At 51.2% G+C, this 136,749-nt stretch overlaps 9 protein-coding genes across 17 annotated transcripts in view; 5 read left to right on the forward strand and 4 right to left on the reverse strand.

Annotated features, from left to right (window-relative positions):
• The first annotated feature begins 14,445 nt into the window (after window positions 1–14,445).
• Window positions 14,446–20,953, forward strand: STX4 (syntaxin 4). 3 transcript variants are annotated; one of them, XM_060032117.1, is made up of 11 exons: window positions 14,446–14,705; window positions 14,894–14,995; window positions 15,108–15,207; window positions 15,344–15,418; window positions 16,149–16,219; window positions 17,755–17,863; window positions 17,935–18,011; window positions 18,249–18,386; window positions 19,274–19,384; window positions 19,464–19,562; window positions 20,815–20,953. In XM_060032117.1, the coding sequence occupies exons 1-10, from the start codon at window positions 14,676–14,678 to the stop codon at window positions 19,542–19,544; spliced, it is 894 nt and encodes a 297-aa protein (XP_059888100.1). In that variant the 5' UTR covers window positions 14,446–14,675; the 3' UTR covers window positions 19,545–19,562; window positions 20,815–20,953. The 3 variants fall into 3 exon arrangements, with proteins under 3 accessions (XP_059888100.1, XP_059888101.1, XP_059888099.1); XM_060032118.1 differs by lacking the exon at window positions 20,815–20,953 and adding an exon at window positions 19,659–19,892 and having other exon boundaries at window positions 15,086–15,207; XM_060032116.1 differs by lacking the exon at window positions 20,815–20,953 and adding an exon at window positions 19,659–19,892.
• A 12,721-nt stretch (window positions 20,954–33,674) lies between these two features.
• On the reverse strand, window positions 33,675–43,044 carry ZNF668 (zinc finger protein 668). The gene is made up of 3 exons (XM_060032122.1): window positions 42,956–43,044; window positions 36,032–36,700; window positions 33,675–35,601 (listed from the first exon to the last, which is right to left on the reverse strand). The coding sequence occupies exons 2-3, from the start codon at window positions 36,676–36,678 to the stop codon at window positions 34,389–34,391; spliced, it is 1,860 nt and encodes a 619-aa protein (XP_059888105.1). The 5' UTR covers window positions 36,679–36,700; window positions 42,956–43,044; the 3' UTR covers window positions 33,675–34,388.
• A 723-nt stretch (window positions 43,045–43,767) lies between these two features.
• On the forward strand, window positions 43,768–52,304 carry ZNF646 (zinc finger protein 646). The gene is made up of 3 exons (XM_060032119.1): window positions 43,768–44,017; window positions 45,178–50,597; window positions 51,917–52,304. The coding sequence occupies exons 2-3, from the start codon at window positions 45,260–45,262 to the stop codon at window positions 52,036–52,038; spliced, it is 5,460 nt and encodes a 1,819-aa protein (XP_059888102.1). The 5' UTR covers window positions 43,768–44,017; window positions 45,178–45,259; the 3' UTR covers window positions 52,039–52,304.
• Window positions 52,305–52,436: 132 nt separating this feature from the next.
• Window positions 52,437–59,425, reverse strand: PRSS53 (serine protease 53). Of its 3 annotated transcripts, none has more exons than XM_060032124.1 (10): window positions 57,586–59,425; window positions 56,610–56,630; window positions 56,342–56,504; window positions 55,752–56,014; window positions 55,454–55,608; window positions 55,090–55,309; window positions 54,147–54,297; window positions 53,817–54,061; window positions 53,585–53,730; window positions 52,437–53,327 (listed from the first exon to the last, which is right to left on the reverse strand). In XM_060032124.1, exons 1-10 carry the CDS (start codon window positions 57,641–57,643, stop codon window positions 53,037–53,039), a joined length of 1,713 nt encoding a protein of 570 aa, XP_059888107.1. In that variant the 5' UTR covers window positions 57,644–59,425; the 3' UTR covers window positions 52,437–53,036. The 3 variants fall into 3 exon arrangements, with proteins under 3 accessions (XP_059888107.1, XP_059888106.1, XP_059888108.1); XM_060032123.1 differs by having other exon boundaries at window positions 52,437–53,354; XM_060032125.1 differs by having other exon boundaries at window positions 53,093–53,354; window positions 53,605–53,730.
• Window positions 59,426–59,542: 117 nt separating this feature from the next.
• On the reverse strand, window positions 59,543–61,741 carry VKORC1 (vitamin K epoxide reductase complex subunit 1). 2 transcript variants are annotated; one of them, XM_060032138.1, is made up of 3 exons: window positions 61,431–61,707; window positions 60,489–60,598; window positions 59,543–60,010 (listed from the first exon to the last, which is right to left on the reverse strand). In XM_060032138.1, exons 1-3 carry the CDS (start codon window positions 61,601–61,603, stop codon window positions 59,802–59,804), a joined length of 492 nt encoding a protein of 163 aa, XP_059888121.1. In that variant the 5' UTR covers window positions 61,604–61,707; the 3' UTR covers window positions 59,543–59,801. The 2 variants fall into 2 exon arrangements, with proteins under 2 accessions (XP_059888121.1, XP_059888122.1); XM_060032139.1 differs by lacking the exon at window positions 60,489–60,598 and having other exon boundaries at window positions 61,431–61,741.
• A 6,034-nt stretch (window positions 61,742–67,775) lies between these two features.
• Window positions 67,776–73,300, forward strand: BCKDK (branched chain keto acid dehydrogenase kinase). 3 transcript variants are annotated; one of them, XM_060032135.1, is made up of 12 exons: window positions 67,776–67,835; window positions 68,382–68,674; window positions 69,263–69,629; window positions 69,755–69,823; window positions 69,918–70,028; window positions 70,326–70,373; window positions 70,454–70,573; window positions 71,052–71,150; window positions 71,355–71,428; window positions 71,768–71,896; window positions 71,986–72,075; window positions 72,558–72,720. In XM_060032135.1, exons 3-12 carry the CDS (start codon window positions 69,435–69,437, stop codon window positions 72,718–72,720), a joined length of 1,098 nt encoding a protein of 365 aa, XP_059888118.1. In that variant the 5' UTR covers window positions 67,776–67,835; window positions 68,382–68,674; window positions 69,263–69,434. The 3 variants fall into 3 exon arrangements, with proteins under 3 accessions (XP_059888118.1, XP_059888116.1, XP_059888117.1); XM_060032133.1 differs by lacking the exon at window positions 67,776–67,835 and adding an exon at window positions 72,810–73,300 and having other exon boundaries at window positions 72,558–72,716; XM_060032134.1 differs by lacking the exons at window positions 67,776–67,835; window positions 71,052–71,150 and adding an exon at window positions 72,810–73,300 and having other exon boundaries at window positions 72,558–72,716.
• Window positions 73,301–75,562: 2,262 nt separating this feature from the next.
• On the forward strand, window positions 75,563–85,239 carry KAT8 (lysine acetyltransferase 8). Its single transcript, XM_060032132.1, has 11 exons — window positions 75,563–75,791; window positions 77,092–77,166; window positions 77,244–77,419; window positions 81,044–81,097; window positions 81,199–81,363; window positions 82,112–82,201; window positions 83,891–84,031; window positions 84,129–84,222; window positions 84,317–84,467; window positions 84,618–84,772; window positions 85,059–85,239. The coding sequence occupies exons 1-11, from the start codon at window positions 75,581–75,583 to the stop codon at window positions 85,121–85,123; spliced, it is 1,377 nt and encodes a 458-aa protein (XP_059888115.1). The 5' UTR covers window positions 75,563–75,580; the 3' UTR covers window positions 85,124–85,239.
• A 52-nt stretch (window positions 85,240–85,291) lies between these two features.
• On the reverse strand, window positions 85,292–100,663 carry LOC132437690 (polyserase-2). The gene is given in 21 exon segments (XM_069541388.1): window positions 85,292–86,252; window positions 86,384–86,550; window positions 86,641–86,912; window positions 87,193–87,355; window positions 89,016–89,033; window positions 89,312–89,482; window positions 93,325–93,598; window positions 93,863–93,984; window positions 94,062–94,327; window positions 94,602–94,743; window positions 94,856–95,093; window positions 95,495–95,658; window positions 95,745–96,030; window positions 96,344–96,477; window positions 96,588–96,837; window positions 98,496–98,662; window positions 98,956–99,236; window positions 99,678–99,840; window positions 100,068–100,103; window positions 100,291–100,326; window positions 100,627–100,663. Coding segments are annotated over 21 exon segments (3,711 nt in total). The 3' UTR covers window positions 85,292–85,928.
• Window positions 100,664–135,373: 34,710 nt separating this feature from the next.
• Window positions 135,374–136,749, forward strand: part of FUS (FUS RNA binding protein) — a 10,107-nt gene continuing 8,731 nt past the window's right edge. For both annotated transcript variants that reach the window (XM_060032128.1, XM_060032126.1), the window contains exon 1: window positions 135,374–135,401. In XM_060032128.1, the coding sequence (XP_059888111.1) occupies window positions 135,389–135,401 (13 nt within the window). In that variant the 5' untranslated portion in view covers window positions 135,374–135,388. The remainder of the gene's footprint in view (window positions 135,402–136,749) is intronic.

The raw sequence follows: 136,749 nt of genomic DNA on the forward strand, positions 1-136,749 counted from the left end.
GAATCTGTGCACGACCACCTCTGTGTGTGTGTCCCTGCGGGAGGCTCTCTGGACACTAGAAATAGCAAGAGTGACCCTCTAGGTGGCTTCTGTGATGCAAGGAATCGGCCAAGCCTAGCTGAGAAGGACATGGGGCTTGTTTTTTTGCACAGCCTTCCCCACTCTAAGTGTGAGAGTCCCCGGACAGTGTGGGTCACAGAGCTCTGCTTGTCTACCTCCAGGGACAGGGTGCTCACCACCTCCGGGGACCTCCTGGCCTATCTTTAGATGGCTCTGACTGTCAAAACAAAACTTGTCCTTATTGGGAGAGGAGTTCTGGTCCCCCCGAGGGTCCAAGTACCCTGCATCCCTCTCCTTAATGCCTGCCTCACCTCTTCCCATCTCCACGTCTTAATGTCACATCAAGTCCTCTACCCCTGCAATGGGGCTTTGGCCTCTAACAGGCCTTGAACCTGCTTCTGCCAAGTTACCCAGTGACCTCCTCTATGCTGAATCCATGGACCACTTGCCAGGCCTTATCCTCCGTGATCGTGATGGGAGGATATACGACACTGATGACCCCTCTCTTCTTGAGATCCTTCCCATCTTGGCTCCCACCTGCCTCCTGCCTCCCACGCCTCCCCCTCCAAACTCTGCATGTTGTTGCCCAGCCTCCTTCCAGACCGCCCACCCCCCTTTCTTCCACATCCCCGCAGCAGCAGGGTTTCCGGGCCCCCCTCCCAGTTTCTTTTTTCTTTTTTTTTCTTTTTTTTTTTTTTTTGCGGTACACGGGCCTCTCACTGTTGTGGCCTCTCCCGTTGCGGAGCACAGGCTCTGGACGCGCAGGCTCAGTGGCCATGGCTCACGGGCCCAGCTGCTCCACGGCATGTGGGATCTTCCCGGACTGGGGCACGAACCCGCGTCCCCTGCATCGGCAGGTGGACTCTCAACCACTGCGCCACCAGGGAAGCCCTCTCTTCTTTTTATACCCTGTCACCTCCCCAGGTTCAGCCGCGCCTACATGCCTGCAATATCCACATCTATACCTGCAAGCCAGGTCCTGCTCCTCAAGGGCAGTACCTGCTGTATGCCTGAGCACTGAGCTGAGCACCAAGAACAGAGACCAAAGATGCACTCGGAGACGTATGGATCCATAACTATCGTAAGCGAGGCCAGGGCTTTGACGCTGACCACAAAGACTGTGGTGGCCTCGCCGTCCCCCAAAGTGCTCTCCATCAAAGAGGGCATCTCCGTCCACCCAGTCACTGAAAGCACACAGAAAGCTGTCCTTGGCTCCCTCCCCCACCCAAAGAATGCTACCATGTTCCGAGCACCCACCAAGTCCCTGGTGCTCCACTGAGTAGCCCCCATAATCCTTCCAACCTCAGGACAGCTACTGCTATTATCCCAAGTGCCCAGATCAGGAAACAGGCTTGGAATGGTTAAATAACAGTTAGTAAAGGACAGGGCTGGGGCTCTTGCCTGCATTTTTTGATTACAAAGCTCATTCTCGTAAGACCACAAGGTTCTAGCCCCTCCCTCAACTGCCAAATCCAGAGCTGTCTCCTGGGTCCCCTCCATCCCCACCACCCCTGATCAGTCTAGGGGTGACTGACCTGGGCCATCAGAACAGCCTCCTTTTGGGGAATTCCCTGGCCATCCAGTGGTTGGTTAGGACTTGGCACTTTCACTGCCATGGCCCGGGGTTCAATCCCTGACTGGGGAACTAAGATTCTGCAAGCCGTGCGGCATGGCAAAGAAAGGAAAGGAAAGGAAAGGAAAGGAAAGAAAGAAAAGAAAGAAAGAAAGGAAGGAAGGAAGGAAGGAAGGAAGGAGAGAGAGAGAGAGAAAGAAAGAAAGAAAGAACAGCCTCCTTTCTGGTCTTCCCGCCTGCAGCCCTTTTCCTTCACATCCAGTTTTCTACCCAGGTGCTAGTGTGATTACCCCCCCAAAGAAATGAGATAAAATCAGTCCCCTACATCAACAAAGTCAATGCCCCACAACTTCCCGGATTACACTCAATCGCTGCTCTGGCATTTGGTCCCCATCACCTCATCTCTCCTGCCACTTCCCTCCCTGTTCCATGGACCCCAGGCCTTAACGACACCAAGGAATCATGGACCCCAAACACCCTGGAGTCTTTTGCTGTGTCTTTTCCTCCACCCAGTACGCTGTTTTGTCCCTTCATTGATAGTCAGCCTTCTCATCCTTCAAGACCCAGTTCAAGCCTCTCCCGGCAGTCCAGGCTGACAGCCTCATGAGCCGTGGGCTGAGCCTGCTTCCACACTAGACTCATTTCTTTTTTTTTTTTTGGCCACCCCGCAACTTGTAGGATCTTACTTCCCCCACCAGGGATGGAACTCGTGCCCCCTGCAGTGGAGGCATGGAGTCCTAACCACTGGACTCCCATGGGAGTCCCATGGGGCTGACTCATTTCTGCTTCTCCCCAGCAACTAACATGAGGTGAGGCACAAAGTAGACATTCACTAAAAATCTGAATGAAGAGATGAATGACTGAATGGCATATTCCCTCACACCTTTATCCCAGCACAAAGACAAAGAAGGGGGCTTCCCTGGTGGCGCAGTGGTTGAGAGTCCGCCTGCCGATGCAAGGGACCCGGGTTCGTGCCCCGGTCCGGGAAGATCCTACATGCCGCAGAGTGGCTGGGCCCATGATCCATGGCCGCTGAGCCTGTGCATCCGGCTGAGCCTGTGCATCCGGCCTGTGCAGCCTGGGAGAGGCCTCCCTCCACAACGGGAGAGGCCACAACAGTGAGAGGCCCGCATACCGCAAAAAAAAAAAAAGACAAAGAAAATAAGTTCCATGAAAGCAGGGATTTTCTAAAAATTGAAATATAATTGATGTACAGTATAAGTTACAGGTGTACACTATAGAGATTCACAATTTTTAAAGATTATACTCCATTTGTAGTCATTATATAATATTGGCCATATTCCCTATGTTGTACAATATATCCTCATAGCTTAGTCATTTTATACATAATAGTTTGTACCTCTTAATCCCCTACCCCTATATTGTCCCTCCCCCTCCCTCTCCCCACTGGTAACCACTAGTTTGTTCTCTATAACTGTGAGTCTGCTTCTTTTTTGTTACATTCACTAGTTTGTTGTATTTTCCAGATTCTACATATAAGTGATATATACAGTATTTGTCTTCCTCTGCCCGACTTATTTCACTTAGCATAATACCCTCCAAGTCCATCCATATTGTTGCAAATGACAAAATTTCATTATTTTTTATGGCTGAGTAGTATTCTGTTGTGTGTGTGTGTGTGTGTGTGTGTGTGTGTGTGTACACCACATATTCTTTATCCATTCATTTGTTGATGGACACTTTGGTTGCTTCCATATCTTGGTAATTGTGAACAATGCTGCTGTGAACATTGGGGTGCAATTATCTTTTTGAATTAGTTTTTTTTAATTGTTGTTGTTGTTGTTTGGAAATATACCAAGGAGTGGGATTGCTGGGTCATATGGTAGTTCTATTTTTAGTTTTTTGAGAAACCTCCGTACCGTTTTCTGTAGTGGCTGCAGCAATTTACATTCTCACCAACAGCGTACGAGGGTTCCCTTTTCTCCACATCCTCGCCAATATTTGCTATCGGTGTTCTTTTTGATGATAGCCATTCTGACAGGTGTGAGGTGATATCTCATGATGGTTTTGATTTGCGTTTCCCTGATGATAGTGATGTTGAACATCTTTTTATGTGCCTGTTGGCAATCTGTATATCCTGTTTGGAGAAGTGTTTATTCAGGTCTTCAAGGCAGGGGTTTTTGCTTGTTTTGTCCATTGCTGGTTCTCCAGTGGCACTATGGCACCTGGCACATAGTAGGTGCTCAATAAATATTAGTTAAATAAAAAAACAGAAAAAAGTAAATATTCATTAAATGAGTGAATTGTGAAAGATGCACAATTCGAATCTGCTGCGGCTCTAAGGACATATATAAGCACACACGATGTGACGACAATGGTAATCTGTCTCACGGGTCAGTGATTTTGAGCTCAATACATCCATGCTCACTTAAAGTCCACTCAATAACAATGTGAGGTGGGTTGCCTGGACCACACACCAGCCTCCTATGCAGTCTCCCTGACTGAGTGGCCTTTCTAGAGCATCAATATCACCAGGCCAGCCCCTGCTCAGAAAACCTCTCCAGTTCCCCGTCGCTGATGAGATAAAGCTCAGACTTTCTCACCTGACTTCCCACTTTAGCACGTACCACCATTCCCCATGTACCTGATTCTGGTCCCAAGGTAGTTCCTGCGTCTCCCCACCTCCATGCCTTTCTTCACGTTGTTCCTGACCCTTGGAATACCTTTCCCTCTTCCATCTCCAAGTCCAACTCCTACTCTTCCTTTCAAGGTGAGCTGCAGGAGTCTTTCTTGACCCTCCCGAAGCTGAAGGGCAAGGCTGTTACATATACAGATGACCAGGTCTCTTCTTTGGAAATTCTGAGTCAGTAGATCTGGGTTTTTAGCAATTATCTCTGGCAATTCTTATTTTCAGTCAAGTTTGGGAACCACAGTATATCAGATAGGCAAGGCTAAGGCTAGGTTATGCTACATAACAAATACCTCCCAAATCTCAGTGATTTAACACAACAAAGGTTTATTTTTGTAGTGGGCTTGGGTTACTTCCCAGAGCATCTGTCCTTCAAGGAAGACTCAGTGCTTCAGGTGGCAAAATTTAAACGCAGCTTAACAACCCATTGGACTCCGAGTGCCTCATATTCAAGGACCCCATCTGATTAATCTCTGCCTCCCCGTGGTACCTGGCACAGGACCTATCACACCTGCTTGCTCAGGAACAAAAGAAGGAATACCCATTTGACCTATTTATCCATTAACCAGTATTTATTGAGGCCCTGCTCTTTGTGCCAGGACTATGCCCTGTGGCTACAGACACAGAAGAGGGCAAAACAAACATCAACCTGTCCCCATGGAGCCACTTACCTAACTTCTAAGTCCCTGTTTAAGTGTTAATTCATTTAATCTTCACAAAAACCATCTGGGATTACTGTTATTATGATCTCCATTTACAGATAAGGAAACTGAAGTAAAAGAGTTTAAGTAACTTACTCGAGACAGGAGCTAGGATTCAAACCAGGCAGAAATCCTGGACTACTGAAACATTCTCCTGATCGACGGGCATCTGCCTCCCAGTGGGCTCATTCTAGCCCTTCTCTCCATCAAAACCAGAGTCAACATCATGCAGCAGAGACTAGATCATGGCACTGACTTTGTAGATGTGTTTTGGGAGAACCGATGGCATTATAATATTGAGTCTTCCTATCCATGCACGTGGTATATCTAGCCATTAGTTTAGGACTTCTTTAAAGTCTTTCAATAAAATTTAAAAATGTTCTCTCATAAAGGCCATTGACATATTCTTAAAAGATTTATTTAGGCACCATATATTTCTTTTTTTAAAATATTTATTTATTTGGCTGTGCTGGGTCTTCATTGTGGCATGTGGGATTTTCATTGCCGCATGCAGGATTTTCTTCGTGGCATGTGGGATCTTTTTAGTTGTGGTGCGCGGGATCTAGTTCCCTGACCAGGGATTGAACCTGGGTTCCCTACATTGGGAGCATGGAGTCTTAGCCACTGGACCACCAGGGAAGTCCCAGGCATCATATATTTCTGTAAATGGTGTTTTTACATTTCCTAATAGTTTGTTGCTATGATTTATAATGGCAATTTATTTTAAGGTATTTCTCTTATTCCCGCAAACTTGCCTCCACATACAGCAAGGGCCAGTGACTGAGGAGTGCTCTAGGACCCTCCTCCTCCCTCACCATCCCTTCCAATCTGCAACTGTGTCTGATAGATCTGTCTCTTTAGTGAATGTTGCATCTCTAACTTCAGGCCTCATTATTTTTGGCCTGATTCCTAACTGATCTCCCAATCAACCTTCACTATAATCAATACTTACTGCACCCTTGTGCAAATAGAGAAAGGTGTCCTTTCCCAGGACACTCTACCTCCATCTGTCAGATAACTGTTGTAATAAATGTTCAAATACATGGTGTCTACATGTACTTGGTGGCCCTTTTGTGTGGTGCCTTGTGTAGTGCACACTGGCACAGTCATCTGTGGTGGCCTTGCACGTGGCCACCAGAGGGTATCTCTGTAAAATGAAAGTTTGATCATGGTGCTCTATCAGGGGCTGTCTGTCTGTGTCCCCCCAAAATTCATATTTTGAAGCCCTAATTCCCAATGTAATGGTAGCAGAAGATGAGGCCTTTGGGAGGTAATCAGGTTTAGATCAGGTCATGAGGGTGGAGCCCCTGATGGGATTAGTGCCCTTATAAGAAAAGGAAGAGACAGCAGAACTTTCTCTTTCTGCCATGTGAAGACACAGTGAGTACAAGCTAGGAAGAGAGCCCTTACCAAGAACTAAATCTGTTGGCACCTTTTTTTTTGGCCGCACCACGCTGCTTGTGGGATCTCAGTTCCCCAACCAGGGATCGAACCCTGGCCCCGGGCAGTGAGAGCGCAGAGTCCTAACCACTGGACCGCCAGGGAACTCCCTCTGTTGGCACCTTGACCTTGGACTTTCCAGCCTCCAGAACTGTGAGAAATAAATGTCTGTTGTTTAAGCCACCAAGTATATGGCTTTTTGCTAGAGCAGCCCAAGCTAAGACATATGTCTTTGCTTAAAATTATTCAAAGGTATGCCTTTACCATTCTTTCTTTGATATAATTATTTAAAATAAATAATACTGGGCTTCCCTGGTGTCTCAGTGGTTAAGAATCCGCCTGCCAATGCAGGGGACACAGGTTTGAGCCCTGGTCTGGGAAGATCCCACATGCTGCGGAGCAACTAACCCCATGCGCCACAACTACTGAGCCTGCGCTCTAGAGCCCACAAGCCACAACTACTGAGCCCGTGCGCCACAACTACTGAAGCCCGTGCGCCAAGAGCACGTGCTCTGCAACAAGAGAAGCCACTGCAGTGAGAAGCACTGCAACGAAGAGTAGCCCCCACTCACCGCAACTAGAGAAAGCCCGCGTGCAGCAACGAAGACCCAACGCAGCCAAAAATAAATAAATAAAACAAATAAATAAAAATAAATAAGGGCTTCCCTCGTGGCGCAGTGGTTGAGAGTCCGCCTGCCGATGCAGGGGACACGGGTTCGTGCCCCAGTCCGGGAAGATCCCACATGCCGCGGAGCGGCTGGGCCCGTGAGCCCTGGCCGCTGAGCCTGCGCGTCCGGAGCCTGTGCTCCGCAACGGGAGAGGCCACAGCGGTGAGAGGCCCGCGTACCGCAAAAAAAAAAAAAATTAATTAATTAATAAAAAATAATACTTTCACATGGTCCAAAAATCTAAATTATACAAAAGGTTTCCAGTGAAAATTCTTACTCTAACAATTGTACTCACTACCTTAGTCTCACAAACCACCCACAGGAAACACTTCTATTTGTTTATGCACAACTTTCCAGGATTTCTTTATGAGGTTCCAGGAAAAACACGTACATATGCCTGCGCACACACACACACTCACACGCACACTTTCTTTCTTATACAACGGTAGCATGATACACTCATTCTAACATTTAACTAACGATATATTTTGAAATGTTTTCATATTTATACATAATGAATATCTTCATTCTTTTTGATGGCTGCATACCCGCTAATGGACAAGTTTCGGATGTACTGCAAACAATATCCAATGAATAACATTGATGTATGTGTCATTTCACACGTGTGCAGATCTGGTGAATTAAAATTCCATTTCTTCACCCTTTGCAGCCCGCATGGACTTGTGACTTGCTCTAACTAATAGAATATGGTGCAAGTAATGTTGTGCCGGAGGGCCTCAAGAGACCTTGCAGCTTCTACTCTCACCCTCTTGGAACTCTGAGGCCACTATGCTATGAAGAAACCCAGGATGAAATACCATAGAGAGAGAGTGGCTCAGCCATTCTGGTCAACTGGACCATCAGAGCTTAGGTCCCAGACATGTAAGTGTGAGAGAGGTCATCGTGGGCCATCCAACTCCAGCCAAGGGGCAAGCTGACCGCTGCTGAGTAATCTAAGGTAAGATGGGCAGAAAAACCACCCAGCCATTCTTAGAATCTGGAGACACAATACATGCATTCAGAATTCAGAAACAATATATACATTCAGAATCTTGATAAGTATGGTCTGGGTTGTATCATTTTGCAGCCCCACCAACGAGTGAAAGTCCCTGTTTCCCCACAGTTTTGCCAAAAGACTATGTTGTCAAACATATGGATTTTGCTGGACTTCCCTGGCGGTCCAGTGGTTAAGACTCCGCACTTCCACTGCAGGGGGCACGGGTTCTATCACTGGTCGGGGAACTGGGATCCCACAAGCTGCACAGTGTGGCCCAAAAAAAAAAAAAAAGAAGAAGAAAAAAAACATATGAATTTTGCTAGTGCAATAAATTAAAAAATAATATCTCAGTATTATCTTAATTTTCACCTTTTATTATGCACAAAGATGAACATCTGCATATTTGTTTGTCTTTATTGTCTTTTTGTGATCTGTCATGTTCTTTGCCCATTTTTTTTATTGAACTGTTGGTCTTTCTTATCGATATATGGGAGCTCTTTAAATAGTAGGGCGATTAGCCCTTTGTATATGATAAGGATTGCAAATATTTTTTCCCAGTTTATTGGCCTTTGATTTTGCTTTGACTTTTTTTGCCATGCAGAATTTTTTCACGTAGACAATGTATGAATCTTTTATTTTATAGTTTCTGAATTTTTCATATCCATTGGTAATGTGTTTTTATTTTTTTTACTGAAGTTTGGTTGATTTACAAAGTTGTGTTAGTTTCAGATGAACAGCAAAGCGATTCAGTTATACATATATATATCTTTTTTTTCAGATTTTTTTCCCTTATAGGTTATTACAAAATATTTAGTTTCTGAATTGTAGTTGGAAAGGCCTTCCTCACTCTAAGAATTATAAACAATTTTGCCCATATTTTCTTCTAGTATTTTATTTTATTTTTTTAATTTTTAAAATTTTGGCTGTGTTGGGTCTTTGTTGCTGTGTACGGGTTTTCTCTAGTTGCGGTGAGCGGGGGATACTCTTCACTGCGGTGCGCGGGCTTCTCATTGTGGTGGCTTCTCTTGCTGCGGAGCACGGTTTCTAGGTGCACGGGCTTCAGTAGTTGTGGCACGTGGGCTCAGTAGTTGTGGCTCGCGGGCTCTAGAGTGCAGGTTCAGTAGCTGTGGCGCACGGGCTTTGTTGCTCCGCAGCATGTGGGATCTTCCCGGACCAGGGCTCGAACCTGTGTCCCCTGCATTGGCAGGCGTATTCTTTAACCACTGCACCACCAGAGAAGCCCTCTTCTAGTATTTTTATGGAGGTTATCCTGACAAGTTGTGTGAAGCATCACCTTTAGAATGAAGTTCAAGGCCAAGGTTATGGCATGGGTGACCCCCTGTCATCCACATTGAGAGGAAACAGGAGGAACAGAAGCTGGTTTAGGACATTCTCAGGGGGAGATGATGCATGGTGAGTTTAAGACATTCATGGGACCTCCAAGAGGGGAGGAGGGGATGTCCAGGAGGCAAGTGGATTCAGGGGTCTAGAGCTTATGAGAAAATTGGGGGCTGAAGACGTGGGCTTGGGAGCCAAATACGATGTCAGTTAAAGCCACGAGAATGTGTGTAGAGTTTAAAGAAGGGAGGTTCTCAGATGGCGCTCTAGGGAGTGACCAAGGTCAGGCTCAAGACATATCATGAGGAGAGAGCTGTGTGGGCTTCATCTCTGTAGCACCTGGGGCTTGGGCACAAAACCAGCCTCAGAGACATCTGTAGGGTGAAGAGAAGCCCTTTATGTAATACACGCATGGACATCTTTAGTTCCTGGGGAGACGGCAAACGGAATGGGAGGAGGACCAACAACCTCCCCGGCAGTCCGCCCCAACCCAACAGGTGTGGAAGAGAGACCCGGTGATGGGGGAAGGAAAAAGGCTCAGTCTTGCAGTCGGCCCCCTCCTCCCCCCACAGATGATCCAAAGCAGTGCATCAATAGGTAGCAACAACTCCCCAAAGGTGGGTGGAACACAGGCAGCCATCCCTGGCTGGCATTTTCCTTGGATCCTAGTGAACTGGCTAAGAGCATAGAGTCTGGGGCTTCCCTGGTGGCGCAGTGGTTAAGAATCTGCCTGCCAATGCAGGGGACATGGGTTTGAGCCCTGGTCTGGGAAGATCCCACATGCCGCGGAGCAACTAAGCCCATGCACCACAACTACTGAGCCTGCGTGTCGCAACTACTGAAGCCCGCATGCCTAGAGCCCATGCTCCGCAACAAGAGAAGCCACTGCACTGAGAAGCCCACGCAGCAATGAAGACCCAAAGCAGCCAAAAATAAACAAATAAAGTAATAAAATAATTTAAAAAAAAAAGAGCATAGAGACTGGAGCTTCCTTTCTGGTTCCAAATCCTGGCCCTTGCATTTACTAGTGTGTAACTTTGGGCAAATTACTTAACATCCCTGTGCCTCAGTTTCCTCCTCTGTAAAATGAGGACAATAATAGTACTTTCTCATAGAATTGATATGAGAATGAAATGAGCAAATATTTATAAAGTACTAGTACTGGTACCTGGCACATAGTGAATGCTAGGTAACTATTAAATTAAAAAGAAATAATTTCATTCCTTTGTGAATACTTATTGACTAGCTACTATGTGCCAGGCACTGTTGTAGGCACTGGGGACATGGCAGTGAATAATGCAGGTGAAAATCCCTGTCCTCATGGAGCTTACATTTTAGTAGTGGAGAGGAGGGGTGGAGGCAGACAATATATAAAATAAATTAGCAAAATATATGGTGTGTCAGATCCAAGTGGAGACAGGAGAGATGGGCAGGAGTTGGCAAGACAGCTAGCCTGTGATCTGGTGCACAGTGGGGCTCAGGAGATGGAAAGGGGAAAGAAGACGAGCAGCAGCGTGGAAACCCTGGCAGAGACACTGGGGCTGCTGACATCATCAGAGTGACAATCGTGATCATCACCCTCATATAATAGCAGCAAACACTTAGCTAGCACCTAATACCAGATACTGTTCTTTCTCCTTACACATATATCATTTCATTGAATCCTTACGGCAACCCTATGAGATTGGTACTGTTATGGTTCCCATTTTTCAAATGAGGAAACTGAGTTAACATAGAGAGGTTAAGTAACTTGCCTTACAGAGTTATACAGCAAGTGAATGAGCTGGGATTCCAACCCAGGTCATCTGGTTCCACTGTTGGTAGATGGACCCGCAGATGGAGGGGACAGGACAAGCTGCCAAGCATCAAGATCAAGTAGAGTTTGGGACTTCCCTGGTGGTCCAGCAGTTAAGGATCCGCCTTCCGATGCAGGGGACGCAGGTTCAATCCCTGGTGGGGGAACTAAGATCCCACATGCTGTGGGGGAACTAAGATCCCACATGCTGCGGGGCAACTAAGCCTGTGTGCTGCAAGTAGAGAGAAGCCTGCATGCTGCAACTACTGACCCCACGCGCTCTAGAGCCCAAGCGCCACAACTAGAGAAGCCTGTGCACCACAATGAAGAGCCCGCACAGCCAAAACAAAATTTAAAAAAAATCAAGTAGGGTTTGACCTTCCCACAGACTGAAAGGAAAATACCCCCCAACAACCACACATTCGAGGCCCAATATAGTTAATGCACCCTTCAAGGCTGTTCAGAGGGCCTGAGAGGAGTCAAAAAGGACCATGAAACAGAGATATGGGCTCAGCTCTGGAAAGCTCCATCCCCAGAGCTATTCCCTCTAGATGGCCTCTGCTCCCCAGCTCCTCCACACACCACTCCATGGGGCTTTGAGCCCAGCCTCCTATGTATGCCCTTAAGTCACCATCCCATAGCCCTGTGATCCCATCCAGAGACCACAAATAAAATGACTATCATAATCCTGGGAAATTGAACAAAGGCACCAACAAATCCAGATCATAGCTGGAACCAAGAAGGCAAGTCATCCAAAGGCTGAGAAACAGAGAGAGACAGGTGGGACTGGTGGGCCCAGAGAGACCTGGAATCCACAGCAGTAAAAGCCCACAGAGGGGGGCTTTTGCAAGACCCTTTCATATCCTTCCTTACCTCACCTGATATTGCTCAATTCTTACCTTAGGCAAAACAGAAATGACCAGACCAAGTTGTCAAATGAAGAAATTAGGGCCCACGGAGGAGCAATGAATTATTTAAGACAGGACTAAAGGTCAGATGTCCAAAAGCCCTTCCACCGTACCACTCAGAGAGACAGAGAGAGACTAGGGACAGAGACAGAGGGAAAGAAAGGAGGGGGGCAGGGAGGCAGAGGCCAATAGGAAAGACCCAAGAGCAGAGCAATTCTTCCTCCTGATTTCCAGGGAACTCCGTGGGCAGGGCTTGGCCTCCCGAATCCTTCATTTAAGCCTCTAACCCTTCATTCCCCCTGTGGGTTGATCAGAGCAGCACCATCTTCACTCCTTCATTCCCAAACCCAAACGAGCCGAATTCTAAAGGGAAGAGGAGAAGGATCAAAGCCCCTCACATAGAGTGATACAGCACTTAACAGTTTCACTATCATTGAGCTTTAGAGCAGGGAATACCCATAAAGACTATCCCCCCATCCCCCTACTGCCACCCATTGTAGAGATGGGAGATCAAGGCCCTGAGATAAGAAGTGACTTTCCAGAAGTCCACAGCAACTCAGTCACAGAAATCTAGGTTTCCTTGGGACTTCCCTGGCTTCCATTGCAGAAGGTATGGGTTCGATCCCTGGGAACTAAGATCCTGCATGCTGCACGGCGTGGCCAAAAAAAAAAAAAATCTAGATTTCCTTAGTAGGGCATAATAGAAAGGGGCCCTTCCTTCCCTTGCTTGACCTTCATATAAGCTCCCTGGAAAGAACCCTGGGATCCAGGAGAACTAATATTCATCCTGGCTATGCTGAGACTCAGTGGCCTTGGGGCCTCCTCCTATAGAATGTAGGTTCCAAAAGTGCAAGGCATTCTTGTCTGTTACGCCCTCATGTATCCCCAGCCCTAGAACAGTGTCTGGCCCACAGTAAATTCCCAATAACTATCCACTGAATGAATGAATGTCTACAGGGCTAGGGTTAGGGAAGTGTCACCGTGACAGCCTGAAGCCTAAAAGAGAAGACTAGGGAACCAGAAGCTTCATCTTCAGTTATATGAAAGGCTAAGATTCTGTCCACAAATATCTACTGGGCTTCCCTGGTGGCACAGTGGTTGAGAGTCCGCCTGCCGATGCAAGGGACACGGGTTCGTGCCCCGGTCCGGGAAGATCCCACATGCCGCGGAGTGGCTTGGCCCATGAGCCATGGCCACTGGGCCTGCGCGTCCGGAGCCTGTGCTCCGCAATGGGAGAGGCCACAACAGTGAGAGGCCCGTGTACCTCAAAAACAACCCAAAAACAAAACCCCAAATATCTACTGAGGGTCCACTATGTGCTGGGTATTGAACTAGGTGCTGGAATTCTGGTGAGAACCCTACAGTCATGCCCTCACCTCAAGAGCTCACAGGCCACTATAATGTGGAATTTTTTTGTGGGCTCCAGAGGGTAGACTCCGGTGCAAGGTGGGGGTCTGGGGGGCGGCGGTCTAAGTGACATGCTGCTCAATATAATAGACTCTTTTCTCAGCCTGAGCTGCCCTGAAATGGTGTCGCTGCTCAGAAGGTGGTGAGTGCAGCGGGACTGCAGCGTTCAAGCCGGGCGCCAGCCGCCCACCTGTCAGAAGCTGTGCCAGGAGTATGCGGGAGAAGAGATTTCTGCCTCGGGTGAGGTCACTTCCCACCCCCAGATGCTCTGCCTACAAAACGCTGCAATTCTCTGATGCTGGATCTTTTTCTTTTCTGAATTTCAAGGTCTCATCATGTTGACAGCTCCAAATTCTAAGTCGTCTGCCCAACACGCCCGGACCCAAAAGAAATAAAGCCGAATTCAGCCAGGGTCCTACCACCCACTGCCTCTGGGGATAGTCAGCGCCCCCTCCCCGCCGCGTGGGGGCTGAAGGGAGGTAACTCGGGCACCGGGGTGCCGAGGACGTCGTGGGGAGATAGGTGTTCCAGAGACGGAGTTGACAGAGCCGAGACATGTGACAGTCCAAGCGTCACGTTCTGTGGTCCGAGAGGCTGGGACCGGGCCGGTCACGTGACGCGAGGAGGGGTGCACCGTGGGGTGATGTGAGATGAGGGGCCTCTCAGATTACATACCAATGACGCATTCTCACCCCTTTTGGCAAGTAGATTTCCGTTTGAAGATGCGATAGTTCCGGCGAAGTGGGCGGGTTCTCACGTCCTGGCAATTTTGCTTCCGTTCGGAGCCCTGCTGCTTCCGACCTCCGCCTTTCCCTCCAGTGGGGAAGGGACGAGCTCCCGTGCGCATGCTCCAGTCATCCCAGAGGGGGCGGGGCCGAGGCTACTGGAGCGGGAGGGGGGGAAGAAAAGGGAATTCCAACCTGTGGAAACGTGGGGGTCCCCGAGATCGGCTCCTTCCCCTTGACTGTGGATGGTGCCAGGGAAAGAGCCTCTGGCGGCTCGTGGAGGGGGCAGTTTTGGGGTCCGCAGGGTGAGGGCGGAGGGGAGTGTCAGAGTGTGAGTGGGATACGGGAGTTCCAAACTTAGAATCTTGAGGCCCGCCGGGCTCCGGCGCCGGGGAGAGGGAGCTCGGGCCGCCATGCGGGACAGGACCCACGAGCTGAGGCAGGTGAGAAGTCGGAACAGCAGGGTTGGGGACAGGCGGACGGGGTGGGGTCTGGCTGGAATGCAGGACTCCTGGTCTTCGGGGCAGGGAGGGGTGGCTGTGGGCTAGGAAGGAAAGACCCGGAAGTCTGTGAGTCCTGCTGGGCGAGAGCAATATTAAGGAAGTGATGCCAGTGACCCCGGCCCTGGCAGGGGGATGACAGCTCGGACGATGAAGACAAGGAGAGAGTCGCGCTGGTGGTACACCCGGGCACTGCACGGCTGGGGAGCCCGGACGATGAATTCTTCCAGAAGGTAAGAGGCTGGGGTCTCGGCCTGGATTCACGAGGGGGCTGGAGGACCCGAGGAGCATAGCTGCCTGGAGTACCCCCATATCTCCTTCAGCCCTCTCGGTCATCCTCCCCAGGTTCGGACAATTCGGCAAACTATTGTCAAGCTGGAGAATAAAGTCCGAGAGTTGGAGAAGCAGCAGGTCACCATTCTGGCCACGCCCCTTCCCGAGGAGAGTGAGTCAAACCCTGGGTGTAGAACGCATGCTGAGCCCGAGGGATTGTGGGGATTGTAGTTCCACGCAGGTGGTGGGCAGGGAGATTTGTTGAGGTAGGGGCTGCTGTTTGGGCATCATGGCTTTCTCTTGTTCAGGCATGAAGCAGGACCTGCAGAACCTGCGCGACGAGATCAAACAGCTGGGGAGGGACATCCGCGCGCAGCTGAAGGGTGAGCTTCTAGGACCTCAGACAGATACTTTCCTCTGATCCTGCCCAGCTCCTGGTATATCTGGGGAGTGTGTGGCCCAGAGAGGCCAGTGACATATATCCAGGTCACACAGCAGGCCTACGTCTAGAATCTCCGTCTCCTGGCTTCCAGTCCAAAGTTCTTTCCACAGCATATGCCTGCCTCTTAGGTTCCCTTATTTATAATGAAACCATTTACATTTGATCCTTGACCGAGGCAGAGGTTAGTGTTGCCACCCCACCCCCCAAGTCATAATATGCATATAACTGTATGGTCCACCCTCCATATCCCAGGTCCTGCATGGGTGGATTCAACTAACCGTGGATCATGTAGTTCTGTAGCATGCATTTGTTTTCTAAATATCCAAGTATAAGTGGACCCATGCAGTTGTGCAAGGATCAGCTGTACTTCTACAATTCTTGCTGACCAGCGTGCGTTCTTTGGGCAGGCCGATGGGGGTTTTGTTAGGAGGCCTCTGCATGCCTGTGGGAATTCTCTGACGTATTTATTGCAAAGAAAAATATACTTTTGCCTGTCAGAGACTCAGAATTAGTCATTTTATGATAAATTTTATTTCCAAAAAAACATCCTATGGTCATAAGTACCTCTCTATTGTATGGCTGGGTGGCTGGGGTCCTAGTCCCCAAACCGAATTTCAGAAGCCACAGGTCAAACTCCCCTGCTCTACCAATACTCTTGTGTCTTTCCACAGCTATAGAGCCCCAGAAGGAGGAAGCTGATGAGAACTATAACTCGGTCAACACAAGAATGAGAAAAACCCAGGTGGGTTCATTATCCCCAGAACTAGGAAATTTCAGCTAGTGTTTTATAGATCATTAGATGGCAGATGTGAGAAGGGAGGGCCCTTAGAGATCATCAAGTCCAACCAGATGATTTTCCAAATGGGGAAACTGAGGCTCAGAGAGGAATAGGATTCACCCAAGGTCAAGAACCCAGGTCTCATGACTTCCAGTCCATTATATCACTGCCCTCTTCTCCTCCATTCAGTGAGAAGTTGCTGAGTCCCTAGACATGATCTGGGCTCGGCTGTAGGAGATACTTTCTAGAAGCCAAGATGGGGAGTTAAGCTTGAATAGATGACAAAGACATTACTCAGGTAGGACTTGGTAGCTAATGGCTCTGCCCAGGGAAGAAGAGGGTGCAGTCAAATGGCTGGGAGGTTCCCTGCCTATGTGACAGGGACATCCTCTGCCCCAGGGACAGAATTCAAGAAGTCAGGAAGAGGAACTTCCCTGGGGTGGAAGGTCACTGAATCAACAGCTTTGTAAGGAGATTTGAGGTGGTCTGAGCTGCCTCCTCTGGATGCGCAGTGAGGCATGGTTTGAAGTTCTTGGAGATCAGAGTTGAAGTAGGTGGGCCCAGAGCTCAGCAAAGACCCCAGATTGAAGATGGAACAGTTTGGGCATCTTGAAAGGGTACAGCTGAAGCCAGGAGAGCAGATGTGTCTTTGAGGAAGGAACTGCAAGGAATGAGCAGATTTTAGACATCAGCAAAATTGACAAGGAGAGAGAGCGTTTCGGGGGAGAGGGGGGGCTTGTGGTAGTCACTGGTGTGAGAGGCTGACGGCCCAGGTGGGCCTGTAAAAATCTGGGCAATCACTATGACCCCCGGGCATCCCAGCACACCTCTAGTCTAAGCAGTGAGGCTGGTGTTCAACAAGCATTCCACAAATATTTGTTGAGGGTCTACTGTGTGCCAGACCCTTTTTCAGCTGTTTGGGATACAGCCGTGAACCAAAGATCCCTATCCTCACAGAGCTTACATTCCAGTGCGGAGAGACAATCACCATAATAAATCAGTAAATTATTTTAGAACGTAGGAAGTATTAAGGGAAAAGAGCAGGAGGAGAGGGAATGAGAACATCGGGAGAAGGCAGGTTGCAATACGGTGGAGAAAACTTCACTTAGAAGGTGACATTGTAACAAAGACTAAAGGCCTTTGTGGGGCCTGAGCATTCCAGGCCGAAGGCCCGCAAGTGTAAAGGCCTGAGGTGGGGCTGTGCTCTGCTCAGAGAGGAGTAAAGAGCCCATTGTGGTTGGAGGGAAGGGGTGAGGGCACAGTGTTGGGAGGTAAGGTCAGAGGGGCAACGGGGGAAGGGGCGGGTCATATAGGGCCTTGCAGGTCCTGGTAAGGGCTTCGGCTTTTACTCTGAGAGACTGGGGGAGCCTTTCAAGGTGGTCAAGGCAGCAGGCACCTAGGAGCTCATGCTCTTTGCTCACTGTACCCACGGGGATGCTGAAGCCCAGACCGGGCAGGGATCCTCCCAGGAGTACCCAGCTTCTATTCTCCATCCTTAGCACGGGGTCCTGTCCCAACAATTTGTGGAGCTCATCAACAAGTGCAACTCAATGCAGTCCGAATACCGGGAGAAGAACGTGGAGCGGATTCGGAGGCAGCTGAAGATCAGTGAGTTGCGGCGTCCGGCCCACAGGGTCAGGTGACCTGACCAGCTCTGAGCCTGGCCTTTTCCTTCACAGCAAATGCTGGAATGGTGTCTGACGAGGAGCTGGAGCAGATGCTGGACAGCGGGCAGAGCGAGGTGTTTGTGTCCAATGTGAGTGGCCACAGCCAGCCTCCCTCTGCCGGGCCCCCCGTCCTCTCTGAGTCCTGGCCGTTTTTCATGGAGGGAATCCTAAGGCCCGGAAGGGCACGAATTAGCCTGCCTGGAACCACTCATCAGGGGCCTGGCCCCAGTTCTAGGCCTGAGGGCCGCTCCAAAGCTGAACAGGAAATTCTGAACCTGCTGCTGGTTTCCCTGTGACTTGTCCCTTCACTCCTGTCCACTCTCCAGATACTGAAGGACACACAGGTGACTCGACAGGCCCTAAATGAGATCTCGGCCCGGCACAGTGAGATCCAGCAGCTTGAGCGCAGTATCCGTGAACTTCATGAGATTTTCACTTTTCTGGCTACTGAAGTGGAGATGCAGGTGGGCACCCCAGGCAGCTGGCCAGGCTTGATTCAGCCCCCAGACGTGAGACTGTGTTGTGCCTGTCAGCCCACCTCCACCCTTAGCCTCTCTCCCCGGGGCTTTTGTTCCCCTCCAGACTGGGCCAAGCCCCCAGGCTGGCCTTTATTTCCATCCTTAGCTGTGCCCCCAAATTGCGTCCTCCTGAACAGCTACTTGGATGGCCACTCCTCTATACATTGTACCCCATCCCTCAAACTTGAGCCCACCCCAGGTATGGCCCCAACCCTGGCTTCTCCTCCACCAACAGAATCTACCCTCATACTTCTGAGAGCTCCACAGCTGCCCCCTAGAGGGCCTGCCTCCTAAAATCTGTACAAGGATGGAGTGCGAGGTGGTATTCTTCCCCCGGCCCTTATCTCAGGATAAGGGGAGCTTCCAGCCCTGTCCTGGAGGAGCTGACCCAATGCTCTTTCGCAGCTGGGAGTCATGGGGAAGAGCTTTCACTCGGTAGGAGTACCAGGATAGGGAGAGCTTCACAGCAGCAGGGAGACAGGCCTAAAGAACACGACTTCAGACAGACTTGTGAGGGGACAAAAGTTCACCCTGTGTGAAAAGATAGGAGCCATGTAAGGCACTCAGCTCCCAGCCAGCACTGCGAGTAGAGGTTGTATGGGGAGAGGGAGCAGGACAGGAGGGACCACATGGTGGAAGGGGGCCTCGAAGCCACCTGCAGGAGAGCGGACTTTGGTCAGATGTGGTCCTGACTCCACATCTTTGTTAGTGCAGTGTTCTCTGCCAGGCATGTCCTTCAGTCATTTGTGGTTGGGCTGGGCAGACGGAGGAGTTGCTGGGCCTTCCACCCCCAGTCATTCCTACCTGCCTGAACCGCCCCCTCTTCCGAACAGGGGGAGACGATCAACAGAATTGAGAAGAACATTCTGAGCTCAGCAGACTATGTGGAACGTGGGCAGGAACATGTCAAGATGGCCCTGGAGAGCCAGAAGAAGGCGCGGAAGGTCAGCCTCCCCCCACCCCACCCCCCGGGTGGCCCTCCCTCCCCTCCTGAGTTTCCCTGACCCCACTCCTCTCCCACAGAAGAAAGTTTTTATTGCCATCTGTTTGTCCGTCACTGTCCTCGTTCTGGTGGTCATCATTAGCGTCTCCACGTTGGTTTGATAGCGCTGCATATTCTCGGTGAGATACTGTGGGCCTGCCCCCTGGCCTGCCCCATCCCGGACCCCAGCCTTTCCTCCTCTCCTCAGACCCTCTTCTGCACTCCTTCCCTTGCAGGCACTAAGAGCACCAGGGGCCCCGGGTCTACCTTCTCTCCCAGCAGCTGGGGGTGGGCAGGACAGAGCCTCCAGCCAGACCCCTTCCTCACACTGGCCTTGTGCAGAAGGGCAGACGGTCCTTCTGGGGTCGGCAGCCCCTCATCCATGGGGGCCTCCCTCCTCCAGCCACAGTGCCTGGGGGCGGGCCTGCACTGTCCTGTCTGGCTGGGACATGTGGTTTTGTAAGAAATTAAAAAAAAAAAAAAAAAAGCTTGGAGATTCCCCTGTGCATGTGTGTTCCTGAAAAGGCTGGTCCAGGGCCTCCAGGTAACCAGCCTCCCACCTCCTGGCCACCCTTGGGGACAGGCCCAGCCCAGGCAGGCTCAGATCAGACTGTCGTAGGTGCTGTGAGCACACCAGGCTGGCAGTGCCCTTCTACTCTCCCATGAGAATGAGTGGGGCCGGGAGGGTGTAACACCCACATCTGGCTGTGAGTACCTAACCCCAAAGGAGTGAGGCTGAGCCAGGCCAGGCTGGGACACAGGTGGTGTGTGTGTGTGTGTGTGTGTGTGTGTGTGTGTGTGCTGGGACACAGGTGGTGTGTGTGTGTGTGTGTGTGTGTGTGATCTATGGGCATTCCTGAGGCCAAGAAGAAGAGGCACTGTGAAAAAGTAATTGAGCCTGTTACTTTGGATATAGTGGACTCGGAAGGGCCTGTCTCAGAGGGGGCGATATTTGAGTGGCGTGGCAAGTGAGGAGGGGCCAGTTATGGGAAGAATCAGTGAAGAGGTTGCCAGGCAAAGGGTTCAACAGGCCAGGCCCTGTGCCCAGAAAAAGGCATTGCCTCTTATATGAGTTCAGGTTATGGAGCCAGGCACTGTATCAGCTCACCTTGTTTCTCAGGGGTCTTGTGGCTGAAGCGGGTAGAGGAGGCAGAGGAGCCTGACCCCAGGGTTTCCATGACTCACCTGAGCTCCAGGCTTCCACTCTAAATGTCTAAGAGTTCCAAGTCCCATGCCTAGTTTCTGCAGCTGGGTGTGGCGCGTGTCCCCAGACACCTAGTTTCAGGGCTGCTGGCTCCGAAGCCTGGTAAAAAGAGGGAGGTGCCTGATCCTGACCAAGGTCTGGGAGCCGGGTTCCAGCCGCCCTGTCCCATCGCACTTTCGATCCCACAGGTCACCGCTGCTGCTCCTGTAGCCCAGCCCGTCTGGTTGCAGTACCGCTCGCTTCGGCCACCAAGTATGGGGTGCACACGTGGGTGCCGGGGCGATGCGAGCGATGAAGGGCTAGCTGTGTGGTCGTTGGTGCAGACTCGGACCCGCCCCTGGACCCGGGATGGGGGAGGGGTCAGAGGGCGGGATTGGGCCCCAGTGACGTGGGACAGGACCGCCCAGCCTCCATCCGTGGCTGGGCGCCCGCCTGCAGCGCCTCCCTGTGGCCCTAGAATGGCGGTTGCTCGGTGCGTGCGCCAGATCCGAGGGTACACTTGGCCCCTAGTGTACGGGGTGTGGCTGAAGGGTAGCCCGGTCGCCACTTGGAAAACGACTGACTAGCGGACCTAAGTGTTGTTCCTGAAGAGCATCAGGATTGGTCCGTAGGGCGTCCTGAAGGAGTGAGCACCAGGTATTAAACAGCAATTAGAGGACGCTGATGTGGGCGGGGCCTCAGAGCGAGTCCTCAGTCGCACCCAAAAGCGATTGGATCACAGAGCTCAAGGGGCATGATCAAAACGCCAAAGGAGACGGAAGGCGGCTGGCCAGTGAGAGACTGGCAGGCGTGCGCAGGGAGTCAGAACCTCACGCGAGAAGGCGTGGCCGGGTCGCTCTCCCTAGCTGCTCGGACTTGCGGCTGGCCGAGTCTGGGAGGTTACCCACGCCTTCGTCCTGTCTGAGATCCTGTGTCCTGTGTACAGAAGAAACTCTAGTAGACGCCTACAGGAAGTAACCCCTCATTTTCAGAAGCGTTCGAACACTATGGATGCCCACCCAATGGGGAAACTGCGGAACCGGATGGATCCTGCCCCAGGGGAAGACTGATTTGGACGCGGGGCCTCTGCGCTTCCCTGATTCTCCATTCTCCATCTCTTCCCCTTGCGGCCTGCTGCTTCAGCAGAATCCTGTCCTCTTGGTCGCCTTTGTCCAGTCCCCCATTTTTCTGCCTTCAGAATCAAACTGCACGACCCATGGTACCTACTGGAATCTGATAGAGATTGTCAAGCCGACGCGGAGACTGCCACATCTACGCAGCTGGGTGTCCACGTGCAGCGTGTGTCTTCCGCTTGGCCGTGCTGGACAGCGCCACCCTGAAAGGCTGCTTAACCGTCTCACCCAGGACGCCATCCAGAACCTCCTGGAAGAGGTGGCTAGATGGCCAAGCGAGGGCTCAGATGCCGGGCTCAACAATTTGAACTTTTTCTGTGGGCTGTGGGGACCTATAGAAGATTTTTGAACAGGTGAGTGGCAAGTTTGGAGCAGACTTAGAAGACAAGTGCATCGGAGGTTTCACAGGCTTCCTTGCATATACCCCTTCCCTGTGGGAAACCGACCTGAGTGAGGGGCTCAGGGCAGGTTTTGCACTGAAATCCTGGCTTGGCTGCTGTCAGCCCAGCTTTCAGGGAACATGGCCTGTGTTAGTTGTGGCTTTTCCAAATCATGTTGTATCACCTTTCACCTGCAAGCCCTCTCCACTTACTCCCTCACCCGCTGAATATTTCATGCTTCAGATTCTTAAGAAAAGGAACCTGACTGGTCCAGGTCAGGCTACATTGACCTACCTATGAATTGTCTACCTTGAGTCAAGATTTTACCCTTGATCAAGATGTATGAGAGGTGTCACATGGTACAAAACGCTGCAGCAGAGTGCATATGAAGCAAGAATGGACGAGTTCAGTGATTGATATCAGTTTCCGGTACAGCCCTGTGGTAGATTATTGTTCCAAATATATGCTGTCCTTCCTACTGGGCCCCTCTCTTTAGGAGGATTATACATTCATGCCCCACTTACAATGGGCTTGGCTATGGCCAGTGGAATATGAGTAGAAATGCAAAGTACCACTTCCAAATAGAAGCTTTAAGCACCAATGAGTATTCTGAGAGCTTCCCTTCTCTTTTTCCTCGGCCATGAAACTGTCAGTTGCCAGATCAAGACTTCTTCAGCCTGGAACCCAGAATTAACAGGACATGAAGCTGAGCTGTAGCCCACCTGTAAAATGACGCGTAATGTAAATGAGAAACTTCTCTTGCTGTTAGCCACTGATATTTTGAGGTTGGTTGTTACCACATCAACAGTCCTTTCAACTGTTACAGAATTATTACCCAGCAGTGGGGTATTGCTACAATAAAAAATAAACCTGAATTGTGTGTCATTGGCTTTGGAGCTGGACAGTGGCTGGTGAGGAAACTACCATTGGAAGCTGGAAAGATGGTGATGTGTGTTATGCAGTGGTGAAGCACTTTTTTAAACTGTAAGCTGGGAATAGAACTAAGAGTATAAATAACGTCCAACTGAGTTTAGAGCTTTAGGCAAAAAATTGGGGAAAGAGAATATTAGTAGCATGCCTTGGTTGCTATTGCGTGCATTTGACAAGTTACTGTAAGAAAGAGATGACTCAGAATATAATTGGCCAGTTTTTAAGCAGAAATGGAAGAGAATATAGAAACTCCAGGCAAGTGATCCAGATTTTTAACCAGTGAAAGATACAACTTGACAAGGCCGTTAAGGCACAAAGTTTTATTAAAATTCATCTTTGTGGGACTTCCCTGGTGGCGCAGTGGTTATGAATCCACCTGCCAATGCAGGGGATACAGGTTTGAGCCCTGATTGGGGCAGATCCCACATGCCGTGGAGCAACTAAGCCTGTGCGCCACAACTACTGAGTCTGCACTCTAGAGCCCATGAGCCACAACTACCGAAGCCTGCGTGCCTAGAGCTTGTACTCCACAACAAGAGAAGCCACTGCAATGAGAAGCCCACGCACTGCAAGGAAGAGTAGCCCCCGGTCGCCTCAACTAGAGAAAGCCCACGCGCAGTAACGAAGACCCAGTGCGGCCAAAAATAAAATAAATAAATAAATAAATTTATTGTAAAAAAACAAACTCATCTTTGTGGCAAGGGCCATATCAAGTGTATGGCTCTCATGCCTTATGTAAAAACCTCTGACTTGGTCGAAGTGGTTTCCAGTAAATCCTTTCAGTTATACAAGGTGATTCAGGGAAAAGAGATTAAGAGTGTAACTCTCCATTTGCCTACAACTAAGTCGAAAAAGAGGCATGTCTGGGGCTTCCCTGGTGGTGCAGTGGTTGAGAGTCCGCCTGCCAATTCAGGGGACATGGGGTCGTGCCCCGGTCCGGGAAGATCCCACATGCCGCAGAGTGGCTAGGCCCGTGAGCCATGGCCACTGAGCCTGCGCGTCTGGAGCCTGTGCTCCGCAACAGGAGAAGCCACGAGAGTGAGAGGCCCGCGTACCGCAAAAAAAAAAAAAAAAAAAAAAGAAAGCTGCCTTATTAAAGAAAGGCATAACCTCCAAGTGTTCTCAAATGTGGCCAAGGAGAATAAATGGAAAAGGATGGGCCATTGTAAGGGCAGAGCCAGGACTTCCCTGGTGGTCCAGCGGTTAAGACTCTGCACTCCCAATGCAGGGGCCTGGGTTTGATCCCTGGTCAGGGAACTAGATCCCACATGCTGCAACTAAAGATCCCGCATGCCACAACTGGAGATCCCGCACGGGGCAACTAAGACCCAACTAAGACAGCCAAATAAACAAACAAACAAAGGCAGAGCTAAGGACATGGAGAAGAATGAACTAGGGAACTAGTCCCAGGAAGCAGTCCCACTCCCAGGGGAAGGAGGGGGGTCCTTTTCAACATCTGCCCAGCAGGATTTTTAGAATTATCATAGACCAGTAACTTCTGTCTCCCATTTTTCCTTCTGAATGAGGGTATTTACTGCTATTATCCTGTCCCTGTTCCACTTCATATGTTGGATGTGGTGGAGGGGACAGAGATAACTTGTGATTGATTGATTGATCTATTTATCTAGTTATTTATCTATCTAGTTGTCTGTTTATCTGTTTATTTACTTTGGGTCATAGGTCTCTGGATCAAGAGATGCCACATCTAGACCTGATATAGAGACTATCAGAGGTCCTGGATTTGAGCCTGATGCCATGATTAGATAGGTCATTTGGGTGGTCTGCCTTGAGACGGGGATGCATTTATTTTGCATGTGGAGGAAACACAAAAGACAGTATTTGTGACAAAGAGGGCAGACGGGGGAAGATTTTACAATTGTTCAAAAACTCGTTGGCCTTCCCTGTGGGGCCCCTCCATACGAAGAGATTATATATCCCCACTCCACTGACATCAGCTATGGTTTGCTTTAGGCAATGGAACTTGAGTTTCTTATTACTCCTGGCACAAATTACCATAAACTTAGTGGCTTAAAACAGCATACATGTATTCTTTTATAGCTCTGGAGGTCAGAAATCCAAAATCAGTTTCACTGGGCTAAAGGAGTCAAGGAGTTGGCTGGGCTGGCTCCTTCTGGAGGAACCATTTGCTTACCTTTTTCAGTTTCTAACTGATGCCTGCATTCCTTAGCTAGTGGCCCTATCATCCATTGCAAAGCACATCATTCCAATCTTGGCTTCTATCATATCACCTTCTCCTCCCACTCTGACCTTCCTGTCTCCCTCTTATAAGGACCCTTGTGATTACCTTAGGCCTATCCAGATACTCCAGTATAATCTACCATTTCACCATCCTTAACTTAATCACATTGGCAAAATCCCTTTTACCATGTCAAGTAACATTCTCAGGTTCCAGGGATTAGGATGTGGACATATTTGGGGGGCTATTGTTCAGCATACCACAGCACCCCAATCCACATTTAACTGATTCTTTCATTTATTCCCAAAATATTTATTGAGCAAGACTTACGCACCAGGCATTATGGCGGGTGCTGGAGAAATAGAGGTGAAAATTCAGACAAGGTCTCTGCTTTCATGGAGTTTATATTTTAGTGGAGATGACAAGTAAAGAAATAGCTAAGACATCCCAAAACCAGGACATGTATTATTAAAAAATCAAGCAGTGTGTTGTGACAAAAAATTACAAGGGTTTGGAGACGGCTGTTCTAAAAGATAGTCAGGAATGGTTTCTTAGGGGAGGTGATTAATCCAAAGGGCAGAACTGAGAGCTCAGAAGGCAGAGCAGAGCCATGGAGGGTTACTTGTAGGCCTGGACACCTAAAGCAATTTGCCCAGCTGGCTTTTGAAGTTGCTTTGGATCAGTGACTCCTTTTTACCTTCCATTTCTTCCCTTTTTGAACCAGAATGTCTATAACTATTACCCTATGCATGTCTCAGCATTGCATGTTGGAGTACATGACTTGTTTCTTTAGTTTCATAGGTCCACAGATGGGAGGAATTGTGCTCCAGGATGGATTATACCCAGAGCCTCATCTGCATCTAATTTAGATAATGAGACTTGGGACTTTTGGTTTGATGAGATTTATATGAGACCTTTTTTTTTTTTTTTTTACTCTGACTTGATGCTGTAATGGGATGAGACTTTTAGGGACCTCAGGAGGAAGTGAGTGTATTTTGTGTGTGGGACAGACATGAATCTTTGAGGGCTAGAAGGTGAACTGTGGTAAGGAGAATAATGGCCCCCAAAGATTCCATGCCCTAATCTCTATGAATATGTTACCTAACATGAGAAAAAGGGCTTTGCAGATGTAATTAAGTTTACTAATCAGTTGACCTTAAGATAGGGAGATTGTCCTGAATTATTCATGTGGACCAAATGTAATCATATGAGCTCTTAAAAGCTGAAAAGCTTCTCCAGCTAGCTACAGAAGAGGAAGACAGAAGTCAGAGAAATTTGAAGCAGGAGGACTCAATGTGCCATTGCTGATCTTGAAGAGGGAGGGGCTCCTAGCCAGGGAATGTAGATGGCCTCTAGAAACTGAGAACAACCACTGGCTGACAGCCAACAAAGAAACAGGGACCTCATTCCTACAGCCAAATGGAACTGAATTCTGTTAATAACCCAGGTGAGTCTGGCAGTGGATTCTATGCCAGGGCCTCCAGATAAAAGCTCACACTGGCCAAGACCTTGACTTCATCCTCATGAGACACCAAGTAGAGGACCCAGCTGAATCAGCCTGGACTTCTAATCTATAGAACTATAAGATAAGAAATGGACGTTGTTTTTAAGATGTTAAGTTTGTGGTAATTTATTATGCAGCAGTAGAAGCAGTGAGATTTGAGCTGAGACTTGAACAGAAAGAGCATCATGGGCAAATCTAGGATTATGGGTTCCATCCCCAGGAAGCAGCAAGTACAAAGGTCCCAAGACTGGGAAGAAAATAAACAGAAGGCCAGCATGGCTGGAGCCTGCTGAGTGTAAAAAGTAGGTAAGAGATGAGGTCAGAGCTGGGATAGGACTTGAATGGAAAGCAGGCTCCAGGGAGAGGGCTTTTAGTTGAGAGTGGGCTGTGCATAAGTAATTGAGAACAAGTCTCCAAATCTCCTTGGTTGAATCTAGAATGACCGCACCATCTACAAAGCCTGCTGCCTTCCCTTACCTCTGCCTCAGCCCTGGTTCTGGAGTTTTCTCCTGCAAGGAGTCCCAGTTTATGCAGACATTCAGCTGGGGAGGGGATCATGACTGAAGTCCAAAGTACAGACTAAGGAGTGATGCCAGCTATTGCCCCAGCAGCGGGGCCTATGATTTTGCATTCCCAAGATGCTTTCAGTACCTGGGACAGTCCTGGCAGAGAGCCAGGGAATTGAAGTTGGGGCAGAAGAAAAGTGAGGGCCAAAAGTCAGACTGTCTGGGAATTATCCAGATAACAAAACGGGACAAAGACATCACAAGAAAAGAAAACTTCAGATCACTATTTCTTATGAATATAGATGTAAAAATCCTCAACAAAATACTAGCAAACAAAATTCAGCAATATATAAAAATGATTTTATAAGTGGGATTTATCTCAAGAATGCAAGGTTGGTTTAACATCTGAAAATCAATTAATGTAATAAAGAATATTAGTAGAATAAAGAACAAAAACCCTCTGATCATCTCAATAGACACAGAAAATACATTTGACAAAATCCAACAACTTCGATTTTCTTTTTTTTTTTTAATTAATTTATTTTATTTTTGGCTGCATTGGGTCTTCATTGCTGTGTGAACGCTTTTCTCTGGTTGCAGTGAGCCGGGGCTACTCTTCATTGTGGTACACGGGCTTCTTATTGCGGTGGCTTCCCTTGTTGAGGAGCATGGGCTCTAGGCGTTCAGGCTTCAGTAGTTGTGGCACGCAGGCTCAGTAGTTGTGGCACACGGGCTTAGTTGCTCTGCGGCATGTGGTATCTTCCCGGACCAGAGCTCGAACCTGTGTACCCTGCGTTGGCAGGTGGATTCTTAACCACTGTGCCACCACGGAAGCCCAACAACTTTGATGTTTTAAAAAAGCTTAAGAAACTAGGAATAAGAGGGAACTTCCTTAACTTGCTAATTATCAAAGGGCATCTGTGAAAAAGTCACAGCTAACATCATACTTAAATGATGAAAGACTGGATGTTTTCCCCCTCAGATCAGGATGTCTTCTCCCATCACTCTATTTAACCCTGTAAGCAATAAAAAGAAACAAATGGCATCCAGACTGGAAAAGAAGAAGTAAACAATCTCATTTTACAGATGACATGATCCTGTATATAGAAAATCCTTAGGAATACACACACACACAAATATTAGAGCTAGTAAACTGGTTCAGCAAGGTTTCAGAAAACAAGAACAATGTACAAAAATCTATTGTATTTCTCATCACTAGCAATGAACAATCCAAAAACGAAAGAAAACAATTCCATTTACAATAGAAACAAAAGGAATAAAATACTTCTATATAAATTTAACAAAAGAAATGTAAGATTTATACACTGAACACTATAAAACACTGTTGAAAGAAATTAAAATCTAAATAAATTTAAAAACACCCCATGTTCACGGGTCAGAAGATTTAATATTGTCAAGATGACAGTACTCCTCAAATTGATCTACGGAGCCAATGCAATCCCTGTCAGAATCCCAGACAGCTTGCTTTTCTTTCTCTTTTTTGCAAAAGTTGACAAGCTGATCCTAAAATTCATATGGAAATGCAAGGGATCTAGAAAAACAAAACTAATCTTGAAATAGAAGAACAAGTTGGAAGACTCACAGGTCCTGATTTAAAATTTTACTACCAAGCTACAGTAAGCAAAACAATGTGATACTGGCATAAAGAAAGATATATACCCAGGGAATAAAATTGAGAGTCTGGAAATAAACCCTTATATTTACAGTTAGTTTATTTTCAACAATGAAGTCAAGACAATTCAGTGGAGAAAAAATAGTCTTTTCAGTAAATGGAGTTGGGACAACTGGATATCCACATGCAGAAGAATGAAGTTGGACCCTTACCTCAAACCATATACAAAAATTAACTCAAAAAATAAAAAATTAACTCAAAATGGATCAAAAATCTAAATGTAAGAGCTTTTAGCTATAAAAACATAGTTTATTTGAAAAAAACTTTTATGCATTTTAAACCTTTACATTTATAACTAAATTATAAACTTTGTAAATGTTTATAAAACCCTTGGATGAAAACATAGGCATAAATTTTCATGACCTTGTATTAGGAAATGGGTTATTAGATATGGCTCTCAAAGCACAAGCAAAAATAGACAAAAATAGACAAATTGGACATCATCAAAATTAAAAATGTTTGTGCTTTAAAGGGCACCATCAAGAAAGTAAAAATACAACCCACACAACGGGAGGGAATTTTTGCAAATCATAAGGAACTTGTATCTAGAATACATAAGTCTTACCACTCAACAGAATCAATCCAATTTAAAAAATGGGCAAAGGGGGACTTCCCTGGTGGTCCAGTGGCTAAGACTTGGTGCTCCCAATGCAGGGGGCCCGGGTTTGATCCCTGGTCGGGGAACTAGATCCCACATGCCACAGCTAAGAGTTTGCATGCTGCAACTAAAAGATCCTACGTGCCGCAACTAAGACCCAGCACAGCCAAATTAAAAAATAATAATAATAATGGGCAAGGGACTTGGAATAGATATTTATCCAAAGACGATATACAAATGGCCAATAAGCCCATGAAAAGATCCTCAACATCATTTGCCGCCAGGGAAATGTAAATCAAAACAACAAATTTACACCTACTAGGATGGCTGTAATAAAAAAGACAGATAATAAGAACTGTTGGTGAAGATGTGGAGAAACTGGAACATTCATACCCTGTTGGTGGGAATGTAAAATGGTGCAGCCACTTTGGCAAACAGTCTGACAGTTGCTCAAATGGTTAAACATAGAGTTAGCATATGACCCAGCAATTCCGCTCCTAGATATATACACAGAGAATTGAAAATTTGTCCACCCAAAAGTACAGGTACTTCCCTGGTGGCGTAGTGGTTAAGAATCCGCCTGCCAGTGCAGGGGACATGGGTTTGATCCCTGGTCTGGGAAGATCCCACATGCCACGGAGCAACTAAGCCCGTGCGCCACAACTACTGAGCCTGTGCTCTACAGCCCATGAGCCACAACTACCAAGCCCGCAAGCCACAACTACTGAGCCCGCATTCCACAACTACTGAAGCCTGCGCACCTAGAACCTGTGCTCCACAACAAAGAGAAGCCACCGCAATGAGAAGCCCGTGCACTGCAACAAAGAGTAGTCCCCGCTCACCACAACTAGAGAGAGCCCGTGCGCAGCAATGAAGACCCAGTGCAGCCAAAAATAATAAATAAAATAAAATAAGTAAATGTATTTTAAAAAAAGACAGGCTCACTTAGTTCATTTAAAAAAAAAACAACTTGTACATGAATGTTCACAGCAGCATTACTCACAATAGACAAAAGATGGAGACCCAAATGTCCATCAGCTGATGAAAGGATAAATAAAGGTAGCATAGCCATACAATGGAATATTATTTGACAATAAAAAAGAATGAAGAATTGATCAAACTACAACATGGATGAGCCTTGAGAACATCATGCCAAGTAAAAAATCCGTCACAAAAGACCACATATTGTATGACTCCATTTACATGAAATGTCCACAATAGGCAAACCTATAGAGACTGAAAGTAGATTAGCCATTGACGAGGGCTGAGGGAAAAGGGTTGGTGGGGGGAGGGGCTTGGATCAATAGGAAGTGACAGCTAATGGGTATGGAGTTTCTTTTGAGGGTATGAGAATATTCTAAAATCAGACTGTGATGGTCGCATAACCCTGTGAATATACCAAAAAAACACTGAATTGTACACTTCAGACAGGTTAATTGTATGGTATATGAATTATATTTTAATAATGCTGTTAATTTTTTGAAAGTCAGACTGTGTCCTCAGGGAGCAGGAACTAGGGTATGGGATACTGGGGGTGTCAGAGAAGAGGGACCAAGGGATGGGTGTGTTGTCTGGGCCCAGAAAGGGAGCAGGAGTTGTGGATCTGTTCTGAACATCCAGGGGACCCACTTCATCCTTCACTGTAGATAGATACCCAGGGATATCTGTTGATTAGTGTATATGGTATCTTTACACCTATTTTTAAAAGGTGCCTCCCCAAACCCCAAGATAAATCATCTTGCTCAAGGCCAAAACTCAAGTCAGTAGTAAACAAAAGTTCCCCTGCTTTCAATCCCTCAGTCCGGTGTCTGTTTCTTTCCTGCTCTGGATATGGTTCTGGGCAGTGAGTGTCCTTGGTCAAACTGGTGCCCTCTTTCTGCAGCCATGACACTGATCCCTGCTGTTGCCATGTGGCCCCCTTGTTCTGCTGTGGAGAACAGGAATGAGGGCCTGGGCATGACAACACTGAGTGAGGCCCCTGACACCAAGGGGATACCTAGTACTTCTGCTCCAGGTGCTACCTGGTGTACCAGTCCTGGGCTACAGCCAGCTGCTGCCTAGTCCCCATGACTGGCAGTGGCACACCGGGCACTTCCTAAGGCTGCCAACGTGGTGGCCCCCAAGTCTACAGAAAACAGCATAGAAAGAAGGATCTGGTTCACTCTGACCTTTGGCTTTGTTTTGGCTTATAAATGCAGAAGGCCCTGGTGGTTAGAATTTATAGTCCAGAATCAGTTCTTGATTATCTTTCTAGAAATATTCTATAGGAATTTGAGCACTTATGTGTAATTCGGCCCAAATGGGAGCATACTAACCACACTGCTTTGTACTTCACTATTTTACACTTGACATATTTTTTGAATATTGCTCAACAACATAGATTAATAAGCCTCATTTTTTTAAACATTTAAAAAATTTTTATTTACTTATTTTTGTGTGTGTTGGGTCTTCATTGCTGCCTGCGGGCTTTCTTTAGTTGCGGCGAGCAGGGGCTACTCTTTGCTGCGGTGCGTGAGCTTCTCATTGCGGTGGCTTTTCTTGCTGCGGAGCACTGGCTCTAGGCACGCGGGCTTCAGTAGTTGTGGCACATGGGCTCAGTAGTTGTGGCGCATAGGCTTAGTTGCTCTGTCGCATGTGGTATCTTCCCAGACCAGGGATCAAACCCGTGTCCCCTGCATTGGCAGGTGGATTCTTAACAACTGCGCCGCCAGGAAGTCCTGATAAGCCTCATTTTTTTTTTTTTTTTGAGCTTTGTGTTTTTCTTTCTCTTGGCTTTTTTTTTTAAACATCTTTATTGGTTTACAGTGGTGTGTTTGTTTCTGCCTTATAAAAAAGTGAATCAGCTATACATATACATATATCCCCATATGTCCTCCCTCTTGTGTCTCCCTCCCACCCTCCCTATCCCACCCCTCTAGTTGGTCACAAAGCACCGAGCTGATCTCCCTGTGCTGTGCGGCTGCTTCCCACTACTGATAAGCCTCATTTTTAAAAAAACTGTTGCATAATATATCTTACAGAGGCCTTATATAGTTAGTCCTTTGCTAATGGACATATAGGGTGTTCCCAGTTATCACAAATTTTGCTGCACCAAAGAATCTTTCATCTTCAGTTTTGCCACAGAACTGGAAAAGGAAATCTGTGATGTAAATTCTTTGAGGTGTACTTGCTGAGAGTATATGCATTTAACCTTTTTTAAAAAAATGTGTTTGTTTGCTTTTTTCCCCTCTTCCAGTTTTGAGACGTGACATACAGTACTGTATGTTTAAGGCGTACAGCATAATGATTACATACATCATGAAGTATTTAACTTTTGATAAACATCAAATCATCTTCCCAGTTTACACTAAATGTGGCGCCTCGTTTTTGTTTTTCCATTTTTGGTTCTTTGCAAAATTACTTTAAAAGTTATGTAGCCTTCCAGAGTACAGCTATAACTATCAAATTATTTAACAGCCTACATTTCTCCCGATTTGAATAATCATATTTATCATAAACTACATTCCCAGAAATAGGGCTGCTTTTGAACCCTCTCCCCCACTCTATTAATTTATTCTTATGTCAGTAATCTCCTGTTTTTATTCCAGTGCTTTGGTGTTTGATTATCTAGCGTGTCAAATACATCATTTCCACTGTTTTTTTGTTTTTGTTTTGAGCAACACAGCATGCAGGATCTTAGTTCCCTGACCAAGGATCGAACCCTTGCCCCCTGCAGTGGAAGCACGGAGTTTTAACCACTGGACCGCCAGGGAAGTCCTGACAGCTTCACTGTTGTTGGTTTTTTAAAAATATTTATTAATTTATGTATTTGGCTGTGCTGGGTCTTAGCTGCGGCATGCGGGCTCTTAGCTGCGGCATATGGGATCTAGTTCCCTGACCAGGGATCGAACCTGGGCCCCCTGCATTGAGAGCACGGAGTCTTAACCATTGGACCACCAGGGAAGTCCCCTCCACTGTTTTTACATATATATATTGCACAGGAATTTAGGATTTTCAAGTTTTGTTAAAAAATTCTTTTGGATGGCAATGAACTTAAGGATTAAACTGGAGAATCAACATCTTTTAATAATAACTTTCCACTCAGGTACATGGTATATCTCCATTTAATTAGGTCTTATATCCTTCAGGACAAAGATACTATTTTCTTCATACAGGGTTTGCATGTTTTTTGTGAGATTTACTCCTTTGTAGTTTATGGGTTTTGTTGTTATTGTGAATGGGACCCCAAGTGTATTTTCTAATTTGTTATTGCAATTTGTGGGAAATATACTAACTTTGGGCCTCAGTTTATTATCTGCAAAAAGACAGAAGTAGAGCTACTCAGTAACAGGTCAAGTAAGTGTGGGCTAAACAAAGCAAAATAGATTTGTTCATTGCAGGACTTATCGATGACTTTAACATACTTTGATCACCAAGAATCCCCAATAAGGGTACAGGAATTTCCTGTACTTACTTGACCGTGGAACCCTTTGTCACAAGACATTCTGAAACGTAGAGAAAACAGTGCACCCAAAGACCCTTCTAGTTTCTAATTTGTCAATCCAGGGATCTCCACTGAACCTTATCTGATGCCCAAATTCCCATTACTTACCCCCGACCAGAACACAGAAGACAACCCAGTGTCAAAGCGAATGCTTTAATGAGTGGTGCTCGGAGGGAGCCATGTCTCTCAGAGGCTGCTGCCAGCCTCCACTGTCCCCAGCTCTTTGTCAGGAAGGTGAGCTAGCTGCCTGGGATGAAGGGATGGATCTGGAGTCTAAGAGTGAGCTGAGGCAAAGGGAGGTTCAGGAAGCACCCTGTAGGGGCGGAGCTCCCAGGAGTGTGGCAGAGGGGGCCTGGGACTCAGGCTGGCCCCTCTTCAGGCATTCCTAGCAAAGCCACGAGGGGCTCGAGGGGCGTGGGGGTCCCGATGGGCACAGGGTGGGTACGTTCGTGCTTGCGCAGGTCGCTGGCACTCAAGAAGGCCTTGGGGCAGTGCGGGCAGGTGTAGGGGCGCACAGAGCTGTGGGTGCGGCTGTGCTTGCGCAGCCCAGCCCGGTCTGAGAAGCTCTTGCCGCACTGGGTGCAGGGGAAGGGCCGGAGCTCTGGGTGCGAGCGCTCGTGCCGTCGCAGCAACGTCAGCGTGGAGAACGTCTCCTTGCACTCCCGGCATACAAACTGTGGTGGTTTCTCGTCCACCTCCTCACCCCCCACTTCGCCTGCCCCCCCCAAGGGACCAGGAGCCTCCCCAACCCCAGCATCTTGGCACTCCACGTGCTCCACCGTCATGCCCACCACTTGCCACTGGGTGGCCATCACACCACCCGATTCCGGAGGCAGCCCCAGCAGCCCTGCTGCAGGGTCCCCGAGCCCAGCCCCTGCTGCCGGGGCTGCTGAGCCCTCGCCTGCCACGCTGACCGGCAGCGCCAGCCCCACCACCAGCTCCTGCTGCGGGGGAGGCCCTGCGGCCTCGCTACTGCGATGGGTCCGCTCGTGCTTCCTCAGGCTTGACGAGACCACGAAGGACTTTCCGCACGCGTTGCAGTGGAAGGGGCGCTCACCCGAGTGCACCCGGCTGTGCTTAGTGAGGCTGGCCCGCTCGGCGAAGGCTCGGCCGCACTCCTCGCAGCGGAAGGGCCGCTGGCCGGAGTGCACCAGCGCGTGCCGCTTGAGGTCCCAGGACGCGACGAAGGTCTTGTCACACTGCAGGCACTTGAACGGCCGGTCGCCTGTGTGCACCCGCCGATGCATGGCCAGGTCGGCCGGCTGCCGGAAGTCCTTGCCACACTTCTCGCAGCGGTAGGGCTTCACACCCTCGTGCGCCCGCTGGTGGCGCCGGAAGCTCGAGGGGTCGGAGAACATGCGGCCGCAGCGGGGGCAGAGGAAGGGCTTCTCGCCAGAGTGCGTGCGCTCGTGGCTCTGGTAGGAGCTGAGCTGCGTGAAGCCCTTGCCACAGGCCGGGCAGCGGTAGGGCTTTTGCGCCGCATGGATGCGCTGGTGGCACGTGAGCGAGGACGAGCGGGAGAAGCTCTTCCCGCACTCTGAGCAGAGGAAGGGGCGCTCGCCAGTGTGGGACCTGTGGGAGTGGAGAGGCCCGGAGTGAAGGTGGCAGCCCATCGCCCGACCCCCGCCGCCTGTCTGTACTGTACGTTAGGGCCCCCTAACATCGCTGGGGCCTTGGCCCAATCCCCTAAGGGCCACAGGTCTGTACCTCAGAGTAAGAAACTTTCAGGCTGGGTGTCTAGGTGTTCTAGATCCATCTCTGCACTCAACAGACCCGGCCCCCACTCGTACCTCCTGGGCAGCAGCCCAACTTCAAGCCCCACCCCCTTCCTAGTCCAGGAACCCAGGCCAATCAGACCCCAGTTTCACCCTCTGCCCCCATAGCTCTGCCTCACTCACTTTCCCATTGGTTCCTTCCGATCTTTGGGACTCAACGCCTTCACGCTATTGGTGCGCTCTTCCCAACCCCTTCAGCTGCCCCCCACCCAGCCCAGCGCCCTCACCGCTCGTGGTTACGGAGGTCCTTGAGTTCAGCATAGGCCTTGCCGCAGCGCTCGCAGCTGTAGGGCCGCAGGCCTGCATGCGTGCGCCGGTGCTTGCGGAACACCGAGGGGTCAGCGAAGCTCTTGCCACAGTCGGCGCAGGCGTAGGGCCTCTCGCCGGTGTGACCGCGCTGGTGGATCTTGAGCTTGGAGAGCGCGCCATAAGCCTTGGGGCAGTGCGCGCAGCGGAAGGGCAACTCGCCGGCGTGCGAGGCCAGGTGCACGCGCAGGCACACGGGCTGCATGAAGCGGCGACCGCACTCGGGGCAAGGGAAGGGCTTCTCGCCCGTGTGGCTGCGCCCGTGACTGCGCAGCTCTGGTGCCGTTTTGTAGGCCTTGGGGCACAGCGGGCACGCATACGGCCGAGGCTTCGCCGCTGCACCTGACACCTTGTCCCCGCTGGCATCCTCCGTTTTGGGGTCTGTCTCTGGCTTCAGCTTTGCCTCGGCCACCTCCTCTGTGCAGTCTGCAGGCCCATGTGTGGCAGCATGGCGTGCTGCCCGGGGTGCATTTGGAAACGTCTTGGTACAGGACAGGCACTTATAGCGACGGCCAGAGCGCTTGTAGCCAGGGGCTGGGGACCTCTCCTCCGATGACTCTACCTCCATGGCCTGGATGGGCGGGGCTTCTCTGCAAGAGAGGCAAAGTTAGAAGCCACACCCCTTTCCAATTCTCCAAGGCCTGTCTCCTCACCAAAGCCCTCTGAGGCCTCAGAAGGAACTCTATCTTATCTGCATTTCCCACCTGGGATGCACATCCTTCCTCGCAAACATTCCTGTCTCTCTGCGCTCAAGTTTCCTCTCTGGTCTGTTCACTGATGAAAGGAGCTGGACCAGGTGACCTCAGAGGAACTAAGAGAGGCCGGGATCATCGAAATGCCCACCTGCACTTCCCTCCCCAGCCTCTGGGCTTCTCCAAACCCTGTGGCATTCCCAGAAGGCCCAGGCTCTGTCCATCTCACCATCTTCCTTCTACAGCTCAGAATCCAAGCCCTGTGCAAGGCTGCAGACACGGAGGCTACCTAGATGTGGGTCTGGCCTGAAGGTCTCCAAGTGCTCAGGAAAGACAGAGGTAGGTCCAGAAGAAGGCAGAGCCAGTGGGCTAAATGTGGTCATTGGCACCATCTGTCTGGAAGGGACAGGTCCCCAGCGTATGTATTTTGTCTTTCCCCTCTGGTTGGTTAGCTTTCAGAGGCAGCAACTGTTCACACAGAATTCTGGCCTTGCACAGCTGTAAGGTACTCCACCCCAGATAGGAAACCTGGTCCACCCTCTGCTCTGGAATGGGTCTTTGGTTCTTGCTCCCGTAACTCTGGTAATGGGAAGTTCAATTACTCTCAAAGCAGCTTGAGCCATTGCTAGCAGAAGTTAGAGGTCTCTGTCTCATACTCAATGTATCTGCTCTGGCCTGGCCTCCTGGGACACCCACTCTAGCTATGGCCCCTTCTTTCTCTGTTCAGAGCCCAGACAGCCTCCGCCCAGCTGCTCCCGCAGATCATGGCTGGGAGGAAATAGGATTAACAGCTGCATTAGTCTTAACACCAGCTCATCCTCCCTGGGGGATAAAGGGAAGAGGATTACATCAGATCCACTTAAGGTGCAGCAGCTGCTGGGGCAGCCAGGGTGGGGGAAGGACAATGTTATAGAGAGGGGAGGGGAGCCAGGTGTGTCCAAAGGATGGGCTGGGAGGTAGGAGGTTGGGATTCTAGCACTCCTTTCTAGGCCTGTTTCCTCATCTGTATACCTCAGGGGTTGGTGTCTTCTAAGTTATGACCCAGGGAGGATGCAGGAGTCCCCGGGTGATTGGCAAGGGCTGCATCTTTAGAATCAGCACCCTTCTGCCTGGCGGCCCTGCCTCAGTCTCCCACCCCTACACACACAATCTAGTGTGCACAGGCAGCCGGAGTCTTCTCCCTAAGGTACCATGTGATGCTCTGTCCCCTGCTCAAGAATTTTTCATGGCTTCCATCACACCATGCAAGTTCCCAAGTCCTTCCTGGCTGTTATGAATCCTACCAATCCTTCCTTTGAGCCTTACTTCCCGGGCTTCCCTGGTGGCGCAGTGGTTGAGAGTCTGCCTGCCGATGCAAGGGACACGGGTTCGTGCCCCGGTCCGGGAAGATCCCGCATGCTGTGGAGCGGCTAGGCCCATGAGCCATGGCCGCTAAGCCTGTGCGTCCGGAGCCTGTGCTCCGCAACAGGAGAGGCCACAATAGTGAGAGGCCCGCGTACAGCAAAAAAAAAAAAAAGAAGAGCCTTACTTCCCAAAGGAAGGTCTTCCTGCATCTCCCCTTTGGTTTCTGCCCTACATCCCACACAGCTCTGTTCCACCCTCAGCTTGGTTTTTTCACTTTTCCCATTAAATCCTAGGGCTGGAAGGTGAGTTAAAGGGCTTGAGGCCCAGCCTTCCCCAGGGCTTGAATTCCGCCTAGTTTCTAGGGAATCTGCCTATCCTTGGATGAGGCCCTCACTACCTCCTTTCTAGATCATCTCTGGACAGTCTGATAAAGTTTCTCCTTAATAAAAACGATAGCCTGGGACTTCCCTGGTGGCTCAGTGGATAAGACTCCATGCTCCCAATGGAGGGGGCCCGGGTTCCATCCCTCGTCAGGGAACTAGATCCCACATGCATGCCACAATTTAGAGTTCGCATGCCACAACTAAGGACCCCGGGAGCTATAACTAAGGAGCCTGCCTGCCACAACTAAGACCTGGTGCAACCAAATAAATAAGTAAACATTAAAAAAAAAAAGAAAATGATAGCTCACATTTACCGGGCACTTGCTAAACAGCAGACAACATCCTAACCTTTTTACATGTATTAACTTACTTGCACTTCATGTCAGCACCATGAAAAACGTTCTGTTATTACCCCCTTTCACAGATAAGGGAACTGAGGCCCAGAGAAACAATTTAGCATTGTCGTTAAGTGCAGTCTCCGAAGCCAAACTGCATGGCTTCGAATCTTACCTTCCTCACTTCCTAGCTGTGACCTTGTGCAATTTACTTCATGCCATAGGACCTCAGTTTTCTTATCTGAAAAAAGGGAGGTAATAACACTACTTACCTCACAGGGTTGGGCGAGGGCTGAATGAGGTAAGAATAATTACTGCCCTCAATTACTGAATCTTCTCAGAGCCAGACACCTTGCTGAGTGTGCAACCTTATTTAATTCTCTCATAGCTTCCTGAGATAGGGATTACTGTCCTCATTTTACAGACTAATAAACTGAGGTTCTGAGAAGGTTAGTGATTAACCCATGGTCACATACCTAGTAACTCGTGCAGCTGAGACTTGAATCCAGGTGTTTAATTCGCCTTGAGTAGTTGGGCCCTCCCAGGCTTATCTGCTACCTGGGCCAGCCCCACGATGACCAGAACCCTGAGCTCAGGTTACACCTTGGTCTCCTGTCATTCCTGTAGAAGTCCCTGGAGACCAGAGCCAGCACCCTTTATGTTTCTGTTTCCCTCTCAGAGGGCTGGAACCGTGGGTTCCAAGCTCTGGGCCTCAGTCTTCCCATCTGTGAGCCAGAAACCAGGTAGCTGGAGGGGTAAATCCCTTCTCCTAAGGCACTTCCCAGGGGAAATAGTAGGGGCGTGCCAGGCACAAGCTCCATAAAGAACGAAGGGTCAGGTAGGCTAGGCCCCTGTCTAAAGCCCCTCCGTTGGGAATTCCCTGGTGGTCCAGTGGTTAAGAATCTGTCTTCCAAAGCAGGGGACGTGTGTTTGACTCCTAGTCGGGGAAGTAAGATCCCACATGCCACGGGGCAACTAAGCCCACGTATCACAACTAGAGAAGCCTGCACGCCGCAACAAAGACCCAGTGCAACCAAAAAAGTAAATATTAAAAAAAACAAAAACCCATCATCAGGGGCTTCCCTGGTGGCGCAGTGGTTGAGAGTCTGCCTGCCGATGCAGGGGATGTGGGTTCGTGCCCCCGTCTGGGAAGATCCCACATGCCGCGGAGCGGCTGGGCCGGTGAGCCATGGCCGCTGAGCCTGCGCGTCGCGTCCGGAGCCTGTGCTCCGCAACGGGAGAGGACACAACAGTGAGACGCCCGCGTACCGCAAAAAAAAAAAAAAAAAAAAAACCATCATCAGCTCTTCACTTCCCTGTTCACGGAGGACTCTTCCACCCACCACTCCCTAGAGTGATTCTGTGAACTCCCTGCATGAAAATAATCATGCAGGGAGCATGGGGTAGGACTCAGAAATCTATTCTAAACATGCTTTCTGGGTCATTCCAACTAACACTTATTTAAGAACCTTAGGTTTTCAGAAGCTTCTAGGAGAGAGGCATTTTTAATACACCTCTTTTTCAGATGTGGAGATTAAGGCCCCCGTAAGGGAAAAAACTTACATAAGGACACACAGCTAGTCAAGGAGCCCAGACTCAAACACGAGTCTTCAGGTCCCTGGGCTGGGCTCTTTCTCTACCAGTCTTCATTTACTTAAGGTTTATTAGCCAAATCATGAGACTTTCCACCGCTCCCAGGACAAAGACCAATATCTTTTCCATGGCAAGCAAGGCCCTGAACTATCTAACTCCTGCCTATCCCATCTCCCACTCCTCTCCCCTTGGCTCACTAGGCTCTACCCACACAGGCTCCCCCTTTTTCCCCTCAAAGACTTAAATTCCTTCCCATCTCAGGGACTCTACACTAGTAGTTTCCTCTGCTAGAAACATTATTTCCAAGGGTCTTTGTGTAGCTATCTCTTTGATTCCATTTGGGTCTCAGCTCCCTGTCACCTCCTTAAAGAGGGCTTTCCTGACCACCTTTCTTACTGCTATCTGCACCCCTGCTAATCACTCTCTATCCCCCTCCTGTTTAATTTCCTTCATGTTGCTCATCTGGATGACACTCCTTGCAAATTTACCACGGACCAGGTATGATTCTAAGCATTTTATGTGTGCTACTCAAGCTAAGCCTCACGATGGCCTAGGAGTTTGTTATGGATGAATGTGCGCATGCATGGAAGCAAGGCCATGTGAGAACTTAAGACAGGAGGTGGCCACATACGATCCAAGAAAGGAGCCTTCACCAGGAACTGAATTGGCCAGCACCTTGACCTTGGACACCTCAACCTCCAGAACGGTGAGAAATAAATTTCTGTTGTGCCCCCCAGTCTGTTATTTTTGTTGTTGTTGTTATGGTAGCCTAAACAGACTAAGTTAAATAGTATTATTTTCCCCCCATTTTTCAGACAAGGAGACTGAGGCACACAGAAGTGAAGAAACTAGTCATAGTCACAGCCAATACTCAAAGCCAGGTGGTCTCTGCCTCCCAAACTTCTGCCCTCTGTCCCCTGCTTATTGCTTTGCTAGCACTTATACATTGTATGGTTCAGTTAATTCTCTGTCTCCAGCTTGAGAGTCTAGGCTGGCAAAGAGCCAGGAACCTTTATTATTCTGTATCCTCTACACATAGAACCATGCTTGGTGCCCAAAACAAACTGAACAAATCAACCTCCGAGGCGGTATTTGAACCCAGGTCTATAGCCTCTGCCTCCTCCATAGTAGGAGTTTGTAAGAATGTCGGTCAACAACTATTTAGTAACTGAATTTCTCTGCTTTTCCAAGTTCACAGGGTCCAAATATCGCCCCCAGTACCCCACAGTGGATTCATTGCTCTGGTGAGGGAGGCTTGTCTTTGTCTTTGTTTACTACTGAATTTAGGGGGCGGGACACGTCCTGCTGTATGAACAGGCTCTAAATGCCAGGGATGCAGAGATTTAATTCCCAGAGTTTAGAACCCTGCGGGCAGTGATGAGGTGAAAAGCCACTTTTTATCCTCTCTGCACCTCAGTCTCCCCACCTCTAAACAAGTAGTTACCAATAGGCCTCACAGGCCATGAGAGATCCGGTGAGACGGCAGATGGGGAACTGTGAACCATGCAGAGATAAGAACTAATCATCTCCTAGGCATCCAATCTGGTCAGTCCACAATCTAATCCCAACCCACTTTTCCAGCCTCACCTCCAGGGGCACTGTGCCCCTCCCGACAGCGACCTTAGCTCCAGCCACAATTCTCAAACTTCACCACCTAAATACATCTCCATATGCAGTTCCCTCTGCCTTCTCCCGTGGGAAAACTCTTTTGCATCTTTCAAATACCTGCTTCCCCAGTGCCCTCAGGAATACTTAATAAGACTATAGAGGTAAGAGCGCCATGGCTCTCTGGGCCTCAGTTTTCTCATCAGTAAAATGAGGTTTCTGAGGCATGTGGGAGTTTTAAGGTCGTTAAGAGCCGAGAGCTGCGGAAACCTTGTGCATTCTCGCTCCCTGCAACTGTCTACGTGTCGGGCCCCCGGCAGACAGACAGCCCCGCAGGGCAGGGCCCTGGGCTGCCTCTTCTCAGGAAAAGCCCTGGGAAAACGAGGAATCGGAGAACGCGGCAAGAAGGAGTGAACGAAGGATGACAGAATGAACAAATGAATGGACCAAAGGCCATACTTTGGACAAAGGCCGGCAAGATGGCGTTCTCTAGGACCGCGGGAGGGGCGGCCAGGACCTCGACCGGGGAGGGGGGCCGCCGGCTCCGGGGACCGTGCTTGACGGGCCGCACGCCTGGGACAAAAGCCCGCAACATGGCGGGCTCTAGGACCCTCGTGTGCGCACGGCGCAAGGCGGGCAGCCATGCCGCCCTAGCCCAGGCGTCTGCTGCAGCCGGTCCGCCGGGACAGCCGGCGGGTTCTAGGACCCGCTGGGCCCAGAGCCCGCCCGCCCGCGCCCTCCCGGGGCCGCACTCCTCCCGCCCCGCCCGCGCCGCTCGCGCCAGGCCAACCCCATCTGCCCTCTGCACCCACAGGGAAACTGAGGCCCGCTCGGATTGCGTCCGCAGTGGGACTGCTCGGGGGTCCCTGCGGCTTCCCGCCGGCATTTCCTACCTGAACAGACTGGGGCTGGCTCTGTGGCGTCAACGGCAGCTCCTCTCACCGACGGAGCCCGGGACACAGCCAGGGCGCGGCAGGCGCTAGGACCCAGCTTGGGGGGGTGGAGGGGGAGGGACGGGAGGCGGGGCCGGCGAGCGGAAGTGGAAGGGAGCTTTTCCCGCTAGGGAGGAAGGCAAAGTTTATCCGAACACCCCCCCAGCCGAAGGTGGCGGAGAAACACCTTGCAGGGGGTCTCTGTGGGTGCTAATGACAGAGGACACCGGAATAGGTTTACGGGATGCACCGGCTATTGCTAGCCTGGGGATAGATCACCGTGAACTAGAAGGTGGGAGGACAGAAAGGCCATGCCCAAGATTTGTAGTACCTAAATCCGCTTATATTCCACAACATTTCCCTTAATAGCAAGGAGTAAATGACGCTCCCTTCATCTGTCTTTAGAAGTTTTACAAGAAGCCCCAGGAAAAGTGTCGCCAAAATACTGAGGCCAGGGCTGCAGAACCCTTTTTATCCTCTTCTGCGCTCACCCAATATGCACCGTAACGATTTTAGCGGCTCTTCCCGGAAGTGTGGCTAAGATTAGTGCAGAACGACACAGCTCTTTGACCTACGTGGGCGGGGTCAGAGTCGCGCGTTAGCCGCTTCTCATCTAGCACCGGAAATGTGTCTGTGTAGAACCGCTGCTTGGAGGCGGGACAGAAGCATTTTTAAGGCGGAAGTTTCGCGGGGAAGCTTTTGCGGCTAGGACACTTCCTGTTTCCTAGTAACAATAGGAAGTGTCCGCGGAGCTGGGGGGTAGACTGCTGGCTCGTGCCAGCTGCGCCCTCTTTCCTCTGCGTCCTTCCTCCTCCCCCTCTCCTTTCCCTCTTTCCCTCCCCTCCCACCGCCCAGGAGCCCTGGCAGAGTGTGCGTGTGTGGGAGCTCGAGAGCCCCTCCACAACCACCCCTTGGGGTGCGTGGCTGCAGTTAGGGTGAGGGTCCAGTGCGCAGGCGCATTCCCGTTCGCGGTCCCCAACGGACGCACCCGCGGCGGGAACGAGAAGGGGCCACCGGTGTGAGGTAGGGGTCCTAAGAGAAAACTGGTCGAGGAGATGAGTGAGGCAAGAGGACCTTATTGGTGGTTGATTAGGAGAGGCGACTCTTGAGCGAAGGGGCTTTGTGAAGTGAGAATTCTGGGAGCAGGTTCAGTAAGGGGGTTTAGAGTCGGAGATAGGAGTTGTATTTGGGTCCCAAGGGAGTGAACAGTCAGAGTCAGAGAAGGCCAAGGTGATGTAGGAGGCATGGGGGCCTGCCATGGAGAGAGCAAGGGCTTTGGAAAGAAGATTGAGTCAAACGGGCTGGCTCGTGTGTAAACTGGGATAACAGAGGCACTGCAGTGTGTTGTGAGGACTAAGTGACATAACGAATATTCTTTACTTAGCACAGTGCCTGACACATGGTAATGCTTAGGTAGCACGTGTTGCTGTTGTCATTAGTATTATGAGAGAAGGTAGAAGAAAAAATGAGAAGGGATGGAGAGGCGTAGGAAAGATAAAGGTTGGGGGTGAAGAGCCAGAAAGGAGATGAAATTTCCAAGATGGAAGATCGTTTGGAATCCAGGGAACCCAAGAGAGTCTTTCAGAAACGTGACTTTGTGACCCTGAAAGGAATAGGGCAGGTGGGGGAGCAAGCCAGCCCTTTCTCTGAAGGGGGCCTCTAACCTCACCTCTCAGGTCCGAGGCTGTCAACTGAAGAAAGAAGCTGCTTTTTCCATGCCTCTAGGCTACTCTGTTTAGCTGAGGGGTGAAGGAGGGAGGATTGGAGTTACCTTATAGAAGGTCCTAGGAGAGGTACAGGTATCCTTTTAAGATGTCGCAGAAGATAGGTTGTTTCAGATTTATAGAGAGCAGAGGGTTAGAGACAGTAAAGCTTTTGGGATTTGGTCTGAAGACAGAATAATAGATTTGTGATCAGAGGTAGGTTGCATTCCTTTAGACGTCAGTTTCCTTATCTATATCTCCAGAGATGAGTCAGGCCTAGAGGAGCTGCCATGTTTGGGGAGCTTGTATGCAGGGAAGTATTAAATGATGTTGCTTCCAGAATAGATCCAGTAGAGAGCAGGTCTCTGGGCATTGCTGCTTGGGGAACCCATCTGTGCCCTCTGGTGAACTTGTTGCTCATAGAACTAATAGGCAAAGTTAATTCAGGCTTTCCTTCTGACCACTGCCCCCTGTTCCTAGGCCTTGGACCCTCCACCAGAGGAAGATGCTGCTGCCACCTGCCTGCTCTTCCTGAACCTTCAGGTTTCTGCCACACTGCCCCATGGAGGACACGCCCACCTCACTCAGCTGCTCTGACTGTCAGCGCCACTTTCCTAGCCTCCCAGAACTGTCACGGCACCGAGAACTGCTCCATCCATCTTCCAACCAGGACAGTGAGGAGGCCGACGGCATCCCTCGGCCCTACCGCTGTCAGCAGTGTGGGCGGGGCTATCGTCACCCAGGGAGCCTGGTCAACCACCGCCGGACCCACGAGACTGGCCTTTTCCCCTGTACCACCTGTGGCAAGGACTTCACCAATCCCATGGCCCTCAAGAGCCACATGAGGACTCATGCTCCTGAAGGCCGCCGGCGGCGCAGGCCTCCGCGCCCCAAGGAAGCCACTCCATGCCTCCAGGGGGAGACAGTGTCCACTGACTCCTGGGGCCAGAGGCTTGGCCCTGGGGAAGGCTGGGAAAACCAGAAGAAACATACTGAAGAGACATCTGGCTGTGAATCTGGGCCAGACCCTAGGGCAGCTCTGGACACTTGGGAAGATCCACCCACCAGACAAAGAGAAGGCTGGGAAAGCCAGCCAGATCCTGAGGAGGGCACAGAGGGCTGGGGGCCCACCACCAACTCTGCCAGAGACCCACCGCTCCCCACCCCGGCCAGCAGTCTCCTTAGCAATTTGGAACAGTATTTGGCTGAATCAGTAGTGAATTTCACAGCAGGCCAGGAGCCCACCCAGTCCCCTCCTCCTGAGGAGGAGCGGCGGTACAAGTGCAGTCAGTGTGGCAAGACCTACAAGCATGCCGGGAGCCTCACCAACCACCGCCAGAGCCACACCCTGGGCGTCTACCCTTGTGCCATCTGCTTCAAGGAGTTCTCTAACCTCATGGCTCTGAAGAATCACTCCCGACTCCATGCCCAGTATCGGCCTTACCAGTGTCCCCACTGCCCCCGCGCCTTCCGGCTCCCCCGAGAGCTGCTGGAACACCAGCAATCCCATGAGGGTGAAAGTCAGGAGCGGCTGTGGGAAGAGAAGGGGATGCCCACCACCAATGGGCACACAGACGAGAGCAGCCGGGACCAGCTCCCTGGTACACAGATGCTAAATGGCTCTGGGGAGCTGAGCACCTCTGGGGAGCTGGAAGATAGCAGCCTGGAGGAGTATCGGCCATTCCACTGTGAGGACTGTGGCCGTACCTACCGCCATGCTGGGAGCCTCATCAACCATCGCAAGAGCCACCAGACAGGTGTCTACCCCTGCTCCATCTGTTCCAAGCAGCTGTTCAACGCAGCTGCCCTCAAAAACCACGTGCGGGCTCATCACAGACCCCGGCAAGGAGCCGGAGAGGATGGGCAGCCATCAGTACTGCCAGCTCCCCTGCCGCTGGCTGAGACCACCCACAAAGAGAAGGAGGTCCCCACCGCCACCGTGGACCACCGCCCCTATAAGTGCAATGAGTGTGGTCGGGCTTACCGGCACCGGGGGAGCCTGGTGAACCACCGCCATAGCCATCGGACAGGAGAGTACCAGTGCTCACTCTGTCCCCGCAAGTACCCCAACCTCATGGCCCTGCGCAACCACGTGCGGGTACACTGCAAGGCTGCTCGCCGCAGCACAGGCCCAGGGGCCGAGGGTCCCCTCGGCCGCCGCAAGGTGGAGCTCCCAGCTGACCCAGTGGGAGCAGAGGCAGCCCCCTGTTCAGATCAGGGACCTGGGTGCAGACGTGAAGAGGGGGCCACCGATGTCCCGCCAGCAACAGATAGGACCGCGCCACAGATATGTAGCCTGGGTGGCACGCTCTTTGAAGACCCTGAGAGTCTTGAACGTCACGGCTGGAGCCATGGGGAAGGGGAGAACGGCAGGACCGAGACCAGGGTGTCACCTCCTCGGGCGTTTGCCTGCCGAGACTGTGGAAAGAGCTATCGCCACTCAGGCAGCCTCATCAACCACCGGCAGACCCACCAGACGGGAGACTTCAGTTGCGGGGCCTGTGCCAAGCACTTCCACACCGTGGCCGCCATGAAGAACCACATGCGCCGCCACAGTCGGCGGCGGAGCAGGCGGCACCGGAGGCGGGCTGGCAGTGCTGGCGGTGGGCGAGAAGCTGAACTCCCGTCAGGCGGGAGCTGGGCCCCAGAGCTGGTGGAAAACGGTGAGGGCCTGAGCCGTCCCCAAGACCCTTCAAGGCAAAGTCTGAGTGGAGCCGAAGGCAACGTGGAAAGTGATGGGAGCTGTTTGCAGGCTGCAGCTGAAAGGGACAAATGTGGGCTTGAGAGGGATGAGGCCTGTTTCCAGGGTGATAAAGAGAGCAGCGGCACTGAGGAAGGACTGGAAAGGAAGGAGGCCTGTTTCCTTGACAACTTGGACATCCCAGGCGATGAGGAGAGCAATGGGACTCGCTTCTGTGGTGGCCCCCCTGGGGTGGAGGAAGACCAGAAACCAGCCCCTGGCCAGCCCAGCTCCCCTTCCCACTCTGCCAGAGCCGCTGCTGGCTGGCAGGCTGAGGTCTCCCACACGTGTCCTGACTGTGGGCATTCTTTCCCCCATGCTGCTGGCCTGCTGAGCCACAGGCCCTGCCACCCACCGGGCATCTATCAGTGCTCCCTCTGCCCGAAGGAGTTTGAGTCCCTGCCTGCCTTGCGTAGCCACTTCCAGAGCCATGGGCCTGGGGAGGCAGCAACCGCACAGCCCTTCCTCTGCTGCCTCTGCGGCATGATCTTCCCTGGGCGGGCTGGCTACAGGCGTCACCGGCGCCAGGCTCATGACTCCTATGGTACGACTGAGGGCTCAGAGGAGGAGGGGGAAGAGGAAGGAGCAGCAGGGGCAGGCTCCACCCATAGCCCCCCACTACAGCTCTCGGAAGCAGAACTGCTGAATCAGCTGCAGCGGGAGGTCGAGGCGCTGGATGGCGCCGGGTATGGGCACATCTGTGGCTGCTGCGGTCAGACCTACGATGACCTGGGCAGCCTGGAGCGTCACCACCAAAGCCAGAGTTCTGGGAACACCAATGGCGAGGTTCCCAGCCTCATTCATCACCCGGGAGAGTCAGGTGATGCCACAGGGATGGCTGCAGATGGCACCTTTGAGGGCACGGTGACCTCTTTTTCTGGGGAGGGTGGAGACACAAAGTCTGGAGAGGGAGTAGGTGCCACGCTTGCAGACAGCCTTTGTATGCCGGGTGGGGAAAGTTCTCTGGAGACCCAGCCCCGCCCCTTCCGCTGCAACCAGTGCGGCAAGACCTATCGCCATGGGGGCAGCCTGGTGAACCACCGCAAGATCCACCAGACCGGAGACTTCATCTGCCCCGTCTGCTCGCGCTGCTACCCCAACCTGGCTGCCTATCGCAACCATCTGAGAAACCACCCGCGCTGCAAAGGCTCTGAGCCCCAGCTGGGGCCCGTTCCAGAGGGAGGAGGCAGCGGTGAGCCCCAAGACGTGGCAGAGGAGGGCCTCGGGCAGGCAGAGGTGGAGAAGTTCCAGAAGGAGCTTAAAGTGGAGCCCCTGGAGGAGGTGGCGAGGGTGAAGGAAGAGGCCTGGGAGGAGACCACTGTGAAGGGGGAAGAAATGGAGCCGAGGTTGGAGACCGCGGAGAAGGGCTGCCAGACTGAAGCCAGCTCTGAGCGGCCCTTCAGCTGCGAGGTGTGCGGCCGGTCCTACAAGCACGCCGGCAGCCTCATCAATCACCGGCAGAGCCACCAGACCGGCCACTTTGGCTGCCAGGCCTGCTCCAAAGGCTTCTCAAACCTCATGTCCCTCAAGAACCACCGGCGCATCCACGCGGATCCCCGACGTTTCCGCTGTGCCGAATGTGGGAAGGCCTTCCGCCTGCGCAAGCAGCTGGCCAGCCACCAGCGGGTCCACATGGAGCGCGGTGGGGCTGGGGCCTCCCGCAAGCTGCCCCGGGAGGATCGGCCCTTTCGCTGTGGGCAGTGTGGGCGGACCTACCGCCATGCCGGCAGCCTCCTGAACCACAGGCGTAGCCACGAGACGGGCCAGTATAGCTGTCCCGCCTGCCCCAAGACCTACTCCAACCGCATGGCCCTGAAGGACCACCAGAGGCTGCACTCGGAGAGCCGGCGGCGCCGAGCTGGGCGGTCCCGGCGGGCAGCTGTGCGCTGCGCCCTCTGCGGCCGGGGCTTCCCTGGCCGGGGATCTCTGGAGCGGCACCTGCGAGAGCATGAGGAGACCAGAGGGGGTCAGGGAGGCCCAAACGGCACCGAGGGTGGTGAGGGGAACCTGGTCGATGACCAGGGACTAGAGGACCGGTGGTGCGGTACTGAGTCGGTACCCCTGCTGGAGGCTGGAGTCATGAGGCCAGCGGAGCAGAGTCAGAGCCCCCTCAAGGCAGCAGGTTTAGAAGGCACGGAGCCAATGTCCTGGGGCACGGGGAAAGCAGATGGGTGGCGAGGAGACAGAGGACTGGTGAATCATGGTGGAGATTGGGTTCCGGGGGGTCACGTACCGACCAAGCCGGAAGACAAGTCAGGGGACAGTGTCCCCAGGAGTCCTTGCCACCTTGGCAATAGCCAGCCCAATGGACCTAGTCTGATTCCCATGGATAGCTGGGACAATGGAGACAGCAGCCCTCAGCCGCAGCCGGAGAGCCACTCCTTTTCCTGCAGCCCTTGTGGCAAGACCTCCTGCCAGTCGGAAGGGCCCTGGAAACACAACACCCACAAGACAGACCGTCACTATTGCCTGCTCTGCTCCAAGGAGTTCTTGAATCCTGTGGCCACCAAGAGCCAGAGCCACAACCACGTAGCTGCCCAGACCTTTGCCTGCCCTGACTGTGGCAAGGCCTTTCGGTCCCACCAGGAACTCGCCAGCCACCTGCTGACTCATGCCAGGGGCCTCAGTCAGGTGTCGCCCCTGATGGAGGCCAGAGGTCCCAAAGCTGGGGCTGTAGAGGATGAGGTGGATCTCCCTGGTCAAGTCCGGAAGGCCCCATCAGAACCCCCCAGGGCCCCAGGAGAGAATGCCGGGAGAGCTAATGGAGGCCAAGGCATCAGGTCCGCAGTGGCTGTGGACGAGGAGCGGCCCTTCCGCTGTGCCCAGTGTGGGCGTTCCTACCGCCATGCCGGTAGCCTGCTGAACCACCAGAAGGCCCACACCACTGGACTGTATCCCTGCTCCCTCTGCCCCAAACTTCTACCCAACCTGCTGTCCCTTAAGAACCACGGCAGGACCCACACGGACCCCAAGCGCCACCGCTGCAGCGTCTGTGGCAAGGCCTTCCGGACAGCTGCCCGGCTGGAGGGCCACGGGCGGGTCCACGCACCCCGGGAGGGGCCCTTCACCTGCCCCCACTGTCCCCGCCACTTCCGCCGCCGCATCAGCTTCCTGCAGCACCAGCAGCAGCACCAGGAGGAGTGGACAGTGGCCAGCTCTGGTATGGGGACATGAATGGGCTTGGGCAGAGGATTGGAGGGTCCCAGAGGAGGTGGGCACATAGTAGAGGGTAAAAACTGGCCCCAAGGGGAGCAAGGAGTGAGAGGATCACGTGGATTTCAGGAGGCGGCCAGGGCTGGGATGTAGAGAAAGCTAGTTTGCGCATGCTGCCTTTTGAGTGGCTGAGATCTGAACCCCTGGAGGCTACCTTACCCCAAGGTGAATAGGTAGCCTGGTGGGTTGGGGTAGTCAGGGGTGGTAGGGAGTGGTCAGGGGCAGAGGCAGCTGCCGGAGCTCCTCTGCTGTGCTGGAGCTAGAGAGGAACGGTCTTTTTGTTTTGGGAGGGGAGGTAGCTGGGTGCCACCTGGCTGCTGCATCCGGACACTCCCCTGATCCAGCCAATTAAGTAATGATTTCTAGAGAACAAGATGGTCTAGGTTCTGCTCTTCCCTAGAGTAGGCAAGGAGCCAGGGAAAAAGGAAGAGGGCATGGGAGACGCCCCCAGACTGTGGCTTCCATGCTGACCTGGTCGGGGAACAGGGTCATTAGTTGGCACCCAGCTCCCTGTCCCTGTTTCCCCGAATCTTGTCTCTGCTCCCCCTCCTCTTTACTTGGAAACTAGACCCTTGGCCCTTTCCCACCTCTATTGGCCCACGTTTCTTCTCCTTCCCTTTATTCAACCTTCTTCTCTCTCTGCTGTGCATTTCCTTTTTGGGATCCAACCAAACCACCCTTTCCACCTGCACACCTGCCTTCCTGCCGGCACACCTTTAATTGGAGGACTGAGTCACAGATAATTGATTCTTTGAAACCAGGCCCAGCTATAGCAACAACAGTTATCAGCCCCTATTTCCCTTCCGTCAAGGGGAATCTCCAGGGAAAGACACCTCCGCCCAGCCTTGCTGGAGGACAAGGCTGCAGAGGAATGGGAGAGCCTGTTCCCTCAGCAAGTCCTGGGCTTGCTCTCCACCTCCCCTAGGGATCTGTAGCCCTTCTCCCAGGGCCACTTCCATTTAGTGGCCCCCAAAGTGGGTGTCCCTGAGATGGTGGGCCCCTTGACCAGAGATTGTCAGGGCAAGGAGGGGTGGGTGGTGAGATTCCCCTGAGAGTGCTGATAAGACGGCTTTCAGGATAAGAGTTCTCGTGACCCCAAGGGAATGAGTGAGGAGTTAGTTAACCAGGTCTGGGGAAATAATTGGGAGTTCTCACACAGGCCTTGGGGGCAGGGGCTGTGGGGAATGGCCTGCAGGGCTAGGGAGAGGGAGGGGTACAAGCTGTGTGGGGTTTGTGCCCTCAGTTGCCTCGTCTTTCTCTCCCCAGGAACCCCAAAGGCACCAGCGGCGGGCAGAGGGGACTTGTCATTGCCCCCTCCACCCACCCCCACGACCCCACTCCTGGACCCTTCACCCCAGTGGCCTGCAGACCTCAGCTTCTCCCTCTGAAATTCAAGTTTCCAAAGATCAGAATACGGGGTAGGGGGAGGGCAGATTGTAGGGAAAGGCTTGATCTTGTTTTGCTCAGGAGTAGTTTGGGCATCCCCAGCTCTCTTCTCCCCTCCTCCTGCAAAGAGGACCCAGATCTGGCTTCTTTCCCACGGAGGGGGTGAGATGTTCCTCCCGTCCTGTCCTTCAAGGACCTCCTTTCCCCTGCCTTTGTCACCATGCTCTTCCCTGTGACCAGCCCTGCAAGAAACCCAGTGCCAGGCTCTGCAGCCAGGCCACCCTCACCAGCCAGATTCCAACACTCGGGAGAGGCAGATTCAGAGAGCGAGCCATGGGTGGGAATGTTGCCTGTGGAAGGGGGGAGCCCTTTACTACAATTTGTAATTTATTTTCTAAAGTCTATTTTGTAACAATTTATTTAAGTTTAAAAAAACAGGAAAATTGCTCCCCCCAAAAAAAGAAATTTTCAAAGTACATGGCTGGTGTGGTTGTATCTGAGGGGATGATGAATAGGGAAAGCTGGGGACGCCTGCGTTGGACCGCAGAGCTGGACGTGGAGGGGGCATCCACAGGGGAGGTCTCCCTGTGCTGCAGAGGGGAGCGGGGGCAGCTGTCAGTCGGGGCAGGCTCCTTCCCAGAGCCCATTGCGCTGTCGGGCCTGCCCCAGTGGGGGACAGGGTTCGGGGGGATGGCAGAGGGGCAGGGGCAGTGACGCAGGAATTGCCTCACTGTGACCGCAGCATCCCACAGCCACCTGTCAACAGCCGGCTGGCTGGCCTGTCAGGGAGAGGAAGGAGGATGGGGCTGGCCTCGTCCTCACAGCTTCCCTCCCTTCCTCCCTTAGAGGAAGAGGAAGGAGGCGCTCCTCAGCCCCCATGACAGATGAGAAAAGTGAGGTCCGAAGAGGCTGAGAGGCGTGCTCTCCCAGTCAAACAATGACAAGAGCCAGAATTTGAATCCAGATGGGTCCGTCCACTGCTCCACTCCACCCAGGGCAGCTAGAGGTGGGTCAGGCCAGACCCTGCCCTGCCCTGCCCCAGGTAGAGAGAGAAGGTGTCTGCGGAGGCAGTGTTGGCACGAGGGCCCAGGGCCACGTACTCTTCGTTAGCCGGGCAGCTTTCAGGCTCGGCCTCAGGCCCTGGCTCCTCGGCGAAGTAGACCCGCCATTCCAAACTGCTGACCCAGTTCTCATAGGTGGGGAGCATTGTAAAGATGGCAGGCCTTGCCGGGCCTTCGCAGGCGTCTCCGAAGCTGTGCAGCCCAGCCAGGAACCATGTGCCCCTCACTTCCTGCACCAGCGGTGCCCCCGACAGGCCCTGTCAGGGGTCAGGGGACACTGGTGACTTCCTCCTCTCCCAAGGCAGCTTCACGGGGCAGAGGGGGCTGAGGCCGGGGCTGGGGGCCTGGCTCTTTGGGAGCCAGTTGGCAGAAGGGCTGAGTTTCGGTGAGAGGTCTGAGGCCAAGCCTGGCAGAAGGTCTGTTCATGAGCGGCAGCGCGAGGGGTGCAAGGGGTCCGTGGGGTGAGGACAGGGGGAGTGGGGCTCACCTCACAGCTGGGCGACTCACCCACAGCACTGGTGCACATCGTCCATGGCAGAATGGGGGTTCTGTCGCTCCCAAGGGCTGTGTGCAGGCGGCTACAGGCCTTGGACCCCAGGAGGGTCACAGGCACTGTCTGAGGGGAGCTGGTGCCTGCAGGGTGACAGAGAAGACCCAGCTGCTGCCTCGGCCTCTAGGCTAGATGCACAGCTGCTGGTGGCCCTGTCCTACCTACATACCTGCTCCTTGGTGGGCTAGCCCCAGGACCCAGCCGTGTTCCCCATCAGGCAGGTGGTGGTCCGCGTAGGGCAGGCAGAGGGGCCGCAGGCTGGAGCCCAGTGTTACGGGCTGGGCCAGCAGCAGGAGGGCCACGTCATAGCCCCCCTCTGGGTGGCTATACATCCCATGCAGGGTGACTTTCTTCAGGCCCCGCTCCTCTGGTCCGGCCCCCAGGCCTACAGTCCATTCCTCTGGGGTCTGGCGCCTGTGCAGGGGACAGCATTGACAGCACTGGGTGGCACGGCTGCCAGCAAGGGTGGGGGCACAAAGGCAAGGGAGACGGGACTCACCCAATGAAGCAGTGGGCAGCAGTCAGCACCACCTCCTCGGACACCAGGGCTCCGCCACAGGCCAGCTTCCCTCGGTGCTTCAGCGTGGCGTCCCAGGGCTGTGGGGAGGGAGCTTCTGCCTGGGGCCCGTCTCTCCTCAAGGATCCACAGGCTGAAACAGACGGATTACATCATCTGCCTTCCTGCTAAGTGCTCACTGCATGCCAGGCCCCATGCTAACCGCTTCCCATGTGCTATCAACCATCTTCACAATATCCTTTTAAGTTGAATCTTGCTTGCCCTAATTACCGAAGGTAACCAAAGTTCCAGAGGGGTTACGTGACTTTCTAGCTCAGTAACCACAGGCAAATAGCCAACCTGAGATTCAAAATCCAGGGCCTAAGCTTTTAACTCTGATGGTCCAGGATCATGGGAGTGGCCTGCTCATCATTCCCTACCCCGCCTGTCTGCACCCTTCTGGGCTTGGAGTGGCCCCAGAACTCCTGGCTCACCGGTGCTTCTCTTAACATCAAGATAGAGCTTCCGCCTCAGGAATTATTTTGCATGCAGTTTGCATGTTAGTCACTTACTGCCAGAATTAATGCCCCACTGAGCGGGAGCCCTGCCCTCTCCAATCTCATGGAGTTCCTGCTCGGAAACTTGCAGCCTACCCCAAAACCTTCAGCCAGATCCCAGAAATTCCTCATCTTACCTAAACCCCAAATTCATAAAGTTCCAAAGCATCTATGCCTCTTAGCCGTAAATGGAGCTGTTCCCATCCTGGGGGCTGAAAGGGGCCTTGTAAGCCCCCTCATTAGCCCCTGGCAGCGTGTGGATACCCTGTATCAGTTTTCTATTCTGAGCTGAAATTTGTTCCACTGTGGCTTCCACCTGCTGCCCAGAAGTCATGCAGCCCTGAGGGGAGGTCCCCCCACGTCCCGCTCCTGACACTCGCTGTTCATACCTACACAGCTGTCCTCATCACTGATCTCTGGGGTCTCAGCGTCCTGGGCTACAAAGGCTGCCCCCTGAGCTTGAGCCTGGAGCCAGGAGCTGTGAGCAGTCACGTCGGTCAGCAGCACAGGAGTGTCTTCCTGGGCACAGTCTGTTGCAAAACTGATGATCCCAGCTTGAACCCAGTGTCCGTCAGGTTCGCGGCACAGCACGGGGCCCCCGGAATCTCCCTGGAGCCAAGCAGTGTTGTCAAGGACAGACACCTGAGCCCCAGCCCTGGGCGGACACCCTCTACGTGTGTTCCTTCCCACCAGTCCCTGTGGATTGAGTGCCCAGCCCCCTCCTGTTCCCTTCCCTTGTCCTCCCCCTCAGACCTGACAGGGGCCCTGCACCCCGGGCTGGGGACCTCCACACAGCATCTCAGGCCGGGCCGGGCTGGCCAGCAGCCGCTGGTGCAGGCGGTTGTAGAGACAGTTACACGTGGGGCGGCTGATCAGACGCAGGTGTATATTCCGTAGGGCCCTGGGAACTGGTGAAAGAGAGGGGGTTGGGGCTGGAGTCTGGGCTCGGAGGAGCAAGGGAGACCGGGAACATGGACAGTTGGCAGCTGAGGCTGTGTGACCTTGGGCAAGCAGAGTGCCCCTCTGGACTCCAGCCTGGGTCAGCACTTACCGTCATTGTCCTGATCCCAGCCAGTGGCCCAGCAGTAGGTCCCAAAGGGGAAGCGATGGGCAGGTTGAGGCAAGCAGAGGGGTGTGTGGGCCACGGGGTGGGCGAGCCGTAGCAGGGCCAGGTCCGAGCCCTGGCTGTAGTGCTTATAGTCCCTGGGCAGCTGCACAGCCGTCACCCCCACCTCCTCAGCCCCTGGGCTCAGCCCCTCGTGCTTCAGAGAACCCAGGACAACTGACCAGGAGTGCAGTTCCGTGACTGTCGCCCTGGAAGTGGGGGGGACAAGACCCAGGCATTGAGTGCAACGGGGGATGGTGACACCATGGGAGACAGCACAAAGTGGGTGAAAGATGGACAGAAAACCTGTGGCTTTAAGCAAAGTCCATCCTTCTCCCAACTCAGATGTCTCATTTGTAAGGCTTCTACCATGAAGGGCTGTGAAGATTAACTTGATAGTATGTACCCGGCACATGGCATATTTTTAATAAATGGTACTTTGTTACTCTAGGGGCAGGGCTCAGTCTTGAGGGGCTTGGGGACAAATCATTCACCCCCAAAGCCAGAAACCCTGTTTGACCACAGCCGTGACTCACTTTTCTAAGCAGTGGGCCGCAGTGAGGACCCAGCTGTCCGCCACCAGGGACCCGCTGCAGATGTGGGCCCCCTGCCTCCTCACACTGGCCTGCCACGGCCACTCGCCAGGAACAGTGTTGCCCTCCTGAGGTGTGGAGGGGCCAGGGCCACGCTGCCCGCATGCTGTGGAGAGGCGGGGGTCAGGGTGACAGCAGGCCCCTGTCCTGCCCTCACCCCCGGCCCAACCCAGACCCAAGTAAGGCCCAGGCCCCACGGCCCCAGACTTACCATGCTGAGCTGCTTGAAGACCTGGGAAGAGAGAGACACAGGTGAGCCTTGGGGCAGGGAGCCTTACCTGCCCGGCCCAGCCTTGGTGGAGGGGGCAGGTTTGGGGGGATTGGTGTGGGCTGCTGCTATGACTCTGTGGCGACCTCACCGGCCCCTCCCAGAATTAAAATATTTATATGAGGTCGAGAAACAGCTTGTATTGGAAGCTATTCAGAGTGTACACTCAGTCATTAATTCTTCTGTCTCAGCCGTGCTCAGCACTCCTGGGCCTGAGCGGCAGGGCCTGGGGTTCAGCTTGGGACCAGGCCAAGCCTCCTCCAGGCCGCAGGACCCCCAACTCCTGCCCCAACTGCTGAGTCAGAGAGGCGGCCTGTGCATGTGAAGAGCATTAGCTTAATTGTGCCCTGCGCTGCAGAGACCTAAGAGGAATAATTAGAGGCCTGTGTCATGTCCAAGTTGGGGAGGGCATCAAGAGATCGAGACTCACCCCGCCCCTGTTCTGACAACTCGGGCTCCGCCATCTTTCCGGAAACCACCAGAGACTCTACCAAAGGGTCCCCTGCCCTGCCTCTTCCCCATCACAGGCACACACAAACACACCCATTGAACATCTGCTCCAGGAGAACCGGGACGTATGTAAAGGCGGGGAGACTGAGGCCACAGAACCCCAGAACTTGCCTAAGGTCATTCTGGAAGTAGAGAGGCAGATGGGGCCACAGGGCGCACACACAGGCATAATGACAGTTCCTGCAGACACACACTATAATCCAGCCCAAGGAAATCATACCCATTTGGACACAGGTGGCCACATACCCCTCCCCAACACACACAGCCAGACACGGTTACGTTGCCACAGGCTGACTGTGGCCTCCCGGGCAGGCACTCTCTCACACACCAAGCTGCAGGGGGCTACTAGGGTAGAGGACAGCCCCCGAACCCCACCATGCCGCCTCCCCGGCAAACACGGGTGACTCACCCTCTATGAGAACCACGGCTCCCAGGATGAGCAGCCTCGGTCCCCAGCTCCCCTTCATGCTGCTCCAAGCCACTCTGCCGCCTGTGCTCTGGTTCTCCAAGAAGCCACCTGGATCTCGCTAGCTCCACCCCCAACTTGCTAGGAGTCGGGAGTCATTGCTTTTCCTGGGCTGGAAGGGAGCCAGCAGTTTCCAGCTCTGGGGCTGTGGCTGTGTGACCCTGGGCTGTTCACCGCCTCTCCCTGGGCCTCAGCCTTGGCCACACTGCCTGGGTTCAAATCCCAGTTCCCCCTAACACTTGAGTGACCTTGGACAGTTAGCCCGTTTGTGCCTTGACTGAAAAACTCCAAACTGTTGAGTGTAAAAGTGCTTAGACCGAAGCCTAGCAGAGTAAACTTGCTCCCAAGCGTGGGAGCTGTCCTACTGGAACAGGTGAAGGGCATGGTGGGCAGGCCTTCCCCAGTTCTCACTCTTCATTTCAGCTTCCCTCCCAGGCCTGGGTCCAAAGGGGTTTCATTTATCTTCGCCTAGTTTGATTCAGAGGCAGGGTGTACAGGGCTAGGTGTCAAAGGGCCAGGCTGTCTGCTGCTTGCTGGCTGCGAGACTAGCCAATCTCAATGCCTCTCTGCTACCCTCCCGGGAAGCAGGGTCACACGGTGCCCCCCTTCCTAACAGGTGCTGGAAGACTCAGGAGGGAGGGACACTCAGGATGCATCCTTTTCCTCTTCCTGACTTCTAACTCAGAACAGACCAGACTGTTCAGGGACCCTGACCCCAACCCAGAGGCAGCTGTGGCTCCGGTTAAGAACATAGACACCAGAGCCATATGGCCCTGGTGAATTCAAGTCCTGAGGGCTCCCTAACCCCCTCCCCCAAACTAGCTGTGTGATCTTGGGCAAATTACTTAGCCTCTCTCTCTGAACCTCAATCTCCTCATCAAGATATACAGTCAGCCCTCTGTATCCACAGGTTCCGCATCTGCAGATTCAACCAACTGCAGATCCAAAAAAAAAAAGAAAAAAAATCCAGAAAGTTCCAAAAAACAAAACTTGAGTTTACTGCTTACCAACAACTAGCTACCTAGCATTCACATTGTATTTACAACTATTTACATTGTATTAAATATTATAAGTAACCTAGAGATGACTTAAAAGTATATCTTAAAGTATATGGGAGGGTGTGTGTAGGTTATATGCAAATACTACGCCATTTTATTTAATTAATTAATTTTTTTTTTGGCTGCACTGCGCAGCTTGCAGTGGGATCTTAGTTCCCCTGCCAAGAATTGAACCCGGGCCCACGGCAGTGAAAGTTCCAAGTCCTAACCACTGAACGGCCAGGGAATTCCCTATGCCCTTTTATATAAGGGACTTGAGCATTCTCGGATTTTGGTTTGGGGGTGGGTAGGTGAGTCTTGGAACCAATCTCCTGTGGATACCAAGGGATGACTGTAAGAATAATACCTACCTCATACAATTGATATAAGGATTAAAAGAGTTGACATGTCAGGGTCTTAAACAGTGAGTCACATGTGGATAAGTGCTTAGTACATACTGGGAAAAACAAAACAAAAACACAACCTGTACCTGGCCCTCCAGGGCTGCCAAGACTGGCTTGGGGTGGTAGATAAGGCAGCTGGAGGGGTTAGGTTAGACTACAGGAAGAACTTCCCAGCAAGCCTGCATAGAACCAGAAAGGCAGATCTCACATGCTTGGCTGTCCCAGAAGACAAGGCCTGGCTTCTGTGGGTAGGAGGGACAAGCTGCCAGCCCATTTCCTGGGAGTGGGGGCTGATGGCACCCCAGGTCTTGCTGACTCCACATACTGGAGAAGGGACTAACTACCCTTCCCAGCAGGCCCTCCACTCTCGTTCTGACTCACATCTTCCCCTCCCAGAGGAGGAAAGACTGGGAAAGCCCCAACACTAAGGTCCCTGGCAGACAGATGGCTCAGACTTGGCTAATTTATTTAAGGAATTTTATTGCTCTGAACCATCCCTCCTTGGGCAATAGCAGGAACTTTGGAAACCAGTCTTTGGGGACAGAGGCAGAGGCACTAAGGTGAAGGAAACAGTGTGGCATGTTTGGTCCATTGTCCTGTGTGGGAGTATGGCAGGGGCAGGTTGCAGACTCTTCTAAGGATCCAGACGTAGCCTCCTTGGGCAAAGATCACAAGCCAAAGCAGAGCAGATGAGGTCAGCCTGGCTTGGGGTGAGGGCTCAGTGCCCCTTGACCTTGCCCTGGGGTTCCGGGACCTCCCGGAAGCTCAGCACCATCAGGCCCACATTGATGGCATAGGTGGTGATGCAAACAATGCAGAAATCATAGAGCACAAAGAACAGGATCCAGGCCAGGTAGACAGAACCAGCTAGAGACACCAGGGAACTCAACACCAGCAGGACAGATGCCCAGCGGCCCTGTAGGCAACCTGCAAGGCAGAAAAGGGTCAGGCATGGGCTTCAGGCATGGGCTTCAGGACTAGCTACCTCTAGAACACGCCATGACTCCATGGTGCCACCCAGATGGCAGGGGCTACTGGGGAAGAGTCTCTAAAATGAGAGGCTCTGACAGGCTCCGCCAAGGCCTTGGTTCTCCTAACTGTTCAATGATCCCTGGGACCCAAATAGTGAATTTTCCTGCTGAGCTCTACAGGAGATGAAAGATAAGCAACCCTTGGTTTTCCCCCAGAAAGGAACTTCTGAGTCTTTTCCAGAAAACTGGGCTCCTATGAAGTCTCTAAGGGCCCTTCTGGCTCTGACAGTAAAGACTCCTTTAGCTTCCCACCTCCCAGGTGCTCAGTGATGAGCAGTTGGCCATCAGATGTCTGGGTCACCAAGATTGCAAGGGATGGGGCTGGGGTGGCCAAGACAGGAAGGGGCCTGTCATGAGAGCGTAGGGCCGCTCACCTAACAACAACTGTAGTGTGTAGAAGATGCAACCGAATAAGCTGTTGGATTGATTGAGGACGCTGTCCTTGCCCAGCACGTGTTCCACCAGTCCGAAGCCCCGGCCCCACCTGGTGCAGGGGAGGGCCCAGGTTAGGAGTGTCAACTGAGTGCCATGGGCCTTATCCTGGGAGGGTTATTTCCAAGAAGCCATCTGGGCTGTCCTTCCCCTTCTAGCCCTTCCCCCAACCCCCACATGAGTCCAAGGGTCAATGGCCTCCAGGAACAGCCTTTCTTTGGCCAGGACAGGATTCCATGTCACTGCCCCTATCCTCCCCCATCCCCAGGTCACACCAGGCCATGGCTCCCCGATAGGTCCCCTTTTCATCCTAGACCTTCAATAAGTCTTAACATGGCAAGGTGAGTATAACCCTTCACCTTGCTTTACAGAGTTACCAGAGACTGGGAAACCAGGGCAGAATCTTTCTGCCCTGGATCCCTAAATCTCCAGCGCCCTGGCCACCCTCTCCCCTATTCTGTTTCAGGTCATCCCACTAACCTAGACCCTCAAGCATAGCCAGATCTGGCCACCTTGTCCCCAGGCAAAGCCATCCTTAAGACCATAATCAAAATAAATTAAAAAGACCATAATCAGTCCCTACACTCGACCCCACCTCCCCGTCCTTCCCGGTCACTTATTCCTTGTCATCAGGATTCACGTGCACTCTCCCTCGAATAACCCCAGTCCCCAGCACTATCTGACCCCTCTACTCCACCACACTCCTGTCTCGTACACACCCGTCTCGCCAGGCAACGTCCCCTTCAGCAGTCCGGCTTCGTGCATCCGCTCCCCGGGCACCCCAATCCCAGATTCATCTGGCAACCTGGTCGCCATGCACACCTGGTCCCCATGCACCGCTCCTACGAGCAGCGGGTCCCCCAAGGCTTCACTCGCGCACGCACCTGGAGGAGAAGACGCGCGAACAGCTGATGGCGGTGCCCACGTCGCAGAGCGCGCGGTAATCCCGGTCCCGGGCGCGCGCCGCCTTCACGTGCAGCGCGTAGAGAGAGAGTCCTAAGCCCGCGAGGCAGAGCGCGAGCCGCGCCCACCCAGGGCTCCGCCAGCTATTGCCCATGTCTTCTGGTATCGCCGGAGGCGCCAGCCGGAAGGGAACCAGCCACGGAGCAGGGGCGGGGCCGGATTTGGCCACGCTCTCTCCCGCCCGTCTGGCTGGGTGACTGGTCTGTTGGTCTCACACTCCCTGATCCAATTGGCTGTTCCCAGGATTTGGCAGAAGTGCTGCCTGGGTACGAAAACTGCTGAGGAATGCTGGGACTAGAAAACCGGATTAAGGGACGTGGGTACCTACTGATTTGACGGCCTGCCAGGCATGATGGGAATTGTAGTCGGGGTGGCCGCAATGCCTCAAGGGTAATGTAGTCTCCGGAGTTTTAAAAATTTTATTAATCGGGCTAACAGTATATAGAGTTTACTCTCGCCCAAGCCCTGCTCTAACTTTGGAATATCCATGAACTAGAAACCAGAGGATCGGAGAATCCAGCGAATACTGCGATCCGATCAAGAACCACGCGTTTTCCCTGAAATTACTATCTCAGACATTATTAGGACTATAACCTCCAATCCGCCTAGTTTGCCCAGCCATTCCCTCCTGCTGCACCAGCGCCTCCTGCTGGCCGATCTCTCTCTCCGTCTCTCCCCCACACGCCCAGCTCCATCACCTCCGCCATACCCTCGACAGTACCCTAACCTTTGTTCTATTGTGGCGCCACCTGGCGAAACCTGAGCCCAGATCAACCCAACAGTCCCTCCTTTCCAAGCCTTTGGTGGGCTAACTGAGCTCCCCACTTCACAGACATAGCAACTATTGATGACCCCTCTCACCTATACTTCCCCTTCCTTCCCATTTGCATTGAAACTTTTCCCCATTTTAGAAGTTGCAACAAATATCCCTTTACAATCAAGTTTTTTGGAAGATTTTACACTCCCAGTCTTTACTTCCTCACCTCTTCCTTGCTGCCCAGCACACCATAAACTAGCTCTGCCCCCAATACTCCCCTGAAAACTTACGGCTAGTGTCACCAGGATGCTAAATTCAATGCATATTTTTCAGTTCTTATCATGCTTGGCCTCCCAGCAGTATTAATCACTGTTGGGCACTCCTTCCTGGGAACTCTTGTCTTCCTCTGGCTTCTGTGATATTTCACTCTCCTGATGGCCCCCTTCCTTCTCTGGCTGCTCCTTCTCAGCCCCATTCCTTTTCTTCCAGACAATGTGGCCAGTGGAATAATGGCTCCTAAAGATGTCGGTGTCCTAATTCCTGGGACCTGTGAACATGTTAGTTTACGTAGCAAATGGCAATTAAAGGTTGCAGATGGAATTAAGGCTACTAATCTGCTGATTTTAAAACAGATTATCCTATGGATCCAATGTAATCACAAGGGTCCTTAAAAGTGAAAAAGGGCAGCAGAAGAAGAGATTCAGAGGAAGGTGTGACTATAGAAGAAAATCACAAAGAGATGCAGTGTTGCTGGCTTTGAAGATGGAGAAAGGGTGTCATGAGCTAAGGAATGTGGGTGGCCTGTAGTAGCAAGAAAAGTTGAAGAAATGGATTCTCCCCTAGGGCCTCCAGAGAGAAATTTTTTTTTTTTTGGCCCAGCCATGTAGCTTGCAGGATCTTAGTTCCCTGACTAGGGATCGAACCTGCAACCCCTGCATTTGAAGGGTGGAGTCTTAACCACTGGACCACCAGGGAAGTCAAAATTCATGTTGTTTTGAGTCACTAAGTTTGTGGTAGTTTGTTATAGAAACAATAGGAAACTAATACAGAGGACTAAGACTTAGACCAGTTTCTCACTTCTTTCCACAGTTTTCTGGAGTGTTCCTATATCCATGACTGACTTCCCCCTGAATGAGTCATCTAAGAGGGAGCAAGGTGGAAACCACAGTATCTTTATGACTTAGCCTTGAAAGTCTCATATTGTCATTTATCCTATTCTGTCAGGTCAGCCCTGTTCAATGTGGGAAGAGACTACAGAGGGATATAAATACCGGGAGGTGGGAATCATCGAGGATTCACACAAATCACCACAAAAATAATGACTTAAGAGAAAAACAATCATTTTATTTCCTCTCAGTTTTTAGGGGTTAGGCATTCAGTACGAGAATTTTGGCTGGGTAGTTCTGGCTCACATAACTGTGGTCAGATGCTGGCTAACGCTGGAACAATGGGAGGCTGATAACCTGGCCTCTCTCTCTCTTCTTGCAGTCTCAGGGGCTATTCGTGAATCCCTGTAGCCTCTCCGTAGGCACTAGTTTGGGCTTCCTCACAGCATGGCAGACTCCAGGCTACAATAGCCAGTTTCCAAAGTTGTCTTCAATGATTTCCACCTCCTGGGATTCATAACATTGTGTAGTTTCTTCCCACATGAAATAGGGCTGATCTGACCCAGTAGGATAATACAGAAATGATGGTTTGTGACTTTGGCGGCTAAGTCATTAGGATATTGTGGCTTCCATTTTGCTCTCTCTTAGATCACTAACTCTGGGTGAAGCCAGTTGCCATGTTATGAGGACACTCAAGCAGCCCTAAGGAGAGGTCCACTTAGTGAGAAACTGAGGCTTCCTGTCAACAACCAGCACTAACTTGCTAGGCATGTGAGAGAGCCACCCTGGAAGTGGATTCTCTAGCATCAGTCAAGACTTCATGTGACTGAAGTTTTAGGCAACATTTTTTTTTTTTTTTTGGCAGCACCATGCAGCTTATGGGATTTTAGTTCCTTGACTAGGGATTGAACCCAGGCCCTTGCAGTGAAAGCGAAGAGTCCGAACCACTGGACCATCGGGCAACATCTTGACTGCAACCTCATAAGCAACCCTGAACCAGAACCACCAGCTCAGCTGCTCCCAAATTCCTGACCCAAAGAAACTGTGTGCGATAATAAACGTTTATTGTTTTGAGCTGCTATATTTTGAGGGTGATTTGTCACACAACAATGGACAATTAATACAGGGCAATCAGACTGCTTATGTGGTAACTCAGGACTCCAGTAAAAGTTCTCCAGGGAGCCAAGTGGAAGCTGCATCATCTTTTATGATCTAGCTTCATAAGTCATCATATAGTATCCCTTCCACTGTAATCACAAATTTGCTTAGCTCTAATGGGAAGGAACACAGAACTTCACCTCTTGATATGAGAAGTGTCAAAGTCACATTCTAAGAAATTCATGTGGGCATGTGGGGTGGGGCATCTTTGGGAAACACAAACCGCCACATGAGGCAACATTGTTTCCACTGATGTCTTCCCTTACTCCTTCCAGGTCACAGCTTCTGAACTCTGACCTGAGCCCAGATCTCTTTCCTGGGCTCCACACCCCAGAGCAGAAACACTTCTTGGACATCACCATATGTACGTCTCACAGGCCAATCAGATGCAATGCAATGCACCCCAAACTGAGCTTCTTACCTTCCCCAAACCTGGCCCTTCTCCGGGGTTCCCATTTTAACCATGCCCACCCCCCAATCCACCCAAGCCACTCCTCCTGGACCACTCCCTCATTCCCTATAATCTATGCAGACCTCTACCTTGACCCAAACCATCATCACCTCCCACCTAGATAAATGCAGTAGCCTCATCTTTGGTCTCTCAGATATATTTATCTCTTACCCTAAGATACATTCTCCATACAGCAGTCAAAGTACCTCTTTATCAAAAATTAAAAGATGTAGTTTTGTCACTCTGCCTTTCAATAGCTCAAGAAGAAAGCCCAATATTTCTTCCATTTATTTAATAAATGTTTATTGATCACCTGTTATGTGCCAGGGACTGTGTTAGGGGCACAGGATAAATCAGTATAGCAGACAAATATTCATACTATGGGCTTACATTTTAGGAAAAAAACTGAGCAATTACTATGATAAATACATAAGTATATAGTATGCTGTCAGTGATACATGCTACGGATAAAATAAAGAGTAAAGCAGAAGGAATTCCCTGGCTGTCCAGTGGTTAGGACTTGGCGCTTTCACTGCCTGGGGCCAGGGTTCAATCCCAGGGAACTAAGAGCCCAAAAGCCACACAGCGCGCGCGGCCAAATAAACAAATAAATAAATAAGAGTAAAGCAGTGTGAGGGGAATGGGGGTGGTTGCAATTTTAAATAGGGTGATCAGGTTGGGCTTCATTCAGCTGACATTTGGGCAAAAGCTTACAGGAGGTGAGGGATTAAGCTATGTGGAAATCTAGGGAAAGGGTGTTCCAGGCAGAGGGCACAGCTAGTGAGAGGTGGAACGTGCCTGGTATGTTGAGGGAAAAACAGGTGGGCCAGTGTGGCTGTTGCCATGAGTATGGGGGGTGAGGACGGAACGGAAAGAGGGGACGGAGGAGTCGTTCAATCTTTCTGGGTCTCTGTTGCCCCATCTGTAAAATGAGGATAATCACATTACCTCAGAGGTTCGTTATGAAGATGAAACGAACACATGTAAATCTCTTAGAAGAGAGCCTGACCAACGGGAAGGTGGACTCTTGGGGTGCAAGTCCAACCTCCACCGCCGGGAGGTAGCAGCGAGTCCCGGCCAGGCTGGTCCAGCGCGCAGGGTCAAATACACTGCCGGCCACGTGAGCGCCGGGATCCGGCACGCTTCAAGCCATCTTTTGCTTCTCCGCGCACTTCGGCCTTCCCAGCGGGAGCACCCTCCCCTCTCCCTTTTAACGCTGGCTCAAGCCCTGCCTTCCTCCAGCCGCCTCCAGAGCTGAGCGTCCTCCCAGCTTCACTCCAGGGTATTGCCGGGATGCGGGAAAACAAAGGGTGGGAATGGTGTGGGGATGAGGGGCGAAGAGAAAATCCAGAGACTCAGGGAGCCCCTTCCTCATGATCTGTGCAGACTTTCCCCCAGTCCCTCAGGCAGGCCAGCCGGTGGTGAAGGGTCCCACCTCTGCTGAAGTTTAAAGACAGCTCCAGGGAATTCCTTGGTGGGCGAGTGGTTAGGACTCCATGCTTTCACCGCCGAGGGCCGGGGTTCGGTCCCTGGTCCGGGAAATAAGATCTCTCAAGCCGCATGGCTCAGCCAAAAAAGAAAAAAAATTTTCAAAAACAAAACAAAACAGCCCCCCCCAACTCCAAAATATAGCCTGCTTCACTTACCCCTTTGCTTTAAAAATTTAAACTATTTAGAAAATACATGACCATGGTGAAGAAAAATCTGGTCAGTATAAGTACACACAAACACACACTGAAAAGTCTCTCTCCCATCATCGCCTGCTTGGAAAAACTGTCTTTTCACTGGTCTCTCTTCGTTTGGTCTCACTGGTCCCATCACTACCGCCAGAGCATTCTGTCTAAGGAGCAGATCTATCTAGATAAAACACTTCAGTGGCTTTTTTTTTAATTAGTTAATTAATTAATTGATTTTATTTCTGGCTGTGTTGAGTCTTTGTTGCTGTGCCGGGCTTTCTCTAGTTGCGGCGAGCGGGGGTTACTCTTCGTTGTGGTGCGCGGGCTTCTCATTGTGGTGGCTTCTCTTGTTGCAGAGCACAGGCTGTAGATCGCGGGCTTCAGTAGTTGTGGCACTCGGGCTCAGTAGTTGTGGCTCGCAGGCTCTAGAGCTCAGGCTCAGTAGTTGTGGCGCACGGGCTTAGTTGCTCCACGGCACGAGGGATCTTCCCGGACCAGGGCTGGAACCCGTGTCCCCTGCATTGGCAGGTGGATTCTCAACCACCGCGCCACCAGGGAAGCCCTCTTCAGTGGCTTCTTACTACTTCAGGACAAATGCACACTCATCCTTCAAAATCTGGCTCTGGTCACCTCATTCAGCTCCTCTCCTCCCAGACTCCACATGCTCCAGGCTCTTCCCTGTCCTGACATGTCCTTCCCACTCCAGCTCCTAGGCCTGGCCAGTCCTGCTCACACTGCACCTATACCAATTTCCCAGACCTTCCTGTGTGGCTCTTAGCACAACTGATGACACGGAAATTGTCTGCCTTCCTCTTCAGGGCAGGGAAGGGTCTATTTATTTAATTCAACACCAATCTCCTCTCCTTGCACAGAAAAGTCACCTAAACTGTGTTTGTTGCTGGCATTAATTAGTAATAATGATAATGTAACAGGGAAGAGCCATATCTGACTATATGTTCCATCTGTTTCTTTTACTTTAACCTTTGCTTTCTGCTGCTTTTGTTCACGAAAAGGATACTGTCTACACACAATGGCCTGCCTCGGGGAACCCTGCCCTTCTGCCTGAATGTTAAACCAAAGTGCCTTTGTTCAAGGAAACATCTGGACCCTGTCTGCCTGTGGATGGCTATAAGAAAGAAGAAATTAACACATCCCCTCCCCGAGGCTGGCCATTCCAGGTGATATTTGCAAAACTTATGGCCTTTTTACTTTACTTCCTCATCTCCTCCCCCTCTCTGTGCTATAAAAGAAACTGGCATCCAAACCCCGATAAGTTGGTGATTTTGAGACTTTAGTCTGCCATCTTCTCGGTCTGCTGAATTGCTTGCCCAAACACCTCGTCTCCTATGCCCTGTCGTGCGGCGAGCAGAGCGAGCTTAGACTCAGTAACAATAATAGTAATAGTAATACCTAGTAGAGTGTTAATTCCACACCTGGCACTATTCTGGGCACTTTACATATATAAATTCATGTGACCATACAACCCTAAGGTTGGTACAACCTCATTTTACCAATACGGGAATTGAAGTATTGAGTAGTTTAAGTAACTTGCCCCAGATGGTAAGTGGCTGAGCTGGGGGTTGAACCAGGCAGTCTGGTTTCCCACAAATGAGTCAAGAGCTAGAAGGGAGAAGGACGGGACCTCAGGGGAGGAATCCAGGTAGGGTTTGGTCTGTGCACTCTGCATCTAAGGGTCTTCTCGCCCTCTCGCATTTCTTTCCCAGAGATCCTATTTTATAGAGCAGAAGACAGAGGCCCAGAGAGACCAGATAACTCCGGGAGCTCTCTCCGGGAGAGAGCTGTGCTATTTATTTGGGGACCTGGGAGCAGAGACACAGCCACGATGGGTTGGCGCGAGTTGCGAGTCCTCCGCTCCAAACTACAACTCCCAGGAGGCACCGGGCGCCCATAGCCCGCGTGACGTCACGGCGGCAGAGGGCGCAAGCGGCTCGGCCAGCCCGGCCGGTGGACTATTGGGCTGTTCCTCTCGGACCCCGGCCCTGGCTCTGGCCCCGAGGTAAGTGGAGCTACCTGCTCAGACCGTGCCGCGAAGGCTTCGCATCGCGCGCCCGCCGCCTCCGCCCTTGCTCTGGATTGCTGGAGCGCGCGTGGACTGGGGTTGGGGGGCTGGGGGACTGGCATCTACCATATGGGGAAGACCCGGGCCGAACCAAGTGACCCTGCGGAGGGAGGGAACCAGACAGGGACTCCCGAGCCGCTACTTCAACGCAGCCGACCCTGGGGTAAACAGTACTGTGTGCCGCAGGTACGCAGGCCAGACACCGGCCGGGGTCCGAAGGCGCCGGATTAGGGGTCAGCCCCGCCCCCTGAACGAGGGTGCCCGGGATCAGAGGGAGCGGGGGTTGAGGTTTTCGGGCTGGATGGGTCTAAGGATCCTCTTCCCTCCAGACTACCAGATAGAACATCAGATTGAAGAATAGTAGCCCCGGAAAGCAAGGTTATCCAGGGTCGGCCTGTGTGTGCTTGGGGAAGTGGTTGAAGGGGTGGGCAGAGATTGTCCAAATCTGACTAACCCGTGCTCACGTGGAAAGATAGTGCGCCTGGATTCAGAGCCTTACAACTCCCCCTTCTTCCGCCTTTATAGATGGGAGCTGCTCCTGGAGGCTGAGCTTGTCAGCATCCTCGACCGGCTCTCGCCCCTGAAGTCAGAGAAGTGCCCCTGCCCACCCACACCCTTCTTGCCCCGTTTTGGGGTCGCCTCCATCTATCCGGTCCTCAGCCCTAGTGGCCGCCCAGTTCGACAAAAGAGCAAAACGATGATACTGGCTTCCGTGCTGGGGAGCGGACCCCGGGGCGGGCCAGCACTCTGGCCTCTCTTGGGGCCCTCACTGTCTCTCCGGGCCCGCTCCACATCAGCCACCGATACCCACCACGTGGAGATGGCACGGGAGCGCTCCAAGACAGTCACCTCCTTTTACAACCAGTCGGCCATCGATGTGGCAGCGGAGAAGGTGTGCAGCTAGGGCGGTGAGGCCTGGGTCCAGAGCTGGAGTGGGTGTCCAGGGAAGGGGTGGAGCTAATATGATGGGGGCAGGGTGTCAGAGATTCAGTGCTCAAGGGCCCTCTGCCCCTCCAGCCCTCAGTCCGTCTCACTCCGACCATGATGCTCTATTCAGGCCGCTCTCAGGATGGCAGTCACCTTCTGGTAAGATTCTTGCCCCTATTTTTCTCTTGGTCTCTGGAGCTCTGACCCAGCCACTCAGGCCCTGGCCTTAACTTTCTTCCTCTTTTTCTTCTAGAAAAGTGCCCGGTACTTGCAGCAGGAGTTGCCAGTGAGGATCGCTCATCGTATCAAGGGCTTCCGCAGCCTTCCTTTCATCATTGGCTGCAACCCCACCATACTGCACGTGGTAAGGTGGCCTCAAGGCGGCGTCGGTTTCCCTAGTAGAGAGGACCTTAGATCAGTGTGCCCACCGCCCATGGGGCAAATGGGGAGACGGAATCAGAGTGGTAGAGGCTTACCTGCCAAAAGGTTTCAGGGCCACAGAGGACTCGGACCCAAGCCTTCATGGAGGCTTGAAAGGCCATGATGGGGTTTGAACCAAATGAATTGGGGTGGATGGCGATCCCCATAGGTGGGCACGGGTGGCTGTTCTCTACCTGGTGCCGATAGCATCCCTGTGAATTCCCACACCTCTTCCTTGCAGCACGAGTTGTACATCCGTGCCTTCCAGAAGCTGACAGACTTCCCTCCGGTGAGGGCTGGGCCAGGGCAGGGTGAGGGGCTGAGAAGTCAGGGCTGGACCATCCAAGCTCATGACTCTGTGGCCTGCAGATCAAGGACCAGACGGATGATGCCCAATACTGCCAGCTGGTGCGACAGCTGTTGGACGACCACAAGGATGTGGTGACCCTCTTAGCTGAGGGCCTGCGTGAGAGCCGGAAGCACATAGAGGTCAGGGGCAGCGCAATGGGGGCTCAGGCCTGTTGTGAGGGCCTGGGAAGGGCACAGCGTTTCTTTTTTTTTTTTTTTTAACATTTTTTGTTTTTGTTTTTATTTTTTGTTTATTTATTTTTGGCTGTGTTGGGTCTTTGTTGCTGCACGCGGGCTTTCTCTAGTTACGGCGAGCGGGGGCTACTCTTTGTTGTGGTGCACGGGCTTCTCATTGCGGTGGCTTCTCTTGTTGCGGAGCACGGGCTCTAGGTGAGCGGGCTTCAGTAGTTGTGGTGCATGGGCTCAGTAGTTGTGGCTCGTGGGCTCTAAAGTGCAGGTTCGGTAGCTGTGGCGCACAGGCTTTGTTGCTCCACGGCATGTGGGATCTTCCCAGACCAGGGATTGAACCCGTGTCCCCTGCGTTAGCAGGCAGATTCTTAACCACTGCGTCACCAGGGAAGTCCCAGGCACAGGGTTTCTGAGCCCCTGCTCTTTACAGGATGAGAAGCTCGTCCGCTACTTCTTAGACAAGACGTTGACTTCAAGGCTTGGGATACGCATGTTGGCTACACATCATCTGGCGCTACATGAGGACAAGGTGGGGCACGGGGACCTGAGACCTACCTGGGAATGTCAAGTGGGGCAGAGAGGACTGAGCCAGGAGCCCCCATGGGCTGGGGACCCGGGCCGAGGGCCTGGGGAGAGCCTTGGGGCTGCTTCCGTAGTCTAGAGTTTGCAAGCTTTTGGTGGCCACGGTGTGGGTGGAGGTGATCCCTGGTCCTGACCTTCTTTCTCCTGCCAGCCCGACTTTGTTGGCATCATCTGCACTCGCCTCTCACCAAAGAAGATTATTGAAAAGTGGGTGGACTTTGCCAGGTGAGGCTAGAACGGCTAAGGGGGTGACGTCTTCGGGCAGGGAAGGTTTGGGTCTGATCGTTGCCCAGGGCATGGTCCAGGGCGGGGTTTTTCAACTGTGACACTGTTAACGTTTTGGGCCAGATCATTCTTTTTTGTGAGGGGCTGGCCTGTGCTTGTTAGGATGTTCAGAAGAGTCCCTGGCTTCTACTCACTTGATGCCAGTAATACTCTCCAGCTGTGACAACCAAAAATGTCGCTAGAGATTGAGATTGTGAAATTTCCCTGGGAGGTTGGGGACAGAATCACCTCCAGTTGATAACCACTGGTTGAGATCTGAACCCTTGCTCCTTTCCGCAGACGCCTGTGTGAACACAAGTATGGCAATGCCCCCCGAGTCCGCATCAATGGACATGTGGCTGCCCGTTTTCCCTTCATCCCGATGCCGCTGGACTACATCCTGCCCGAGCTGCTCAAGAATGCCATGAGGTGGGCTGCTGGATATATTGGAAGGGGGCAGACAGGAACTGGGGTGAGGCTGGGGCACCACCACCTACTGATCTTTGCCCCCTGCACAGAGCCACAATGGAGAGTCACCTAGACACTCCCTACAATGTCCCAGATGTGGTCATCACCATCGCCAACAATGATATCGATCTCGTCATCAGGTTTGCCCTGGGTGGGAGTTGGGGTGGGATGCATGGGGGTTCCGGGCACTGTTTCTGATTTGCTGGATGATTTCAAGCCAGTACCTGCCCCAGTCTGAGATCTAGTTTCTGGTTGGACAGGATATTCTCCAGTTCTGAGATTGCCATGAGCTGGACATGAGTGGATCTGGGGCCAGCTGTGGGCCCCAGGGCCCTGTCCTTGTCAGCAGCTGAGGGGCCCAGAGTGGGAAAAGAGTCAGAAATAAACAGTCTGCGGTGCTGGGCTGAGAATAAACGTCAAGTCCTATGAGGAAGTATAAGCAGTTAGTGGCAGAGGTAAGGGTGGAGAAACATAGCTTAAAAAAACAAGGCCCAAGAGTCTAGGTGACCACATTCCATGTCTGCGTGGAAGCGACAGGAAGCCCGACTTAGCACTGTCTACTTGGGGAGGTAGTGAGCCCCACCAAAGCTGAGCCAAACCCCTGTCGTCGTCATCCTGCCAGGATTTCAGATCGGGGCGGGGGAATCGCTCACAAAGACCTGGATCGGGTTATGGACTACCACTTCACTACAGCTGAGGCCAGCACCCAGGACCCCCGGATCAGCCCCCTCTTCGGCCACCTGGACCTGCACAGTGGCGGCCAGTCGGGACCCATGCACGGGTGAGGCCCCACCTGGCCAGAATGGAGGGGCGGGGGGGGGGCCAGGAGACTCAACCTTTGAAGCCCGTGTTCTGTCCCCTTGCCCACCCCCAGCTTTGGCTTCGGGCTGCCCACATCGCGGGCCTACGCAGAGTACCTCGGTGGTTCCCTTCGGCTGCAGTCCCTACAGGGCATTGGCACGGACGTCTACCTGCGGCTCCGTCACATCGACGGCCGGGAGGAAAGCTTCCGCATCTGACCCCGCAGCCCTTGGCCTGCTTGCCTGCCCAGCCTAGGCCACACACCCTGGCAGGACCTTCCGGGCCCAGCAGGGTGCCACCCTGCTCTACACACTGCTGCATCTCGGGTCTTAGGGCCCCAAGCAGATGGACTTACGTGGAGCCAGGCACCTCCCCTCCTCGATGGGGTCCACTGCTTCCCTGCCTCCAGGCCTTAGAGGGGATGAAGTGGGGACCCTTGGGGTCTCCAGCACCAGCTCCGTCATTCTTGTTCCTGGGGAACCCCCACTCTGACCTGCTGTTTGTTATTAAAGTTCACATTTTGAATGCCCTCTTGGGCCCCATGTGTGGGCAGGGCAGGTGAGCCTTTGTTTCTGCCCCCATTCAGGTCCCCTGGGCCCTTGGGTTTAACTAGTTCATGTTCCAGTCTCTGTCCTCACAGCCTGGCAGACCAGGAATGGAACTGGCCCCGAGTCGCTTGCATGTTACATTTGGCGGGAGTGGGGATGACTTGGGCAGTTTGTGCAAAGACCTTTCATTTATTTCATTTACCAAATGTTTCTGGCTCCCAGACAATATTGAAGGCCCGGGTTGGCCCAGCTTTAGGCCTCAGTTCTGACCCTTCCCTTCCCAGCAGTCACAGGTTGCGGAGGTGTCGGTCACCAGACTAGGCAACTTTCCAAGCCACCTGATTCCTGAACCTGAGTAAGGTTAAAAATACTGTCTGCCAGCTGTGCTTGCTGTTGCCAAGGAAAGGAACACACCAGATTGTGCTCTGACAGGCCCCAGAGGACAGTGGGGTCCTGGTAGGGAGGGCAAAAGGAAAGGACTCCAGGGAGCACGTGGTGAGGTGACCACCTGCCTATCTTGCCAAGGAAGGAGAAGGCCTGAAGGCCTGTTTGGTGGAACTGGTGATGGAGGTGGGGCACTGAGGGGAGACAGGAATTGTATCTGGTGGTGGGAAACCATAGTGACTTGATCCTGCTGGCTGCAGGGCAGAGGGGGTGAGACTGGAGAGGTAGGTGGCAGTCAGGGTGAAAGACCTTGAATTTACAGTGAAGAAGCATGGGTTTTATCCTGGAGGCAGCAGGGACCCATGGAAGGGTTTTAAGCTAGGAGGGATGTTTCAGGTTGGGTTCCCTAGAAGCACATCTTAAAAGGAGGATTTGTGTCCGAGTGATTTGTTGAGAAAGTGCTCCCAGAAGGGAGTAGGGGAAGTGGGAAAGGGAAGGGCAGGAGGCCAGGCAAGAGAGCTAAGCTCCACAGTCATTGATGGACTCCTCCACTGGACAATCATTCGTTTAATGTCCCTATTTGAATGGGGTTGGGGAGGTACTTAAAACTCGCTGGCTAAGAACTTCTGTTTTCATCTCTTCTGAGGCAAAATAGCTCTATTAGCCTGAGGGGCAGTTTGCCAAACAAGCCTCTGGTGCTGGCTTTTGAAAGCCCATCAAAGGAAATATAAGCACAAAGAAGCAACAGAAAAAGATTCTAGGGGATCTGGGTGAATCATCTACATAGTTCTACGGGTGGGTGGAGAGTGGGAAAAGGTACTACAGTTTTAATTTTTTTTTTCTTGCCTGATTTTTATTTTTTCTGTTTCATATGCTGCCAGACAACTGGCATTTACTGCTCCCCCCAAACTCCTTCATTCCCCAAAAGCCAAGTTACCAGCACTTCCCACTGCCATCCCTCACAAATACTTAGACATTTCCTGATCTATAACCTCATCCTTAGGGCTTGAGCATTACACCCCTCTTAGAATTGTTTCTAAGCCCAATAACCAAATTATAAGTCAAAGATGATTAAGAGAGAGGCCAAAGGGAATGTTTGAGCACCTACCCTGTCTGGTATTGTGCAGTACACTTGTTTTATATACATAAGAGATAAGTACATGGTTCAACCTTTTTATAGTTATATGGCTTGTACAGTTTAACCTTTAACGACACTCTGGGAATGGACATACTTGTACAACTTCCCCAGTGAAGGGGCAGAACCCAGGATTCCTTACTCAATAAGCCCCAGATGCTCTCCATTATGTCCACTGCCTTTGGCTAGTTTCTGTTTGGGGTACCTGGTCCTTTCTTTACAAAGGCTTGATTCTGTGAGAGTGATTTATTGGCTGTCCCAGGACACACATCCGTCCTGCTTTCCCCACCCCAACTGTCCTTTTCCCACTCAACAAGGAAGGCAGTTTCTTCAGTCTTAGACGGGAGACCCGTATTTGGCAGGCGGAAGTGGGCGGTACGGGGATGGGTGCTAATCCCAAATTCATCGCCCTAAAGCCAGGCATCCAGGGAGGCTGCTTTGGCTCTGCCCCGGTCAAGTGGGGGCAGCGCCCCCTGATCAGGCACCCGGACCTTTAAAAAGATCGAGCTGAGGCATCACATCAGGAAAGCCTTTTTCCTCTTTTCAACTCCAGGGTGCAGCCATAGTTCCAAACGGAAAACAACTCCAGGGCAACCGGCACAGTCCACGTCAATCTGGCCCAGCGCCGCGGAGACCGTCGCACGAGCCAATGAGCTCCTGCCACGTCACAGACCCCCCCCCCCGCCTCCAGCCGGCCGCGGCCTCCGCCACGAGTCGCTGACCCGGAGCTAAAGGCCCTGCGCGGCGCTGTATTCTGGCGTCACTTCCACTACAGCGATGGCGGCGCAGGGAGCAGCTGCGGCGATTGCGGCGGCGACTTCAGGGGTCGCGGGGGAGGGCGATCCCGGGCCCGGCGAGAATGTGGCGGTCGAGGGGACCTCCCCGTCCCCGGGCCGCGTCTCTCCGCCGACCCCGGCGCGTGGCGAGCCAGAAGTCACTGTGGAGATCGGAGAAACGTACCTGTGCCGGCGGCCGGATAGCACCTGGCGTGAGGGCGGGACCCAGGGCCAGGGGGCGGGGTTTAAGGGCGGGAGCGGGGCCTGAGGGAGGAGAACGCGGACTTTCGGACTTGCCCGGGCGCCGCCTACAACCCCCTCCGAGTTGGGTGTTCGTCAAGTTCTTCCTAATGTGTGTAGAGCTCCCAATCCACTTCCTTGCCCAGTCTTAGGCTTCATTCCCTTTTCTTGTTAACCTCCTTCCTCAATGGTCTCCCTTGTCTCTGTGACTCCCCCCTTCCATCCATCCCCTGCAGCCGCCAGCGGAGAGGACCTACCAGAACACAAAAGCGAGCTTCCCCTCCCTTCTATTGCTTTGCCTCATTTCCAAAATAAACCCCAAGTTCCTTAGAATGGCATTCATTTTTGTAACCTCTCTGTTTTCCAGCACCCCTAGTAAAGGCCATTGCCAGACCAGACCACACTGTGTGCTCTGAAGGCCATATGCCTTTCACCGCCTGTGCCCTCTGCTTGGAATGCCCTTTTTTCCCTTTCTCCTTGTTTAGCTGGCTAGCCCCAGTCATCCTTTTAGCATCATATCCGTTGTGATGCCATTCTTGACTCCCTTCAGGCAGATTGAGTCGTTCCCTTCTGTATGTTCCCTTTCTGTATGAAGAAATGCAACATTTTCTTCATACCTGAGCTATAGTATATGTACCATTATGTTGTCATTGTCTGTCTGTCTGTCTTCTATCAAAGTGGGAACTTCCGGAGGGCAGGACTGCTCATGATCCATCACCGTATCCAGCAGCAACCCAGCACAGGGCCAGACATGCAGTGGTTGCCTTCCTCGTTTATCGAATGGTCGGCTGTTTGTCATTGAAAGTTTTAGAGCCATTAATTCACCGTTTGAGGTGGGCACGGTTATCCTTATTTTACAGATGAAGGTGCTGAGGCTCAGAAAGCCAAAATAACTTTTTCAGTTAAATATAGCTAGGAAGTGGGGCCGTCTGATTCCACAGCTAGCCCTCATGACCCCTGAACAAATGAACGACTGAGTATAGCAAAAGAAACATTGAATTTGGAGCCAGATTTAAATTCAGTTAAGTATTTGCTCTTATCACTTTTCAAATAGGTGACCCTGGGTAAGCCTCAGTTTCCTCGTCTCTAAAATAAGAATACAGCCCAATCTGGCCCACCTCAGACAGTGATTGAAGGGAGTGGCAGATGTGAACAGGTGAGGTTAGCGTACATTTGGCCACAGAATCTGGGAAACCGCTCCTCAGTGTGAAGGATCACTGTTGTTCCAGCCCTGTTTTCTTTCCTGGTGATCCTAGCCTTTTCCCTTCACAGATTCTGCTGAAGTGATCCAGTCTCGAGTGAACGATCAGGAGGGCCGAGAGGAATTCTATGTACACTATGTGGGCTGTGAGTGACTTGGGGTATCCAGGTCTGGGGGGGGGGCGGGGGCGGAAGGGCAGCACCCTCATGGCCCATCCTCACAGTTAACCGGCGACTGGACGAATGGGTAGACAAGAACCGGCTGGCGTTGACCAAGACGGTGAAGGATGCCGTGCAGAAGAACTCAGAGAAGTACCTCAGCGAGCTGGCCGAGCAGCCTGAGCGAAAGATCACTCGCAACCAAAAGCGCAAGCATGACGAGATCAACCACGTGCAGAAGGTCCGGGCCCCTCCCCTTCCCCGGGGCCGCAGGAGGCTCAGCTGCCTCTGCTGACTCCCTTGGGTCCCGGTGCCAAAACCACAGCAGCTCCCATTTCTTAAGCTCCTACAGCGTGTAGGGGACTCTATTTCTTCTCAGGTATTCTTCACAGATGAGAAAACTGAGGCTCAGAGAGGGTGAGAGCTTGGCTACAGTCTCGTGGCAAGGAAATGACACAGCTGGGACTGGAACTCAGGCCTCTTGCACCTTTCGTGCCCGCTCTTGGCTGTGCCACATTGACAGATGGACCTGAAGTCCAAAGGGGAGGAAGAGAATGAGTGATTAGGGGCACTTGTTATTGCCAAGCATTGTGCTGAGTGTTGTGCCTGTATAAGCTCATCAGATCCGCCCTAACAACTCAACACCTCGGGGATAATTAGTTCTTACTGAGGAAAACAGGAAGCAGGCTGAGAGAGGTTAAGTAACACGCCCAAGATCACACAGCTAGTAAAAGGGTGGGTTGAGATTAGAGTAATGATAGCAAACATTTATAGGCTTGTGAACCACAGTATTAGGCTAAGTATTTCAGTATATGATCTCACTGAAGTTTCACAGCAACTCTTTGAGGTAAGCATTATATCCCCAGTTTACAAGGGAGGTACAGGTAGTTTTAGGAATCCAGTTAGGAATTAGATTGACCAACTAGATTGTCCTACTTTGGGGCACAAGCTCTTTGAAACATGCCAGAAATTCCTGCCACTTTATTCCAAAACTTGGGTTCTTTTCACGAAGCTAGCCTGCCCTGGGGGGTTTCTATCCTCCCACTCTGAATCTTAGTTTCTGGATTTGTGAGATGGGGTGTGCACACAAGAGGAGGATTTATGGAGCTCTCAAGGCACCCAGACGTTCATTATTTTCAACCAGTGCCAGTCCATTCTTCTGAGTGCTCGTCCTGGGCTTAGCAGCAATGGTTTACAAACTGTGGGGCTGTTAGTAGATTGCCAAATTAGTTCAGTGGGTTGTGACCATGTAAATTTCAAAAATGGAAGAACTAGGACAAGGTAGAAAGTACCATAGTGCATTGCACTTTATTAAAGGTAAGTATTGTTTTAAGAAGCTTCTATCTCACATACAAATATATATATGTATATACACAAACTTGCAGTTGGTTTACAGTACTGTGATAAAAAAAATTTGAAATACCTGAATTAGAAAGATCTCTCACTGGGAATTCCCTGGCGGTCCAATGGTTAGGACTCGGCACTTTCACTGTCATGGCCCGGGTTCAATCCCTGGTCAGGAACTAAGATCCTGCAAGCCACGTGGCATGGCCAAAAAAATCTCTCACCATCTAAGGCAGCACGGTCCAACTGAACGTCCTGTGATAAATGGAAATGTTCTGCCTCTGTGCTGTCCGAAACAGTAGCCACTACCCACGTGTGGCCCTTGAGCACTTGAAATGTGTTTCGTGTGAGTAGGAACTAAATTTTTTAATTTTATTAAAAGATTTTTTTTTTTTTGGCCGCGCTGCACAGCATGTGGGATCTTAGTTCCCTGACCAGGGATTGAACCCGTGTCCCCTGCATTGAAAGGCAGATTCTTTACCACTGGACCACCAGGGAAGTCCCAAGAATTAAATTTTATTTGAATGTAATGAACTTAAATTTAGGTGGCCACTTGTGGCTAGTGACTACTGGACAGCTCAGATCTACGGTTTTCTTAGCTCCCCAGCCAGGTTGCACTGGCACATTAAGTCGCAAAGATGTACCTCTAAGCTGGCAGGCAGCAGGGTGGTTGACAGTGGGCCAGTGGGGATAAAATCAAAGAACGAGTAACAGCGAGTTAACGATCAGCAAGGTTCTTCAGAGCCTAATTAATGTTTAATTCTAAATAAACTGCAGCATTTACGGAAAGTAGTGTTTTTGTAATTCTTTAATGCATTTACAGAGGAGGATTGTGTTGTATGAGTTGGGAAATGTGTTTTAAAGAGGCATGTGAGGAGGAAAATCATCCTTCCCTCATCTTTGCAGGGGTTAGGTGTGGAGTTGGACAGGCGAGGGGCCCATGCCCAGCTGTCCTGGGTGCCAGTTCTGTGAGCTTACCTCTCTGTGCCTCAGTTTCCTCTTCCATGCAGTGGAGAGAGTGAGGATTCCCATCTCAGGCTTGTTCTGAGTAATGCCTACGACGTAAGTGCTTAGTACTTGGAATAAATGGCAGCTGGCTAGTCCCCAAGGGCCAGTGACCTCGCCTCTCCCTGCCTGTTTACTTCTCTGTAGAACAGAAGTAAGAACATTGTATCTCAGCGTTGCCAAAAGGGTTAAATGAGGCCATCCAGGCAAAGTGCTTTGTGGAAGGGGTTCTGGGTAAAAGACTGGCTCCTTCTCCCTTCTGAACTACAGGGCAAGGCTGCCATCTACTCTGGTGTAGGTCATAGGCCTAACTGCGTCCACTGTCAGGCTGGACTTGGTTCCTCCTTCAGCATCTGACCTAGGAACAAGATGGGCTGTGAGTGCCACCTGACTTGTAGTCCCTGCCTTCCAAAGACTTGGAAAATGGGGGAAACCAAGAAGGGGGAGTCGGAGGGTACTGTTGTTGACCACTGAATTCCTGACTTGGGAACGAATGTATTCTGCATCGGGAAGAATGCAGTCAGGCCTCCTGGAGGATTGTTGACCACACCTTCCCAGGGTGCTGGGCCTTGAAGGACAGGGAGAGCACAGCAAAAACAATCACACGTGATCACTCGCCAAGCTCTGCCTCATCATGCACTTGCCTGGCTCGTGCTCGGTGCCAGGCTGAGTAAGCATTTTCTGGCAGCTGTAGGAGAGGGAAGGACATTCAGGGTGGAAGGAACTGCATGTGCAAAACCATGGAGGCCAGCAACAGGAGTGTTGATAGCAGAGCAGATCTGAGGGGGCTGAGACTGGGGGCTGGGAATTTACAGAGGCCTCGTCAACTATCCAGACCTGAGACGGTGGCAGTGGCTATTCGGTGTGGGACAGAGGAACCGGTTCCAGAGATGACAAGGAGGTAGCGCTAACAGGACGTGGCCATTATTCGGATGCCAGGCTGAGAGGAGGAGGAGTCTTGAGAGCTGGCCTCTTATTGGTGTGGGGTAGTTGGACTGAAGGTGATGCTCCTAGTGAGATGGGGAACCCAGGAGGATGACCAGGTTTGCAGGGAGGAAAGGTTGAGTTCCTTTCTGGACACCTAGAGCCTGATGTGCCTGTGGGAGGGGCCTCCGGGAGCAGTCCCATGGGCAGGAAAGAGGTCCAGGCGCACCGGAGTGTCCGCACCAGTTCCTGCTGTGGAAGCGGAAGACCAGGCCCATTATGTCATCTGTCTCACAACAACTGTGGCAGAGCTGGATTGATCGCGTTGTACAACTGAAGCTCTTACCAGCCCAAGAACTGGAACCAGGCCTCCTGATCCTAGCCCTGTTCATCAGGCAAAAGGTCCAAACTTGGGCATCAGGAGTGTCTGGGATGTATGGGTGGGTGGGCAGATGGGAGAGGAACTTGGACCAGTCAGCTCCGAAACCAGGTGAAACAGGTTTGCTAGACAGGCGGGAAGTGCTGGGTTCTGGGATGGGAGGCGTGGCCTGACCTCCACTTCTGTTCACCTGTGTCCACTGCTCTTTCTCAGACCTATGCAGAGATGGACCCCACAACAGCAGCCTTGGAGAAGGAACATGAGGCGGTAAGTAGGGGAGTGGGTCCTAACTGGGGGCACCCCTTCCCTACAGCATCCCTTGCCCCGACCGAGCCACCCCCTGCCCTTCACTCCCACCTCGCCCACAGATCACCAAGGTGAAGTACGTGGACAAGATCCACATCGGGAACTACGAAATCGACGCCTGGTACTTCTCCCCGTTCCCTGAAGACTACGGGAAACAGCCCAAGCTCTGGCTCTGCGAGTACTGCCTCAAGTACATGAAATACGAAAAGAGCTACCGCTTCCACTTGGTGAGGCTGGGCTGGGCCGGGCCTGGTGAGTGCGGTGGTGGGCATAGAGGCTGAGGGCCGGCTGAGGCAGCGGCACTAGGCAAGGTCCAGAGCAGTTGAGTCCAAGGAAAAGCTGCCCCGGCTGGAGAGACCTGGATTCCAGGCCTGACTCTGCCTTTGCTGGAGTGACCCTGGCCAACCTGCTGACCCTCCCCAGACCCCAGTTTCCTCTTCTGTGGAATGGGAACCTTCTGGGGTCCCTTGCCCTCAGCACATGTTTATCAAGGCCAGTCCAGAGCCAGGTTCCCCTGTGGAAAAGAGGAAGTAAGCACAGCTCCGAGCTGTGGGACCATGAGGTGCGGACAGACAGGAAGCTTTAATCCACATGTAGGACCTGCTGGGGCAGGGCAGTGGCGTGTTTCCCACAGGGTAGAGACACTGAGGCAAATGTATGTGGTTTGGGAAATGCCCTTGTCATGGGTGCCGGCCCTCCAGAGTCCTCCAGAGCCAGGCTGAGCTGGACTTAAAACCGTCTCGCTGTGTGATGTTTGAGCCGGTTACTGTGCCTCGGTTTCTCCATCTGTAGAATAGCACCCGTCTCCTCAGATGGTTGGGAGTATTACTCGATGTAGGTAAAGGGTGGGGCCCGGGGTCTCCAGGTGGAGAGAAGCAGAGGCCTGCTGCAGGCCACACAGGGCGGGATGGGGCACCTAGCGGGGAGCCTTGGGGCCTCATGCCTGTGCCTCCCCCTGCCCGTCCCCACCCCCAGGGCCAGTGCCAGTGGCGGCAGCCCCCGGGGAAGGAGATCTACCGCAAGAGCAACATCTCTGTGTACGAGGTGGACGGCAAAGACCACAAGGTGAGCCCCGGGGGGAGGCACTGTGACAGGTGGGGGGACACGCTGGGCACCTCCCGACGATCTCACGATCTCCCCGGCGCCATAGGGTAGAGGCTGGCCTCAGTGTGCGAAGAGGACTGTGGGCTGGTGCGCGGGCTGGTGCTCGGCCTGTGGTTGGTGCATAGTCAACTCGTGGCCCTGTGGTGCCAGCCTCGAGTTCTGGGTTTCCCTTCTCTCCCTGAGGACTTGCCTTCTGATGGAGTAGCTTGGGGTGACTTAGGTTCAGGCGCTTTTGGAACCCAGAGTGGAGACTGTCTTGCCTCAGGCTGTTCTTAAAAACTGCTTTCTCTTTCTGCCTGAAGAAAAGGTGTTTGTTTTTCCTGGGTGTGAACTGCTTTGTGTGAGGTTTCCTGCTGGGAGCGCTCTGTGGCTCAGACCGCTAAGTTCCTTGTTCCTGAAGGACTTCATTGCGGCATTGCGGCAGGGTGGGGCCTTTGGGGCCTGCTTTGCTGTGTTGAGAACTTGACCCTTGCCTGGTCAGTCTGGGAAGGTCTCCTGGGGAAGTCCCGTGGAGTGTAAGACGCAGAGGCCTGGCTTCTGAGTGGCTCCTGGCTTCAAATCGCCCCGTCACTTCCTAGCTGACCTTGGACAAGTTACTTAAGGTCCTTTGTTCCTGTTTCCTCATCTTTAAGACAGGAGTCATGCTAATAGTTAACTAACAGGCTTGTTAGTGGAGTAAATGAGACAGCAAAGTCAAGTACTTAGCACAGTCCCTGGCATCGAATAGGGTTTAGTAAACATGGGCCTCTGTCAGCCTTATGATAAGCAGCTTGTGAAATCTTAGCCCCACCAGAGCCCCCTGCTCTGCCCTCCTGAGCATGAATGGGGCTGCGGGCGGCAGGAGGGGCCCCAGCAGGAGACCTGGGTGTTCTTCCCAGTTCTGCCTTTTCCAGCTTTGGGTCCTCAGGCAAGCACTCCCCACTGCCGCCCCCCAGAGCCTCCGTTGCCTCCTAAGCAAAATGGGTCTAGCAGTGCTGGGTTCACACAATTGTTGAATCCAACGAGAGTGGATGTAAAAGGTGTCCTTGATCTCTGCCATGAAGCCAACCTCCAGGTCCCACTGGCCCTCCTGGCATTGGTCTCTGTCCCGGTGTGGCTGACTGGGCAGACAGCTCAGGTTGCAGTCAGGCTCGAGGGTCGTCCATTCAGCAGACATTTACCAAGCTCCCAGCTTCACGCTTAGCCTTGAGCTGGGTGCTGAGGACACAGCTGTGAACAGTCAGAACTCATATAGCAGGTTGAATCCTGCCATAGTGCTCACCAGCCATGGGACCTTGAGCGAGCCACTGTCTCCTCTGAGCTTGTTTCCTGACCTGAAACAGAAGAGTTCGTGTCTGTGAAGATTGAGCTCCTCTTCAGCGCTCAGAAGCGGTAGCCGTGATTGGTCCAGCTCTGCCGTTACCTCCTTGAGTGCTCATAGCTCTCTGATTTTCAGTTTCCCCATCCATCAGAACGTGACTCTAAGACTCCTTCCAATTCTAAACATGACTGTTCTGGTGAGGATCCCACTTCTCACCGTGCTGGCACTGGCTGCTGTCTGGAGCCTGGCACTTGCAGGGCAGGGTGGCAGCTCCTGCCCAGGCCTCCATGGGGCGAGGCGGAGGAGTTACGCCTGCTCCCTGAGCCTGCTTCCACCTCGCGACCCCTCAGATTTACTGTCAGAACCTGTGTCTGCTGGCCAAGCTTTTCCTGGACCACAAGACATTGTACTTCGACGTGGAGCCATTCGTCTTTTACATTTTGACCGAGGTGGACAGGCAGGGAGCCCACATCGTCGGCTATTTCTCGAAGGTGCTGGGTTGGGAAGCCCGGGTTGAGGGAGAGGGGGAGAATGAACCTGAAGCAGGGGCTGAGCCTCCGCAAAGGTCCTGACCACCCACCCCTACAGGAAAAGGAGTCACCAGATGGGAACAACGTGGCCTGCATCCTGACCCTGCCCCCCTACCAGCGCCGTGGCTATGGAAAGTTCCTCATTGCTTTCAGTGAGTGGTTCCCGGCCTGTCCAGGAAAGGCAGCTGTGGTGAGGGGTGCCAGGGCAGGGTGGGTCCTCAGTTTCCTCATTTCCACTGTTGCCAGGTTATGAGCTGTCCAAGCTGGAGAGCACAGTAGGCTCCCCTGAGAAGCCACTGTCTGACCTGGGCAAGCTCAGCTACCGCAGCTACTGGTCCTGGGTCCTTCTGGAGATCCTGCGAGACTTCCGGGGCACTCTGTCCATCAAGGACCTTAGGTAAGGGAGGCACCTGGAACCCTCAGGAGGGAAGGACTCTCCTAAGATTGGCCGTGATGCTGTCAAACTGTCTCCTTGTCCCCTTTTGCTGTCCCAGCCAAATCCCACAAGGGAGCTCTCTCCAGCATCTGCTCTAATCCCTTTCTGCAGCCAGATGACGAGCATCACCCAGAATGACATCATCAGCACCCTGCAGTCCCTCAACATGGTCAAGTACTGGAAGGGCCAGCATGTGATCTGTGTCACACCCAAGCTGGTGGAGGAACACCTCAAAAGTGCCCAGTATAAGAAACCACCCATAACAGGTGGGTGGAGTCTGCCCAGGGTGTGTGTGTGTGTGTGTGTGTGTGTGGGCAGAGGGTAGATGTAAGGACTGCCGTGAGCCAAGGCCTCTGTTTTGCTGTCATCGGATCCCCAACCAGTCTGACCAGCTCCCAGGACCGAAGCCTGGGGCAGCCCCCTCCCCAGGACCCAGTCTACCCCTGTTCTCACCTCGAGGTGAAACCTGGTCTGGGCCCAGGGCAGAGCAGCCACTGCGAGCGGCCGGGCCCGGAGGCCCAGTCTTGCCTCTCATGCCTCTTCTCCCCACAGTGGACTCTGTCTGCCTCAAGTGGGCACCCCCCAAGCACAAGCAAGTCAAACTCTCCAAGAAGTGAGTGTCCTGTGCCTGTGCCCCTGCTGCTGGACCCGTGCCTCCTTGCACCCCAGCCTGTAAATATGTACAGACCTGTTTCGTCATTTTTTTAATAAAGTAAGTTCTGCCAGTGGCTCTGGACTTTGGAGGTGGGAGGGAGAGGCCCAGAGCGGATGGGCATCATTTCACGTCACACACACACGGCCAGTTGTGCTCAGAACATTTTACTCCATCTCGCTCCGTCTAACCCCGCACACCAGGTGCAAGTCGGGGCCCAGTTCCGGTGGGGGCTCAGTCCTCCGGAGTCCAGGAGTCGGGGCTCAGGGGGGCGTGGCAGCCAGTGAGGCAAGAGTGGGGCCTTTTCTGTCCTTGAAAGCATGCTGCCCAGAGGCAGCCCCAGCCCAGAAAACAGTGAGAGGGTGAAATGATGGGGCTCATCAGGCAGAGCAGGTGAGGTGCTACAGCCAGCCTTTCAGCAGCAGGCATCTGGGCGTCTTCTAGAAACAGGTGGGGAGCCGGGGCCCACTTTCATAGCCGAGGGTCCTTGGGGGCTCCACAGGAGCCCAACCGATAGGCTTGTGGACAGCAGATGGAAGTGACCAGAGTTTCTAGCCAGTAGACTCCTAGGCAGTAAACTCCTGTGGTGGAGGTTACAGTCCCAAAGAGCAACCCAGAAGAGTGGGCTCAAAGGTCAGGATGGTGCTTTGAACTCCCACAGGGTCCTGGGAGGAAGGAGTGGCTCAAAGTCAGGCATCCTGGGAGCAGGCGTGTGCCCTTGGGTGTGTTGTGGAGGTCCCGGAAGCAAGTCAGCTCCCAGGGTGAGTAGCTCAGTGGTCGTGCTGTGGGCGGAGGAGGCCCAGGGTCAGGCCTAGTGGCAGCAGAAGGAGGGGTCCCACCAAGCCTGGGGCTGGGGCAGGGTTGAAGGCCCCATAGTTGCTGCAGAGGTTGCCATCAGGCTGGGACTCCTGGATTTGGGGCACCACCTGAGGCTGGAGCTCTGCCACTTTGTGGTGAATCCAGGAGGCATAGCTGGAGGTCAGAGTATACACACCAGGCCTGTTGGGGGCCCCACAGGCATCACCCCAGCTTACGATGCCTGCCACGTACCAGCGGCCCCCCACTGGGCAGGAGAGTGGGCCCCCAGAGTCACCCTGAGGAGAAAATCCATACAGCAGCTGTCAGGACCAGCCCCCAGGCCTCCAACCATCCGTGCCAGCCCCACTGAGCCCTCATCTCCCAAGACACGCCTGTCTCATCTTCTCCCCGGACCCCCCGCGTGTACCTGGCAGGCGTCCTTGCCCCCTTTCACATAGCCAGCACACACCATGTCCTGCTGGATAAAGTGGGGCTCCTCGGGCTTGGCGTTGATATTGTACAGGCAGTTACAGGTCTCGCGACTGATCAGTGGCACCTCAAGTTGCTGCAGCGTCTTGGGGGCCGGGAGGCTCACTGTGGGGGCAAAAGATGCTTACCCAGGGCCTCCTACCCTGCGTCGGCTCCCTCCGTGCCCCTAGACATCAGCGCCCACCTCACCCTCACCTGAGGGGGCCACGTGGCCCCATCCCGTGACAGTGCACTGGAGACCATTGGGGAAGGAGGCGTTGGCTGCGGGGAGGCAGATGGGCCGGATGTAGCGAGAGAAGGTGACAGAGGGTTTGAGCTGGAGGAGCGCAATGTCACCCATGGAGCCCTCCTGGAGGTAGCTGGGGTGGGAAATGACCTGCGCCACCATGCGGACCTCGGTGTCAGAGCTGTAGTAGTTCAGCTTGTGGGCCCCCAGCTTTACCTCGTAGTCCTCTGTGCGGTGCTCCCTGCAGGCAGAGGGGCGAAGGCTGGGACCCGAGAGACCGGGATCCCTGTTGCCTTGTGGCGTCCAACCTCAGTTCCTGACCTTTCAGAGTCCACCCTGCATCCTAGTTTTATCCTGTGACCTGTGACCTCTGGCCTTCACTCCTGACGGATCCTTACAGACTTTATTGATATCCCTAGATACAACCCAAGAATCTCCAACCTCTGACCCACACTGATCCTTGAACTTTGACCTCCAGCCCACTTTTGACTTCCCCGCCCTGCCCCCTACCCAGCTGGTACCTTGGGAAGCAGTGAGCAGCCGACAGCACCCACTGCTCAGACAGGAGAGAGCCACCACACGCGTGGGCGCCGTTGTAGCTGATGCTGACCTGCCAGGGCCACTGGCCGTGGGCTGAATCGCTACCACCTGTGATACGTGCTTGGTGGACCACGCCGCAGGAGGCTGCCCAGGGAGGAAAGGAAGGGAGGGGGTCAGGTCCTCAGGGTCCCCCAAACCACATCCTCGACCCTGCCACTCCCGACATAGCCCAGGAGGTCTGGTTTGGAGCTTGGGGTGTGAGTTCACAGAAATCAGCCACCCTGTGTCCCCATCCCATGGCTCACCAGTCACGGTCAGATCTGCCTGCCCCCGCTACCCTCGACCCAGTGCCTAATTAAGGTCTCATCCAGCTTCTGTCCTCACCGGCCTTCCTGCCTTCCATCTGCTCCACTCCTTACAAATCTGGCCAGGTCATACCCCCGCTTAAATCCTTCCCTGGCCCGCACTGCCTTTACGAGAGACTCCAGACCTTCCGTGGCACAGCCATCCCTCTGCACACCCTGTCACAGCGGGCCACACACTTGTTCACCTCCAGACCTTGGCCTATTCAGGTCACTCTGCCTAGAATACCTTTCCTCATCCCTACTTCGCTCAGCAAACTGCTATCGCCTATGGAGATGGTTCAAATTCTCAGTCCCTCTGTAGCCTGCCCTGACCCTGCTGGCTGAGTGAGGCGACGCTTCGGAGCTCCCGAGGTCCGTGCTTCCCAGACGTGGCTGTTCCGCATTATGACGTGTCTGCTTCAACCAGCCAACCTGGGCGTTCCCTAGGGGCAGGGACGAGGGCAGATCCCTATGTCCCCAGCACCCAGCACAGGGCTGGGCACATGGATGGAGTTGTGGATGTGTGTTGAACAAACGAACGGAACAGCCGGGCTCCCAGGGTGTGAATGTCTAGTTTCCAGGACAGCCCCACCCCCGCAGAGGCCGCTGTTTGGAGCAGGACCCAAGTGCCCTTCACAAAGTCACCTGCTCAGAAGCAGGGAAAACCACCCAGTGAGGCTCCTCCCCCTCTCCTTGTAAAAAGGACAATAGAGACCAGCAGTTCAAGCAATGCCAGGCCCCAAAGGGGCTTTCACTTCCTTAATCTTCCAGACTCTTCATTGCAGCCCCAGGAGACAGACAGAATCAACTTAATTTTTTAAAAAAATTTTTTGTTTTTGGCCGCACTGTATGGCATGTGGGACCTTAGTTCCGTGACCAGGGATCGAACCCGTGCTCCCTGCATTGGAAGCACAGAGTCTGAACCACTGGACCACCAGGGAATTCCCAGAATCAACTTCATTTTATTTTATTTTTGCTGCACCGCACGGCCTGTAGGATCCTAGTTCCCCAACCCGGGGGCCCTCGGCAGTGAAAGTGCGGAGTCCCAACCAGTGGACCCCAAGGGAACTCCCTCAACTTCATTTCAGAGGTGAGGGAACTGGCATTCGAGACACAGCCAGTACATGGTGAAGCCGGGATTGCCAAGGAGACGGATCCTTGGTTTGTTTCCCTCAAAACAACCCACGTTTGGAGTCAGACCTGGGTTTAAATCCCAGCTCTGCCACTTACTGGCTGTGTGCCGTCGGGCAAGTTATTTCTCTGCCCCTCAGTTTCTTAATCCAAAGAACGAGGGCTGTAATCCTCGCCTCCCAGAGCTATTGGAGGACCCAAATAAGACAACAGGAGTGAAAGAGACGGCCTTGCAGAGAGGGTCAGGCACTCAAACGCCCCAGGGAAATCTGAACCCGTGGCACCTCCCCCTCCCCTTCCCCTCCCCCCACTTCCCCGGCGAGCCTCACCTTCAGCCCCAACGGCTCCTGGAGGGAAAGAGAAAGAGGGAGGGGTAAGCGGGGAAGTCTCAAGTGCCCAGACGCCCCCTTACCTCCTGCTTCTCCAGAGGGCTGCACCCCGCCCCCCAGGAAGCTAAAGCTGAGGGGAGAGGCCAAGAGCCAGGGAGGCTGAAGCTGGGGGTTCTTGAGCCCAGAATAAGGGATGTGCCCCAGAAAAGGGTTACACCCTCGGCGCCGGTGCACTACCGGCCGCCCCCTCCCCCCCTCCCCCCCGTGCTCCACACTCCCCACCCCCACACGCTCACCCATCTCATTCTGGAATAATCCAAGCAAAAGCAGAGTGGCCAGAGCCTCCAACCACCTAGGCCCCAGGCCTGCCCTCTGGGCCATGACCCAGGACCAGGGGCCCTGGGAAGACACCAGGCACCCAAAGGAAGGGACCTCAGGCTGGGGTTCAAAGGCAAGATCCAGGTGTCAGAACCAGAGGGAAGCGGAAGCAGGTGTCCAAGGCGGCTTCGAAGGCAGGCAGCGGGCACAGAGTAAACGCCAGGGTCTCCGCAGCCGGCAGTGAGGACGCGTCTCCAGCCCGGCCTGGGTACACAGTAGATCTTCCTTCCGAAGTGGCAGCTCCTGGGAAAGGGCACCTACCTGCCGGCCCCTCCCCTGGTCCCGCCCTCCCTGATCAGCTCAGCCAGCCTCTCTTGTTGCCAAAGTCCTGAGTCCTCTCAGACCGTGTGTGTGTGTGTGGGGGGGGGGGGGGCGAGGGGGGTGGCGGGGTTGGGTTGAGTCCTGTGTGTGTGTGTGTGTGTGTGTGTGTGTATGTGTGGGGGGGGGCGAGGGGGTGGCGGGGTTGGGTTGAGTCCTGAGTCCTCTCAGACCCCTAGGCTGTGTGTGTGGAGGCGGGGGGGCAAGGGGGGTGGGGGGGGTTGGGCTGAGCAGCCCCAGGCAGGGCTGGAAACCCGGATGGCTGGATTCCTGACCCAGCGGCTCTCGGTCCCAGGTCTTTCAGGTCTCCATGACCAGTTATGCCCCCAGGGCCCGGCCCGGCCTGTGTTACCAGCTGCTTCTCCCTCCGTTCCGCCTGAGGCCTAGCATCTGAGCCCCGGACAGCCAGGTCTGCCCCCGGGCTGGGGCCTTTTCAGGTCCTTCTGTGGAGCCTGCAGCCTCATCTTCGAGTGGTGAGGTGTGGTGAGCGTGTCTGGTGGTGCTAATCATTCCACAGATACTTACTGAGCGCCTAATATGTTCCAGGCACAGGAGACACAGTGGACACTGTCCCTGCCTTCCCTGAGCTCATGGTGAAGTTGCGGTGACAGACTTGAATCATAAAATGACACAAACAATTACGGAATAATTTCAAGCTACGAACTGTGATGGAGAAAGAAGAATGCGGGCTCTGGGAGCCACTTACAGGAGCGTGACCTAGGCTGGAATCAAGAAGGGCTCCTCAAGGAGGTGCCTTTAGAACTGAGACCTAAAGGGATTATGAAAAGCTGTTAACAAGGCAAAGATGGGGAAGGGTGGTCCAGGTGAATCGTCCTCAGAAGGAGGGCGCAGGTGACCTAGGTTCAGGGAAAGGAGGCCCATGTGCCTGGGTTGGGGGACAGGAGCCTCCTCTGTGAGTGTATGAATCTGGGCAATTGGGAAAGTGTGTTGGCTTCAAGCTTTAGAAATACAGAGCCCCACTTGTCCACCTGCCTTCCATAAGACTAGGTGTCTGGACCTCTGAGCCAGGACTTCAGGGCCTAGGCTGGAGGGCAGGGAATTCCTGTAATGGGAAAGGGGACAAAACTGACTCGGGGGACTTCCCTGGTGGTGCAGTGTAGTTAAGAATCCACCTGCCAATGCAGGAGACGCAGGCTCGAGCCCTGGTCCGGGAAGATCCCATGTGCCGCGGAGCAACTAAGCCCGTGTGCCACAACTACTGAGCCCGCACTCTACAGCCCGTGAGCCACAACTACTGAAGCCCGCGCCTAGAGCCCGTGCTCTACAACAAGAGAAGCACCGCAATGAGTAGCCCGCACACCGCAACGAAGAGTAGTCCCCGCTCAATGCTATTAGAGAAAAGCCGCGCGCAGCAACGAAGACCCAACGCAGCCATAAATAAGTAAGTAAATAAATTTATTAAAAAAAAAAAAGACTGACTCGGGAAGGGGTCTAAGCTGGGGTGGAGGGGGAAGACCCTGGACACTGTGGGTGGGTTTGGGTAGAGGACAGGGTATATTAAATGTTTGTGGGGGATGACATACGAGTGACTGACTGGGCATGGGTGATCTTGGGTGGCCTCGGCCTGCAGTGGCTTGAAGCAGGATTTCCGTTCTCTGGCCAGAGACGGAAGTCAGGCCGTGGCAGTGAGAGCGCTGAATCCTAGCCACTAGACCACCAGAGGACGAGTGGCCAGTGCCAAGGCCCTGTCCCGTCAGCTGTGTAGAAATGAATTTCCACAAAGAGACGGAAAGTAGTGAAACAAGTAAAGTGTTTATTAGGAGGGAAAAGGGTACGTGTGGATAGACACACAGGTGGACTCAGAGAGAGAGTCGCGCGCTCGTGGGTAGTTTGAATCACTTATATGGGGCATTTCTTCCAGGTTTCCTTTGGCCAATCATCTTGCTTTCTCTGCCTCTGAGTCCGTACTTGGTTTACCTCAGGGTCCTCCCACGTGTGCATGAGCAACTCTTAGCCAAGAAGGATTCTAGCAAAGAGATCTACGGATAGGTTGGCATCACTTACTGTGGGGTGGCACCCCCTCCTTTTTGACCTCTGAGGAGCCTTTCTGCGCACGTAGAGTCGGGAAGGTCTCCTTGACCTCGAGAATGAGAAATACATGGTCTCTTATCTGGGTGGGGGCTTAGCTCCTCCTCCTCTTCATCTTGGAGTATCTGCCCAGAGGGGACAAACTCCAGCTACTCAGCCTGGGGACTATCTATCTCCTGCCTTATGGAGAGCAGGTAGGGGTGTATGTCCCTGTGGAGATATAGATGCAGAATATTCTCTCCCTGGCTGTCCAGTGGCTAGGACTGTGTGTTCCACTGCAGGGGGCAGGGGTTCGATCCCTGGTCAGGGAACTAAGATCCTGCATGCCATGCAGTGCGGCCAAAGAAAAAAAAACACAAAACGATTAGCCAGGGCCTTTAAGAACCTCTGCCCATCTTCTCAATCTCCCAAGAACTTCCAGCTTCCCTGTAAGGTCTCCCCTCCCCAACCTTCTGCCTACTCAACTCAGGGATGGTGACCCCAGCCCCAGAGGTGACCCCTCTGCCACCCTCAGCGGCTGGTTTCCATCCCAAGCACCCCTCCTGCCCCGGATGGGTCTCCCTTTTGCCCTTATTCTTTGCTAGAACCTCCTCTATGACTTGTTCCTGATCCCCAGTCCATGTGTTCCCCCCCACGTTGGGAGCACTTCATGGGCTTGTCAAGGCCCGAGCTGTGCCGGGACTTAGCAATTAGCAGGGAACGTGGTTGAATGAATGCAGGGAGGTGCACTGGTAAGTGGGGGTGGGCGGAGGTAGTGAGATGTACATACAGGGGACTCTTGATGGGGCCCAAACCCTGGGGGCACTGGGCAGGATGTCGTGGACCCTTGAACGGTACAAGTGTCATGTGTGTGTACTGGGGACACTGGAGGTGAACACTCTGGGGCACCATTCATCAGGGTATGTGTACGGGGGAGGCTCCGTGCAGGTACAGGATATGGCAGACAGACCCTGGATTCCCAGACTCCTGGACCCTTCCTCTGACCCTCACCCTCAGTCCTTCTTGCTCTGGGGGGAGGGGCAGCAGGGTCCAAGAGAGCTAGGGCTGAGGTGTCCAGCAGGTGTGTGCTGGGGATGCTGATTCCACTGGGGAGGTAACACACACCCAGCTGGCCACTCGACCTCCCCCGCCCTGGGGCAGGAATGAGGGACAGATGCCACATTATCAGGGATACATTTTCTGGGAGCCCAAGGCCTGACAGAGGCCCAGGAGGGAGAGGCCCACTCCCTGGGGCTTCCCCCTCCCCCCCCACCCCCCCCACCCCCACCCCCCGTCCCTCAGCCTGCCCCCAGCAATGCCACAAAGCCACGCATGTCTCTGTTTACACCTTTGTGGTCCACTGGCTCCCCCTGCCCTCAAGCATGCCAGGGCCCAAAATAGCTGGGCACTGAGGCCCAATTGTCTGAAGCCGCTGCAGTCTAGGTGGGTGGGGCACTCAGGAGGTTCTGGGTAAGGGAACAGAGCCGGTTGGGCCACATTCCAGCCCCACCAGGTAGGAAGTAGAGGGCTGGAGGGGGTGGGGGAGGTGAAGGGGAGGTGGCCCAGGGACCCAGGCCCCCTCAGCCCTGGATCAGGAGGGTCAGTAGCAGCAGGAAGAGAGCAGCTCGAGGGGAACCTGAGGCCCTGGCCATGTCAGGGGGACAGAGGTCGCCGCCTTCTGGGAGCCAGTGGGGGAAGCCACTGGGGGGCAGGAAATGCGCCTCCCCCACTGTCTGGGAGATCCAGGTCTCTTCGGGTCCGATGGCGGCAAATAGGTCCCTGCTGCCTCGAATAGCCATGCCCACGAGGACCCAAGAGCCTTCCTCAGTCTGGCACAGGAGCGGAGGTGCTGAGGTCACCTGCAGCATCAGAGCCAAGACCAAAAGGGTCTCTTACCCTTTCCTCCTGGTCCCCTGCACCTTCTAGGGCCCAGCCACAAAGCACAGCTTGCCTCCATCCTCAGGCATCTTGGCCCCTGGTCTCTCTCAAGGTTCAGCCAGGAAGCACTGCTTCTTCCTATCTGAGACCCAGCACCCAAGAATTCCAACCCTGCCCTCTCCCTGGTGTCCAGCTGCCCAGCACTGCCTCTCCCCTGCCTGGACCAGGATACCCAGGCTCCGTACCTCACACCTGTCCTCCTGCCCCTCTGCATACAGGACACAGAGAGTTCCAGGGGGCAGAATGCCCTGATAGAGGCAGTGACAGAGTCGTGGTGTCAAGATGGAGACAGCAGCAGCCACAGGGACTAGAGAGAGGAAGGAAGGTTGTCCCAGGGATTCTGGTATCCAGCCACTTCTCACCCCCAGGACCCAGGGCTCTCACCTCGGTCCTGGGGGTCCTTCCAGCCCAGCACCCAGCAGCTGGCCCCCAGGGGAGTACCCCCTGGGTGAAGGCAGATGGGCAAGGCTGATGGGGAGGGCTCCACCCGGGAGCTCAGCTCCAGGAGGGCCAGGGGGGGCCGAAGTCCCAGGTGCCGGGGCAGGCGGATGCTGATGACCAGCCGGGATACCTGGTGACTCTGTGGGAGGGGGCTGGCCCCAGCCCGGCCCAGGTACACTTCAATATAAGGCACTGTTGTAGAGCCCAGCCTGTTGGAACAAGGTCCAGTGTCATTTTCTGTTCCCCTCATTGCTGATAAAGTCCTTCCCAGTCCAGGGGAAAGGGTGGAATGAATCTCCAGGGTCATTCCACTAACTCCTTCATTCATTATTCCTCCTTCCAAATCTCTCTTTGTCTCAAAACACGTCGCAGCAATTACCCTGTGCTATAAAAGCCCTAAAGGGAGAACAAACCTCTACTGAAAGAGTCCTTTGGCCCATCTTCCAATTTTTCCCTCTTGCCAGGGAGATGGGTGAGACCCACCTGAGGATACAGTGAGTGGCTGCCAGGACCCAGCCTGGGGCCACGAGGATCCCAGTGCAGACTCGCTCTCCAGCTACATGCACCTCTGCCAGCCAGGGCCACAGGCCCCCCGTCAGAGCCGGCTCTGGCCGCAGTCCACAGGCTAGAGAGAGGAGGCGACTCCCTCAGTGGGGGCCCAACAGCTGACCCGCAAAGCCCCTACCATGGATCTAAGCACTCCCAGGAGCCCCTAAGCCCCAAAGGCACCTCCTCACCGCCATGCTCTGTGTGAGGGGGACAAGTTTGTGTCTCAGTCTCCTCCCCCTCAGGGCCCCAGTCCCAGGACAACTGGTCCTCCAGGTAGGCTCCCCGAGTCACATGGCTGATCCATGGGCCGTGGGTCTGCAGCGGATAGAAGGCTCTGGGACGCAGGCAGTCACTGGGTAAGTCTCTGATTCCAGCCAGGAACCAGGTCCCTTCTTCCCGGCATAGAAGGCTCCAATGAGAGTAGTTCTGCAGCGAGAGTGTGTGTGTGTTACCAGCCTCTAGGTGTGTGCCAGTTGATGAGAGGATGCCAAAGTCCTGGGGCTTTCCTAGACTCCACACTCTCGCGTACTCGGATAAACAAATCCCACCTCCTCCAAGCCAGGCTCCAACACAGATCTGTGTAATAAGTCGGCCCTCACTTTAGGATTCTCTTTAAACCTAGAGGTAGCGAAAAGGCCCGGCGGGTCTCGGGGCCCCTCCCCAAAGTCCTTCTGGGCCAAGCTTCGCCCCTAGCGCGTTCTGGCCCCGCCTTAACCCCGCCTCCGTCCCCAGATCACGGAGCCCAGTTCCTGTCTCTCTCAGGCCCCGCCCCCAGTCTGCCCCTCCCTCCTACTTAGACCCATGGGCCCCTCCCCGCCGCCGCTCACCCAGCAGCGGCCCGCCACCTCCTCCTCCTGGTAGGCGGGGCAGAGAGCTAGAGGCGGCTCTCCCGGTGGCGGCACTGACTCCCCCTGGCGGCCATACAGGCAATGACACCACCAGGCGCCCAACAGCTCCGCCTCAAGCAGCGAACCGGCTCCGGGCACTGGTTCTGGAAGAGAAAGGGAGGAGGCCTGCGCTGCGGTGGTGTCCGGCCCCGGCTCCGCCCCGCCCGGCCCGAGCCGGATCCCTGCTCACCCGTGTGGCCCCAGCGAGCCAGGCGGCAGCGGCTCCCGGGCAGGAAATAGTGTTCTGGGTGGGGTAGGCACACTGGCCGCGGGGCCACGCTCAGGTTCACGGGCGCGCGCAGCTGCAGCAGCGCCAGGTTCGAGGCGTCGTCCCACGAGGCGTTCTCGTGCGGCACGAGGCGTGCCACCCGCTCCGCGCGCGGGCGCGAGGGCAGCATCACGCGCCAGTGGTCCAGGTCGCGGGGTGGGAGGTCTGAGCTGATGCGGCTGCGGGATGGGGAGACTGGGGACGTGGGCTGGATCCCACATGCTCACGTCTAAACCTCCACCCGTGGCTTAGACTCTGTATCTCCAGGCAGGATTCTGCATCCCGGACCTGAGACCTGTGCACTCAGACACCCCCCCACCCCAATCCTGGGTCGAATTCGTATTACCCCTCTATTCGCCCCAGAGAGACTAGGACCCGGATTTTTGAGCTGGATCATACACCTCCCAATGGCACCCCACTCCCCTACCCCTATCCTACCCAGGGGAAGGGCTGGGCCAGTTAGATAGTGTCTCAGACTGATGGGGGAAGGGGCAAGAATCTGCCTGAGACTGGGTTTTCACTCACCCTGGAAAGCAGCTGGCAGGTGCCAAGACCCAGCTTTCAGACACCAGTGCCCCATAGCAGGGTCTGGATCCTGGGACCATCACCTGGGCTTCCCAGGGCCAGGCCCCTGGCCTTGGGGCCTTCCCGCACTCTGAGGGGTGAGAGGCCTGAGTGAGGGGGCTTCCTGAACCCCAGGCAATTTCCACCTGAACTCAAATCTCCCAGATCCAGCTGACATCCAGGTGTCCTGCACCCCCTCACCTGGCAGGGCGATGGTACAGTTCTCATCCGTGGGCTCGGGGAGACCTGACTGGAGCTCCGGGGACTGGGTGGGAAAGGCAGGGCCAGGCTCTGAGCCCAACACCTGTTCCCTTATCCATGCCTCATAGGGAGCCACAGCAGTGAAGACTCCGGGGCGGTTCCTCCGTCCACAGCCAAAGCCAAAGCTGGTGATTCCCGCCTGGAACCATCGGCCACCTTCCTTGCAGACCAGGGGCCCCCCAGAGTCTCCCTGATGATAGATGACTTAGTGTCACGGGATCAGCCCAGAGACCCACCCGCTTATACCGGACCACCTCGCAAAGGTTCTACACCTCTTCTGGTTGGCCCTACATACAGCCACCTTCTCCTAGAAACATTTGTTGGCTGTGCCTTGTCCTCTGTAACCCCTACAACTCTAAACAGAAGAAAGCCTTGTAAAGTAGAAAGGCTGATGAGCAGTCAAAGCCAGGAGCACCAAGCTAACGCATTAAAGGCCATGCCAGAGAGGCCTGCAGGTCTCACTCAGAGCCAATGATTCTTGTTCAATAAATAGTTCAAACAAACGCTGTCTTTGATTTCTAAGTTGTTAGAATTCCTTGTTAAATTGTTAAAGTAAATCAGAGATGCCAGCATTCAGGAGGAAAAGGCTGTTGGAAATAGGCTATTAGAAAAGCAGCAAGAAGGGACAGTTTGAAGGCAAGTAAGGAGGAAGAACTAAAAGGAACAGACAGTAAAACAAGGGTTCTGGGGCCATTTAATGCCGGGGCATTGTCCCTAAGATATCACTATATTCCAGGTTAGGCACCTCTGTGACCCCAGGAGGGTTACAAAGAAGGTGCAGAATCATCTAGAATTGTGCTGTCCAATATGGTAGACACTAGCCCCATGTGGCTATTTGAATTAATTAAAATTAAATAAAATTAAAATTCAATTCCTTGATCACACTAGCCACCTTTCAAATGTGCAGTAGCCAGTGTGGCTAGTGACTATCATATCAGACAGTGCAGATAGCAAAGATTTCCATCATCATAGGAAGTTTTATTTGACAGCACTGTTCTAGAGGAAGTTGAATTGTTGGCAGTCCTGTTCAAGAAGGCAGGGATTATGTCCCTAGGTCCTGGAACTTCATAACTGGGAAGGACCCTGAAAACCATCTAGCCTGAATCCCCATCACCACCATGCATGCTTGAGTGCCCTCAAAGCTCTGTGCCATTGCAGGAACATTTCTGGGGAAAATGGTGAAAATATATCATGTTTTGGCCTTCAGCAGGTTATCTGGAAAATTCCCTTCTGTGAAGGATTAATTCATTTTAAAAAATAACTATTTGTTGAGTATCTACTAAGTAATAGGTGCTGTGCTATAGGCTAGGATATGGGATAATAATATAATGATAATAATAATAGTAATAATAATAGCTAATACTTATTTAGCTCTTACTAAGGACCAGGCACTGTTCTAAATGTTTTTTACATGTACAAATTTATTTAGTTATCATAATGATTAATAAATCATATGATGATTTATTTAATCATCATAACCTCCAGAAAGTAACACTATCATCCCCATCTTCCAGATGAGAAAATCTGCACAGAGAGAAGTCAAATAACTTGGCCAAGGCTATACAGCTAATAAGTGGTGGCACTGAGCTTCTAACCAGGATAACACTCCAGAGTCTGGCATGTGACCACTGCGCTACACTGCCATCGATAACAGTGCCCATTTGTTGAGCCCCAAGTTCTGTCCATTTGTAATCTTCACATCAATCCCATCCACTGGCAATCTTGCCCTCTTTTTGCAGATGAGGTTCAGAAATATGAGTGAGATGGGATTTGTCTATTAATCATACTGCTTCCTATTGGTGAGGGCTCTGCCTGGCCCTTCAGGCAGGTGCAGGGGCCTCCCCTCACCTGGCAGGTGTCCTTGCGGCCCTCTGGGTAGCCAGCACACAGCATCCCTGGCAATAGCTGGAAAGTGAGATTGAAGGGACCAGGCCGGCTGTAGAGACACTGACAGGCAGCTTCTCCCAGCACCCTTAGCTCCACTTCTTGTAGCACCCAGGGGAGAGGCAGGGGGTCTGTCGGCAGAACCAGAGAAGAAATGCTGTGAGTCAGGAATGCAGCCCCCTGTTCCCCAGGGCTCAGCTTGGTCCCCTCCAGCTGCCTCCTGGACATCTTTGTCTCTGCGCCCACCACATCCCAAACCACTGTCCCCTCCCACTCCTCTCCGTTCTTCTTCCTACAGCCTCATCTCAGGAACGGCCCCATCAAGCGTCCAGTGCGGGCTGCCCTGCGGCCCCACCTGGTAGCCTCCACCTCGCCAATAACCCACCTCCTGAGACGCCCCCCCCCCCGCCCCCGCCCCACTCACCGGCCTCCTGGACGTCCCCCCAGCCCGTGGCCCAGCAGGCGGTGCCGTGAGCGAAGCGGTGCGAGGCGCGGGGCAGGCAGACGGGCCGCACGGTGGGGCCCAGCCTGGCGGGAGAGGCCAGGCGCAGCAGGGCCACGTCGGCACCACTTTCCACGCCGCTGTAGTTGTCCGGTACCAGGATGGCGGCCACCGAGCGGACGTGCGCGCCGTCCAGGGGTCCGTCATAGGAGTGCACGCCCAGCACTACCGACCACTCGGCCGCGGGCTCCAAGGTCCCATTCCTAAGCCAAGGCCAAGGCCGGGGTGGGGTTAGGTGGACCGCATGGAGGGGGCAGGCCTCGTGGGGCTGGGGGCTTGGAACCAGGGAGAAGGGGGGGTCAGCGGGAAGCCAGGAGGGGCGGAATCCGATCCAGATTCGGGGCTGGGGCGATCGAGGTTGAGACAGACTCCTGAAAGGGGGAGGAGCGGTTGCGATTTGGAGGTGCTTGATGGGGGGCTTTGGAAAGGTGGAATTCAGACCCGGATATTTGGTGGAGTGGTGGGCGGAGTCTGCTGGCGGCCTCACCACACTCCGAACCTGGATACCCCGCAGAGCACTTAGCTTCAGGAGGGCGGGGAGGCGGGGGTAGCTGGGCTTCAATTTAGCCTTGAGTCCGCGGGACCCAGCTGCGGGGCGGGCTTGGCTTTTGAAAGAAAGGGGCTGGACGTGGGCGAATACTCACGTCACGAAACAGTGAGCGGCCGAGAGGACCCAGGAGGGGGCGATGAGGGAGCCCCCGCAGATGTGGCCCCCGCCCTGATGCAGGCTCACCTGCCACGGCCAGGTGCCCGGCTGCGAGTCTGAGCCCCCCATGATTCGGGCAGAGGGCTCAGGGCGACCGCAGTCTGCAATGGGATACCGTGGAGGTCATCACCTGCCCCTGTCCCCAAAGCCAGAGGCCCAGGTAACTCAGGGCAAAGCCCCACCCCCCAATCCACTTCAGTTTGCCCCCGAACAGGGAACAAAGAGAACCTGGGCACTTCTAAGTTTCTGATCATTTCCACCTCCCTCATTGCTTAGCCAGCTTTAACCTCCTTTAAGATCTGAGGACCAGCCCCCCACCCTTCCTTACCCAGATCTTCAGGTTCTTCTTTGGTAGGACTGAGAGCTGGGAGTCACAGGGTAAAAAGAGGAAGATATTGGTGACATCCAGCCCTTGACAGCGCCCAGCTGCCATCTTCCTACTTTCCTCTTCCCCAATTCCCTGCCCTCTCAGCCGCCCTGCCAGCACCCATGCTACCTCTCCCATCTTTTCTGCCTCTGTGGGTGATATTCACCTAGTCCAGCTGCCTTACCTGAGTCCTGGAAGGCTCCTGGGATGGGGCTTATGGCTGGAAAGATGGAGGCAGGAAGAGGCTGGAGACCTATTCTCACAACACGCCCTCCCTGACCCCCTCCCCGCAAACTTTACAGGTACTCCATCCCCCCATGGCACCCAGGCCTCCTTTCCTCCTCCTCTCATATGCTATTCCTTCCCCTCCCGACACCTCACTCCCACCTTCGCTGATGTCCTCCTCCCCTGCCTCCTCTGACACCCCACTCCCGAGGCAGACCCCTGGAGTCCTGCTTTCCAGCTCCCCAGATGTTAGAAGCCAGGCCCCTTACAACCATGCCCTGTCCCCTGAGGTTACCAAGGACGGCAAGTGGGAGAAGCAGGTGCTGGGACATGGTACATTTGAGTCAGCTGGAGGCACAGAGATGGGTGAAGATCTGCTCCCTGCCACAGCTCTGTCTGCCTAGGCAGCCCGTGACTCCTGATGGTCCCAGGGACAGCCCCACCCTCCCTGGCTGGAGCCCATCTCTGGGAATCTGAGTGGATCTGGGGCTAGAAGGAGGAAGTAGGGAGCCTAAGTCCCCACCCAGAGCCCTGTGCGCGTCTCAGGTCTCTAGGGGCCCGGTGTGGGTGTTGGGGGCAGGTGTCCTCGCTCCAGGACACTTACTGGGTGGGAGAACCCGCAAAGGCGGAAGGAGAGGACAGCCAGGGGCTGGGAGGCCAAAGTTCTGGGTCCTTGGTGAGGCAGGGCTGCAGGTCAGCAGTGGCCCTTGGGACAGAGAAAGTGGCCCCTCAGTGGCGTGACTCACCTGAGACTTCATCTCTCTTTGGGGTGTGGCTACCCCAATGGCTTGGCCTTTTCTTCTCACACAGCTCTGGTTACTGGAGTCGCTGGCCAGGTCTGGGACGGGAGCCCTAGGGAATTCGATCCCATCCCAACAAAAGGATCACAGATTCCGGCAGGTTGGGCAGGACATAGGATTCTGGGAGGGGGCTGGGCAGGCTGGTAAGGCCGAGAAAGACTCCACCCTTCTTTGTGTTAGCGTAAGTACTCTCAGGTGTTTTGCCACTTACTCTGTGTGACCTTAGGAAAGTCACTCAACCCATCAGTATATTCAGTAGGAGTCTACTTAAGAAATATGGTGCCTCGAAGAGGAATTGAGGAGAGTTTAATGAAGGAACTATTGACAGAGGTGTAGGCAGGGAACAGGGAAACTGACAGGGATGGTGAAGCGTCCGGGGGCTAGCAGTAACAGAGAGCCCTGCCTGAAGAGGAAAAGAGAGGGAGCAGATACTGGAACGGGAAAGAGAGAGCTGGGCTGTAGGAGAGGGCCAGCCAACAGGAGTGCCTTCAATGGAGGAAGGCAACCTTTATCAACCTGTGGCTCAGCAGGGAGGGAGCTGGGAAAGAAAAGTCCCTATCTCACTCTTCTCCTACTCTCTGATCGCCTGCCAGCTCCTCCCATCATCTGAAACCTACCAGAAGTCAGAGTGCAAGGGAGCCCATGATGTGGTCCATAAAGGTCACCCTCTGGGGGAACAGATCAGGATGGAGAAGTGTGGGGAATAGAAATGGAGGGTCAAACAAAAAGTATCCACACAAATATATCTATTTTCTTATCAATAACATAAGCTAATAATAACAATACTCTATTAGTCCAGTTTCCCTAGAAAACAGAGGCCTAGGCAAAACCTACATGCTGTTTCCTTTTTGGGAAGTACAATCGCAGGGCAGCAAGAGTAAAGGAAAATGAGAAGTGATCAGGGAGAGAGGAAATGCAAATACAGAGACCCAACTATTGATTGATAATCTTGTTAACTTTAGCTAGTCCGTGGCAGGAAATGAAGGTCAACGTGGTGGTGTGAATGTTACTAAAGGGAAACCTCACTGAAATGGAGTTGGGAGGCCAGAAGGGGGAGCTCTCACGCACATACTACTTGATGTCAATAGAGTTCCCAACTGGAAGAGACATCGCTTTGCATCTCCAGCAGGAAGTGACACTACTTTTCTACCCCCAGCAGGAGGAAGAAAGATTTTTTCCCTGCCTGGCAGCAGCTCAGCCAATGAGAGACTGTCTCAGACAGTGAAAAGCCACTATACTTTGAACTCCCAGTTTCTTCGAAAGGACTTTTTGTTTATAACAGCCCCTCTCAACTTCCCCCTCTCCATAAGAGTTAACTCTCCTTTGCGTTACCTGGCTTGCATGTGGTTTGCCATAGTTGCATGTCCCGAATGGCAAATCTTTGTTGCTCCCGAATAAACCCATTTTCCTGGTAAAATAACTGGTTGTTGTATTGTTTTAGGATAACAACTTCAGACTTGTTAACACAATCCTTGGGTTTCTAAGTCTCCCCCGGCACTTATTTGTAGGCATTTGTCCCTCCAAAGATAAAGAACCAGTCATTTATTCAACAAACACTCAGAAAAATGAGGTATGGGCAAAAAGAAGGTAGGAAGGAGAGGGTGTAGAGAGTGGCTAATGCAAAGCATGCACGCCACGAAGACCCTCACCTACAAACTGCTTCCTCCAATTCAGCACTTAAGTGTTTTGGTCTCAGGACCTCCTTAGAAATTTTAAAAATTATTGAGGAATCTGAAGAGGTTTCGCTTATGTGCCTTATATCTATCAATATTGACTGCATTTGAAATTAAAACTGAAAAATACTTGAAATACATATTAATTCATTAAAAAGAAATTCATTATGTTAATGTAAATAACATATTTTTATGAAAAACAGCTACATTTCCAAAACCAAAGAAAAGGTGAGAAGAGTGGCATTGTTTTACACTTTTGCAAACCTTTTTTAGTGTCTCGATTGATAGAATACAGCTGGATTCTCATATCTGCTTTTGCATCCAGTCTATTGGGACATCATGTGTCAAGAATCCTTTGGAGGGCTTCCCTGGTAGCACAGTGGTTAAGAATCCACCTGCCGAGGCAGAGGACACGGGTTCGAGCCCTGGTCCGGGAAGATTCCACATGTCGCGGAACAACTAAGCCCGTGCACCACAACTACTGAGCCTGTGTTCTAGAGCCCGCGAGCCACAAGTACTGAGCCCGCGTGCCTAGAGCCCGTGCTCCGCAACAAGAGAAGCCACCGCAATAAGCCCGCACACCACAATGAAGAGTAGCCCCCGCTCGCTGCAACTAAAGAAAGCCCGCGTGCAGCAACGAAGACCCAACGCAGCCAAAAATAAATTTAAGAAAAGAAAAAGAAAAAAAAAGAACCGCCATTAAAAAAGAATCCTTTGGAAACCTACATTGTACACTTGACGTCATGAAAATAGTTTTGCCCTTGAGCACCTCTTGAAAGGGTCTTGGGGCTCCTCCAGGGGTTCCCAGACCATATTTGAGAATTGCTGCTCAAGACAATAATTCTTACCCTTTCCCCAACCCAAAAGACCTTTCTAAATAGGACAGGGGCTCCCCAAAGCAATGCATCTTGTGGGAGCAAGAGGGAACACTTTCTTCTAGGGAGACAGATTGGAATTTCTGAGGGAGTGCAAGTGCAGTTTTCAAAAGCTGCCCTGGTAATTCTGATAGTTGCTCCACGCCGATATGCTCTTGCTTAAGAATCACTGCTCTAAGTTTTCTAATAGCCAACACAGAGGGAAACCCAAGCAGGAGTCTCTCTTCCAGGTACTAGGACAGAAAATAAATTTCTCCTGAAGGTACTCGTGGAGACGACGCTTCGGTGTAATGAAATCTTCCTCAACAGTATCATTGTGCCAAAAACAGCAAAGAGGGACTCCCCTGGTGGTCCAGTGGTTAAGACTCCACGCTTCCAATGCAGGGAGCGTGGGTTCGTTTCCTGGCTGGGGAACTAAGATCCCATATGCCGTGGGGCAGCAAAACAAACAAACAAAACAAAAAACAAAACAGCTAGGAGTTTCATAAGGTTGACTTTTTTTTTTTTTTTTTGCGATATGCGGGCCTCTCACTGTTGTGGCCTCTCCCGTTGGGGAGCACAGGCTCCGGACGCACAGGCTCAGCAGCCATGGCTCACGGGCCCAGCCACTCCACGGCACGCGGGATCTTCGTGGACCGGGGCACGAACCTGCGTCCCCTGGATCGGCAGGCGGACTCTCAACCACTGCGCCACCAGGGAAGCCCCATAAGGTTGACTTTTATAGAGCTGCTGAATGTCAGTCCATAACACCATAATCAAACATCGTCAATAAAATAATTATATGGGGATGCCTTTGGGTAAGAGAGGCAGTGCATGGACACACAGTTCACTGTTGATCTGTTTGGTGGAAGGGGAAATTATAGATCAACTAGTGTATTAGTTTTCTATCACCGACATAGCAAAATATCATACATTTAGTCACTTAAAACAACACACTTATTACCTTACAATTTTGAGGGTTAGAATTCTGACATGAGTCTCCCTGGGCTAAAATCACGGTGTCAGCAGGGCTGAGTTCCTTCCTCGAGGCTCTAAGGGAGAATCCATTTGCTTGTCTTTTCCAGCTTTCGGAGGCTGCTCTCACGGCTCATGGCTCCTTTCCTCCATCTTCAGCACCAGCAATGTTGCATCTCTCTGACCCTTTTCTGTCTTCACATCTTCCTCTCTGGCCAAAACCAGAAAAAGTTCTCTGAGTTTAAGGATTCATGTGATTTGCGAGGATGTGGAGAAAAGGGACACCTTGAGGACTGTTGGTGGGAATGTAAATTGGTGCAGCCACTATGGAGAACAGTATGGAGGTTCCTCAAAAAATTAAAAATAAAGCTACCATATGATCCAGCAATTCTACTCCTGGGTATTTATCTAATTAGAGAAGATATATACACCTTATGCTCGTTGCAGCATTATTTACAATAGCCAAGATGTGCAAGAAACACAAGTGCCCATCAATAGATGAATGGATAAAGAAGATGTGCATATATACAATGGAATATTATTCAGCCATAAAAGAGAATGAAATCTTGCCATTTGCGACAACGTCTTAGGATGGACCTAAGAGGACATTACTCTTAGTGAAATAAGTCAGACAGAGAAAGACAAATACCATATGACTTCACTTACATATGGACTCTAAAAAACAAAATAAATGAGCAAACATAACTAAACAGAGACAGAGAACAAACAAGTGATTGCCAGAGGGGAGAGAGGTGGGAGGAGGAAAGAAATAGGTGAGGGAGATTAGAGGTACAAACTTCCAGCTGCAAAATAAATGAGTCACAGGGATGAAATGTGTGGTGTGGGGAATATAGTTAATAACTATGTATTATCTTTGTATGGTGACATATTGGAACTAGACTTATAGTGGTGATCATTTTGAAATGTACAGAAATACCAAATCACTATGTTGTGTACCAGGAACTAACATAGTGTTGTAGGTCAATTATACTTCAAAAACAAACCAACAGGGACTTCCCTCATGGCACAGTGGTTAAGAATCCGCCTGCCAATGCAGGAGACATGGGTTCAAGCCCTGGTCCGGGAAGATCCCACATGCTGTGGAGCAACTAAGCCCGTGCGCCACAACTACTGAGCCTGCGCTCTAGAACCCACGAGCCACAACTACTGAAGCCTGTGTGCCTAGAGCCCGTGCTCTGCAACAAGAGAAGCCACCACAATGAGAAGCCCGCGTACCACAACGAAAAGTAGCCCCTGCTCACCGCAACTAGAGAAAGCCCGTGCGCAGCAACGAAGACCCAACGTAGCCAAAAATAAAATAAATACATTTATAAAAACAATGATATGAATGAACTTGTATACAAAACAGAAGCAGACTCACAGACACAGATAACAAACATGGTTACCAAACATGGTTACCAAAGGGGAAAGGGCGGCAGGGGGCGGGAGGGATAAATTAGCAGTTTGGGATTAACATATACACACTACTATATATAAAATAGATAAACAGCAAGGACCCACTGTGTAGCACAGGAAACTATACTCAATATTGTGTAGTAACCTATAAGGGAAAAGAATTTGAAAAACGGAATCACTTTGTCATACACCTGAAACTAACACAACATTGTAAATTAACTATACTTCAATAAATAAATAATAAATAAATAAATGAACTTCGAATAAATAAATAAAACAGAACCCCTTTTATTATCTCTCTTTGTTGTGAGGGGTGACTGGGCTCCGCTGGGTTGTTCTGCTGCTGATCCAGCTTGGGGTCTGTCATGGGGTTGCAGTCGGATGCAGCTGGGGCTGGAAATTTCTGGATGTTCACCTCGGATGGCTGGGTCTCTCTCCTTCTCCACGTAATGTCAAGGTCTCTCCTCTCCATGTAGTCACTCTACATGGTCTCTCCAGCACGGCAGCTGGACTTCTTACTGGCGGCGCAGAAGTTCCCAAGAACCCTAGAGCAGACGCTGCCATGCCTTCCTGGGGCTTAGGCCTGGACTGGCACAGCCCCACTGCTGCAGCATTCTATTGGTTAAAAAGAGTCACAACCTAGTGCAGATTTCAGTGAGAAGGGGATTACAAAGGGTATGAATACTAGAAGGCATGCTTCCTTGAGGGGGTCATCTTTGGAGCTGACCTACCACAGACTCTCAGGTACTTCAAAAAAAGAGGCTACCCAACAGCCAATATGCATATGAAAAGCTGTGCAAGATGACTTGAGAGAAATGAAAATGTAAACCATCGAAAGCTTCCACCAAACACCCACCAGAATGGCTAAAATTTTAAAAGCTGTCGACGCCAAATGTTGGTGAAGAGGTAGAGTGAGTGAAATTCTCATACACTGCTGAGGGGTGGGGAGGGTGGGTAGAAAATTGTTTGGTAGTATTCACTAAAGCTGAACATATACCTATACCATGACCCAATAACAATATTCCTATGATTAGACACAAGAGAAATGAGTGCACCGAAAGACATGAGTCTAACAAAGTGTCTGTTGAAGCTTTATTCGTAAGAGCCAACACCCAGAAACAACATTAATGCCTAGTAACAGGAAAATTGATAAATCAATTATAATATATTCATACAATGGAATACTATGCAGCAATAAAAAAGGATGAATTACTGACATGTACACCCACACGGATGGATCTCACAGAAAATGTTCAACAAATATAAGTATCCTAAATGTATGATTCCAATTATATACAATTCAAGAACAAAACTAATCAACGAATATAGAAGTCAGAATAGTGGTGACCTCTGGTGGAAGTAGTGACTGGGAACAGCACAAAAATACTTGTTGGAGTGCAGGAAAGTTCTATATCTTGATCTAGGTGGTGGCTACTCAGGTGTATACAAATTCAGAACTTCATTGAGATTTAAGATTAGCACACTTTGTGAACTTTTACTGTGTGGTCGTTACGCCTGAATAAAAAGAGACAAAGCACATTTTGCAATTAAGTGGACTCCAGGGTCAATTAAGGAAAAACAACTGAGCCAGCTCCAAAAATTCTTTCCTAGACCACAAGCTTTGGTAAAAGGTGGAGCATTCCATCAGATACACCAGAGCAGGCATGTTATGTAGTTTCTGAAAGTTTAGCCAAAAGAATGAAGCCCTTTAGTGATTGGAGAAACAATAAAAGCACACTTAAGCAAAGTTGTTGATACTACATTCCTGATAAAAGAGATAATTTCTTTTAAAAAAAATTGGTAACAAGTTACTTTTTTTTCTGAATTGGGCTTCTCACTAAAAAGGTTGATTATCACTGACCTAGAAAAAAAGACATTCTTGAGATAATCGTTAAAAAATATTGTTTCTCCCAGCCAAGCTTTTGAAAGGTGCTGAGCAGAGGGGGCAGGAGATTGTTTCCACAGGTTAAGGTCAGGGCCACATATACTCCTTGTGACTAAGCTGGACAGTGATGCATCTTCTTGTGAAAAGATTTGAAGAAATTGGAAAAGGATCTGGGGTGTCTGCTCTAACGCACAGCAGAAGGGTGTCATCACAGAGCAAGGCTGCAAACATTTTAGTTTGGAAAACTGTTAAAATTGGATGTAACCCCTGGTAAGGTTGTCAGGTAAAATAGACGATGTTCAGTTAAATCTGAATTTCAGATAATCAATGAACAAGTTTTTTGTATAACTATGTCCCACGCAATATTTGGGAAATAATTATTCGTGTTTATCTGAAATTCAGAGTTAATTTGGCATCCTGCATTTTTATTTGCTAAACTTGGCAACCCTGTTCCCTTGGCTATAACATTGCCTTGCTAAGTTACTGTGTTGTTGTCTCTCGCTTGGAAGAAGACTTTCTGGAGTGTGCTCCAAAATAACTTGAGGTGGGGTCTAAAATGCGCACGCCACGTAACTCGGTGCAGTGTCCCTCTGAGTGGGAATATTTGAGAGACCATTGATAAAAGTTGACATATTTGACTCCACTCTGTACCAGAAGCCAAGTTGACTGGTACGGTCAAGATGTCGTCTGAAGCTCCCACTTGTGGCAGGAAAGAGTAACTGCTCCTCTTTCCATATCACTCCACCAGACACTCCCATCCCCTGCCTCTATCACCTGGTCTCCAGGGACCATGCTGGCGCAAGGTCACCACCTGGGCCTCCCTTCCTTTCCTCCAATACATCCCCCACGCAGCTGAGGCACACTGGAGACAGAAATTGCCCCAGGACTCAGCACTTTGGTCTCAAATGAGCAGCCCTACTTCAAGAGGACTCTTTTTTTTTTTTTTCCCAAATTTATTTATTTATTTATTTATTTATTTTTAGCTGTGTTGAATCTTCGTTTCTGTGCGAGGGCTTTCTCTAGTTGCGGCGAGCGGGGGCCACTCTTCATCGCGGTGCGCGGGCCTCTCACTGTCGCGGCCTCTCCCGTTGCGGAGCACAGGCTCCAGACGCGCAGGCTCAGTAGTTGTGGCTCACGGGCCCAGTTGCTCCGCGGCATGTGGGATTTTCCCAGACCAGGGCTCGAACCCGTGTCCCCTGCATTGGCAGGCAGATTCTCAACCACTGCGCCACCAGGGAAGCCCGAGAGGACTCATTTTAGTGAGGCGCAGTCTATGCCACGTGGAGGGTGGTTCTTGAGAGAAAGAGGAAACGATCTGTGTTGGGGTCTGGGAGAGAGACCCTCTGCCTCTGAGGAGAGCAGCTGTGGACAGGTGTGGCTGAGCCTGGTTTAGCCCCTGGGGGTAAGAGAGGGAGCCAGGAGATGATTGGGGTTGGGGTGAGGGCAAGATTTTTGAGAAGCAACTGTGGCAACAAGGCCCTGACTTGGAGGCCTGAGCTCAGGCAACCTTCTAGACCCCTCTGTAAAGATGGGGGATGAAGCATGGTGGGCCTTGGGTACTCATACCATAGCAGATATTTCTCCTGTAAGCTGTTTGGGTTTTCTGAATTCTAAGCATCTAAAATGAGAACGTGTATGAGGAGGGAAGCTGTAGATTACAGAAACCCACTCAGATTATATTAATAAAAAACAGGGGCTTCCCTGGTGGCGCAGTGGTTGAGAGTCTGCCTGCCGATGCAGGGGACACGGGTTCGTGCCCCAGTCCGGGAAGATCCCACATGCCACGGAGCGGCTGGGCCCGTGAGCCATGGCCGCTGAGCCTGCGCATCTGGAGCCTGTGCTCCGCAACGGGAGAGGCCACAACAGTGAGAGGCCCGCGTACCACTAAAAACAAACAAACAAACAAACAAACAAAAAAACAGGCACATTATTTCAGGTTTCCCCTTATAAAAAATTAATAAACAGAAAACTCAATTAAATAGAGTTGGGAGACCAGAAGGGTCTACAACAGAAACAGAGCCCAACAGCAAGAAAAAAGACTCCTTTTCTGGCAAAGACTTAGCTAATGAAAAGCCATGGACTCTGTTTACTATAGCCCTCCCAACTTCCTTTCCCCTCTATAAAAGAATTCTCCTTCCCCTGCTGTACAGGGACTTGCATGTGGCTTGAATTCCCTGCTGATTCCGAATAAACCCATCTTTGCTAGAAAAATAACTGGAAGTCTTTTTATTTTAGGTCAACATTTTGGTGGCCCATACAGGGACCAGAGAAGATCCCTGAAGGCTCTGGGGCTGGTGAGCAGACAGGTGTGGTACTCACAATTGAGCCCATTTTCACTCAGTGCTTTCTCACCAACCCTGGAGTTTGAAGGTGCATCTTTCTCCTGGATTGGAGCTCACACCCTATTTGCATTTGAAGCTTTCCAGGATTCATTTAGGGTTTATTTTTAGGTTTTGTCTTTTGAGTTAAGGCCTTGTTCTGCATGTGAGTACTCATTTGATACTTCAGTCTGATTTTGAGATCAGACTGTTTCAACCAAAGCTGGCTGAAAATGCCTTTGGCCCATTCCTTTGGGAAGAGGGGCTGCTTCACTTAACCTGTACCAGTTTTGCCACCTTTGGTCTATTCCTTTGGAATAAACTATTCTCTGGAAATTGGCTGAAAAAGTCTTTGGCCTGGCTCCTCTGGGTCCAAGCTGTTTCCTTAGAATTAGCTGATATTAGCTTGCAAGCTGTCTGAATTGAACAGGCTCCAGACGCGCAGGCTCAGTAGTTGTGGCTCACGGGCCCAGTTGCTCCGCGGCATGTGGGATTTTCCCAGACCAGGGCTCGAACCCGTGTCCCCTGCATTGGCAGGCAGATTCTCAACCACTGCGCCACCAGGGAAGCCCGAGAGGACTCATTTTAGTGAGGCGCAGTCTATGCCACGTGGAGGGTGGTTCTTGAGAGAAAGAGGAAACGATCTGTTTTGGGGTCTGGGAGAGAGACCCTCTGCCTCTGAGGAGAGCAGCTGTGGACAGGTGTGGCTGAGCCTGGTTTAGCCCCTGGGGGTAAGAGAGGGAGCCAGGAGATGATTGGGGTTGGGGTGAGGGCAAGATTTTTGAGAAGCAACTGTGGCAACAAGGCCCTGACTTGGAGGCCTGAGCTCAGGCAACCTTCTAGACCCCTCTGTAAAGATGGGGGATGAAGCATGGTGGGCCTTGGGTACTCATACCATAGCAGATATTTCTCCTGTAAGCTGTTTGGGTTTTCTGAATTCTAAGCATCTAAAATGAGAACGTGTATGAGGAGGGAAGCTGTAGATTACAGAAACCCACTCAGATTATATTAATAAAAAACAGGGGCTTCCCTGGTGGCGCAGTGGTTGAGAGACTGCCTGCCGATGCAGGGGACACGGGTTCGTGCCCCAGTCCGGGAAGATCCCACATGCCACGGAGCGGCTGGGCCCGTGAGCCATGGCCGCTGAGCCTGCGCATCTGGAGCCTGTGCTCCGCAACGGGAGAGGCCACAACAGTGAGAGGCCCGCGTACCACTAAAAACAAACAAACAAACAAACAAACAAAAAAACAGGCACATTATTTCAGGTTTCCCCTTATAAAAAATTAATAAACAGAAAACTCAATTAAATAGAGTTGGGAGACCAGAAGGGTCTACAACAGAAACAGAGCCCAACAGCAAGAAAAAAGACTCCTTTTCTGGCAAAGACTTAGCTAATGAAAAGCCATGGACTCTGTTTACTATAGCCCTCCCAACTTCCTTTCCCCTCTATAAAAGAATTCTCCTTCCCCTGCTGTACAGGGACTTGCATGTGGCTTGAATTCCCTGCTGATTCCGAATAAACCCATCTTTGCTAGAAAAATAACTGGAAGTCTTTTTATTTTAGGTCAACATTTTGGTGGCCCATACAGAGACCAGAGAAGATCCCTGAAGGCTCTGGGGCTGGTGAGCAGACAGGTGTGGTACTCACAATTGAGCCCATTTTCACTCAGTGCTTTCTCACCAACCCTGGAGTTTGAAGGTGCATCTTTCTCCTGGATTGGAGCTCACACCCTATTTGCATTTGAAGCTTTCCAGGATTCATTTAGGGTTTATTTTTAGGTTTTGTCTTTTGAGTTAAGGCCTTGTTCTGCATGTGAGTACTCATTTGATACTTCAGTCTGATTTTGAGATCAGACTGTTTCAACCAAAGCTGGCTGAAAATGCCTTTGGCCCATTCCTTTGGGAAGAGGGGCTGCTTCACTTAACCTGTACCAGTTTTGCCACCTTTGGTCTATTCCTTTGGAATAAACTATTCTCTGGAAATTGGCTGAAAAAGTCTTTGGCCTGGCTCCTCTGGGTCCAAGCTGTTTCCTTAGAATTAGCTGATATTAGCTTGCAAGCTGTCTGAATTGAACAGGCTCCAGACGCGCAGGCTCAGTAGTTGTGGCTCACGGGCCCAGTTGCTCCGCGGCATGTGGGATTTTCCCAGACCAGGGCTCGAACCCGTGTCCCCTGCATTGGCAGGCAGATTCTCAACCACTGCGCCACCAGGGAAGCCCGAGAGGACTCATTTTAGTGAGGCGCAGTCTATGCCACGTGGAGGGTGGTTCTTGAGAGAAAGAGGAAACGATCTGTGTTGGGGTCTGGGAGAGAGACCCTCTGCCTCTGAGGAGAGCAGCTGTGGACAGGTGTGGCTGAGCCTGGTTTAGCCCCTGGGGGTAAGAGAGGGAGCCAGGAGATGATTGGGGTTGGGGTGAGGGCAAGATTTTTGAGAAGCAACTGTGGCAACAAGGCCCTGACTTGGAGGCCTGAGCTCAGGCAACCTTCTAGACCCCTCTGTAAAGATGGGGGATGAAGCATGGTGGGCCTTGGGTACTCATACCATAGCAGATATTTCTCCTGTAAGCTGTTTGGGTTTTCTGAATTCTAAGCATCTAAAATGAGAACGTGTATGAGGAGGGAAGCTGTAGATTACAGAAACCCACTCAGATTATATTAATAAAAAACAGGGGCTTCCCTGGTGGTGCAGTGGTTGAGAGTCTGCCTGCCGATGCAGGGGACACGGGTTCGTGCCCCAGTCCGGGAAGATCCCACATGCCACGGAGCGGCTGGGCCCGTGAGCCATGGCCGCTGAGCCTGCGCATCTGGAGCCTGTGCTCCGCAACGGGAGAGGCCACAACAGTGAGAGGCCCGCGTACCACTAAAAACAAACAAACAAACAAACAAACAAAAAAACAGGCACATTATTTCAGGTTTCCCCTTATAAAAAATTAATAAACAGAAAACTCAATTAAATAGAGTTGGGAGACCAGAAGGGTCTACAACAGAAACAGAGCCCAACAGCAAGAAAAAAGACTCCTTTTCTGGCAAAGACTTAGCTAATGAAAAGCCATGGACTCTGTTTACTATAGCCCTCCCAACTTCCTTTCCCCTCTATAAAAGAATTCTCCTTCCCCTGCTGTACAGGGACTTGCATGTGGCTTGAATTCCCTGCTGATTCCGAATAAACCCATCTTTGCTAGAAAAATAACTGGAAGTCTTTTTATTTTAGGTCAACATTTTGGTGGCCCATACAGAGACCAGAGAAGATCCCTGAAGGCTCTGGGGCTGGTGAGCAGACAGGTGTGGTACTCACAATTGAGCCCATTTTCACTCAGTGCTTTCTCACCAACCCTGGAGTTTGAAGGTGCATCTTTCTCCTGGATTGGAGCTCACACCCTATTTGCATTTGAAGCTTTCCAGGATTCATTTAGGGTTTATTTTTAGGTTTTGTCTTTTGAGTTAAGGCCTTGTTCTGCATGTGAGTACTCATTTGATACTTCAGTCTGATTTTGAGATCAGACTGTTTCAACCAAAGCTGGCTGAAAATGCCTTTGGCCCATTCCTTTGGGAAGAGGGGCTGCTTCACTTAACCTGTACCAGTTTTGCCACCTTTGGTCTATTCCTTTGGAATAAACTATTCTCTGGAAATTGGCTGAAAAAGTCTTTGGCCTGGCTCCTCTGGGTCCAAGCTGTTTCCTTAGAATTAGCTGATATTAGCTTGCAAGCTGTCTGAATTGAACAGGCTCCAGACGCGCAGGCTCAGTAGTTGTGGCTCACGGGCCCAGTTGCTCCGCGGCATGTGGGATTTTCCCAGACCAGGGCTCGAACCCGTGTCCCCTGCATTGGCAGGCAGATTCTCAACCACTGCGCCACCAGGGAAGCCCGAGAGGACTCATTTTAGTGAGGCGCAGTCTATGCCACGTGGAGGGTGGTTCTTGAGAGAAAGAGGAAACGATCTGTGTTGGGGTCTGGGAGAGAGACCCTCTGCCTCTGAGGAGAGCAGCTGTGGACAGGTGTGGCTGAGCCTGGTTTAGCCCCTGGGGGTAAGAGAGGGAGCCAGGAGATGATTGGGGTTGGGGTGAGGGCAAGATTTTTGAGAAGCAACTGTGGCAACAAGGCCCTGACTTGGAGGCCTGAGCTCAGGCAACCTTCTAGACCCCTCTGTAAAGATGGGGGATGAAGCATGGTGGGCCTTGGGTACTCATACCATAGCAGATATTTCTCCTGTAAGCTGTTTGGGTTTTCTGAATTCTAAGCATCTAAAATGAGAACGTGTATGAGGAGGGAAGCTGTAGATTACAGAAACCCACTCAGATTATATTAATAAAAAACAGGGGCTTCCCTGGTGGTGCAGTGGTTGAGAGTCTGCCTGCCGATGCAGGGGACACGGGTTCGTGCCCCAGTCCGGGAAGATCCCACATGCCACGGAGCGGCTGGGCCCGTGAGCCATGGCCGCTGAGCCTGCGCATCTGGAGCCTGTGCTCCGCAACGGGAGAGGCCACAACAGTGAGAGGCCCGCGTACCACTAAAAACAAACAAACAAACAAACAAACAAAAAAACAGGCACATTATTTCAGGTTTCCCCTTATAAAAAATTAATAAACAGAAAACTCAATTAAATAGAGTTGGGAGACCAGAAGGGTCTACAACAGAAACAGAGCCCAACAGCAAGAAAAAAGACTCCTTTTCTGGCAAAGACTTAGCTAATGAAAAGCCATGGACTCTGTTTACTATAGCCCTCCCAACTTCCTTTCCCCTCTATAAAAGAATTCTCCTTCCCCTGCTGTACAGGGACTTGCATGTGGCTTGAATTCCCTGCTGATTCCGAATAAACCCATCTTTGCTAGAAAAATAACTGGAAGTCTTTTTATTTTAGGTCAACATTTTGGTGGCCCATACAGAGACCAGAGAAGATCCCTGAAGGCTCTGGGGCTGGTGAGCAGACAGGTGTGGTACTCACAATTGAGCCCATTTTCACTCAGTGCTTTCTCACCAACCCTGGAGTTTGAAGGTGCATCTTTCTCCTGGATTGGAGCTCACACCCTATTTGCATTTGAAGCTTTCCAGGATTCATTTAGGGTTTATTTTTAGGTTTTGTCTTTTGAGTTAAGGCCTTGTTCTGCATGTGAGTACTCATTTGATACTTCAGTCTGATTTTGAGATCAGACTGTTTCAACCAAAGCTGGCTGAAAATGCCTTTGGCCCATTCCTTTGGGAAGAGGGGCTGCTTCACTTAACCTGTACCAGTTTTGCCACCTTTGGTCTATTCCTTTGGAATAAACTATTCTCTGGAAATTGGCTGAAAAAGTCTTTGGCCTGGCTCCTCTGGGTCCAAGCTGTTTCCTTAGAATTAGCTGATATTAGCTTGCAAGCTGTCTGAATTGAACTGTTTGAAGCTGGAAGCTGTTGAAGCTGTTTGAAATTTTTTCTTTTACTCTAGAGAAAAACTTCTGAGAAATGGGATCCAGGTTATCTAAATATTTTGAGAGTGCCCCACATCTAGGGACTCTAGCCAATTTTATGTTTCAAAACTGCAGTTCTTCCTCATAATCATTTCTATCTAACTAAACTGACCAACTTGAAGAAAGGCAATTTAGAATATCGATGGCCATGATGGGGAAATTTGGAAATCCCCAAACTTAATTTCCTTAAAGCCAAATTGGACTACAATAGCTCAAACGTTTTCAGAACTGAGTGGAATGCTTTTTTTTTTTTTTTTTTTTTTTTTTTTTTTACGGTACGTGGGCCTCTCACTGTTGTGGCCTCTCCCGTTGCGGATCACAGGCTCTGGACGCCCAGGCTCAGTGGCCATGGCACACGGGCCCAGCCGCTCCGTGGCATGTGGGATCTTCCCGGACCGGGGCACGAACCCGTGTCCCCTGCATCGGCAGGCGGACGCTCAACCACTGCGCCACCAGGGAAGCCCTGGAATGCTTATTTTGATTGATCTTTTGAGGCTTCCCAACAGTATCTGGAGTCTAAATTGCTTCTCTGCAAAATAAGATTTTAAGGTTAACTGAGGCCAACAAATGATTAAAGAAAGAAAACATGTTTCCGGAAGCCTCAGGCTCTTCTTCCTTGGCTTCTTTGTCTCAGGCGCCACCTCTGGTGTCATCTTGTCTCTGTCTATGGGGCCATCTTCCTCTTTCCCTCCTACACCACCTAGGCCTCCTCTATACCCTCAGTTCCCCAGTACCAATTCTCTCCTTTTCTATGAAAATCTCCTTGCTCCCTTTTCTTCTGAACTTCTTTTCTATGAAAATCTCCTTGCTCCCTTTTCCTCTGAACTTGTCAGAATCTGTCCCTTTAAAGTTAAGTCTTCTGAGGATTCAGAGGCTAAACCTTTAATAGCTTATACTCTCTGGACTAAAGCTGAACTGCAAGCCAGAGTCAAAGATTTTCCCAAAGTAACTGAAGTTTCTCACAGATTTGCTGAGAAATTTAACAAAGTCACTCAGATTTATTAACCTGCTTTCTCTGACTTATCAGCATTTTTTTTTTTTTTTTGGCTGTGCCACACAGCTTGTGGGATCTTAGTTCCCCAACCAGGGATCGAACCTGGGCCCTGGCAGTGAAAGTGCTGAGTCCTAACAATTGGACAGCCAGGAGATTCCCTTTATCAGCCATTTTCTATACCTGTCAGTGAAGGCCAGGCCCAGCATTGGATGAAAATTGAAAATAATTAGAAAAATCCTGACAGATCTCTAGAATTACAACTGGGAGACCAGCCTGCTAATTTATTGTATGATCAGGCTCATACAGTCGCTAGGTGACTCAATAGGGAAATTTGAAAGTCTGTTGATTGGAACAAAATTCAACCTTGCACACAAAAATCAGATGAACCTGTTCATGGCTACTTCAATGGGTTTCAAATTATTTGAAAAAAAGATGGCCCTTCCTTTAGATGTTGATTCCACCCAGGTAGATTTTAGCTCTATATTTGTTAATGAGCTGAGCTGGGAACTTTCCCTTTTAGTTAAAAGGACCAGAATGGAATGGGAAACTATGTCCACTTCAGATTTAAGGGAGACCGCCAAAATTCTTAATTTTCAACTCCAGCAAATGAAATCTCCTAAATGAAGCCCAAACCCTCCTAGTTTCTGCTATTATTGCAAAGAGACAGGACATTGGAAAAAAAGATTGTTACAAATTTAAGTGCTTTAGATGTCTTCAGCCCTTTAAGCAGTCTTTCCAACGTCCTCTTAATTCTCAAAATGTTGAGGCTCCAAGGATCTACAGGGGCTCTTCCCAAACTTCCCTTTTAATCAGTTTGGAGAAACATTTCTCCAGATTGCGGACAAATTTCTTCCGGTCCTAGCCAACACCAGAGCTACTCTTGACCCCACAATTATAAAACAGCCCCTGCCTCAGAGTGCTAACACAGTTCAAATAGTGAGGACCTCTAATGAACCTCAAGAGGTTCCTGCCTCAGGGGCCTCCCTGGTGGTCCAGTGATTAAGACTCCATGCTTCCACTGCAGGGGCGTAGGTTCAATCCCTGGTAGGGGAACTAAGATCCCACATGTCACACAGCTAAAAAAAAAAAAGAGGGGTGTTTCTGTCTCTGAATCTATTTATTTTGTTTAGGCCCTTTGAGAGATACACACCCTTTTTTTAATTTTTTTTTTTTTTTTTTTTTTTTGCGGTACGTGGGCCTCTCACTGTTGTGGTCTCCCATTGCGGAGCACAGGCTCCGAACGCGCAGGCTCAGCGGCCATGACTCACGGGCCCAGCCGCTCCGCGGCATGTGGGATCTTCCCGGACCGGGGCACGAACCCGTGTCCCCTGCATCGGCAGGCGGACTCTCAACCACTGCGCCACCAGGGAAGCCCTACACACCCTTTTATACTTAGTTCCTCTGCTCTTACCCATTTATTAGGCTGAGACTTCTTAGAGAAGCATCATTCAAGAATTTCTTTCTCTCAAAAGGAGGAAATAATTTCAATCAAAGTAACCAACCAGGTGAACAAAATGACCCTTTGACATTCTTTATGCCTTCCATCTCTGACAGTACTAGAGCTGATTCTGGAAACACTAATCATTTGTCCCTACTGAATCAGTTACCACCTTTCTTATGGGAAAAAATCTCCAAATGATGCTGGCAAAAGTCAAAGCACACCTCCCATCAATATTCAAATAGAGGGCTTCCTTGGTGGCGCAGTGGTTAAGAATCCGCCTGCCAATGCAGGGGACACGGGTTTGAGCCCTGGTCTGGGAAGATCCCACATGCCGCGGAGCAACTAAGCCCATGCACCACAACTACTGAGCCCGAGTGCTATAACCACTGAAGCTCACTCGCCTAGAGCCTGTGCTCCACAACAAGAGAAGACACCGCAATGAGAAGCCCGCGCACCACAATGAAGAGTAGCCCCTGCTCGCCACAACTAGAGAAAGCCTGCGAGCACCAACGAAGATCCAACATAGCCAAAAATAAAAATAAATAAAATAATAATAAAATAAATTTAAAAAATTCTAATAGATTCCTCAAAACCTCTTCTCAGAATTAATCAATACCCTGTAAGTCAAGAAGCCCTTCAAGGCATAAATTCTATAACAGAAGATTACGAGGTTCCAGACCTCATTATCCCTTGTATTAGCCCCTGTAACACTCCCAGTTTTACCAGTGAGAAAACCTGAGGGCCAAGGGTGGAGGTTGGTCCAGGACCTCCAATGAACAACATTGACAATACACATCCCTGGACACCCTGTCATTCCTAACTCTCATATGTGACTAACACCCATTCCCGGGAAGCTAATTCTTTACTGTAATTGATTTACAGGAAAGAAATGTAGTGCATTCTTTAGTATTCCAGCTGATGAAGCTAGCCAATACCTTTTAGCCTTCACTTGGGAAGAAAAACAACTCACTTGGACAGCAAGTCTTCAAGGTTTTACTGAGAGTCCCTACTTCTTGCAGATCCTGAGGGCTGATCTATATGATATAAAGTTCCCTGGAGGTTTTATTTTGTTGTAACATGTGGATGATTTGCTTCTTTGCTCTTCTTTTCAAGCCTCCTCACAGGAAGACAACATCCACTCGCTAAAGCTTTTAGCCTTAAAGGGACATAAATTCACCAAAGAAAAATTATGGTTCGCCCAAACCCAGGTTCAATATTTAGGGCATTTGATAAGAGAACAAAGGCTACACTTGGATCCAGATAGGACTCATTGTGTCCTAAGTTTCCCCAAACCCAAAACTAAGAGTTAACTGGGAGGTTTTCTTGGGCTAGTTGGTAATTGCTGAAACTGGATTCCAAATTTTTCTCTTATGGCCAAACCTCTGTATGTTTTAGTCAACAATAATAACCCTGACCCAATTTTGAGCCAGACAACATAGACTTCAAGGCCTTAAAAGGAGAGTTTGATGAACATACCTGACCTTGGGAATCCCAATGCTCAGATTCACCTTTTCCTTTTCGTATATGAAAAGGAAGGGAAAAGAGAGCACTTGGGCTACTCACCCGAAAATACAAGGACCTCCATCGATCCATAGGGTGTTATAGCCAGTAACTGGACCCAGTGGCACACGGATACCCCCCTTACCTTAGAGCCATTATAGCCACTGCCCTTTTGGTTATGACCACTGAGAAAATCCTTGTGAGATCCCCTTTACCCATTTCTGTACCTCATGCAATAGAAGTTTTCCTGAATTTTCACCACACTCAATAGTTCTCAGTCAGCCACCTCACCTCCTATGAAGTCCTTGTGTTAACTGCTCCTCACATAACCCTTTTTTGTTGTAATGATTTTAACCCTGCTGCTCTTCTCCACTCTGTCACTGATGAAATTCCTCATGACTGCTTAACACTGATGGACCAGCCCCTGACTCCTTGTGATGGTCTGCAGGAAATTCCTTTGGATAACGCTGACTTCTCATGGTTGGATGATGTTTCTTATTTAAAAGGTAACAAGGGCTAATATCATGCTCGGTATGCTGTGCTACTCCTTTTGATGTTGTCTTGAGGCAGCATCTTTACCGACGGCTACTTCAACCCAACAGGCTGAATTATATCGTTCTTGTTCTTTGGCCAAGGACAAAATTGCCAATGTTTATTTATTTATTTTTATTTAATTAATTTATTTATTGGCTGTGCTGTGTGGCATGTGGGATCTTAGTTCCCTGACCAGGGATGGAACCCGTGCCCGCTGCGGTGGAAGCGCAGAGTCCTAACCACTGGACCGCCAAGGAATTCCCCCAAATTGCCAGTATTTATATTGATAGTAGATGTGCTTTGGGAGTAGTTCATGATTTTGGAATGTTGTGGAAGCAACATGGCTTCCCCTCACTTCCAGTGGAAATAAAATTAAAAATGGCCCTTATATTCAGGAATTAGTGGATGCCATACTTTTACCTGCCACTTTAACTATTATTAAGGTTCTGGGGCGTTCTAAACATGACTCTTTAGAAGCTAAGGAAAATCTCTTTGCTGATATTTCCACAAGAATGCTGTCCTTAATGGGACCAAGAGCAGCCAAACCTCTGTCATGGTCCAAAGGAATATTTCCCCCAAAGGATAACTTAGAAAAACTGGCTAGAGAACCCCAACAATTGGCCTCAGAAAAGGAAAAACAAGTTTGGAAATTCAACAGCTCTTGGTTTGATAAAAAGAGAAGGCTCCAATTTGGGTCAAATAACAACCCAGTCCTACTGGAGACTCTAAAATTCCCACTTTTCACCACTGTACATGCATTAAACCATTGATCCACTAATAAAATAATAGCATTCATGAATCAATATTGGTGAGGAAACATGAACAGCACCACAAAAAGTGCCTACCTCACTTGTCCCACTTGTCTGAAGTATAACCCAGGGAAGCCTGTTCGTACTGCTCCTGGACATTTTAAACTGCTTAATGGACCATTTGAAATCTGGTAAATGGATTTCATACAACTTCCTCCATCTTATGGGTATAAATGTTTTAGTTATGGTCTACATGTTTTCACACTGGACTAAAGTCTTCCCTTGTAGACAGGTTACTGCCTCTTCTGTGGCTAAAATCCTTTTAGAAAAAACTACCCCTACTTGGGGAACTCCTTTTGTGTTTCATAGTGATAAAGGAACCCATTTTATTTGCCACATACTTCAACAAGGCTGTGCAGTTTGGCCCGTTCTACAAAACTTTCACTGTACATGCCACCCTCGACCAGGGATTGAACCCACGGGTGGCCTTTGGCAGTGAAAGCATGGAGTCCTAACCACTGCACTGACTGACAGGGAATTCCCTCGATCCTCTTCTTTACTTGAACACATTAATGGCATTATTAAGACTCAGTTGGCAAAGTTTATAGAGACCCTCCAAATACCTTGGTCAAAAGCACTGCTGTTGGTCTTTCTAAATCTCAGATCCACCCATTTTTGGAACCCATGAAACTTATCCTTTGAGATAGTCAAGGGTCATCCAATGCACTTGTCTCTTGATTCTTTTGACCCACAACTGATAAAAGGAGAGATATTCCAATATTTCAAAGGCATAATTGCTTGTATTAAAAATAGTCATTCTGGACTTCCCTGGTGGTACACTGGTTAAGAATCTGCCTGCCAATGCAGGGGATACGGGTTCGAGCCTTGGTCCGGGAAGATCCCACATGCTGTGGAGCAACTAAGCCTGTGTGCCACAACTGCTGAGCCTGTGCTCTAGAGCCCGCGAGCCACAACTACTGAGCCCAAGTGCCATAACCACTGAAGCCCGCGCGCCTAGAACCCGTGCTCCACAACAAGAGAAGACACCACAATGAGAAGCCCGCGCACCATAATGAAGAGTAGCCCTTGCTCTCAGCAACTAGAGAAAGCCCATGCAGCAACGAAGACCCAATGCAGCCAAAAAAGAAATAAAGAGAAACTAAAAAGAAAGAGAAAAGCTTTTAAAGAAATAATAATAATCATGCTTTGGTAGAGCAACTGTCTTTTCACAGTGTGCCCTTGGGAGATGAAGACCTTAAACATGACATCTTGCAACCTGGAGATTTAGTCTTTTGGAAAAGACACCTTCAGAACTCTCTTCAACCTCACTGGAGAGGCCCCTATCAGGTTCTGCTAACCAGCCCTTGGGTTGTCAAACTCCAAAGCATAGACCCTTGGATTCATGTGACACACCTAAAGGAAGCACTGAACCCTGACTGGACCTGCACATTTTCTGGTGCTCTGAAAGTAAAGAGTTCCTAGAATTGAAAGAGACAACATCTGATAAGACAGCTTTCCCAAGATATCCAGACCAGGCCTGTTGGATGTTTGTCACCAAACTGTTGACGATGACATAATGTTTCAGATGATCTCCAATATCTATGATCTTGACGACAGGTGGACTTGAGATTGAAAGTGCCTGAGAGTTCTCCCTCCTTTCCCTCCTTGTTACCCAGATGTGACCTCAACAGGTTTCCAATCTGTGTACATTCCCTCTGAAAAGAGACACTATACCCAGGAAAGGTCCTTCCTGGTGTTGTGGGACAAAAAGCTGCTGAAACTAGAAAACCTGACTCTTGATCAGCGATGCATTCAGAGAAACAACTGGATCAAAAGGAGGATCTGTAAAAAAAAACTTAATAAAGAGAAGCCTCAATTAAATAGAGTTGGAAGACCAGAGGGGAAGCTCCATACCCTGGGACCATAGTAGAGTCTAACAGGAAGAAGAAAATTCCTCTTCTTTCCTGGCAAGGACTCAGCCAATGAAAAGCCATATACTCTTTGTTTATTATAGCCTTCCCACCTTCCTTTTCCCCTCTATAAAAGAGTTCTCTTTCTTTTGTTATGTGGGGACTTGCATGTGGTTTGCCATGGTTGCAGACTCTGAATTACAATTCTCTACTGATCCTGCATAAATTCATCTTTGCTGGAGAAATATCTGGCAGTCTATTTGTTTTAGGTCAACACCCTGCTCTCTGAAAGCAGAGCATTCTTATGAAACTTTTTGTAAGCCAAAATGGCGTAAAGCAAAGAAGCAATTACTTCAGAATACATCTTGCTAACGGTTGCACAAAATAAATCCAGAGAAAGCACAGATGCTCCCAGACGTAGTTCAGAGCTAAGGGAGCTTGGTGTTGAAATGTTGAGTGTAGTTCCCAAGGAAGGAGCTTGGTGGTGCCGCTCTCGCTGCTTGGGGTGGACATAGCTTGCTCACAGCAAACACTGAACACTTTTTTCACTTCTTTTTTGTAAAAGCAGAAACCCTCTTTGTATATCTTTCAGTTAGCAAAGACAGGTACTAATGTAGGTCTTTCGTAAAAGTGAGTGGCATAAAGTGAACTTTTGAACAGAAGGAAAGATATACAAAGGTCATTAACTACATGTGGCTATTAATATTAAAATGCATTAAAATTAAATAGAATTTAAAATTCAGTTCTTTAGTTGCACTAACAGCATTTCAAAGCCTCCATAGCCACATGGGGTTAGCGTCTGCCACACTGGACAGGACAGATACAGAACATTTCCATCATTGCAGAAAATCCTGTTGTATACCTGCTGTTCTATATTGTTTGTTCAGCTTCCAGTAGCACTTCCTCCTATCTGCTCCCCTGATCCACAGGAGTGGGGCCTTAGCTGATATTAACTCAAATAAAAAAAATGTTTTCCCCTGCTTAAAAGTCTTCCGTGGCTACTCAAGTCTCTTATAATAAAACCAAACTCCTCAGTTTGGTCCTGATGGCCCAAAATGCCTGGGGACACAGGTCCCTGATTGCTTTTTTCAATCTCATCCTATCAGCCATTTTGAAAGACACAACCTCACCTCCCTGACCAGTTCTTAGTCTAGGAGAATGGATTCAAGCTGGGCCAATCAGGGTGTTAGTAGGGATGGTGGTCTGTTGGTGACCCTGACTGGCCCTGCTCTTGAACAGATTGGTATTTGTCATAGTTTTCTACAGAGGGCACCTGACCCAATTGGTTAAAACAAGTCCCATTGCTCATTGGTAGGGAAAGAGTCTTCAGTTAGGTCCAATCAGAGGGTCTGGCATACAAGGTCAGTCTAAAGCCACACCTGTTTATTAGTTTCAGCTGGTTGAGATGACATACAATATTCAGTTTTGATATCTCTTAGGCAAGTGTCACTGTAGATGGAAATCTTCCTTTTTAAGAGATACACCCTAAGTATATTTCCTGCCTGTCTCAATACACTATTCGTGATGCTAGTGGGAGAGCAGACAAAAACAAAAATGAGAGGGGAAGATTGTCACGGCCATTCCTCTCCTTCTTTCTTGCTAACTGGATCCCAATTTTGTTCAGCCATTGGGTGGGCAGCAATATGTCCACGGATGTAGGACCCCTACCTCCTGCCCAGGGAGTGCATGAGGATGGGTGTCAGCCACTTGGGGGCAACACTGCTCCTCTTCACCAGTGATTGGTTCAGTTCTGACCCAGGGAAACTCTGCTGGAGCTTCTGTAAAAGACTTTCTTCCACTATTTGAAAGAAAAGTTCCAGGGACTTCCCTGGAGGCCCAGTGGTTAAGACTCTGTGCTTCCACTGTAGGGGGCATGGGTTTGATCCCTGATCAGGGAACTAAGATCCTGCATGCCCTGCTGTGTGGCCAAAAAAAAAAAAAAAGAAAGAAAAAGAAAAATCTCTTCAAGGAGAAAGGATCCTCTTCCCATGGCAGGATTGTACTTCCTGCCCCCCTAGAGTCATGTGACTAGTTCTGGCCAATAAGCTCTGAGTGGAAATGCCATGGTGTTGGTTCACCAACTGGCCCCATAAACAAAGGGCAAAGAGAGGTCGAAGAAAGAAGCAGACGACTCCAGACTCCAGATTGGTAGATGGCAGGTGCGATAAGCAAGGGAACTTACATACGAGGCTTGTCTTGGGCAGCCACAGATGAGTAGATCTCCACACCTGCCAGCCAGTATCTTACAAGTTTATATAGAGGCCTTAACTGGGTTTAGTCATGTATACTGTCCAGATGGTCTCAGCAACCCCATACTCTCTCAAGGCTACCTCCTTGTAATAGCTCCCACTGTGGGAACAATGGGCAGAGTGTACATTCCAAGGACGGGGGTGGGTGTGGGTGAGGAGCCTCCAAAAGACTGGGTCCAGCTTTCTGACGTCAACTGGTGGTCATTTCCTCTCCATGACTTCCTCTAACACACGTGCAACTACCAGGCCAGAATTTTAGTGCTGGGACCGTCTAGCACTGGCTTTTTCCCCTTGCCCCAGTAATGAGCAATGTTTCAGCCTGGCCCCAGAATGAGAATGATGTAGAGCAGAGCCCTCGGTCAGCCCTCAGTGGACATGAAGCAAGACATAAACCTATGTGTGTTAAGCTCCTGAGATACTGGGGTTATTACCACAGCATGATAATTTAGCACAGCAGTTCTCAAAGTGAGGTCTGGGGACCTCTGTGGGCTCCCAAACCCTTTTGGAGGGTCTGCAAGATCAAAACTATTTTCATGATAATACTAAAAGGTTATTTGTTTTTTCACGTAGTTTTTTCAGAGACTACGTAACACATGATGATGTTATCACTCCGATGGCTAACGAAATGTGTTCTTGTGTTTTAAAAAATTATCAGTTTTAATTTTCAGTATAGTAAATATAGATAGATATAACCTACATAAAGAAAAGCTTTTGGGGGTTCCTTTCTTCTCCCTTTCTTTGTTTTCATACCTATACACATTTCCCCCAAATATTTGTTTTATGACATGTATTATTACACAAAGTATACATTTAAATTATAGTGCTATGCAGAGCTTTAGCTTTCATTCATAGGGATGTATCCTTGCCCATCTATCTTCAAGAGTACTGATATAATTTTCAGAGGAGATGGCCAGCAGGCTGTTAAAGCAGTGTGCTGGTTCTGCTCTGCTGTTCCCTTTCGGCTCCTTATGCAGGTTCCAACGGTGCTCCTAGCCAGCTCATCAGACACTTACGGCCATAAGGTCCCTCAGCATGCCAACTGGAGTTCCTGCTGTTGGAATCTATTTTTATATTATCCCATTTATAAAATCACAGGCTCTCCTGTTACAGGAAGTTCCTTGTCATTTCTTTCCCTGTGTTGCTGGGGGGTACTTACATCATTGTTTTTTTTTTTTGTTTTTTGGGGTTTTTTTGGCTGCACTGGGTCTTCATTGCCGGCTTCTCTCTAGTTGTGGCACTCGGGTTTAGTTGTCCCACGGCATGTGGGATCTTAGTTGCCGGATTCTTAACCACTGAACCACCAGGGAAGTCCCTCATTGTGGGTATTTAAAATTTTTTAAAATTAATTAATTAATTAATTAATTATTGGCTGTGTTGGGTCTTCATTGCTGCGCGCGGGCTTTCTCTAGCTGTGGCGAGAGGGGGCTACTCTTCATTGTGGTGTGCGGAGCAGGGGCTCCAGGTGCGTGGGCTTCAGTAGCTGTGGCTGAAAGGCTCCAGAGCGCAGGCTCAGTAGTTGTGGCGCACAGGCTTAGTTGTTCCGCGGCATGTGGGATCTTCCTGGACCAGGGCTCGGACCCGTGTCTCCTGCATCGGCAGGCGGATTCTTAACCACTGTGCCACCAGGGAAGCCCCCTCATTGTGTTTTATTTTACCATTTCTATGTAATGATTCTCCAGTTTTCCCACACTTTTCAACATCAGAACCTGTTTCAGAACATGTTTTTTTTTGTGTGTGTGTGTGGTACGCGGGCCTCTCACTGTTGTGGCCTCTCCCATTGCGGAGCACAGGCTCCGGACGCGCAGGCTCAGCGGCCATGGCTCACGGGCCCAGCTGCTCCGCGGCATGTGGGATCCTCCCGGACCGGGGCACGAACCCGTGTCCCCTGCATCGGCAGGCGGACTCTCAACCACTGCGCCACCAGGGAAGCCCAGAACATGTTTTATCTTTAGGTCTGTGCTCATTTGCCTACTGGCTTTTTTTTTCTTTTTGGCCACACAGCATGGCTTGCGGGATCTTAGTTCCCCAACCAGGGATCGAACCCACGCCCCCTGCAGTGGAAGCAAGAAGTCTTAACCACTGGACCGCCAGGGAGGTTCCCCTCCGGCCTCTTTTTGAAAGATATAGTGTTTCCAGGGAGCAGAGATTAAAAATTAAAGGTCTATTCCTTAGAAATTTTAGAGGCTAAAGTAGAAGTTTGAATTATTGAGAACTACTAGTTAAAGTAGGTCCTGCACGACTATTTGCTTTTTGTAATCCAGCTGACCCTTGAACATCACGGCAGGGTTAGGAGTGCTGACCTTCCACTTGTAGTTTATGGTCGGCGCTCTGTACACGTGGTTCCTCTGTATATGAGGTTTCTCCACATCCATGGTTCCAAAACCTGACGATTCAACCAACCACAGATCGTGTAGAACTACAGTATGTATTTATTGGAAAAAAGACAAAAACCAAAAAACTGCTTGTAAGTGCACCTGCAGTTCAAACCTGTGTTGTTCAAGGGACAACTGTGATTAAAAACTTAGGCTAAAGCTGGAACAAGGGTATCCTAGATCATCCTGAGGTTTTCCTGATAAATTCCAATTACTCTGTGGTACTCGAGTATATTCAAATGCTTATTACGTTCTTTAGATAACACTGCTGAATAAGAGTTCTAGAAATGAATTCAAGATGACACAGGAAAACTCTCACCCAGAGAGTTTATTTGAACCATCATTGCAAATACTACTTGCTGTCTTGCAGCAGTAAAAGGAAGTTCTGAAATAGACAAGCCCTGGTGAATTACAACCTCATAACTCCACTATAATTAGATACATTTTGATATGATTATTAGCAAATTTCCACACAATTTTGGTACTGGTTCAGAGGGTTTTTCCTATTGTCATAGAAAAAGTAGCAGATAACAATTACGTTGAGCACAGCTACATTATTTTTCCCTGTGGACAATAATAAACTATGTTTGTATCTCTAATTTTACACTCAATGGTGGTTAGGTTTCTGGATGATGGAACGATGTGTTTCTTCTACTGCAGAGAAGAAATACATCTCCACCTAAAAATTACTAAAGCCAAATTTACCCATAATGTCTTCTTATTTCAGTAAGAACCATCAGGTAAGAAAACCCCTGAGGACTTCCCTGCTGGTGCAGTGGTTAAGAATCTGCCTGCCAATGCAGGGGACATGGGTTCGAGCCCTGGTCTGGGAAGATCCCACATGCCGTGGAGCAACTAAGCCCGTACACCACAAAGACTGAGCCTGTGCTCTAGAGCCTGCGAGCCACAACTACTGAGCCTGCCTGCTGCAACTACTGAAGCCCGTGTGCCTAGAGCCCAGGCTCCGCAACAAGAGAAGCCACCACATTTAGAAGCCCACGCACCGCAACAAAGAGTAGCCCCCACTCGACGCAACTAGAGAAAACCCACGCACAGCAACGAAGACCCAACACAGCCAAAAATAAATAAATTAATAAATAAATAAAAAAAGAAAACCCCTGAAATGAGAAGCAAATCTCTCAGTTTTACTATGCCATATTTTTCACACTTTTTTTTTTTTTTTTTAAGCAACACTTTCCTAAGTTGTTTCATATGAAGCTTTCACTAAAGAAAGGAGTTGCGGGACTTCCCTGGTGGTGCAGTGGTTAAGAATCCGTCTAACAACGCAGGTGACACGGACTTGAGCCCTGGTCTGGGAAGATCTCACGTGCTGCAGAGCAACTAAGCCCGTGTGCCACAACTACTGAGCTCACGCACCACAACTACTGAAGCCTGCACGCCTAGAGCCTGTGCTCCGCAACAAGAGAAGCCACCACAATGAGAAGCCCGTGCACCACAAAGAAGAGTAGCCCCTGCTCGCCGCACGCCGCAACTACAGAAAGCCTGCGTGTAGCAACAAAGACCCAACGCAGCCAGAAAAAAAAAAAAAAAAAAGAGGAGTTGCTAAGTTCTCTGGTTTCTAATCAGCTAAGAGGCAGGAGCCTTAGGGCAAAATTCTTAAAAAGAAAAAAAGCCGGTCAAAACCTGTTTCGTTGAAAACAGAATTCATTGCAGTTTGGCTAGGCTCATCTTGTTGACCTACTAGATCTGAAGACATAGCTTGAAAAAATAATAGTGTAAAATATCTCACTGATTCGCTTTACTTCTTAAAATGTGGCCTAGAAAAATTAAAACTACGTAAGTGGATCTTAAGGCTTAGATAGTTCCTTTGGACATTCATTAGAAACAATTTTTTATATGTGTAGTTTTCATTTTAGGCCCCCACAAAGAAAGTAAGGAGAACTTTTCTCTTACTTGTATCTTCCTGTCGAAATATGCAAATGAAATTGAACAAAATATATTTGGAATGTTCAGGTCTTTGCATAAACAACTCAAGCATAAACTTTTTTCAGATTTTTTATTTATTTCTCAGGAAGCCCCTGTATTGCTACCTTTTCTCAGCCCTCCTCCTTTTTCCTTTGTCTGTAGAGTGAGAGACCCTCCCTGACAGGCAATGATGCGGAAATGCCACCAGAGCCTTTCATGTTTCATTTTCATGAACCGGGTACCAGCATTTGGGGCTGGCCAGTTTGTTCCCCTGGGACCTCTAACCCATTTGGAAATGGATGTGCCATTTTGACAGGACAGTTGTGCCCTTTGGTGTCGCCATGACCACCAAATTCCTCGCCCCGTGTCCTTTCTGTCTCCTGGCTCTGCTTCCTAGAAGGCTTTCTGCCATTTTGCTCAGACCCAGTGAACTGTGTGGCCCTTTTCTAGCCAGTCCAAGCAGGTTTTCTCTTAGCACAGCCCAGTGAGCTGCCCAGTATTTACTTTCCCAGTTCTGTTTATCATGACAACTTCCCACAGAGACACAGAAACTGAGTTAACCACCAGCCCCCACAGCCAGCGGCACTTCCTGTCCTGGGCGCTGCCCAAGGAAATAATAAAGCAATTATTTCTTACTTGAAGCTGTGCATCTTGAAGGACGGGTGAGAGAGAAAAGGACATTTATTCATGCAGTTATGTTCCAGGCCCAGTTACAGGTGATTTGCAGATGGAAATATCCTTTGATATTCACCTTAGACCTACAAGGTCGCTTTCTTTTATTCTTATTTTGACTTATAGGAAGTAGCAGAGTTGTCTTACACCTCAGGGCCTCTGCTTAGGTTGCTATGGGTTTTGTCCCGCAGAAAACTCGTCTCCAAGAGGCAAATTGGGGCTGCGTGAAATTCAGCTCCTGCTCTATTCGCTAAGCCTTGGGCCCTGCTTGGGCCGTATTGGCCTGGAGGAAGGGATGCCTTCCCAAGTCACACAAAGACACCCTGCAGGCTAAGTGCCCAGGTCTGGCCCAAAGCCCCACTCCATCCCTCTCAAAGTTCCTGAGAAGAGGGATGTTGCCTGCTCTTCCCCATGAGCCCTGTAGGCAGGGACCCAGCCACAGTGTCTGGAGGACAGGCCCTCGGTCAAGCTGGCTCCTCCTCCTTCCTCGGTTCACGCCATTCTTGGGCTGACAGATGCCTTGCTTGTCTTGTAGACTCCCAGCTGCAAAGTCATCACGTGTATTATAGGGAAGGCTGATCCATTCCACTGCTCACTGCAAAACTAATCAAGCTTCTTTGGTCCCACCCTACAACATCCTCTTACCACCTACTGCTATGGCACTCTGTAAGAGTCAATTCCTTTTTGGTCAATATACATTCATGGTAAAAAATTCAAATATAAAGGAGGATCCAGGGAAAAGTGAGTTTCCTTCATACACTCAATTCCAAGTTTCTCAGACTCCTTCCCCAGAAATAACCACTGTTACTAGTTTTTTTCTTCTTCCAGAGATATTGTATGCATAAACAAACATATATATATATATATGTATATAAAGTAACTCTCCCCCCTCACTTTAAAACCTAGATAATAGCATATTACACACATATTGTCCAGTACCTTGCTCCTTCCTCCCATTAGTAATAGAGATTAGATAGTCTTTATATCTGTGCATTCAGATCCACCTCATTAAAAAAAAAATCTCATAGTGTCTGTACACTTAGATCTATCTAATTTTCTTAATCTCATGGTATAGCTGTATCACAGTGGTTCTCAATCTTGGGTGACTCTGTACCCCTTCCCCCTCCAGCCAGGAGACAACTTTGGTTATTACAACTGGGGGTGGTTACAAACATCCAATATGGGTAGAGGCCAGGAATGCTGCTAAATATCCTATAATACACAGAACAGTCCCCCACAGCAAAGAATTCTCTGGCCTAAAATGCCAATAGTGCCGAGACCGAGAAATTTTGCTATATAATAACTCAGTTAACCAGATCCCCTATTGATAGGCACTTAGGTGGTTTCTAATATTTTGATATATAGACAGTGCTGCATTGACAATGGTATAAATTGGAGTTCTCAGTTGCAGATGATATAATCTATTTTAGTTTAAGCAGAAAGGGATTAGAAGGTGGTGACTAAGTTTTTGAGGAGGTTAAGAGTCAAGTTTGGATGCTTCCCAGCCGGTAATAGATACCAGGCTGAGGTTCCAACAACACCACAGAAAATTTCTAGTGGAAATTCCAGTGCTGTTGCCTCATGCCATTGACATTAGTGATACCAAGGATGCTATAACCTGCACAAGAGCTACCCCTGAAGGACCAAAGGCTTGGGCTGCTATGCTGGCCAGAACAGCTGAATGTACCACAAATGACTGCTGCCTCCAATCCTGCGCGATGCATCTGCTGGACAAAATTGGGCTGGAGATGATCAAGAGACAGGCGTGGAACTCAGGAGCATCATGGCTGGACCTACACATTGGGGAGCTGAAGGCATGATGTGGATGAGATTCTCCAGAGCCAATTTTTAACTTGGAGTCTTTGCTAGGGGTCTGAGAATAGCATCAGGCGGGTCACAGATTTGGACAGGAAAGAGTACATTTAAATTTTTACTAACCTCCAGTTGACACTTAGCATTTTTCTCAATCGGCTGTCTATAGGCAACAAACCACAGCAGTGTCTGGGTCTTTGACACCAACAGAAATCTCAGAAATTTTCATATCACATTGCAGCTGTTGCAGGTAACTTAAACCACTTTTTACATTCCATTCTACTTCAAAATTCAGATATTATGCTATCAGGTCTGTATATTTGATCATGAAGATGTTTTTAAGAAATATTTTGATAACTCTATTTTCATTTAATTGGTTTCCTTTGTATTCTTACAATGTTTGTTTTATGCATTTAAAAATATTCTAAGAAGGGATCCACAGAATTCACTAGACTCTGGCACAAAAAGAGGTTAAGAAGCTCTCATCTGGAACTAATCACAAACTCAACTGCCTCCAAGGGCCAGGTAGAGGCCTGAAAACCAGGACCTGCTTTGGTTTCTTACGTTTGAAGGAAAGAAATATTTTCCCTTGCTTTTAATTCCACTCTAAGAACAACCACGTTAAACACCTGATATAAATGGCAATTGACTCTGGCTTCCATGTCAGGAATACTAGGAAGTAATGGAGACTCTGGTCAGTTGCAAGCACATGCCCCAGCAGCTTCTTGTCCCAGCTGACCCTTGCCCTGTGGGAAAGTGGGCCCTGGATGGTCAGAGCCTCCAGTTTTCAAGAAAAGCCAGAAGTTTGGATTTTTCTCTATTTTTAGTGTTGGCAAATGGTTAAAAAAATTAAAACCAACATGTAGGCTACAGACAACCTGTCTGCGCGCTGCGTTTCACACCAGGCTGCAGTTGGGGCTTTTGAGTCTCGAGGAAGAAGCAAAGGAGGCTGAAGACAGAACTCTGCAGAGCACTGCTATCTGCAGGGCGAGCAGAGGAGGAGAATGCAGGGAAGGAGCTAAATGGACAGTGGGAAAGTGGGGAGGGCCCGGAGCAGGGATGCCAAGTAAGGAGACTTTTAGGGAGTGAGAGGCCCCTGTGTTTCGTGAGTCAGGAGAGGTTCACTGAGAGAGATAAGCCTGGAGAAACAGTCACTTGAGGTTGCCTTTCACAAGTCACAGTCTGAGCCTGTTACTCCCTGCCATGCTACTGCATGAGTGCCCTTCCCCACCCACGCCTTTGACTTTGCCATTCCATCTGCCTGTTACACCATATCCTCTGCTGCTTGGTGAACTCCTACTTATCCTGTAAGTCCTGGCTTCAATGTCACCACCTCTTTTTCCTCTTCTGTGGTTGTCTACCTGATGGATGACTTGCTCTCCCAGAAGAGTTTCCACAGTCCTTGATTCCATGTTACAGCACTTACCACATTTGATTCAAATACACTTTGGGGTTTGTGGGGTTTGTGGGTCTCACCCACATCTTGCCCACTGGCTATAAGGTCTTGTGGCTCAGGGACTGGATTTTTTTATCCTCTTCTCTCTAGGTCTGCCCCAGGCTTGGTACATATTATGCAGTGCTCAAGCGACGTTTGCTGAAGCATGGGGGTTAAGAGCCGGAACTCTGAGCCAGGCTGCCTGGGTTGGGAACCTGGCTTTGCCACTTTCTGTGTAGCCCTGGGCACAGCTTTTTACCTTTCCATGCCTTTTTGTTCATCTGTAAAATGTAATCCTCATGTCAACATTTTATTGTGAAGAATAAGATTAAACACGCTATACTTACAGCACTCAGAACACTGCCTGAAACTTAGTAAGCCTTATCAAAGTGTTATGTTATTATAAATATGTTATATATAAATATTATTATTATTATATGTTAGCTTTGTTATTAAATTGCTTCATCTATTTTGTACACTAATGCATCCTCAGTACCCTGGACAGTCCCTGGAACACTGTAGGTACTTAATAAATATTTGTAGAATCAATGAATGAATGAGGGGTGGACTTCCCTCTGTTTGCCCTCACTCAAGTGTCACAATGCCCTCCCAGTGGGGGTGGGGTGGGTGACAGGGTGTTCAAGGGCCATTAGGGCCTAAGTCAGGAATTTAGTAGAAGTTTGTGGGCATAGCCCACAATTATTTCTCTAGGAAAACGTGTCTAACCTACAAAGGAAGTTCTGGAACCCACATCACAGGTAAGCTGGGAAGGAAAATCCGCATGGCACATGTACCAGGAATAACCTCCTTTGTCTTGTTTTATTCGATACTTTCAAATTTCCTTCTCTAGGCAAGGCTGATTAGAGTGCAAGTTGCAAGTTAATTTGAATTTCACTTTTTGTCCTTGCTCTTATAGGGAGTGAAAAGGCTTCAGAACACTTCAAAGTGTTCGCATAACCAACATAAGGAGTGTTTTGCAGCCACACAGACCTGGATTCAAATCAGGACCCCTGACCCTTAGGTGTTCTATAATCATGGATTGCACTCAGCCTGAGTCTCATTTTTCTTACCTGTAAAATGGAGATAGCTTTACCTTCTTCATAAGACTGTAATGGGAAAGCAATTAATTGTGCATTTTGAAATCACTTCAGCTCTATACAAATATCAGTTATTATTGGATCTCCACATTGGTTCCTCGGTAGGGTTTCAGGAGAATAAAGAGTAGCCCTTTATCAGTAAAAAGGCTGGGAAATCCCTGATCTAATCTCAGTGCTCTTTGAGATCCGGAGGGTTTGGGCTTTCCAGTCCAAGAGCTACTCAAGCCAAGCTACTCGCGGGCCAAGCCGTGAGGGTGTGGGTGGGCGATCAGTGCTTGACCAGATTGGGACCCAAGGGTCCATGCTTTCTTTCATGGCAAGCGCCACAATCTACAAACCCTGGTAAGGACTTCAGCAGACGCAAGCCTGAAAGACGATGAGTGAATACCTAGACGCAGGGAGAGGGTCGGTGTATGTTGTCGGTGGAGGAACACTAGAGCCAGAGAGGGAGGCTGGCGCCGGAGGGAGGATGCATTTGATGCAGTGTAAGGGGAATGGAGCGCAGGAGCTCTCCATCCTGAGCGAAAGTGAGGCCCAGTGAAAGGGGCCAGCCTGAGGAATTTCGGTTCCCGCCCCTCGGCTCCCGGCTTTGACTACAGTTCCGCCCGCAACCGCCCTGGGCCCCTCGCCCCGCCCCCAGAGGGTAATAGGGCTGTACCATTATGCCATCATAGGGGTGAGGGTGAAACGTGGGCTTAGTCCTGAAAAGCAAATATAACTTCTTTGTCAGAAAAACAGAGGATTATATGTATTATTTGCAAGGTTCTTAGTTAATACGCTTCCTTTCTGCCTGCTAGGGTCCTCTATACTCCCTGAAGAGTTGCAGGAGTCGGCCACGATTCCCCCTTTCCTTTCCGCAGTTGGTGCGTTCCCCCGGCATGCGTAGGCGGGGAGGCGTACATAAACCTCGACGCAGGAGGCGGGGCTGCTCAGTCCTCGAGGCGTCGGTGCTGTGGTATTGGAATCTTGCTGATTGTCGGCCTGTGCGCGCGTGCGCGGACATGGCCTCAAACGGTACGTAAGGGCGCGAGGCGGCGGTGGCGCGCCGGCCCCGGGCCTTGTTACCTTCCAGTCGGGCTTTTGTTTTTCGGTGGGACCTGAGCGGCGATCGCGTGTAGGGTCTTCTCGCAGCACTGGCGGGAAGCAGCGGAGAGGGGTGGAAGGGGGAGGCCGATGTCGCCATCTTGTTTCGCTCCTCTGGCGCCTGGCGCGGGGCGGGAGGTCTTCCCTTCGCAGCCCCTTTCCTTGAGGTGAGGGTTGGGAGGGACACTTCTTGGTGATTGGAAACGTGAGGCATGGATGGAAATGCCCGGTCCCTGTAGCCTTTTCTCCTTCTCATTCCGAGCCTCGCGCTCGGGCCCGCTTTGTCGCAGTGCTGCATCCGGGCATTCGGAGCGCGCACGCGCTCTGCTGGCCCCTCCCCCCTTTCTGGCGGCGCGAACCCCCCCTCCCGCCTCGTGTCGGCCCTGCTTTTTGTCGCGAGACCCTTCGCTGGAGGCTCCGCGGCGCGCGTCCGGTTTGGGCCTCGCCCCCGGGGTCCCTCGGGAAGGGGCGGGACCGCCTCGTTCCCGCCTCGCTTGCCACGCGGGCGGGGGCGGAGGCTTGGGCCCGCTTAACGGCTGGGGGTGGTCCAACGGACTTGGGGACCCGGCCCGAGGCTTTTCCCGCCTAAATTTCCTCTCTCGGAGGTGGTTACTGAAAGGAACGGCCGCCCGAGGCCCCACCTTCTCCCCGTCCTTTTGCTCTTTTCTGCGGGAGGAAGCGCCTCGTTTCCTGTACCGGCGAGACGAGTGGATCTGGCCAGTGCGTCTAACATGTGGCGTTTTAAAAGCGCTTTCTTTTTCTTCGGTTCGCCGAGTCTCCCCACAGTCCCGAGGCAGGCAAGGAGGAGATAAGAAAACGCACTCGTGGGGAGCCACAGGGCTGGGGACTTGAGTACCAGTCGACTTGCCTCCCGAGGCGACCGCTCTTGATGGTGATCTCTGTTGTTTGGGATCAAAGAGCGCTCTTCTCTTGGTTAGCTAGCTTTGCATTAAAAGCTTCCGTTTCCAGTCTCCAAGATTGGGCAAAGGGTGAAGAGCGGCCTCTTTGGGGACATTCTTGTTTTTCGGATTGAGAAAGTGGAGGCTACGTTCCGAACAGTTCTGCCTCTGGCTTGAATTAAAACCTGTTCTGCTGAAGCAGCTGTGTGACTTTAGCTTGACTTTCGGTGATATCTTTGTCTTCGAGCGGGTGTGAGAAGGAAATGTGTGTAAATTTGTGCAGTTCCTGACATCGATTGAAGTTGCAGAAAATTGGAGCTGTTCACCAAGGCTCTTGCTTTTTCCAGTACTTAAGGCTTCTTGGTCTCTGTAGAAATTCT

Source organism: Delphinus delphis, chromosome 15 (assembly GCF_949987515.2).
Source record: "Delphinus delphis chromosome 15, mDelDel1.2, whole genome shotgun sequence".
NCBI classification, from domain to species: domain Eukaryota; kingdom Metazoa; phylum Chordata; class Mammalia; order Artiodactyla; family Delphinidae; genus Delphinus; species Delphinus delphis.

Excerpts from the sequence above, each read along its gene's own strand:
- STX4 (XM_060032117.1), top strand. The coding sequence starts at position 14,676 with ATGCGGGACAGGACCCACGAGCTGAGGCAG. Across the intron at positions 17,864-17,934 it reads TCGGAGGCAGCTGAAGATCA|CAAATGCTGGAATGGTGTCT; the intron begins GTGAGTTGCGGC and ends TTTCCTTCACAG. Across the intron at positions 18,012-18,248 it reads GCGAGGTGTTTGTGTCCAAT|ATACTGAAGGACACACAGGT; the intron begins GTGAGTGGCCAC and ends TCCACTCTCCAG.
- ZNF668 (XM_060032122.1), bottom strand. The coding sequence starts at position 36,678 with ATGGAGGTAGAGTCATCGGAGGAGAGGTCCCCAGCCCCTGGCTACAAG. Across the intron at positions 35,602-36,031 it reads GACCTCCGTAACCACGAGCG|GTCCCACACTGGCGAGCGCC; the intron begins GTGAGGGCGCTG and ends CCACTCCCACAG.
- ZNF646 (XM_060032119.1), top strand. The coding sequence starts at position 45,260 with ATGGAGGACACGCCCACCTCACTCAGCTGCTCTGACTGTCAGCGCCAC. Across the intron at positions 50,598-51,916 it reads GTGGACAGTGGCCAGCTCTG|GAACCCCAAAGGCACCAGCG; the intron begins GTATGGGGACAT and ends TTCTCTCCCCAG.
- PRSS53 (XM_060032123.1), bottom strand. The coding sequence starts at position 57,643 with ATGAAGGGGAGCTGGGGACCGAGGCTGCTCATCCTGGGAGCCGTGGTT. Across the intron at positions 55,609-55,751 it reads CTGGGATCAGGACAATGACG|TTCCCAGGGCCCTACGGAAT; the intron begins GTAAGTGCTGAC and ends CTCTTTCACCAG. Across the intron at positions 53,731-53,816 it reads GCTAGCCCACCAAGGAGCAG|GCACCAGCTCCCCTCAGACA; the intron begins GTATGTAGGTAG and ends GTCACCCTGCAG.
- VKORC1 (XM_060032138.1), bottom strand. The coding sequence starts at position 61,603 with ATGGGCAATAGCTGGCGGAGCCCTGGGTGGGCGCGGCTCGCGCTCTGC. Across the intron at positions 60,599-61,430 it reads TCGCGCGTCTTCTCCTCCAG|GTGGGGCCGGGGCTTCGGAC; the intron begins GTGCGTGCGCGA and ends CCCCTGCACCAG. Across the intron at positions 60,011-60,488 it reads CACACTACAGTTGTTGTTAG|GTTGCCTACAGGGCCGCTGG; the intron begins GTGAGCGGCCCT and ends TCTGCCTTGCAG.
- BCKDK (XM_060032133.1), top strand. The coding sequence starts at position 69,435 with ATGATACTGGCTTCCGTGCTGGGGAGCGGACCCCGGGGCGGGCCAGCA. Across the intron at positions 70,374-70,453 it reads AGCTGACAGACTTCCCTCCG|ATCAAGGACCAGACGGATGA; the intron begins GTGAGGGCTGGG and ends TGTGGCCTGCAG. Across the intron at positions 71,897-71,985 it reads CTGCTCAAGAATGCCATGAG|AGCCACAATGGAGAGTCACC; the intron begins GTGGGCTGCTGG and ends CCCCCTGCACAG.
- KAT8 (XM_060032132.1), top strand. The coding sequence starts at position 75,581 with ATGGCGGCGCAGGGAGCAGCTGCGGCGATTGCGGCGGCGACTTCAGGG. Across the intron at positions 77,420-81,043 it reads AGATCAACCACGTGCAGAAG|ACCTATGCAGAGATGGACCC; the intron begins GTCCGGGCCCCT and ends GCTCTTTCTCAG. Across the intron at positions 81,364-82,111 it reads AGAGCTACCGCTTCCACTTG|GGCCAGTGCCAGTGGCGGCA; the intron begins GTGAGGCTGGGC and ends CCCCACCCCCAG.